Genomic DNA, 144,179 nt, shown 5'->3' with positions numbered 1-144,179 from the left:
ATAATATTTACTTAACATATATTGTCTTATAAAGTTAGAGTAATTAAGAGAATGTGATATTGCTATAAGGATAAACAGATCAAAAGAGCTTAATTTCAGGCTTCCCTGGTGGCACAGTGGTTGAGAGTCCGCCTGCCAATGCAGAGGAAACGGGTTCGTGCCCCAGACAGGGAGGATCCCACGTGCCGCGGAGCGGCTGGGCCTGTGAGCCATGGCCACTGAGCCTGCACGTCCGGAGGCTGTGCTCCGCAACGGGAGAGGCCACAGCAGTGAGAGGCCGGCGTACCGCAAAAAAAAAAAAAAAAAGAGCTTAATTTCAAAACCTAAAAATAGACCTCTATTTATGAATACATATAAACAATAACAAAATATATGTATACATATATATTATATACACACACATATATATACATATATTTGAAAAGTCAACAAAGGTGGCATTTTAGATCAGAAGAACAAAGAAAATTTATTTAAATAATGCAAGTGTGCATTATTATACTATTATAAATACATATATATTATATATAAATAAATATTATATTATATATAATTTATATTATATTTATATTATATATTATGTTATAGTATATATTATATATAATTTATATTATATATAAAAGGAAATTTATATTATATATAAAAGGAAATTCCAGGCAGATTTAAAAACTAAATATAAAAAAAATCCAACTTCACAAATTTTAAAAAATATTGAGAAATACCTTTATGACCTCAGAGTTAAAATTTTCTTAACTAAGACCCCAAAATCCAGAACTGTAAAGAAAAGTATTTCATAAATTCAATTACTTAAAATATTTAAAGACAATATTATAATAGTGAAATGAAAAGGCTCAGAGTTTACTTCACTTGGAATTTATATAACTGACAAAGACTGAGTGTCCAGAATATATAAAGAACATCTACAAAACCAGTAAGAAAAAGACAAACAATTTTACGATTTGCTTTTCCACATTCAACATTCCACAGGCATACAACGGAGGTCTGCAGATGCTGCATGATACACAAACACCCTTGAGGCCTTAGTCGGGAGAATGGTCCCTCCTAGGGGAGGAGGTGGAATGGGGATCAGAGGGACCCACAGGACAATAATCATGTGTGCACTGTTTTCCTTCTTGACCTTTCTATTTCTATTTACATGGGTTTTCATGTTGTTACATGTTTCTATACCTGAATTACTCCATAATAAATAAAAACCCAACACAGTTAAAAACAGTAATAAACTGATCAAGCATAGGGGAAAAGAAAAGGACCTCATAGAACTGATTCATTACCTTCCCTGTAACCATGAACAGAGGTAAAATACTCATTATTAGGTTTTTGCAATTCTTCTTCCTGGATCACATATTAAAGAGTTAAAGTCTCCTATTCTGTATTTATATTAGAAAACTATATTTACCAATTTCACATTATTATGCTTAAACAATAATTCTTACAGTAGTCATAAATTCTTCTGCTACTGCCTATAGCTCTTTTGAGTCAAAAAAAAAAATGAAAGGATTTAAAGATAACAGGTAACTCAGCAGAGGAAAAAGCACAGAAGTCTTGGATGCAAAAGGCCTAGATATGACGTTCAGCCATGCCTATTACTCACTGACGGGGCCTGCAATTTACACAACATCTGCGAACCTCCCTCCTCCATTCCTGATTTGTCAAACGGGAACACTAATTCTTCTTAGATGGAGCTGTACATATAGATGGTGCCTGGCAAAAAGAGGATTCAAAATTTTTTTTAAGCCAGACATGGCCTCTTGGGGTAGGAGATTTGTTTTTCTCTTTGGATTCCTTGGTTAATCAATATAATCCTTCTTTCATTGCTTTGTAAATAGTGGCCCAGGGAAGGTTCACAGCAGGAGTCATCCTTCCCAGGTACAAGCAGGAAGGGGTGCTCTACCTAAACAGAATTTTTAAATGATAATGAAGGTCTTCCCTGGTGGCGCAGTGGTTGAGAGTCCGCCTGCCGATGCAGGGGTCACGGGTTCGTGCCCTGGTCCGGCAAGATCCCATATGCCGCGGAGCGGCTGGGCCCGTGAGACATGGCCGCTGGGCCTGCACGTCCAGAGCCTGTGCTCCGCAACGAGAGAGGCCACAACAGTGAGAGGCCCGCATACCGCAAAAAATAAAATAAAATAAAATAAAATAAAATGATAAGGAAGCCCACTAAAAGCCTCCCTGCTGTTGACTGCTACCCTGTGCTGGTGATTTAAGTAATGTCAATACTAAAATACTCCTCTTCTATTATGGTAGACCACACCCACTGTCCTCCCCCTTGGTAGGCCGCTGCTCTTTTATGCCTTCCTCTCTTTGTAGTACACAGCAGTTTAGATTCTGACAGCGGTCTGCCTGCTCCGTCTCTAACTCTGAAGCAGCTGAATGTGGCTGAAGAAAAACACACAACCAAGCTAACAATTCCAGTTTTGCATTCGCGACCTCAAATCCCAAATGGGCACTAAACACTGGTGCGTATTTTACTACACTTTCTTGGAATATTTCTTTTCTCACTATCCAACATCACCACATCACACCTTTTTCTTCCTTCTCAAATCTACAACACTCCACCCCTGCCATTCCGCTCATTATCAGCTGATGACTGACTCTTACTTCAATGAGCAAGTAGAAGGACTGGGATGAGAATTCCCTAAGCTTCCCACCATCAAACATGCTACTTCTACCTGTGAAATCTACCTTCCTGCCTCCTCTTCCAATAGGTTAGGTGTTCCTGCTTCTATATGCTTCTCCACTGGTGCTTTGGATCACGTCCCCTGTCACCATTCCAAGGCTTCGGGCACAGGAAAACCTCCTCTCTCTCAAGTGATAATTTTAAATAATGAAAGATTCAACCAATCATGGACTGAAAATATTCAGGGGAAAACAAAAAAAATCCCAGAAAGTTCCAAAAAGCAAACCTTGAATTTGCCAGGGTCAGCAACTATTTCCATAACGTTTACATTGTATTAGGCATTATAAGTAATCTAGAGATGATTTAAAGTATATAGTAGGGTGTGCACAGGTTATATGCAAATACTGCACCATTTTATATAGAGACCTTGAGCATCTTCGAATTTTGGTATGGGGGTGGGGGGAGATACGTGGAACCAGTCGCCCCCCTACCGTGCAGATATGAGGGACCACTGTAATACCAAGGGTCCTCAGAGATACAGTGAATGTGGGTCCTATTTTATCAGTTGAGTCTTATCAACACACTTTGTCAGGTTTCATGCAGCACAAAAGAAAAGGAAAACAGGAAGCAAGACCCCCCAAAAAGATGAAGAAGTTTGACTACAGTGACCATCCTCCCAACAAAGACTGCTGTGATTTTATCAGGTTTTCTTTAAAATCCAAACGCTTCTGGCTTACCCATTCTAATACAAAGTTACTGGAAAGAAGGAAGAACACTAAAGAATTTTGAAAAGTCAGAATTCTTGACTCATTGATCCTAAAAACAAATTTATGAAACAAATATAAGCAACATATTATGACTTTTTAAAATTTAAAAAGCCTATTAACTTATATAATCATACTTTACAAATATAAACTAATATAGCATATCAAATACATAAGAAGGCAGAAATTAATACATATGCCAAATACCATCTGAGGTAAAGATTAGTTTATCATTGACAGAACAGGGACCCAGACTAAACCAAAGTTATAAATAACAGAATCAGGATGATGCAAACCTTGTGTTTTATCCCCAACCCTACAGCACCTCCCTTGTGAGTGTAGGGGAGCAAAACCTGCCACCTCAAAATGTCTCTTTGGCATGCGGATTATTTTGAACTGAAAACAATCAAGGCCCAAAAGACTCAGGAAGAAACTTTGACCTTCCCCATAACTGCCTAAAAAACATTTAGATAGAGGGCCTATTCCAGGAAGGGAGCTATCCCCCGTATCCCTGTATATAGTAGGAACTAGTACAGTAGGAACTATAGTAGGAACTAGGTGTGTAGACAGGGAGGAACCTACCAAATTCCTCTCTGTGTCCCATGTCTCTTCCTGGCCCAGCAAACATTTATACACCAAACATTTGTTTTTCCATCTCCATGTGCATTGCCTTCCTCCCCTTTAAGTCCCAAACCACGACCCCCAACATCCTCTTTTGTCTTTAGCTGAAGATGGTATTTAAGGGTGAGGGTTTCAGCCATTTGAGGAGTCATTCAGTTTTTTGGGGTCTCTCCCATTGTACATATGTTATTAAAATTTTGTTTGATTTTCTCCTGTTAATGTGTCTCATGTCACTTTACTTCTTAGACCAGCCAGAAGAACCTAGAAGGGTAGAGAAAAATTTCTTCCTGCCCGACATGAATATATCTCATTATTCTTTCTCTGATTTCATAAAAACCTTAATAACTATCGTAACTTCTATGTATGCCTAAATTGTTGATACAGCAAATATCACTTTATCTAAAATATTTTAAAACACTGTACAAATTTAAACATAAACATTCTCAATGATTTCAATTGGTTAAATTAAACTTTATTTGGGAATTCCCTGGCAGTCCAGTGATTAGGACTCTGCGCTTCCACTGCAGGGGGCAATGGTTCGATCCCTGGTCGGGGAACTAAGATCCCACAAGCTGTGTGGTGTGGCAAAAAAAATTTTTTTTAATAAAAATATTAAACTTTAATTTAAGATTTTGATGGTCTTAAAAATATAAGATAATAATGTACAAGAGTGAAAAAAAAAATTGAACACTCAGCCAGAAATTCTATTTAGTCATACACTGGGATGATTCAGCTACATAAAGTTAGTTAAATCAAACATATGACCAAAACCTAATGAATATTTTTATAAAATAACTATATATAAGATGTTAGTATATTTGAGCCATGTTTGGTCCTATTCAGGGGAATGGAATGTTTTTCTGGACAAAATAGGAACTTTAATCCCACAGAAACTCTGGGAGACTGATGGTCTCCTCTCCCTGGCTATAGAGCAGGTCTCAGAAAGTCATGGATATTTTTCTGTTTTAAAGTCAGACATGGTATTTCAACAGCTTTTTACTATACCTTAGAACCAGATACAACTGCCTTCAGAGACATTTTTTCCTTCATCCTGAGTCTTCTCTTAATTTGTCCTCAAACGACCAGCCAGGAAAATGAGAAAAGTTTAATGTGCCAAGAGTCACAAAAACACCGTTCTGATAAGCACTGGGAGCAAGGGCATGTCTACCAACAGCTCTGATCTATTTCAGGAGCTCTCTACAAGAGGGTCCTAAGCTGAAGTTGTTTCTTTTGTTGTTTGTTTTTGTTTTTGCGGTAAGCGGGCCTCTCATCCCTGTGGCCTCTCCCGCTGCGGAACACAGGCTCCGGACGCGCAGGCTCAGCGGCCATGGCTCACGGGCCCAACCGCTCCGCAGCAGGTGGGATCTTCCCGGACCGGGTCACGAACCCATGTCCCCCGCATTGGCAGGCAGACTCTCAACCACTGCGCCACCAGGGAAGCCCCTAAGGTAAATTTTTCAGCCAATAAATTTGGTTTAAATATGAAGTGGATAACAGGATAACATCAGTCCAACCTTCAGGACTTTTCCACTTCCAATAATTACCTACAACAAAACCGCAGGGTACTTACACTTATCACCAGTAACAACCTTTCTGCAGAAACAACTCTTTCCTAAATACTTAAATAAAGAATAATAAAGGGCAACCGTCAGAAATGTAAAGACTCACAAAAATTTTGATCATTGTTCTTTGCCTACCACCCACAGAAAAACCCTTAAGCCTGAACTGTGGTTACAAGTTAAGTATACCATTAATTTTGAGCAGAAGAAACTATTAACATATCATCAGCTATCAATCACCCCAAGACTAAGTCTCTCCTGGCTGGAGTTGTCTTGTTTTGTTTTTGACTTATTTTTTTAAGTTAATGCTTAGGACCACATATTATTTTTCACAAAGAGAAAAGTACAAAAACTGTACTGACCTATGTGATTTATCATGGTTAACAAACCAATTTTAAAAAAGAAAAAAACTTTCAACAAAACATATTGCTGATTTTGGTATTAGGATAATGGTGGCCTCATAGAATGAGTTCAGAAGTGTTCCTTCCTCTGCAATTTTCTGGAATAGTTTCAGAAGGATAGGTGTTAACTCTTCTCTAAATGTTTGGTAGAATTCACCTGTAAAGCCATCTGGTCCTGTACTTTTGTTTGTTGGGAGTTTTTAAATTACTGATTCAATTTCGGTAGTTAATTGGTCTGTGTGCATTTTCCATTTTTTCCTGGTTCAGTCCTGGGAGACAGTACCTTTCCAAGACTTTGTCCATTTCTTGTAGGTTGTCCATTTTATTGGTGCATAGTTGCTCACAGTAGTCTCTTATTATGCTTTATATCCTGTAACTTCTCCTTTTTCATTTCTGATTTTATTGATTTGGGCCCTCTCTCTTTTTTTCTTGATGAGTCTGGCTAAAGATTTATCAATTTTGTTTATCTTTTCAAAGAACCAGCTTTTAGTTTCATGGATCTTTTCAACTGTTGTTTTAGATACCACTGTTTGCAGACAACATGATACTATACACAGAAAATCCTAAGGAAGCTACCAGAAAACTACTAGAGTTCATCAATGAATTCAGTAAAGTTGCAGGATACAAAATTAATACACAGAAATCTGTCACATTTCCATACACTAACAACGAAACAGCAGAAAGAGAAATTATGGAAACAATCCCATTTACCAATGCATCAAAAAGAATAAAATACCTAGGAATAAATCTACCTAAGGAGACAAAAGACCTGTATTCCAACAAACTATAAGATGCTGATGAAAGAAATTGAAGACCACACAAACAGATGGAAAGATATACTGTGTTCTTGGATTGGAAGAATCAATATTGTTAAAATGACCATTCTACACAAGGCAATCTACAGATTCAATGCAATCCCTATCAAATTACCAATGGCATTTTTCACAGAACTAGAACAAAATTTTTTTAAATTTCTACAGAAACACAAAAGACCCCAAATAGCCAAAGCAAACTTGAGAAAGAAAAACAGAGCTGGAGGAATCAGGCTCCCTGACTTCAGACTATGCTACAAAGCTACAGTAATCAAGGCAGTATGGTACTGGCACAAAAACAGACATATAGGTCAATGGAACAGGATAGAAAGCCCAGAAATAAACCCACGCACTTACGGTCAATTAATCTATAACAAAGGAGGCAAGAACATACAATGGAGAAAAGACAGTCTCTTCAATAAGTGGTGCTGGGAAAACTAGACAGCTACATGTAAAAGAATGAAATTAGAACATTCTCTAACACATATACAAAAATAAACTCAAAATAGATTAAAGACCTAAATTTAAGATGAGATTACCATAAAATTCCTCAAGGAAAACATAGACAGAACACTTTGACATATATTGCAGCAATGTTTTTTGGATCTATCTCGAGTAATGGAAATAAAAACAAAAATAAACAAATGGGGCCTAATTAAACTTAAAAGCTTTTGCACAGCAAAGGAAACCACAAACAAAATGAAAAGACAACCTACAGAATGGGAGAAAATATTTGCAAACAATTCAACGGACAAGGGATTAATTTCCCAAATATACAAACTGCTCATACAGCTCAATATCCAAAAAACAAACAACCCAATCAAAAAATGGGCAGAAGATCTAAATAGACATTTCTCCAAAGAAGACAGACTGATGGCCAACAGGCACATGAAAAAAAATGTTCAACATTGCTAATTACTAGAGAAATGCATATCAAAACTACAGTGAAGTATGACCTAACACAGGTCAGAACAGCCAGCATCAAAATGTCTACAAATAATAAATGCTAGAGAGGGACTTCCCTAGCAGTCCAGTGGTTAAGACCCCACACTTCCACTGCAGGGGGCATGGGTTTTATGCCTGGTCAGGGAACTAAGATCCTTCATGCCACACAGTGCAGCCAAAAAAAAGAAAAAAAAGGAAGAAAAAAAAAAAAGCTAGAGATGGTGTGGAGAAAAAGGAACCTTCTACACTGTTGGTGGGAATGTAAATTGGTACAGCCACTACAGAGAACAGTGCGGAGGTTCCTTAAAAAACTAAAAATAGAGCTACCATATGATCCAGCAATCCCACTCCTGGGCATATATGTGGAGAAAAGTATAACTCAAAAAGATACATGCACCCCAATGTTCTTAGCAGCACTATTTACAATAGCCAAAACATGGAAGCAACCTAAATGTCCATCAACAGATAAATGGATAAAGATGTGGTATTTACATATACACACACACACACACACACACACACACACACACACACACACATATACACAATGGAATATTACTCAGCCATAAAAAAAGAATGAAATATTACCATCTGCAGCAACATGGATGGACCTAGAGATTATCATACTAAGTAAGCCAGACAATGAAAGACAAGTATCATATAATATCACTTATGTATGGAATCTAAAAAAATCATATAAATGAACTTATTTATAAAAGAGAAACAGACTCACAGACACAGAAAACAAACTTGTGGTTACCAAAAGGGAAAGGGGTGGGGGGAGGGATAAATTAGGAGTTGGGGGTTAACATATAAACACTACTATATGCAAAATAGATAACCAACAAGGACCTACTGTATAGCACAGGGAACTATATTCAATATCTTATAATAACCTATAAAGGAAACTAATCTGAAAAAGAATATATATGCACACACACAGGTATAACTGAATCACTGTGCTGTACACCTGAAACTAACACAACATTTTAAATCAACTATACCTCAATACAAAAACAGAAAGAAACAAAACAAATATTGATGAAAAAAATCAGGTAAGGTTTTAAAAGCTGCCCTGGGTAAAAAGGGTAATTAGTCTCGGTAACTCCAATTATGTTAATTCTTTTAGTAATTGTCAGATTATGGACACATGATTATTCCACTTAATTTGCCAAGTGATCTTCCCAGTGTGCATCTACAACGTTTGAGTTTTCTATAATTTCTTCCTTTATAAAACAGAGATGATATTGTTCCTTCCTTATTCTCTGTTTTTATTTGGGGGAGTAGGAAAAGCGCTGAACCAGGATTTAGGAAAGTCATTCTAGTACTGGAGTGTCACTTACTAATATGTGACATCATACTAACCTCAGTATCCTCATCTTTAAAACATAATGTTATTTTGCTTTTCTACTTCATATAGTTAAAAATAATATATGATCCAGCAATCCCACTCCTGAGCATATATCTGGAGAAAACTATAACTCAAAAAGATACATGCACCCCAATGTTTATATATTTATAGTTACAAATAACCATGAAATGAGATAATGCACATGAAAATAATCTCGAATTGTAATACCCTGTATAAAACTAAGATGCTATTAGCAGGACTTTACAGTGAAAGCCAAAGACACTATTTGGGCCTACGAATAGTCACAGCTCCATCATTTATAGATCTTAGATATGACCCTCAGTTTTTAAGGACTCCAAGTATTCATGTTTCCCTAACTCCATTAGCATATATCAGTCAAAAATCACTGACATTATGTTCCAGAAGCCTAATTCTTATTCCATGAAAGCCTGACAGACCTGAAAAGGATAAAAATCTGGCCTACGTTAATGCCTACACTCAATTATATAATAGTGCACATACCAAAGATTTCCAAAATGTATTTCAGAACAGCAACACTGGTTCTCAAGTAGCAAAATTAACACAGGCCTTGTCTATTTCCTCTTCTCTAATTGTTAACTGGCCACACTCTCGGACAGTCTTTTACAAATGACCTTCCTATTGACATCGACTTTATGGCATTCTGCATCTTTTGCAAATTTTGCTATTAGGCTTTGCATGACATGTGCATTGTATGTTAGTGATTGTTAATTACCAAGACTACTATGAAGTAGGAAGAGGGTTTTGAGTGTAAAATGCATTGGTTTTCAACTCATTAGTGGATGTTTTCCTATTTTGATGGCCTTAGCATCCCTGTGCACTCAGTGTGGAGACTATAGTAATGAATACTCAGATAACAAGGACATCCTATTCCTACCTCAAAAGGTTGTTCTGAGAATAAAGGTGAAATTCTGCTTGGCACACAGTAAGCCTCAATAAATGTTGCTTACTGGTAGACAGAAGGCAGTAAGCAGAAGCCATGAGGCAGAAACAAGGAGGGACAAAAGTAGTAACCAATTATGGAATAGGAAGACATCTACAAAGGGAAGCAAGGAAAGGAGTGCTGAGTCACAAGCATGACAGACAAGTACAATCACCCTTGGCTCCCAGAGCTGGGCCAGATTTTGAGCACTGCAGCCTTGCTCAGAGTTTCCTGGCTCTCCCTTCAGACTGCGTGTACACAGTGACAATACACTGCTATCACCTGGGGTAACCGAGGATGCCTCAACCACGAAATAACCAAACACACCAATGGGATCTCTTTGTTAAATTTTAGTCAACCAGACTTGCCTCTGGGGGAGATACTGACAAAAGAAAAGTTCCTTTCACTGAATGAAAGAGCCCCTTTCTTTTCTGATTTAACTGAGTCTCTTAACTGTTCTCTTCCTTCACTTTCAACAGATCCCAAAGGATACTTTCTCCACCTTCATGGGAAACACACACACACACACACACACACACACACACACACGCAGTTTCTTGGTAATATATTAAGTGTGTACAGCACTCCACAATTTACAAAGCATTGTATTTCACATCCAGGAGAGGAGAGTATAAAAATAACAAACTCTGGGAATGGAATATAGGGATTTTCATTTTTAATGAGATCCCTAGATGACTAGCCAATCCTTTTATTTCACGTTTTTTCACTCACTAAACGAAAATCAAATTCCAGTTTTACCTTCCTAGGAAAATCTGCCCGTCATCTGAAGTTGTGGGTGTGTAAACACTCTTGAATCACACACACATAAACAGTCTCTTGGTTTATTAAATAAATTACTAAGAATAACATTCATGGGTTTTCTATTAATTAACTAATTCATTATTTCATTCAACAATTATATTGACCATGCAATTACCATGTGCCAAGCAATGTATTCAAGGCTGGATTTCACCAGCTCAACTTTCACGACCGACCTTTTACAAGCCATAATTACACAGCCAGGGTACCCATGAGGAGACCTACTGACGACAACCCAAACTGAGCTTCCCATAGAAACATCAATTCTACAGTGGAACAATTACAGGCTTGGGATTCAAACTCTGGCTCTGCCAGACTTCCTTGCTATTTAGTTGGGGCAGCTTCTTCAGGTCTCCAAGCATCTGTAAGATGGAGATAATAGCACCTACCTCACAAACGTGGAAGGATAAGAGAGAATGATAATAATATAGAGTGCCTGGTCAGTGTTTGGCACATATAATAGGTGTTCAATAAACAAAGCCTACTGCCTTTATTATGAAAGGGCCAGACTTTTTTCTAAGGAAGATTCTTGAAAACCCCATTCTCATGTATTTTTTTTCTTTTTTTTACAGCAGGTTCTTATTAGTCATCAATTTTATACACATCAGCGTATACATGTCAATCCCAATCGCCCAATTCATCACACCACCATCCCCATCCCCCCGCCGCTTTCCCCCTTGGTGTCCATACGTTTGTTCTCTACATCTGTGTCTCTATTTCTGCCCTGCAAACCGGTTCATCTGTACCATTCTTCTAAGCTCCACATATATGCGTTAATATACGATATTTGTTTTTCTCTTTCTGACTTACTTCATCTCACGTATTATTAACGTTCTCATTTTTCAAATGGAGAAAAATTAAGCTCAGGGAAGTTAAATCCTTCATTCATGTATCAAGTGTGGTCAGCCCTTACTGTGTCCAGACAAGGGCTGTTCTCTGCAGATACAGGGATGCAAAGGACAGAGTCTCTGGCCTCAAGCACCACTGTCTCACAGAGGAAACGCAGGAGAAGCGAACCGCCCCAGAAGAGGGAAGCATGGGGCCGGGGCAGCACACAAGTGAGCTCGCTCAGGACGCGGGGGGCCTCGAGGAGGCTCTCCAGAGGGGGTGTCCCGGCTGAGTCATGAGGGAAGTAACGTGACAAAAGCAGATACCCACTAGCAGCCTGGCTTGAATGAAACCAAATCCTTGTCTCAGACCCGTGAGTGTCCCACTACTCCACAGCTCCTGTGATTAGATTCAATTAACAAGGATTTTCTTAGCGCTTGCTTTATGGAAATGTCTGTACTGGATGGCAACAAAGGTGAATCATCATAGTTCTTATCTCATGATAAGACAGACATACAGATAACAAACTCAACCAATACCAAATCTAAGTTTGACCTTCAAAATCAGGTGCTGGACTTTCTGCTTGAGCTTTCACCTAGTTCTCAGACCCTTGGTGTGGATGCTAGTAACTCCTCCCGTGCCCTGGGGAAGCAGGTCAACAACACTGCCCACCCTGTGAATTGCCCACGCAGCAAAGCCGGACGGATATTATTCACCACCTCATCTGTGAATTATGATATAAATTCTCCAACTTCTGCAAAGGAGCTTCTTTTATCACTTGTAGGTACCACGAATTCTATATTTCACTGTGCACAGTGTTTCTGCTTCCTTGAAACTGTTCACAGTGGAAATATTTAAAATATTTTATTTAAGGTATCTACATCTTTATAACTGAATTTTTTCTTTAGTTTTCTTTTGAGTGCTTTCTTCAGCAGATTTGGGACCAGAATTATGCCTGCCTCCAAAAAATTATTGGGGAGGGCTTCCCTGGTGGTGCAGTGGTTGAGAGTCCACCTGCCGATGCAGGGGACACGGGTTCGTGCCCCGGTCCGGGAAGATCCCACATGCCGCGGAGCGGCTGGGCCCGTGAGCCATGGCTGCTGAGCCTGCACGTCCAGAGCCTGTGCTCCGCAACGGGAGAGGCCGCAACAGGGAGAGGCCCACGTACTGCAAAAAAAAAAGAATTATTGGGGAAACTTCCTGTCATTCTGTGCTTTGGAGCGATACAGGAATTATCAGACCCTTAGCAGTTTTATTCAGCTCATCTGAAAAATCCATTGAACGCTGAAGTCACTACTCACTAACAGCAGTGCTCCCCATTCAGTACAGACTCACCTTCACACGCCTTCTCAACACTGCACTCAAATAACCATTGAGTGACAAACGTGCATGGGTTCATTTATCTTCAGTCTTTCTTCTACTGTATGTGGAATCTAAAAAGTAAAACAAACGAATGAATATAACAAAACAGAAACAGACTCAGATACAGAGAACAAACTGGTTACCAATGGGGAGAGGGAAGAGGAATGGGGCAAGACAGGTGAAGGGGATTAAGAGGTACAAACTACTAGGTATAAAATGAGTAAGATACAAGGATGTAATGTGCACCACAGGGAATATAGCCAATATTTCATAACAACTTCATATGAGTATTATCTATAAAAATATTGAATCACTATGTTGTATACCTGAAACTTATGTAATAGTTGATTGTAAATCAACTATACTTCAAATTTAAAAGAAATTAAGACAAGTTATTTTCTGTGTATGGCTTTGACCACATTCCACAGCTTTTCGTAGATGACTGTCCCATTTTAATAATTTCTAAATAGGCTTTGACTTTTATTTTCATTTCCTCCTTGGCTTACAAGCTCTTCATCTCATACACTCTCCATATAAAACAAAACCCAGGGAAACACAGCATGTGGATCACTGGTACACCTTCTAAAATAATGTAATAGCCCCCTCACCCATGACCCCTATAGCACACCCTTGTTCAAACCTGTTGCTCCAAAAAGGAAACTTTTTCAGGTTACATTGAGGACACTGTCCACTTACTTCTCAAGAGGAACCAACTTACCTGCTATTCAAGTCTGATAGGTTTTTGCTTCCATTTGGTCCTTTCTGTTTCACATATTCCCCAAGTTCCATATTTCTTATACGTCAATGGTACATTTTCCTCTTTTACAGCAGTCCTACAAAGTTTCCTGTTTACTTTTCTTCTCTCTCTTTTTAATTTCTTCCCATTTCAGTGGACTGCGGGAAAGAACAGGAGGTAATTGCACAGGCTCAAGACAAGACCTCAAAGCAAAAATCCAGAAAAATTTTTGACCTCTTTTAAGTGTTACCCAATTGATCATACTCTTAATAAGGCTTTCTTATTTGTTTTCCTCTTCCTGAACCTAAGAAAATTATCTAAACTGATAATTGTACATATTATACATTATAATGTTATAATAAATTGAACATTACAATCCAAATAATGACTGCTTATATGCGAACAGAAAGTCAGAGTTTAAAAGCAGTGAAAGTATAAAGGAAATTATTTTCTATCATGATGAAAGTTTTAAAACCATTAGGAAATGTTCTGTTTTCTAAAATCTACAATGCGTTAGGCCTCAGTCCATTTGTCTGACGGAAGCAAAAAAGAGGCAACCTATTACATAATGGTCCAAACTGGAAATTCCTAAAAACAAGAAACAAGCTACTTTTATATTAGATCTAATTTACTATTAAATTGTCTAATTAAGACAAATACACACACACACACACACACACACACACACACACATATACACATCTATATGGCTTCATTCAAATATATATGGTAAGAGACAGTGAAAGGAAAACAAATGATAATACCGTGTGACCTTTTTAATCCTGTGGGGCTTTTTTTTTTAAAACATTTTTATTAGAGGAAATGTGAGATTTTTCACACGTTCATAATGTTTTAAATGAATAGCCTCTAAACCTGTAAACCTATTTACAATAGGTAAAAGTCAGATTTTTAAGAAAACCAACAAATAGATTATTTCATAAATTGCACACAGAAAAAATACCAACAGAAAGAATAGAAAACTTACAAACACTGCAAAGTTCAATGTTAGTATGGAAAGTTTATAAGGTTACAATAGGAATTTAATTACAGATATGGAGAACATATGAACCTCTGGCACAAGTCACACTGGTAACAATGGCAAACACCCTGGAAAAGTTACCATGCATGCATTCATTCACTCATTCACTCATTCATATGTCCACCCATCCATTCCCTCAGCAAATATTTACTGAGGATTCTCTATGTTCCAGGATATAATAATTTTTAAAAAGAAGAAGGAGGGGGAGGGAGAGAGAAGGGGGAGGAGAAAGAGAAATTGTCTAGTGATGAACAGTGACAAGAAACCAGGCAATTACAATTCATTGCGGTAAGTAAATTAACAGGTGCTATGACAGCACTTAAGAGGAGCACCTTATCCAGATATGTCAGTGGAGGGAAGAAAAGTGTGTAGGTGGTGTACACAAAGAAAGTTCACTTAAGCGATACCTGGAAGAGTATGAATCATACAGAAGAAAGTCAGATAAAGAGTGGAAAGAATGGAAAAAGGTCCAAGTAGAGGTAACAACATGAGCAAATGGCTAAAGGAAAGAGGAAGCATAGCACGTGGAAGGAACTACAAAATATTCAGTAGGCAGGGGCACAGAGAGCAAGGCAGCAGTGACAGAAGATCACGAAAGGCTTTCAGGGGCCAGATAGAAAGGATCTCGTAGGGCAATTTAAGGAATCTGGAACTTAAGGGTAATGACAAGCCATTAGCAGTTTTAATCAGAAAAGCAATAATGACCAGACAAGTGTTTTAGTAGAATCACGCTGCCTGAAAACGGATCATTCATTAGAGGGGATCAATTAGCAGGTGAGAGATCACTTAGAAGTTTTGCCTGGATCCACAAGAGAGATGAAGAGAGAATCAGGAAAGTGGAAATGGAGTAAAGAGAAGTTTATAGTTTCAAGATACATTTAAGAAGTAAAATTAATAGGCAGGATAAACTTGATATGAGACTGGGAGAGGGTGAACTCAAAGATAAACTCAATTTGTCTTTGGTAACTGAGATAGAGAACAAAGGCAAAGAAACAGGTTTAGGAAATGGGAAATGCTGTTTTCAACAAGTTCACTTGAACCGCCTATGAGTCATCTAGGTGAATCAAGCTAATGGACAATTAGCTAAAAAGGTCTGAGATGAGGAGAGAGACGAGCAGAGACATTCATCAGCACACAGACCACAGCTGAGTTTATGGGAGTGACTGCATAGCGTGAATGTGCAGAGCAAAAACAGAAGACATCTAAGGAACTTCAGCATTTAAGGGATAAACAAGCAGATGCTGCAAAGAAGGTGGAAAGAAAACCCTCTTCCCAAACAGAAAGTCAATTTGATATGCCTATAAAAATTCCCTGGCTTAGATCTGGGAGACCCACAGAGAAAGTTCTCCTGACCAGCTTAAACTCACGTCTTTGCTAAGCTTTCTAACATCTGATAGCCACCATCACCTGCCCACTTCTCTACCCTCCTCCAAAACAACTGACACACACACTCTTACCTTTTCATCAAGTTCATAAGCTCTTCTCTCCTGAAAATAAAAAAGTCTGCTAAGAAGGTCTGTTTATATATTATATGACAAACAAACATTAAGTATTTAATGTTTAAAAAAAAAAGGGAGACGCTCCACCCGGGTGGTAGTCTCACAAAGCAGAGACACCTCCCTCCAGAAGTCCCTCAGGTTTGCTACAGTCATCCACCAGCCCAAGGGATCATGGTGTTCCCCAAGGGGCAGGACAGCCAGGGTCTCCCAGAGGTGGAAAAGAGAAGACAAAGAACAAATTGACAAGCTGACTGAAATTCTGTAGCTCTCAGCTGCAGCAGGGTGTTTCAGGACAAGAATTAAAGGCTTATCACCTTTTGGAAAGACAGCACGAAGAATGACTCAGAGCATAATTCCTTGTACCTTGACATAAATGTTGATTTATTCTTTCAAGAAAACTCTACAATATGTTAAAAAAAAAATTAGCACTCTTAGAAAAAAACTGTCTCAGTCCTGCCAAAGATGAACTTTTCACACCAGCTTGAGCCCCACCAGATTCAAAATATGGAGTTTACTCACATATTTCCTGCTCTTCAGAGAGAGAAAAATGAAGACCTGCAAATATGAAGAGGCTTCCCTGGAATCCTGCAGTTACTCAGCATTTGGTCCTGCTGAATCAGTGTCTTTGACACCCAAGCCGTCGTTATTCCCATTGGACAGTGTATGCTGCGAGGAGTTTCTCCTCACCTGGTCAGCGGAGTGCAGGACTTCGGGAATGCTCGTTTAGCCGTCTCTGGGTTGGTGTCCACTGCAGTAAGAGTTCATCTCTGCCAACTCACGCGTCCCAACTTCACAGTGACCTGTGAGCCAAGCCACAGAAAGAGAAGAAATGGGTGACTAGATCAACTTCTACTCCATATCCCAATTCCGGAAAACCTACAGTCTCCCTCAGGATCATGTCTCCGAGAAGAGAAAAGGCCACCAAATGAAATGCCGACATCTCACAGTCAGGGTGAATTTTTAAAAATGCAAATTGGACAACTGCTCTCACAGCCAAAACACTGGCTGTTTTGTGCTCTGCCATTACCATGGGAATGACAGACCAGGTTTTACCACAGATTACAAGACAAGGATGAGAGATTCAAGGGGCAGAGCCAGGCACTGAGCAATACCAGCCTGTATCCGCTGAGCTCAAGACACAGGAGAAATCCAGCCAAGACCTGCAGAGCCACCCAGCCTCGCCGAGCCTGACTGACCGATCTCTAGCCTACTCCAAGCCGTATAAGTGAGCCCAGCCAGGGCAGGTGAAATGCCCAGCCCAGGCAAAGCCAGTGAACTCCCAGCCAACCTGCAGGCTCATCGCCAAAAAGACTGAGCTGTTAAGTGAGCCAGACAAAGCTTGGATGTCCCACGGCCTAAGGGTCAACTTCTGGGAGGAAAAGCTGCATCCAACATCTAATACCTCCAGAGATGATCATTCTGAACAGAAGCACCCTGAAGGGCTTCTGTATCATCAAACGTTCTACCACCTGCAAGAGTTAGAAAACATCATGTTTTCTCTGGTCACAGTTGGACTGCACATTCTTGAGGAGTGAAAACTTTTTAAAATTCCAATTATTTATTTCTTATTTTTCAAAGGTGAAATTGGTGAAGTTGAAGCCTCTCTAGTGTCCTCCATAATCTGTCCCCCATCCTTTCCCACATATGCTCAAGGCCATCCTGACGTGCAGGGGCTCTGAGAGCAGGAAGTCTTCTGTGGCCTGTTTGGGCAACGGAAGACCTCCAGGGCCACAGAATAAAAAGGTAGTCAAGAGAAAAAGAAGTATTAGCCAATAATTTATTGTACTTGTCCCCTCTACTTCCCCTGCATTGAGGTCTACCCTAGTTACCAGACACAGGACTGGTTCCGGGCACACGCTTGCAGGTGTTGTCTACACTCTGTGCGGCCATCAGAGTTCTGGTAACCTGCATTGGCTCAGAATAGCCTAGGGGGTCTGCTCATGGCCACGATGCTCTGTGCTGCCCTGGTTCTGGACACGCTGTACCAGCCAGCGTCCGCCCTGCTAGGGAACATTAACCTAGACCTAGAGCCCATGGATTACTGTGGGAGATGGTGTTATTTATAGTCAGTCAGATTTTTAATAATTAAAGCCTATCTTACGCAAATAAAGACAGAGAACTAGCTACTGAAGTTCCTGCCCTTCTGGAGAAAAGACATCAAAATTTTGTCAAGTTTAACCTAATTCAAAAAGAATTTGGGGCTTCCCTGGTGGAGTAGTGGTTGAGAGTCCGCCTGGCGATGCAGGGGATGCGGGTTCGTGCCCCGGTCCGGGAGGATCCCACATGCCATGAAGCGGCTGGGCCCGTGAGCCATGGCCGCTGAGCCTGCGCGTCCGGAGCCTGTGCTCCGCAACGGGAGAGGCCACGACAGTGAGAGGCCCGCGTACCGCAAAAAAAAAAAAAAAAAAAAAAAAAAAAAGGAATTTGAAGGACGTGAACCAACTTTAATGGAGGCCAGACTCAAGAACAAACTATCAGCAATAGAAAAACTGGAGGCCAATAATAAGGAGGTGGAATCTCCAACTCCTTGCTTAGGCTTAAAATACAGACCTTTACAAAAGAACTTAGCAAAAAGATATCTAAGCATTTAGAACAAGTTGACATTCAAGAAATATGCAGTCTTTGAAAAATTCATCAAAACCCATGCAATATAAGTAACTACAAACAAAACAGCCTTTAAAGTGCACCAGAAAATCAAAGAACAACTTCAGACAGCACTAAAAAGATGCTTCAGATGACAATTCCCATCTTCAGGGAAGTATATAACTGCTTTCACAAGAAGCTAAAGAACGGACAGGAAGAGTGAGCAAACTTATTAATCAGAAAAAAAAAAAAACCTAGGGGGCTTCCCTTGTGGCTCAGTGGTTAAGAATCCACCTGCCAATGCATGGGACACGGGTTCGAGCCCTGGTCCTGGAAGACCCCACATGCCGCGGATCAACTAAGCCCGTGCACCACAACTACTGAGCCTGCGCTCTAGAGCCCGCGAGCCACAACTACTGAGCCCACAAGCCACAACTACTGAAGCCCGAGTGCCTAGAGCCCGTGCTCTGCAACGAGAAGCCACCGCAATAAGAAGCCCTCGCGCTGCAACGCAGAGTAGCCCCCGCTCCCCGCACCTAGAGAAAGCCCGCGCACAGCAACGAAGACCCAACACAGCCAATAAATAAATAAATAAACCTAAAATTCTACTGCATCTGGAACAAGTTCTAAATGATTAAGAAAGATTATTACTCAAGATGAGAGATCAGTCTGCAGTTCATGAAGAAGGCAACATGGATGCAGAACCTTGAAACTAGATATAAACAAACATATCAGAAAATGAAGACTTCTAATAAGATGAATTCAAAGCAGTTTTGATGAAACTGACTCATGTTGCTGGGTTAAACACGGCTGATCTAGGCTTGGCTAGGCCAGGTGACTATGCTCACCTTCACTAGGTTTATTTTAAAATTTATTTAAAAACTCTTGAAGAATGTGAAACCAAATGTACACTGCATTAACTGAAAGAGATAAAATAATTGAAGCACTGAAAGTCTGTAAGTCTCCAAATAAGCTTCGCTATGATCAGAAAGGGGGACGGTAGGGGGGAGAGGGGAATGTACTTAGAGAGGAACAGGGAGAACCACCAGAGGCAACTTAACATCCTTCCTACACTGCGCTGAGAAAAATAAATGAATTTTCACCAAATATCTAATGTAGAGAGAATTCACCTAGTGAAGATAGCGGAGAATTCTTTCAAAATATCAGTAGATGGAAATGTCAGCATGTGAAGAGCTAGACATTTCCAGAACATTTTTCAGGAAGAACTTACAACATTTCCAAAAGTAACCTTACATCCCTGATGTTCCCAATGGAGCATTTGGAAGAGCAAAAAGGGAGCACCAGGGAACCCCATGGATGAACAGACACCCAGAAAGCAGTGGCAGCAGGCAGTGATGGCAGAGTCCAGGGCCTAGAGCCTGGTGGAGAGCAGATGCATCCTCCCAGGGACAGGACCACAGACAGAAGAGCCCTCCACTGGCCACCCCCATCCTTAACACAGTGTGTCCTACACTGAAGCAAGCCAGAACTTGCCCTGGTACTCCTCGGACTGGTAGATACTCAGGGCCTTCTGATTCAACCCTTCCACCTGAATGGAAGATCTGCCACCCTAAGAGTAGCAGCAAATAGTGGGTGCTAGGAAAGCAACAACAAAATGGGAAAAAGAGACCTCTGGAAGAAACTAGTCCCACTACAAAGTTCTGCTGAACACCGGGTCTGGGCACTATGAGCTATCATCAACCCAGACACTCATGCAGTCCCCGCAATGTTTTCTTTTCACTTCCTCGCAAAGGAAGGCTGCTATAATTACTTCCACCCTCAAGATATGAAGCCTAGGCACGAGAAGGCTAAGCAATTTGCCTGGGCTCATAACTAAAATAATGCCAGGAACTGGGAACTAAAGGCAAATATCCCAATTATGGACAAAACCTCCAAACATCCTGCTCTGCTAAGGATAATTTATGAAAATAAAGGCAAAAGTACTGTGTCTTTTGAAGCTGTGGACGTGAGCTCAGCATTGAGGACTTGAACATTTATAATGAGGCAGTTGGGTCAGGGCCTACTGGTATCTCCTTGAAAGCATTGCTCTTTTATCAGTTAATTCGGTTAAGATCTGGGAATTTTTGTTGGTTTAAAAAAATGTGTTTGGGAGAGAAAATCCATGAGGTTTTAGGTTCTTGCGAAGTAGTCCATGGATCAAAGACCTTTGAAAGCCAGTGTCTAAAATGAATTAATACTCCCTACATAAGAAGAGTCAGCAAGCTGGAAATACCAGTACAAATGGATTCCTTATTTACTAGATGAAAAGAAGCCTTTCTTCACACTTAAAAAAAAAAAAAGATTCTCTGCAACTGATATCATATAGACCTTTGAAATCTTGTATATTACGATGCCAATATCCCAAGATTTCAAAACAGTAATCAATAGACACTTGACATTTTCATGATTTGACAAAATTCTGTGCACAGAAATTAAAATCCCAGGAGAACAAATGCCAGGAAAGAAACCCCTAGTTTTACTGCAGTTAATAAGGTAATATGCCATCTATGTAACTTATTTCATCAGAAAGTGTTTCTAATCGCCTACTCTCCCCTGAGATTCCATGTGGCCCACTGTCACAGAAGAGAGCGGCAAGAGGCAGATACTGGAAATGTTCCCCCAAACCTAGACTTCATACTAAGTGTTCTTTAACTACAGGAACCTACTAGAGGTATTTCAATATACATTAGGATTTTTATTCGGGAAGAAAAAAAAAATCTGTAATCCTCCTGTTGTCAGTTTCCAAAGAGAATCCAGGTGCTTTACTTAGTAAGAGGGAATTATTAAATTTAAGAGGGAATTATTAAATTTAAGTAGGCCCTGCCTGCATCCGAAGTATGACATACTTCATACGATGGGTGAATTTAAGGCAGAGCCATGGAAGTGCTCTTACTGAAATTACCAATACAAGGACTAGTAAAATCGGTAACTCCTCTATAATACATGTCAAGTATTTGGTTGAAACTCTGATTCATTCCTGACAAAAACACATTCTCTCTTAACAACTCCTAGGTATGAAAATTACCTTCTACGAAAAAGAGCAATTATGAATTTTAAATCTCAGACCATATTAGGAGTGAAGACTAGAGTACATAATCCTGTGGGATCATAAATTCATTCATTGTGGGGTCATATGTTCCGTCTGTTAAAAGAATATTCCACCAATTAAAGTTAAATGAGAATAAGACCAAAAAGAAAAAAAGGACAAAAAAGACAAACAAAATGAGAAGACAGGTGTCACACTTCCTCAAATACACTAAACAATATGGATACTAAAAGTTTTCATTATTTCCAATTACTCATCACACCGTTTGACACAGGGCACTTAATTTCCTAATTTTTTTCCTTTTTTTAAACTTCTCACCAATTTAAGATTTCATGAGGTAAGCAACAGGTTTACAGCTTTTACAAATTTAGGAACTAAGATATCTTACTGACCAAAAAAGTAAAACACAGAGTAATACACAGAATGATCCTTTTCTTTTAAAGCATATATCCTGTTTCCTAAATTTCTAAAGCACAAGTATGAAAGTTATTATGTATAAATATTTTCAGATAATAATAGTTCTTATTAATAAATAGCATACAGTGGGTGCGGAAGAGAGAAGTATGGCAGGGGACACTTTTGCTTTCGGTAATCTCCTTTTGGTGTTACTAAAAACTTGTATTTTTTGTTTGCCTTCTTCTGTAACTTAAATTTTTTTAGATACAAAAAGTTCAAGGACCACCCTGCAAGCTTCCACCACTAACGCGCTCAGCAGACAGCCTCTCCAGTAGAGGGCACGGTAGACTCAACATGGGAAATGTATGTGTAGTTCATCAAGCCACTCTCAACTGAGGTTTTGCTGTGCAGTATTTACATCCTACTGCATTGTTTCTGCCTCCAACGCAAAATGGAAAGCATGTGTCATCTTCATATTAAGCAATCCCATTTACCTAAAAGACACTCCCAACAACAGCAAAAAAGGGAAGTCAACACTGCAGTTTTCGCTTTAAATGTACGTCTGCCTGCCTTAACTTCAGTTGTCATTCGGAAATGGGTTGCAAAAAAAGCAAATAGTTATATTAAAAACTTACAAGAAACATCTGGAATAGTCTATATTTAAACCAGCTACTTACATGGATATACATATACATTCACGACATACATTCACTGTCATGAATGTATTGAGATGATTAAACTTTTCTGGCTTGAAGATCTCTAAAAAAGTTCAAATCCTAAACAGTTTACTTATTTTCTTATTTGTTTTTTACCCAGGGAACATTTATAAAGTATCTGTTACGAGCTTGATACTCCACAAAGCTGTGACGTTATCTTGAATTTTACTAGTACTTACACATTTATAACCTAATAAACCCTGAATTAATCCTTTAATGATTTTTCTACCTTGAATAGCTATGCTTCCAGATATTTCCTTCTTCCACGCACATGCAAATTTTAAAGAAAAAACAAACTTTTGTATAGTACTTTAAAATTTGCAAAGGCCTTTCACGAAAGATTCCCATAATATACAGTGAGGCTGGCAAGAAAAACACATTCATTACTCTTAATAGAGATGAGAAACTGGTGCTCAGGGAGGTGGGATGCGACTGCCCCAGCAGTTACTTAGCATTTACTGGTGAAGCTGAGACTCTAACTACGTATCCTGACACAAGCCCAGCTCTCTCTCCTTGCTGCCTCTGAGTCAGAACTCCTGTCTTTTCCACTATGAGTGAATTCTACCATCCAAGGTTCTAAGTGAAAAACATATTGAGGTTTAAATTAGCAAGAAAAAGCAAGTGTCTGCATATTACACATAGTTAATAAATAAGTACTGAATCATCAGAAAGTGAAAATAGCTGTAGGAAATATGCAAAGTTCTTTCAGAGATGAAGTGCATAGGCTTGAGAAAAATTATATTCTTACATTTCACAAACATGCTTTCAAGTATTTATTACTGAAATCTAAATGATTTTCCTTTCCATAAGTGAGTACATGGCTGTCCTCTTTAGTAATAATTGCAGGTTTTACTCTCCAAGTCAAACTGGGAGCTCCAACTACTGGCAGCTCATCATAAGAATATGGTAAACTAGTCCCCATTTTCTTTTAACAGTTCTAATGCAAAGGAGAGAGAATATTTGCAGTCTAATACCTTGCTGTTAATCTCGCTGTCTACTTAGACGCTTGAGGGAAAACCACTAGAATATTCCACCGTGCGGTTCTAATCATGTTATCTGATATCAAATCATTTTGGAGTTGAGATTATCTACTTGTCCTTACCAATCAAACCGTTTAACTCGTGCTACAGCAAGATGATTTTTGAAGACTTCATAGACTAAACTTATTCAAGCAAGCTGTTAACTTCTCCCTCCCTCCACCGCCACCTCTCCTTTTTGCCAATTAAATGTTCTGGCAAATTCTAAGGCAACTAAGAATGACTCAGGAGGAAATCTTGCATCCTTGCACTCTTACACTGATTCGGGTGTATGACAGCTGCGAGGTCTTGGTGTTTCCCTCTATCTCATCGTAAGGTCTGTGATTTCTCTTTCTGTTCTGGAAGGACAGGCAGCCAAGGACTCCTGAGGGACAGTCTGCAACCCCACGGACAGACCCAGCCACGTGCCTGCTGGTGATCAAAACTGCACACCCAGTGAAAGCACTTTCTCCTGTCCCTTCCCTGACTAACGTTCATCCCCAAACGTGCTACGAGACGCCCAGGCAGAACGCGAAGTCACTCACACCACCTGCCTCTGGACCGTCACCTTTCCTCCCATTCACGGTTTCCTTCCGCAAATTAAACGGAGTCGCAAAGAGGAACGGATGAGGGTCTCCCCACGGTCTCAGTTTGCATACCAAGAAAGGAGGCGTGGGGAGAGGGCGTGCGCTCCAAAAAGGGGGAAACACATCCTAATTCAAAATAAGGTAATTGCGTTCGGGATCCCAGCAAGCAACCTTTACCTGCTGGGCAATCGTCGCTCGCTTTGGGGTCAGAGCGTGGGGGAGGGGAGAGGATGGAGAAAAGGACGGGGAGGGCGAGCGCCCCGGCCGGGCCTGCGGCCGACCTGGCTCCCTGCCTCCACGGCCCTGCGACCCCGCCCGGCCGCCACAACTCGGCAGAGGTGTCTGGCGACCACTCGGCGGGAAACTTCTCAGCTCCCACACCGGCCCGAGCCTGTCGCCGCGTTTGGCCCGACTGCGCACGACGCCGGGGCCGCAAACGTCACCGGCTCCCTCGCTTCCAGACCTTTCGCTGGCAGCCGTGACTGCGCAGACGGGCGCTGACCTCGCCCCCGTGCCCGGCTGCAGCTGGCCAATCGGCGTCCGCTGGAGGCGGGAGGGGCATCGTCAGGCCCCGCCCCCGCGTCTCCTTCTTTTATAAATACGGCGCCGCCCGCCCCGCTACCCGGAGCAGTAGCCTCAGTCAGAAAACGATAATGCCTAGTGCTATGTTCCTGGCTGTCCAGCACGACTGCGGACCCATGGACAAGAGCGCAGGCACCGGCCCCAAGAGCGAGGAGAAGCGGGAGAAGATGAAGCGAACCCTGTGAGTAAGGCTTTCTTCTCTCCCCTGCGCCACCCCTGCAGACCCAGCTGTCCTGGGCGGCTGCAAACGCGGTACATTTGCGCCTGGAACTGGGTACCGTGCACCTCTGCAGGAAAAAAAAAATGTGGAAAAGGTTAATTTGTTAAGTAAGGTTTAAACCTGGGTGGGTATTTATTTTGTGACGTGAGCGAAGGACTCTCGGGTAGAGTTTAGAAACTGCAGAAAATTCTTGATGCAGAGGCGGTGGTAGATGCTGGTTGGCTTTTTGTCCCCCTGCATCGAAAATGACTTCAGGGAATCCTGCGGCCGAAGCGCGTCCCCGTAATTCGTACGTTGCATTGTAAATTTTGATCAGCTTTACACGGCTGCTGAGATGTAGATATTTTTTACTGATTCCGAATATATTCTTTTAAAATCTTTTCTTTTTTTTAATTGAACAGCAGATCTCACCCACTCAGGACTGTGGAACAAATAATTGTTCTGCATCATGTTCTTAAAATGAGTGTTGTAGTTGGGGGAGGAGGACGGGCCATCTCTCACACATACATTCATTATGCACAGCTTCTAGGGTGGTCCAGAGCTTCCAGCTCGAAGGGTAGAAGGGAAGTGAGCACAGGCTGGTTCAGGGCAGTTCCACTGTGGGTTTCATCAAGTGTGAAATGTCTCAGAATTGTAATTAACGTTGCAGACAAACTGCTGCCTTCTGTGGGCCAGAAATAACATCTGCTTTTTGAACTATGCAGACTAGAGTCATAAAAATACCCTATAATTGTAGGTAGTTCTACCCTTAGTTTTAAAACTAGTAATTATGTTCAGATGAGTGGATGAAACGAGTGTGTTTAGTATATAGGTGCTGGGTTTAAATGTTAAAGGTGTAAGACTGACAGGAAGAGTTGTTTTGTCTTATTTCGTTTGTCTGTAGCCACAGGGGGCAACTTTATTTGGTAAAAATGCCTTCAGCTGCATTGGCGATTTCAAGTGTTGCCACTAAGTGAATATCCTTTTTTTTCTTTTCTTTTTTTTAAGATTGAAAGATTGGAAGAGCCGTTTGAGCTACTTCTTGCAAAATTCCTCCTCTCCTGGGAAGCCCAAAACCAGCAAGAAAAGCAAACAGCAAACCTTCACCAAGTAAGTTGAAAATCTTGTACTTGCGAATGAACTCACTGCTGAGCTGAAAAGGGAACCTCTGACTGACGTGCCTGAGCTAATACGCAGAACTTCTCTTGCAGGCCTTCTCCCGAGGAAGCCCAGCTGTGGTCAGAAGCATTTGATGAGCTGCTAGCCAGTAAATGTAAGTTAACCTCTTGAATTTGATCCATTTCAAGTATCAGGAGACTCTAGAAACTTTGTGTCCACACAGCGAGAGCAGCTTGCTCAAGGGGAATTTTACTTTACAATCCCCATGACATGAGGCGTATTCTTCTCCTTTATTTCCCAGTGATTAACCAGGGAAATGCATGGCTTTTTCACTCAAGGTGGGAAAAAAATTAGCCCAAAACTGTAATGGCAGTTGCTTTTTGTTAAGGTTGAGTCAGGTTTTCCATTGCAAACAGTGTTTTCAAGAGACGTCATTCCCAGAGAACTTATGGCTCCCCTATAAGTATTTGAATTAACAGCGAAGCTAAGTATTTATATATTTTTGTAGTAGTGTGCCAACTTAAGCGTTTTGCTGACTGGCATCTTAGTCTTTAAAGAGCCAAATTCTGAGGGTTACAGGTTGACTGAAATGTAGAAAATTGCTATCATTTAGAAATAATAAAATATGGGGCCAGGGGAGTGGGAGTTCTAGGAAAAAACAGAAGGGATTATTTGGTCACTCAGTTCACTGTATGCATGCTTTCTTTCTCCCCCCACCCCACCTCCCCAGATGGTCTTGCTGCATTCAGGGCTTTTTTAAAATCTGAATTCTGTGAAGAAAATATTGAATTCTGGCTGGCCTGTGAAGACTTCAAAAAAACCAAGTCACCCCAAAAGCTGTCCTCAAAAGCAAAGAAAATATATACTGATTTCATAGAAAAAGAAGCTCCAAAAGAGGTAAGGGGAGATAAAAAGTTCCTCATTTTAGCATGTTTTAAACATTCTCAGCACCAAAGTGAAACGGAAAGAATTGAAGAGACCTCAAATTAAAAGGGGAGTGGGGTAAATGTTCTTCCCCTACTTCTACTTTCAGGGAGGTTAATTACATTTCTCCAGTGACTTGGCCAGTGAAGCTAATCACACATTATAGTTGTTTTGTTGTTGTTTTCAAATATTAAATAGATTAATCTCTTAACTCTGAATATGGAATAAACCACTTTTTATGTTTTATTTCAGATCAACATAGACTTTCAAACCAAAACTCTGATTGCCCAAAACATACAAGAGGCTACAAGTGGCTGCTTTACAACTGCCCAGAAAAGGGTGTACAGCTTGATGGAGAACAACTCTTATCCCCGTTTCTTGGAGTCAGAATTCTACCAGGACTTGTGTAAAAAGCCACAGATCACCACTGAGCCCCATGCTACCTGAGATGAAAAAGGGAACCCAGAAACGAGGACATTTCATTTTTTTCCTAAGGGGAAAGGCTGTCACCTGCCAAAAAAGACTGACGTTGAATTCAGCCTGGGTGTTCAGGAAACATCACTCAGAACTATTGATTCAGAGTTGGGTAGTGAATCAGGAAGCCAGTAGCCATCTAGGAGAAGCTGGTACTGGGACAGCTTCCGTAACTGATGGAGCACAGGGAAAGCGTGGTCTAAACGTGGCGCGTCTCATGTTGGAAAAGCAGGAGCTTGAGACTGAAAGATAACTATGTAACACTATTGGTCCAGAAGCATTTACAATCAATAGGTCTGGGGTTATGTGGCCTTAGTGAGCTGGCTGTACATTTTTCCCTAAATCAGTCCTTGTTACCACACAGTGGTTTAGCTGTAGTTTCTTTAGTACTAGGTAACACGTTTACTGTGTGCAAGGGTATTGAAGTTCCTATGACTACAGATCATCAGTACTGTTGTCTCATGTAACTCTAAAACTGAAACAGTCTGTTTGAATTGTCAATTGGTGTGTGTAATAGAATGAGTGCTGTTGTGTAGAAAACGACAATGTCCATTACGAGTGCCAAAACTGTCCTGATGGCAGCTAAACTTTGAAGTGGTCTTTGAATACTTTTAATAAATTTATTTTGATAAATAATGTTATTGAATATTTGGTCCAGATGTGGGTTGGGGTGGGTTTTTCTGGTAACTGAATATGGCAGATACAAGGTGAAATACCTCCTCTCTGGTGAAGAAGAGGTGTCAGTTGATGGGCCTGTTTAGTGAGGATTGACAATCCTCGGAACTGAGAAATTACAGCTGCAGGGAAGATCTACTCCCATCTCTAATGCTTTCGTAGGTCAAAGGAGGTCAGGTCACATCTTTAGAGCCACCCTGAGATCAACCTTTCTAATATAACCTTGTAAAAATCAAGCTTGTTACTGAAAATACGGCAACATTGGCTTTAAAGCCTTTCATGAGTATTAAAGATCAGCTAAATATGAGAAGTAAAATGATGTAAGAGACAAAGCACCAGAATTATTCACATAACTAAGCTGCTCAAATGAAGAAAGAAACCAAATAAAGAGGAAAGCAGGCCTTTTTACTTCCCTTGCTTCCAAGTGCCCCCGCAGGGTAATGGTATGAGCTTCCAAGATCCACGCCTGAAACTGTTCACTTCTGTGATGGATCAGAACAAAATCAGAATTTCCCTGATTTGCCAGCCTTCATTTGGCCAATAAAGAATCTGGAGACTTCCCTGGTGGTCCAGCAGTTAAGACTCCATGCTCCCAATGTAGGGGGCCAGGGTCTGATCCCTGGTCAGGGAACTAGATGCCGCATGCCGCAACTAAAAGATCCTGCACGCGGCGATGAGATCGATCCCGAGCACCGCGACTAAGACCTGGTAAGGGGATAAATAAAAGTGGTTTATTCCATATTCATAAGTTAGCCAAATGAATATTTTTTTTTAAAAAAAGAATCTGGTTATGTTACTGCAGCTAATGATGAAGGTAAGAAGCACGCTTTTGTGGCTTAGACTTCACCTCGAAGTGTGCTCTTTCCCTGGTTGAGAGAGAGGCCTTGAATCTGTTATTTTCCAAACCAGCTACTTAGACAAGGAATCCTCTTCTCCAGCAGGCTGCTTTTTCAACCTTCTTGATGATGGTTTTCATTTTGAAATGAAAGAGGAGGGCGAACACTCGTCTTGGAAAACCTGAGCCCGTGTACTGACTTCTCACACCTTTGTGACCTTGGGAGTCCTAATCTGCCCTGGCTCCTTAATTCACACCTTCCTGCCTATCCCACTGGTTCCTGTGAGGTAGTAAGGGGCTTTAGGAAGTGTAAAGCGCTTTTTAGAACGTTTATCCTGATTTGCCAGAAGAAAACTTGACCTCCCCTGGTTTAAACTGTTTCCCTGGTGCTTGCACTGAACTTCACCTTCACCCCACTTTCTGGGACCAACGGGCACAAGCTCCATGAGAGACTTGAGCTAGTCTACTCCTGGGTCACCAGCAGCCAAAACGATACATAACAGGTGCTCCATCAAGAGTGATAGAGTAAAAATTCTGAAGGGTCACTGAAAGAGATTTCTTTGGAGAATAAATATGTCAGGTCTGCACAAGCCTCAACTTGGACAGGTTTTGGCCAACAGAGAAACCCAGGAGTCACGCCACATATCCAATTTGTCACCAAGTCCTATTTTTACTTCAAGTCTCTCTCCAGCCTGCTTTCTGTCGCCTCCCTGATCAAAGGTACCACCATCTTCCCCGGGCAACCGCAACACCCTCAATTCACCTACCCTCACTCACTTTTCCCCCCTCCAGTGTGTTCCCTGCTTTTTTTTTTTTTTTTTAACATCTTTATTGGAGTATAATTGCTTTACAATGGTATGTTAGTTTCAGCTTCACAACAAAATGAATCAGTTATATATACACATATATTCCCATATCTCTGTTCCCTGCTTTTTAACTCTAGGAAGCCTCTCCACCCAGAAACCTGATCCTGTCTCCTGTTGCTTATAAACCCCTGACAGGTTTCCCAAACAATCAGGATAAAGGCATCATCCTTAATATAGTCTAACACCTGCATGGGCTTGACCCCCTTCTTCCACTCCATCCATTCTCCACCACGTGTCCCCCAGCTCTCTCTGCCAGCCTCACCGACCTACTTCTATTCCCCCGTGGGTGCCATGCCCGCTGGTTCCATAGGACCTTTGGGCATCATAGGCCCTCTGCATAGAATGCAATTTTAGCTCTTACTCATCATTCACAGATCGGTGCAATCGTCACTTCCTCAGGGAAGCCTTCCCTGACCTCCTTACCTGGGTCAGATCCCCTTTTAGATGTTCTCATAGCACCAGCTTCTCTAATTCAGCACACCAAATAGAATTCTCATTAATTTGTATGATAATTAATAATTCTGTCTTTTCCCCCTGGATTGCAGATGTCACAGTTCAAGGACTCCATGTCTTTTTCTGCTCACTGCCTGATCCCAACACCTAGCGCCTTGATGGGCACACAATGCCAGCTGCACTAATGAATGCATGAATATTAAAAACTCTTAAATTTTGGCGAAAGTATCTACCAATGCACAAAGAACTAAGGACAAGGTTTTAAAAGCCCCATTGCCTCAAACATCTGAAAATATCTGCAGAGCTTTTTCTTGGCAAAAAAAAATACCTCTTACTAAGCATGTTCTCTATAACTTTTGACCTTTAATAGAAGGAGAAGCCAGATTAGAGTAACAAGAAGCAAGAGTTCTGACCGTTTCAGGGCTGCTAAAAGTACAGACTTCATTCAGGTGGTATTTTCCAATGTTCTTTCGTGTAGAACAAGCTGAAATAGATTTAAGTTTAGAAACCACGTACCTCCACAAATAAATATCACTTAATGTTCCCATTTGTTGGAGTTCGTACACTTAGACTCCACAGTCCACTCACTTTGCTAATATTTCATTTTCCACATATTTTAAGTTCAGAAGCATTTCAAAATGTAATTTCATACAGTCCCACTGAAAAAATTAGAATTGTGTATTATCTGTCATGTGAGCCCAGAGAGGCAATACATGAGTTTCAACGTGGTGATTTAAAATGATCGCCCCAAATTTTATAGGAAACAGGTCTTTGGTAGAGGGTTTGTTTGCCCACATTATTTGATCATTTCTGGCAGTGATTCTTACCTTGTGGGGTTGCAGAGTGACGAGGCTGTGTTTTTGTCAATGGCAAGGTTGAGGTTTGGTCTACATTTCGGCATCGGATCCAAGGAGTAGCTTGGAATTGCTTGAGGCAACAATAACAGCTCCAAAAAGCTTCTCCCGTGACCCGCTTTTAAAATCTAAAACTATATCTTTAATGTTTTCCAGACTCTCTATTATTGAAGACCATTATTTTTAAGAACTGCATAGTGTTCTGTAACATGTGCTTATTATAATTAATTCTCCTCTGTTGAACATCGTAGTTTTTCTATTCTATATGTTTTACAAACACTATGGTTAATTTCCTTAATTATGTGAGTGTATACACATTATGTACTTGTATACATATTACCTATATGTGTCTGTGTAAATGATATATGTATATTAAAATTTTTCATCTTAAAGAAAAAGAAAGGAATCACTAGAGGAGTAAGGAGTACATACTAGCCTACGGCAATAGCATTGAACAAAAGCCTGATACTACCCATTGGGGGCCCATGATTCAGCATCACCAGAGTACCTGGCAGGATAAAGGCGGGATGGGTGTAGAAGCATGGCCCAGAACCAGGTGATAGAGGACAGCCTTGAATACGAAAGGTTAGGATTTTATTCTGAGGTGATGGATACCAATCTCAAATGTACAAAATAACCTGGGCAGCAAATGAAGGATGAATTGGAGTCAAGCAGATGAATTAGGAGACTGCAGTTATAGCCCAGATGAGACATGCCATGTTGCCTAAACCAGGACGTTGTCACCAAATAATTCAATGTACTGTGTTGGCCAAAAAGTTCGTTCGGTTAGTGAATCCATTGTGCAATAAAGTTCTTGGTGAAAATGAAAAATGTGTCTTTTATTTTTACTTAAAACCAAACAAACTTTTTGGCCAACCCAATAAGTTAACAGCAAATTATACATCTATGCAGAGCACTGATCTCAACCACACAGGGGATGGTAAGACATTGGTCCTCTAGGAGGCACCAATTACGTATCTGATGAAATAATGCTCCAAAAGTAAAACATGAGGTGGGCCATGATTGGCGATTAATTATCAAAAGAGAAGTGCAAGACCCTTTAGATGGAATGAATCAAGAAACAAAGTGAAGTGGCAATTTTTAGCAGATTTAAAAAATGGGTCGATTAGCAAGGATGAAGTGGAGAGCATCAGGGTGGAGAAACAGTTTAAATAAAGGGAAAGGGGAAAGCAGGATTGCATTTTGCATCGTGCTATGCTATACAACAGCTAAATAAACAGATATTGTAGGCAGATATTTTTGATGGAGATGTATATTTGAAAACTATTGACATTTCAATGAGTTATTTTTGGCAAATATTTATGAAGAGTTTCTCCGGGCAAGGGAGATGTGAAAGAGCAGGAGAAATGGTCATCTATTGAGAAGGAAAGAAACAGAAAGGCTGGAGATTCAAAATCACAACTAAAAGCTATGCTTTATTTGCCTTAAAAACTGATTTCTGTAAGATCATCAACCAGCCTCGTCATCAAGCACACCACTGTCGTGGTCCTCTCGACCAGAGCTTGATAGCTCAGATCCCGTGTCCCGTTTCTCATTGGTTCCCTAGACTACCATCTGAACATGGACTTTCTCACACAAAATATATGAACTCTGGAATCTCCCAACTCAAGATAAACTCCTATATCTAAGGCTAAAACTTCTCCACCATGTGGCCTTTTGCTGCCCATCCAATCTCATTTCTCACCACTGACCAGAAACATTCAATGCTGGATTTTCTTACTGTTCCTGAGATATATTATTTTTCTCCTGTTATGAGATCAAATTGTTCCTCTTGCATAGAACTGCCCTTTCTTTCCCTAGATTTTATTCATTTTTCAAGGCTCAGATCAAGTTTCACCTTTATGAAATCCTGCCAAGGGAGTCTGTCTTATCTTCCAAATAAAAGGTCAATAACTGGACCATTTTGGTTTATTCTACTTAATTTTTGGAGTAACTAGTAAAGTTCTAGACATGGAAGATACTCAGTGCCCACTGATCATTGATTCAGTAATTAGCTCATTGACTGATCGATTCACAAACTCCTCAGTAAAAATGCATGCAGAGGGCTTCCCTGGTGGTGCAGTGGTTGAGAGTCCGCCTGCCGATGCAGGGGACGTGGGTTCGTGCCCCGGTCCGGGAGGATCCTACATGCCGCAGAGCAGCTGGGCCCGTGAGCCACGGCCGCTGGGCCTGCGCGTCCAGAGCCTGTGCTCTGCAACGCGAGAGGCCACAACAGTGAGAGGCCAGCATACCGCAAAAAAAAAAAAAAAGCAGAGATATAAATGATTTAAATTTGCTAAACTCATTTGCAAAACAATGTTTTTTCAGGAGTCAACATAGTTTTTCATTTTCTCTTTACGTTTTTGCCTTGCAAATTTAGAGAAAAAAAACTATTAACTGTGTGGATCTTGGATAAGATCCTAACATTAGCTTTTCTCAAATCCCAAATTAATCTGATATTTATATAGTTTAAAAAGCACACTGCCCTATATGGAAACTTCCCTTAAGTGAGGCTGTGTGTTTACTTAGCTGCTGTATATCTTAGACATGTACGGACGTCACACCAAATCAAAATAATGAAAAGGAGAAATGGGCCAAAAAAGAGAACGAGAAGAAACAATTGATATCTGCTGCTGTCTGCTCTGGGGTAAGAAGGGACCTGATTTTTTTTTTTTTTTTTTTTTTTAATGCATTTGCAACTTCCAATCTCATAGGCCTCTTGCCACTTTCACCCCAAATTACTCTTCAGTCTTTCGCTTCGGAATGCAACTACAGCTTGTCTATGACAAGTGCATTTTTAAACTACGATATTGAAAGAACTAAGAAAATGCACATATGCAGTTATGTGAGCCATGGCGTAGTCTGAGAAAGACCAGATATAAAGCTTTGGTTTGAGAAGCAGGTGGTACTTAGCAGACCTTTGCCCTGTTAACAATACAAAAACAGGAACGTTTACAGTATTAAATCTCTGTTTGGCACAAACCTGTGCCTTCTCAGAAGTGGCCGCTGAGCCTGGTAATCTAAATGTCAGGGCTTTAAGTGGTAACTCTTTCTAATTTCTTCTACCTCTGTTTTCAGATTCCAGAACTTCACAAGTCCTATAACTTTCTACAAAAGTGATGGTACGATGATTAACATTTTAAGAGCAGCTGATAACAATAATTTCTGAAATAATTTTGATCATCAGACAACTATTTTTAGGAAAAAAAAGTCAATAATTCACCCCCTACCGAAAATGTTAATAAAGTATCTCTGAACTTTGAGACATTTTTTCATCCAGAGAATGTAGAAAGAAACCAGAAACAGCATTAAACATAAAATCAGTAAAGCAGTGCTGTCCAATAAAAAAGATAATGTAATATAACATGCCACATAGGTAATTTTAAATCTTATAGCCACATTAAAATATGTAAAAAGAAACAAGTAAAATTAATTTTTTTGTTTGTTTGTTGCGGTACGCGGGCCTCTCACTGTTGTGGCCTCTCCCGCTGTGGAGCACAGGCTCCGGATGCGCAGGCTCAGCGGCCATGGCTCACGGGCCCAGCCGCTCTGCGGTACGCGGGACCCTCCCAGACCGGGGCACAAACCCGTGTCCCCTGCATCGGCAGGCGGACTTTCAACCACTGCGCCACCAGGGAAGCCCAGTAAAATTAATTTAACAATATATTTTATATAACCCTGAATATTCAGAATGTTATCAACATGTGATCCATATAACAAATTATGAAAGAAATTTTATATGTACTTTTTTCTTATTAAGTGTTCAAAATCTGGTGTATGTTTTTCACTTATAGCACATCCAGGTCCACACCAGCCACCTTCCAAGTGCTCAGCAGCCACATGTGGCTACTGGCTCCCTTATTGCAAAGCATAACAGTAAAAGCTGAGTCTGAGATGACAGATTATAAACCAGAATAAATTTACACTTTGCCTTCTCTTTTTCCAGTCCCCAAAATATACTTTGTAGCCAGCAGTTCTCAAAATCCTTTACCACCTTGCTGCTTTGGATTAGGAAACCTGCCTTCTATTTGCTGAATAAAGGCAGTCAACTAGATTGTCTGAGATCAGATCCCACCTCCAACTCTTACTGGTTGTGTCACCAAGCAGGGACATATTATGGAACCTCTTAACCTCACTGCCTCTCAGCTATATAACAGCAAGGAACAGACCCCTTTAACAGGTCTTTCTGCTCTTTTGATTTTTTTCCAAATACATGGATGGATACATGTAAAATGCTTATAACAGTGCTAGCAAATGATGTTTAATAGTAACATTATTTATTTAAGCATTTGCTACTAACACTACTTGGTATAATTTTCTAGACATGATGGAGATCAGTAAATATTGTAGACTGGAGGACCACTAGAAAATCCTGACTTGAAAGAACTAGTTTCTTAAGGGAACTGACTCCTTTGCACAGAATTAGAATTAGAATTAGAATTAGGATTAGGATGTTGCTTTCACACATTCAACAATATTCAGCCCGGTACCCACTGAGCAGCAAACAAGATACATGGTCTCTGCCATCATGGGAATTCTGTTGCAGTAGATATCCCCTCTACAGTCTTCTAGCTTACATCTATCATAGGATGATTTTGTCTGCAAAGAGTCAAAAACCCCAATCAAGCTGGCTTGCAAAATATGGAAATTCAAAGATAGGATTGACCCCAGTCATTGTGCAATCCGGGCTCCTGCTGTGACTGGCCATTGTTTCTCTAGCCCTCCTCTATACTTCTGTTTTGTCAACAGATTGGCTTCCACCATGGTCACAAAAGGGAAGAACCTAGGGGCAGGACAGGAATAAAGACGAAGACTAGAGAATGGACTTGACACAGGGAGGGGGAAGGGTAAGCTGAGACCAACTGAAAGAGTGTCATGGACATATATACACTACCCAATGTAAAATAGATAGCTAGTGGGAAGCAGCCCCATAGCACAGGGAGATCAGCTCGGTGCTTTGTGACCACCTAGAAGTGTGGGATAAAGGAAGGTGGGAGGGAGACGCAAGAGGGAGGGGATATAGGGATATATGTATATGTATAGCTGATTCACTCTGTTATACAGCAGCAACTAACACAACAGTGTAAAGCAATTATACCTCAATAAAGATGTTAAAAAAAAAAAAAAGGGTTGCCACTGGTGAGAGGAGTGATGGAGACAAGAGATCGCTCCTCCAAGTACAGTGAAAAAGGTTTCTTAAGTCTCTTTGGGTCAACCTGTAGCAGTCCAGAGAAGAAATCATGCACAGATCGGCTTAAAGTTGGGCTTTTTTTGTTTTTGTTTTTTGCGGTACGCGGGCCTCTCACCGTTGTGGCCTCTCCCGTTGTGGAACACAGGTTCCAGATGCGCAGGCTCAGCGGCCATGGCTCACGGGCCCAGCCGCTCCGCGGCATGTGGGATCCTCCCAGACCAGGGCACGAACCCGTGTCCCCTGCATCGGCAGGCAGACTCTCAACCACTGCGCCACCAGGGAAGCCCAAGGTTGGGCTTTTAAAGGATCCTTGGCAAAGCTGTGGAATCATCACCAGGATCCAATGCCACTCGGTCCAGGAGAGGGATCATGCCTAGGGTTGAGGTGGGTTGCTGAAGGAAAGTAGGGTTTTGTTAGTAAGGAGGAAATGAAACTGTATGGGCGATCAACAATGTCTATCACACACTCTGCTAAAAAGGAACTGATATTTGTGTGATTGTTCTAAAGCCACTGCAGAGGCAGTCCATGACTCAATAGGGACTTGGGGAGAATACCAGAAATTGGGCCATCATAAAGTGAAATTTAGAACACACATGATTTTTATCCCGACTGCATGGACTATTGTCTTTATCAGTTCAAACATGACTGGAAAGCATTAAATGAGCAAATAAACATAAAACAAGGAATATATTTAGAAATTTGATTTGCAGCTCCACTGCTTACAACACTACTTTCCAGTGTATTGCCTGTTCTCTTGGAATTAGAGTTTTCCCTTTCCAACTCACCCTACATACTGAGTCAGATTACTTTTCATAAACACCAACTTTACCATATACTGTGTTTCATTCAGTTTCATTGCTCTCCTATTTCCAAAGTACCATAGGAAGAGCACTGGATTGGAAGTCAACAGAATGAGATTTCTGATCGTAACAGCATTAACCATTTAGTTACCTGTCTAGGTCACCCATCACCTCTCAGCACCCCAGGCACTTCATCTTCTTTTTTTTTTTTAAGATTTTTGTTTTGATGTGGACCATATGTTTTTAAGTCTTTATTGAATTTGTTACAATACTGCTTCTGTTTTGGTTTTTTGGCCCCAAGGCATGTGGGATCTTAGTTCCCCGACTAGGGCTCGAACCCGCAACCCCTGCGTTGGAAGGCGAAGTCTTAACCACTGGACCGCCAGGGAAGTCCCTCCAGCCACTTCATGTTTAAGGGAGTTGATTGGATCGTGAAATCTCTTCTAACTCTAAAATCCTGCTTGGCTTTGCATCTTCTCTGCAATCTGCCTCTCCACTAACAACCTTAATTTTCCCCCAAACAATCTACCATAAAATCACTGCTTTAATCTCTCTGCTTGCCTCCTTAACCCCATTAACAAAGCCACCATCATTTCACTTGTGTTGACCTGCCTGAATAGGTTCCCTACTCCCTTTATCCTACCCATATCCCATAGATGCTTCAAGACTTAACTCACATTCCCATGGCACACCAGTTTATTAATCTCTGCATCTAATCTCTCATTCAGCAAATACTTGTTGAGTGCATACTCTGTGCAAAGCACTGAGGACACCTCGTTGAAGAAGAGAGACAGGTTTCCTGCCCCTGGAACTTACATTCCACTGGGGTCAATAGATAATGAACAAGTAAACAAACAAGTTAATTCTAGATTATGGCAAATGCTTACCTAAAAAAAAAAATTAAGCTAAGTGGTGAGATAGGGAGAAAACTGGGTGGTCTGGGAAGGCACACTTTAGCTGTGCAGTATTGTCAGATGTTCCGTGAATTTGTATTCACCAACTGAGGAACTAAACAAAAGCCTGGTTCTGCTTTGCAATAACAAATCCTCTTTGAATAAACTAGACATAAAACTTGTTTTAGCTAAGCCATAGCTTTCTATTAATTCCAAAATAATTTTTATCCGTAAGAAAAAGAATGTTTTCACCAACATATTACATTCAGTGTTTTTATATTCTAAAATATAACAACCCCTTGAGGTATTTCTCAAATCAGTAAAGATACCTGGTTTAATCTAAAGTTTTTGCTACTGTTATTAGTTTGATACTCCAGGCTAATGTTTCTAGAGAGCTCCTGACCTTCTGATTATTTGTTATGGTTTATTTCCTCAGGTAGCAACCTGCTTCTCTTCCTAGTATACTATCATGTTACTGACTTTATCACATACTTTATTCCCTGGGATAAAAACCTGTCACTATATATACTTTTTATGAAAGTTAGAAACCTCAACCATTCACATTACTGAGTTACTAAACCTCAGAGATTCTCCTCACAGCTCTACTCCTTAAATTTACAATGTGAAGACATCAATAAAACTGGAAAATAAAATAAAATAAAAATAAAATAGTGGAGAAAGAATTTGCATGAAGACAACCAACAACAATAGTATTCTAAGTAATTTACATGAAGACAGTATACCTTTGGGCAGGTCCTCACCACCTCTCACCTGGATTCTTCACTACAACTTTCTACTGAAAGTTCTCCCATCTCCAGCCTGGACATGCTCAGTTCATCCTAAGAAAGGAGTGGAAAGGTTGTGGAGCAGAAAGAATAATCAGATTCCAGTTGTCATCTTGATTCCACCACTGTAATTGTTGTTCAGTCTTTGGCTTAGTACTCAACCTCTCTCAGACTGTTTTCTTACTTGTAAATTGTACCAACCTCATACATGGTTTTAAGAAATCTAAGAAACACTGCATGCACTGTACTTACCACTGTCCAGGCACTTAGTAGCCACCCACGTTTATTAATTCCCTTTCCCTTCCTAAAAATCAAATGAGATCACTTCATTTCTTCACCTAGGAAGATCTGTTCACAACCCCATAGGACTTACATTCAGCTCCAAATCTACCGGCAGGCTCCTCTCATTCTGATTCAATTACTTTTCCAGCTTACTTTCATAGTTTTTTAAAATTATTCTCTTCACTCTCCACTAGGGCACCCTGGCCTGCCACCAAAGCAGACATCTCTACATCCCTTGAGAGGAAAAGCTTCTCTGGAGCTCCACGCCCTAGGCCTCAGCATGTATTGTTTTCTTGCCTGAAATGCCCTTCTTTCCTCCTTATGGACACTGAGATTTCCTTACTCCTTCTTGAAATCCTCGACAAAAATTTGCTTCCTTTAAAACTTCATGGACAAACCCCTAGGCAGAAAAAATACTTCTTTTTTCTGATCACACACATTATTTTGTTCACGCCTTCATTATAGCATTTTTTTTTTTTTTTCGGTACGCGGGCCTCTCACCTCTGTGGCCTCCCCCATTGCGGAGCACAGGCTCCAGACGCGCAGGCTCAGCGGCCATGGCTTACAGGCCCAGCCACTCCGCGGCATGTGGGATCTTCCCAGACCGGGGCACGAACCCGCGTCCCCTGCATCTGCAGGCGGACTCTCAACCACTGCGCCACCAGGGAAGCCCCATTATAGCATTTTTATTGAGATAATATCTATCCCACAACATTAATCTCTTCCCTTGTGCACTTGCTTGTAGAAGCATTTCCCTGTCAATCAAAAGCATTCTCATTGCTTGGGCAAGACGTGGAACTGTTTCTCAGGAAGAAAGAGAACTCAACCTTGTTCGGTGTCCAGTTTGTTTCTTTGTTTATTATTTTTTTTTAACACTTCACATATGATCTAGAGCAGAGGTTCTGAACCTGTCCACAGACCTTTTGGGGGTTTGTGCCCTTGGATAGGAGGGAATTACATCTTCATTTTCACTAACCCCAGGCTAAATTTAGCATTTCCTTCCATTGTGAATCTAGCAATAAACCACAACAGTAGTAGCGAGACATGAGACTCCGTCACAAATAGAAAGCACAGATATTTTTACGTCACATTACAGTTGTTGAAGATATTTTGAAATCTTATTTACTATCATTATTACTTCCAAATCTCAAGAGTCATTAGACCCGCCAGTAGATCTTGTTTAAAGTGTTCATGAAGAAGTACACGTATTACTCTATCATAGTTTATTTTAAGTAAATATTTTCTTTTGAGATATTGTAGATTCACGTACAGTTGTAAGAAACAATACAGAGAGATCCTGTGTACTCTCTACTCATTTTCCCCCAATAGTAACATCTTGCAAAACTACAGTAAAATATCACGACTGGTATATTGACATGGATAGTTCAAGATATAGAATATATTTCCGTCACCACAAGGATTCCTTGCCTTGTCTTCTTTATAATCATACATACATTTCTCCCACCCCACCCTATCCTAAACCCCTGAAAACCACAACCTCCTATCCATTTCTGAAATTTTGTCGTTTCTAGAATGTCATACAAATGGAATCTTACGGTATGCAAACTTTAGGGACTGGCTTTCCCACCAGCGTCACACTATGGATATTCATCCAAGTTGGTGTGTGTATCAGTGAGTTATTCTTTTTATGCTGAGTCCTATTCCATAGTGTGAGTGTAGCATCATCTGTTTAACCATTTACCCGCCGAAATCCACCTGGATTGCCTCCAGTTTGGGCTCTTATAAACAAAACTGCTGCAAACATTCATGTACAGGTTGTTGTGTCAACTCACGTTTTCATTTCTCTGGGATAACAAGAGTGCAATTGCTGGGTTATACATGTTTAGTTTTGTAAGAAAACTGCCAAACTGTTTTTCAGTGGCTGTATCATTTCACATTTTCACCAGCAATGTATGTATGAGTAATGTAGTTTTCTCCCATTCTCACAAACATTTTGAGTTAAAATAGTTTTTTATTTTAGCCAGCCTAGTAGGTGTGTAGTGATATTGATTAGGGTTTTAATTTGCATTTCCCTAAAGGCTAATGATGTTGAACATCTTTTCAAGAGCTTACTTGTCGGAATATCCTCTTCGGTGAAATGTCTGTTCATGTCTTTTTCCATATCATCTTTTGCCTTTTCTGTTTAGGTTATTTATTTTACTGTGAAAGCTGAAACAGAATGTCTAACATCTGACTTTTAATATCAAACCCTCTTTTACCACTTATGTTTTGAATTGGTTATGGGATGCCTACCTTACTTCCTCTTGCTTTTATAAGATAAGAACTAGAAGTAGGTCTAATGGTGGAAAGTGGTCTCAGTTTTCCTTCATCAGAGAATGTCTTGATTTCCCTTTCATTCCTGAAGGGCATTTGCACTGGATACAGAATTTTGTGTTCATGGTTCTTTTCTTTCAGCACTTAAAAAATGATATGCCTTCTAGCCTCCATGGTTTCTGATAAGTCTGCTGTCATTCAGATTGTTTTCCCCCTATAGGTAAGGTCATTTCTCTCACTACTTACAAGATTTTTTCCTTTTGTTTTATCCCCCCTTTTTTATTGAGTTAAATTAGTTACAGTATTATATTAGTTTCAGGTGTACAACATAGGATAATTTTGTACACTATGAAATAATCACCATAGTAAGACCACTTACCATCTGTTGCCATACAAAGTTGTTACAGTATTATTGACTACATTCTCTATGTGTACGTGACATCCTGTGATTTATTTATTTTATAACTGAAAGTTTGTAACTCTTAATCCCCTTCACCTGTTTCATCTGTCCCTCCCCTACCCCCACCTGGCAACCACCAGTTTGTTCTCTGTATCTATGAGTCTGTTTCTGTTTTGTTTGTTCCTTTGTTTTGTTTTTCAGTTTCCACATATAAGCGAAATACAATATTTGTTTTTCTCTGTCTGACATTTCACTTAGGATAAGGTCCATCCATGTTATCTCAAATGACAAGGTTTCATTTTTTAATGGCTAAATGATATTCCATATATAATGAAATATGTATATATATACCACATCTTCTTTATCCATTCATCTATCAATGGACACTTAGGTTGCTTCCATATCTTAGCTATTGTTAATAATGCTGCAGTGAACATTGGGGTGCATATGGTTTTTGAATTACTGTTTTCTTTTTCTTTGCATAAATATCCCAAAGTGGAATAACTGGATCATATGGTAGTTCCATTTTTAGTTTTTTTAAGAAATCTCCATTTCAGTTTTAGAAGTTTGACTTTGATATGCTTTGATGTGTATTTCTACAGATTTATCCTTTTTGTGACCCACTCAGTTTCTTGAATATGTAGGTTTAGCTCTCTTGTCAAACTGGGAAGTTTTCAGCCATTTCCTTTCAGCCCCACCCTTTCTCCTCTCTTTTCAGGGCTCTGATGACACAGATGTTAGCTTTTTTATTACAGTCCCACAGGTACCTGAGGCTCTGTTTGTTTTTTTGTTTGTTTGTTTTTCCTCAGTCTATTTTCTCTCTTTTTCTCAGATTAAGTAATTCCTATTTTATCTTCAAGTTCACTGTATTGTTGCCTCTGTCTTATCCACTCTGCTATTGGGCCCATTCGTTGACTGTTTTCATTTAGTTTATTGAATGTTTCAGTTCTAATTTTTCCATTTGGTTCTTCTTTATGTCCTCTATTTCTTTGCTGAAACTTTTTATTTTTCATGTGTTTTACATGTGCTCATAATTGCTTATTGAAGGGTTTTTATGATGGCTTTAAACTCTTTCTCAGGTCATTTTAACATCTCTGTCATCTCACTGTTGGTATCAGCTGGTTATCTTCTTTCACTGAGTTGAGATTTTTCCTGGTTCTTTGCATGACAAGTGATTTCATATTAAAATCTGGACGTTTTAATTATTTTGTTATGAGACCCTGGATCTTATTTAAACCTTCTGTGTTAGTTGCCTTCATATCTCCCTACTCCAGTAGGAGAAGATAGATGCTGCCTTATTATTTCCAGGATTAGAAGTCCAAGTTTCCCACTTGGCCTCTGTTGACACCTGAGGGGGGACAGATGCTCGTTTTTACTGCTGGGGAGGGCTGAGAGTTTCAGCTCCTAACTAGATCTCCACTGAAACCTCGCTGGCTCAGAGTCTGACAAAGGTCGAAACCTAGCTCCCCATTCAGACTTTGCTGGCATGGGCATGGGTATGGCCACAGATTTGTGCGTGCGTGTGTGTGTGTGTGTGTGTGCGTGCGCGTGTTTGGTGTTTGGCTGGAATAGAGTACTTATTGTTTAAAAGTTTTCTGTCTTGTTAGGCTGAATCCTTCCCTGGTCCTTTGGCTAAAGAAAGAAGGCTTTTGTTGAGACTTTCCTGTCTGCCTGCCTTGACATTTCTGGGTTACCAGCTTTTTCAGCTCCAGATCCGGGATATGTGAAGCAAAAAGACAATCTAGGAAACTCATCATATTATTATTCTTTGGGCCCTAAAGTCTCCAGCTGGTCTTCTTATTCTCTTCACTTTTCAGAGTCTTTTTATGATTGTTTCATATATAACATGCAGGGATTTTAGTTGTATTTAGTGGGAGGAATAGGGGAAAGAATATCTATTCCAACTTCCAGGAAGTGGAAGTCTCCTCTATTACTGTTTTTTAAGGTATTTTGATGACTATATTTCAATATAATTGGTTTCCTTTGCAATCCTGTATGTTTTATTTTTGGATTTATAAGCAATATTCTGAGAATCACCAGCCAGCCATAGAGGTCCACAGCACAGAAACACCACTTTAGAGAAAAATTTTAAAAGGAAAACCTAAGGAGGCAGCACAGAATTATTTCCAAGATATGCAGTTGGCCCAGCTCCCTTCTTTAGAGCACACATTGGCTCTTCTAACTTCCGTACATCCTCTCCGACCCCACGAGTGTTATGTGGAGAAGAGAAACTACAACAAGAACTAGGATAATTACATGGAGAGGAGTAGGGAACTGCCCATCACCATGCAAGCTGTCGCTTAGCAGGTGACCCAAGCCGGCAGATCTTCCTCAGAACTCCAGAGAACACCGGCTGCCATCCTGGGAGAAGTGAAGTTAGCCATTCTCCCCATCACTTTGGGTGTAGGTTTTCCACAGGACAGCCCCTTCTTAACTGTGCAATATTGGAAATTCCCTTTTCAGTGACCTAGAATACTCACAGGCATGCCTCCCACCTGAAGGAGATGGCAGTCTTGGTCACCCTGATGGCAGGTAGAGAAGGAGAAGGAAAGACCACACACCAGGACCTGAGAGGGATTGCTCAGCCACTATCACATTACATAGAATGTCTATCCTTTCATTAGACTGTGAATTCCTCAAAAGAGATTATACATATATATTTTATATACGTATACACACACACACATATATAACATGTAATATATATTTTACATATTTAATTACCAGTATTTAGCACAGATTGAGGTGCATGGCAGATGCCTAATAAGTGTGGTTAAATGAACACATAAGCAAATCTATCCCATAGAGAAATGTCATATATAGAATTTACCAAAAGACCTCATGCTTGTATATTTTTATCTTAGTTGAGAAAACATTATTCAATTATCTAAGACAAATTTTAGTCATTTCTTGAGCTTTCATTCCTAAGTTCTTCTTATCCATCCACTACTACTCACCCAAATGTAGACAGTAAAGTGTATGCATGCTTTCTCCATTTCACAGACCATCTGGCACAGATGTCATGCATGCTCATAAATATGCTAATGAATGGCTCAAGGTTTCCAGGTCCAGTCACACCAATGCCATTCCCCTCTTCCACCTCCCCACCCCGACCCCAAGGGTCAAGGTGAACATATCCTGTGGCACCAGTCTGGATAGCAGAAATAAAATTGATTCATAGAAAATTCGAGGGATCTGCCATTGACTGATGGTAATACCTTTAGTTAACTAGAGTCTGGAAACACAAAAAGATAAAAATCTTAGGTGCAGTCTCATAAATCTTTAACCCATGTAGCTCTCCTCGACAGCAAACTCTTCTTGAAAGCAAATGACAATACAAAGAAACCATTTGCGGGAGACTGGGATTGACATATACACACTAGTATACATAAAATAGATAACTAATAAGAACCTACTGTATAGCACAGGGAACTGTACTCCATGCTCTGTAATGACCTATATGGGAAAAGAATCTAAAACACAGTGGATATATGTGTATATATAACTGACTCATTTTACTGCACAGCAGAAACTAACACAACATTGTAAATCAACTATATTCCAATAAAATATTAATTTTAAAAAAAGAAAAATGAAAACAAACTGCCCATGTATCTTGGAAATGACGTGTTATACACAAATACATTTACAAATAAAACATATTAAAAATGAAAAAAAAAAAGAAACCATTTGCATGTCTCAGTGTTAACTAGCTACCCAACCAAGTCTAAGAAATGAAACAAACATTGCCCAAGAGTTGTAAGGAAATGACTAAGGAAGAGCTGGGAAATGGTTCACAGCATCAGGAATGACAACTTGTAAAGGACGGTGATATTCTTCACTTCCTCTGTGGGCAGGGCATACACGACAGCCTACGAACGGCCATGAAACACAAACCCAGGTTGGTCTTACTAAGGTCAATAGCAAAGGAATCTTGGCAGCGAATCTGACAGCTAATACTGTGAGTGAGGCTACTGCCGAAAACAGGGAATACCCTGTCTGGAACTCTTCATCAGCGCAGTGGAAACCACTGAAAAATTAATATGCTCGGGTCTCAGAAAGAACACCTTCTGCATCACCCAGATAGATAAAGAAATTAAAAGACAAGAGTATCTTTTTAAAGGCAGGTTAATTGATCCCTTTGCTTAAGTAGAAAAGATTTGTTGTTGGAAGTAAAAACAAAACAAATATCTGAAGTAAATAAAAAGTTTTGATGAAATAAAAGACAGATTTTAGATACACTATGAGCATAGGGCAGACAAAACATGGATATTTATTTTGGAATCGATGATGTTTTAAAACTGTCTTGCCTTATTGTTGTAAAATTAGCATTACAGGGTTAGAAGTCTCAAGCTGGATAAAATCATGACAGATGTCGTGTCAAATAAATTGCCTAGATTGGTTAAACTTCCAAATGGATTGACTTCCTTTTCACGCAGGCTTATTGTGTGTGTGTGTGTGTGTGTGTGTGTGTGTGTGTGTTCACCCTGGGTCAGACTGGAAATTGGGGTAAGGAGAGGCAGCTATTCAAATCTCTTCTACAATCACTGCCTAGAGGAAAAGATGAAAACTTTGGTTGCCCATTCAACTGGTCCTTGAAATGCAACAGAAAATAGGAACAGAGAAGTTACATAAATCTAGAAGGGTTTTCTGTAAAACTCTGGAGAATTCTGAGTCATATAGTAACTGATCTCCTTACTGCATCTCAAGATTTCTGCAGGATACAGTTCTCTTTATCTTTTACTAGATTTTTATACTTTCCTGTTGCAAGTACTCCTCCTGGTTGTACTCAGTTCACAGTGGATAATCTCGTTAATCATTCATTTAAAGTAAAAAAAGCTTAATGATACCTGTGAAGAGTAGAACTGCTGGAAGTAAGAAAAACAGTAAATAATGGCACCTATCCTCTTAGTAAGTGTGGGGTACACTACAGTGTACCGTTTAGGGGTGTATTACAAGTAATTAGGCTACCAGTGCTCAATTATTATAAACAATAAATATTAGTAATTATACTGATGCTGAATAGCAATTCAGTGACTCTATTTTTAACTTAAAAATTGCTCTTGAGACTTCCCTGGTGGTCCCGTGGTTAAGAATCCATGCTTCCGGGCTTCCCTGGTGGCGCAGTGGTTGAGAGTCCGCCTGTCGATGCAGGGAACACGGGTTCATGCCCCGGTCCGGGAAGATCCCACATGCCACAGAGCAGCTGGGCCCGTGAGCCATGGCTGCTGAGCCTGTGCGTCTGGGGCCTGTGCTCCGCAACGGGAGAGGCCACAACAGTGAGAGGCCCACGTATTGCAAAAAAAAAGAATCCATGCTCCCACTGCAGGGGTGCAGGTTTGACCCCTGGTCTCAGAACTAAGATCCCACATGTCGCGACGGTGAGGCAAAATAATAATAATAATAATAATTAATATGTGAACTTAAAAATTGCTCCTGGCTCCTTGTCTTTTCTCAGGATAGCTGGGGCTCCTGCTATTCCTGCCAGTGGAAAAAAGTAATAGACATGCTTCTCCTAAGCTCTTAAAGTATGAAAAACTTAGTCCTTTGAAAACCATCAACCCAGGAAACAGACAGCTTCATGACGAAAAATAAACAAATAAATAAGCTCCAACTTCAAAAGTGGTATAAGAGCTTGCATCCATTTTGACATTTAAATGTTTTAATTCAACATTTATATTTTGGGGGAAAAATTGCTCATGAACTCAAATGACTTCAGAGATCCTAATAGAACCCCCAAACCTAGCAGTTCTTGATTATTTAGTCCCTCCTCTTCAGTGCCAACTTTATTATTTATACTGCTAAGAAGACCTTAGAATTGTATAATAACTCACAGTTTACAAAGCACTTTCACACCCACGTGAACCTTACAATAAGATAATGGGATATAGAATAGGTTTTTAATAGAAAGAGGAAGAAATCCAATCTCCTTGTTTCACAAGACAGGAAGAACTGAGGAGCTGAAATGACTTGCCAGTGTCGCTTTGCTCATTTGGAGCAGAACTCAGATGAGACTTCAGACTCAAGCTACTTCCCTCCACACCAGCTGCCTCAACTAGATTAGCCCATATTTTAAAGATTCAAACTGAGGTCCCAGGAGTTTAGGTGCCTTTTTTAAGGTTATACGGCAAATAAGTGCCCAAGTCAAAAGTAAAGCCACTTGCCAGCTGTCCTTCTCTCTTCTTCATCGATTATGGAACTTGGATTTACTATTGACGACTGTTTCCATATCATTTACATACAAGAAGAATAGATTTTCTCTAAATTTAAAAATGAAATTACTTTCCACCATTGGAGATGTAGACATACGTTTTTGCTGGGCTTCTCACTGTTGTGGCCTCTCCCATTGCGTAGTACAGGCTCCGGACGCGCAGGCTCAGTGGCCATGGCTCACGGGCCCAGCCGCTCCGTGGCATGTGGGATCTTCCCAGACCGGGGCACGAACCCGTGTGCCCTGCATCGGCAGGCAGACCCTCAACCACTGCGCCACCAGGGAAGCCCGACATATGTTTTTTTTCTCCAGGCATTTCAGAATGCACATTTGGAACCAGGTGGATAAGTCAGGCCTGAAGACTAAGACTCTGGAGTTCTCACTGTGTCTGTATAAGTCAATGCGTGAGAACAAATTAGGTCCCCCAAGAAGAGCCTGTAGTGTGGAGAGACAACAGAAGAAGGTGAGCATCTGTTAGAGGCTATCAGCATTTCAGAGACATGTGGAGATCCAGTGAAAGAGACTGAGAAGCAGTTAACAGAAATAGTAGCAGAGTCAAGAGAGAATGCTATTCGAGAAAAGAGTTTTGAAAAAAATAAGTTCGAGTCAAACAATTCAAAATGCTAGGGGACTTGAGGATTTGGGGAGGGGGAAGGGAAAGCTGTGACAAAGTGAGAGAGTGGCATGGACATATATACACTACCAAACGTGAAATAGATAGCTAGTGGGAAGCAGCCGCATAGCACAGGGAGATCAGCTCGGTGCTTTGTGACCACCTAGAGGGGTGGGATAGGGAGGGTGGGAGGGAGGGAGACACAAGAGGGAAGAGATATGGGAACATATGTATATGTATAACTGATTCACTTCGTTATAAAGCAGAAACTAACACACCATTGTAAAGCAATTATACTCCAATAAAGATGTAAAAAAAAAAAAGGAAAAAATAAATAAATAAGTAAAATCACATTAAAAAAATTAAATGCAAAAAAAAATGCTAGGGGAATGTCAAAAAAGAGGCCACTGGACCAGTGTTATTTAAAACCAGCTGGACACTCCTACACTGTTAGTGGGAATGCAAATTGGTGCAGCCACTACAGAAAACAGTATAGATTTCCTTAAAAAACTAAAACTAGAGCTACCATATGATCCAGCAATCCCACTCCTCGGCATATATCCAGAAAAGACAAACAGAAAAGATACACAATTAGAAATATGTAATTAGAAAAGATACATGCAGCCCGGTGTTCACTGCAGCACCATTTCCAATAGCCAACACATGGAAGCAACCTGTGTCCATCAACAGAGGAATGGATAAAGAAGATGTGGTTCATATATACAATGGAATATTAGTCATAAAAAGAATGAAATAATGCCATTTGCAGCAACATGGATGGAACTAGAGAATATCATACTGAATGAAGCCAAACAGAGAAAGACAAATATTGTATGATATCACCTATATGTGGAATCTAAAAAATAATACAAATAATTTTCTTTATGAAGTAGAAACAGACTCACAGACATAGAAAACAAATTTATGGTTACCCAAGGGGAAAGAGGGAGAGGGATAAATTAGGAGTGTAGGATTAACAGATACACACTACTATATATAAAATAGATAAGCAACAAGGATTTACTGTATAGCACAGGGAATTATATTCAATATCTTGTAATAACCTATAATGGAAAAGAATCTGAAAAATTATACATACATATGCACAACTGAATCACTTAGCTGTACACCTAAAACTAACACAATATTGCAAATCAACTATACCTCAGTTTTTTAAAAAGCCATTATCGACCCCCTGATAAAACCCACCTGGTTAAAGATTTTGTACTTTATTGTTAAAAAAAAAATACAGAGAATCTTTTTAGACCATTTTTGTGCAAGAGAGTAATAAGACGAGAATTGTCCTCAACAAGTCTGACTTGGCCAGTTCATGTAGGGTAGATTGAGATGAGGAGAAATTGCAAGAAAGACAGCTTACAATTATGCAGGTATGAAAAAGTGAAAATTGAAACCAGGATGATATCAGTAGGGACAGAAATTCGAAAGGAGATGCAATCAATATTTGGAAAAAGTTAAAGCAAATATATATACATTACAATTCTAGCTTTTGAGGAATTTAGTTGAGGAGAAAATAAATTCTTACGCAATGAAAATATTGGTCGATGTTACAAGTCCATATTTACTTACTAAGAGGCAATTCTCTGATACAGTAAGTGCTGATATCAGGGAAGGATTGATAAAGAAGTATGGGTACAAGCAGGTCGCTCAAGATACATTTAATTCATATAGAAGCCAGGCAACAGTTTTTTAGAGCTGAAGAGAAAATGATGGCTTAAAACTGTGTATTAACTTCTAATAAGGAGATCAGTCATTAAGTCGAGGTGGATTTAGTCATTTAAACAGGCACCTGATCAAACCAGTAATGATGACTTCTTTCCATTTCTAAAGAGAAAAATTATTTTGGGCGGCTTTATAGATGTAGTTCTCTAAATACTGTGGCTAAGAGTCCAGTTTTAAATGACCGTTTGCCAACGTTCTCTAAATAGTATTTTGCCATGTCTCCTGAAGTGCCTGTGAAGACATCAAGAGAAAAATGCGAAACACCAAAGTCTATGATTGACAGGCACTGTATTGCCAGATTCTAAGAGGAAATTCTGTTACCCCAACATCCGATGGAGCTGATTTAGGCATCACAATCTTTTGAGGACACATGGTTTACAACCTGAAAAAGAATAGAACTGTCTGCCTGAGGCTAAGGAGAGAGATTTTCCCCCAGTGCCCGCCTTTAGGCACAAAAACCAGGGGATCCAAGGGAACTGCGTTAGGGTTAGGGTTACCTGCCCTCACATACACAGGTAGAGACTGCAACTCCCTCCACCCGCTCCTTTTTGGCTTTGCAAAAAAAAGAAACCAAGGAAAAGATTGAGGGGCTGGTAGAGGAGCATGGAGTCCTGGGAGGAGAGTGCCAACAAGCGCAGCACGTAGAGGAGGTGGTGGACGAAAGAGGTGGTGGAGGAGAGAGGGACCAGTCCTGGAAGCAGTGCCCAGGGGCGAGTTGCAGCATCTGTGCATTTCCCTGCTTCCGAGAGACAGAGGACCAGGTAATAGGGATGGACCATCCGCCTCCATATATCAAAGTCTTATGTGCAGAATACCTTCAAGATGCTAGAAACGGGGCCATGAGTTTAAATGCATCAATATACCCTCAGTATGTCACCCAAGAAATGAGATTCTCACGCCCAAATATCCACACACCGTTAATGAACTCCAAGATTGAACCATTGGGTGTTCTTGGCTACTCTCCTGACTCTCTGACCTCACCTTTGTGGTCTCTTTTGCTAACTTTCAGGCTCTTCTTCTAAACCTCTTTGCCTGATAGGAATGCATCTGAGAAGAAACCCTTCTGAAAAAGACCAAGAGTTCAAGTTGACATAAATCAACAGTTGATGGTGGTTCCCCAAAATTGAATGCAGGGTTGGGCTATGTTAATAGAGGTGGAGGATATAGGATGAGGGAGGTGACAGACCAACTCTGCTGTGGACCTGTCATAGCACAAGCATCACTATAGTCCTGGACCCTGTGCTACGCAAAGAACATGTCCTCCTTGTGCTTCCAACCAAGGGTCTCTCTTTCCTCAGTCTCCCACTTTCCTGGACCATCTCCTCTCTGTTGGCATCTGGTTGGTTATGAAGGGAGTGTCTGATACAAAGGCACCTGATCAAGGAGGAGGGAATTTAGTCATAGCTGGAGTCCTGGTTAGTGTAGGAGCACAGTTGACCTTGTGGGAGGGAGGGATGCAGCACAGCTTTCTAATGATTTGGCCCAGAGGGAGTGTTCTTTTCTAAACACCACGAAAGATGTGTTTGCCAGCAGGCAGCCCTGCATTTCATGCACTCTCACGGCTCCGATTTTCATTTCTATATTGCTATCTGCCTTCAGCTCAGACAGATCTACACCCAGCTGCTATTGGACAGGAGAATGTTGGTGGGAAGCTTCTGAGAAAGTTGTACTCAATTTTGAAAGAAATATGAGAAAACGCCTTCTCCCTTTCTGCTAGATGTGAATAAAAAAGTGGGTAATCCTGATTGCAACAAGCAGCCTTCTCGTTACCACAAGAAGGACCAACATCTAGATGAAGCTGATGTGGGACTTCCCTGGCAGTACAGTGGTTAGGACTCCACGCTTCCACTGTAGGGGGCACAGGTTCAAATCCCCGATCATGGAACTAAGATACCGTAAGCCGCGCAGTGCCGGCAAAAAAAAAAAAATCTGGGTGAAGTTGATGCTATGGACCACAATGTAGAGGTGAAAAGACCACTGATCTTGGTAACATCACTTAGCTGCTAGATCAACCAACCCAGAAGACCACTCTACGTTTGAACTCCTTTTATGTCAGATAACAAAAGTCTTAACTGTCCAATCCAGTTTTAATTGGATTTTCAGTAACAAAGTCAAAAACATCCTCACCAAAACATTACGTATCAATACTGGGTATTTGATTGATTGGGGCAAGGGCTTTGCACTGAACGCTACACATTTACTGAATGGGCCCCTAAAGGGGCAGACCTATCATTTAGTCTTATTAAAAAACTAGAGCTAGAAGACCAGTAGCGATCTCTTATGATGAATATACTTCGGTGCCTCACAGGGGACGTTAGAATCCCAGCTTGAGCACCCAGTAGCTGTGTGACGCTGAGCAAGTTACTTAGATACTCTGGGACTCAATTTCTTCCCCCACAAATGGAGATAATCACCGTACCTATCTCAGAGGGTTATTGTCAGGACCAAATGAAATGATACATGCGTATTAGTTAGGATTGTTTCAGGTATGAATAGCATTTAAAAAATAACTGGCTTAAACAAGAAAGAAGTTTCCTGCGCTCTCACGTTCAAGTGTACAAAGATATGCATCTCAGGACAGGCATGGCCTTTGTATCAGAGACTCAGACTAAATCTACTTGGTTGCCTCTGCCTCAAGCTTCCCTCATGGTACACAGTTCAGTCCCCCTTCCACGCAGGACACAGGCAGAAAAGAAGGGGATGTACTTACTCTTTTTTAAAGGTTTTACTCCATTTATAGTTATTATAAAATATTGGCTATATTCCCTGTGTTGTACAATATATCCTTGTAGCTTATTTACTTTATACATAGTAGTTTGTACCTCTTAATCCCCTTCCCCTATGGTGCCCCTCCCTCCTTCCCTCTTTCCACTGGTAACCACTAGTTTGTTCTCTATATCAAACTAGTCTGCTTCTTTTTTGTTTTATTCACTAGTTTGCTGTATTTTTTAGATTCCACAGATAAGTGATATCATACAGTCTTTGTCTTCATCTGACATTTCACTAAGCATGATACTCTCCAAGTCCATTCATGTTGTTGCAAATGGCAAAATTTCATTTTTTATGGCTGAGTAATATTCCATTGTATACATGTACCACCTCTTGCTTATCCATTCATCTGTTGATGGACACCTAGGTTGCTTCCATACCCTGGCAATTGTAAATTATGCTGCTGTGAACATTGGGGGGCATGTATCTTTTCAAACTAGGGTTTTTGTTTTCTTCGGATATATATTCTCAGAAGTGGAATCGCTGGGTCATTGTTAGTTCTATTTTTAGTTTTTTGAGGAACCTCCATACTGTTCTCCATAGTGACTGCACCAATTTACATTCCCACCAACAGTGCAGGAGGGTTCCCTTTTCTCCACACCCTGTCCAGCATTTGTTATCTGCAGTCTGTTTGATGATGGCCATTCTGACAGGTGTGAGGCTCCTACTCTTTAGGACATTTCCTGGAAGCAGCACACACCACTTCTGCATGTGGGCTGAGCTAAAAATCAAGGGGTTTGGTATGGGAAATGGGGAGAAAGCATCCAACATCCTCTGCCACAACCTGTGAGGTAAGAACAGCAGCATCAGTGCATGGCAGTTATTCTTATTAGAAATCTCTGCTGCTCGAAGTCCTGCCCTATGAAACAACATGGATGAACCTGGAGCACATCCTGCTAGGCGAAGTGAGCCAGACACAGAAGGACAAATACCGCATGATTCCACTTACATGAGAAATCAAAAACAGTCAGACTCCGGAGCCTGTGCTCCGCAACGGGAGAGGCCACAGCAGTGAGAGGCCCGCGTACCGCAAAAGAAAGAAAGAAAGAAAGAAAACAGTCAGACTCATAGAAGTAGAGGTAGAAGGGTGCCTGCCAGCGGCTGGGGAAGGGACATGGGGAGTTGCTCTCCAATGGGTCTAAAGTTTCAGTTACATAAGCTCTAGAAATCTGCTATATAACACACACTTAAAAATTTAAGAGAGTAGATCTCATATTAAGCGTTCTTACCCCAATTTTAAAAAATTCTCCTCTTTATCACAAGAGCAGGTCCTCTCCCAAGCCCCCACTCCCAGCTTCACTTCCATCCAAATCCCACCCAATCTCTTAGGCCCACTGGGGGTCTATTTAAACTACAAGTTATTGAGATCCCACACTGTATAGGCACAAGACAAGCAGAAATAAAGATACAATTCCCACTCTCAAGTATCTCACTGTAAAGCAGGAGAAGTTACTGCCAAGTTGCCACATGTGAAGCTGTGCCTGGCTCACAAGAAGTGCTCAGTGAGTCTCTGCAATCCTTACTCTTGTGCCTAAGGGCCTAGATAATGGGGTCAGGAGGACTTGAGCTTGAACTCCTGCTCTACCACTTACTGTGTGACCTTGGGCAAGCCGCTAAACCTCTCTGTGCAGTTGCCTTGTTTTCATTCTTTGACAGCTGCATCCAGCATTTCATGTATTACAGGAAAGAACACTGCATCATAAAATTCTTTTCTAAACTTGAAACAGCCTCAAGTCTTATAGATCACAGCACTCTAAGAAGCTATTGTCTAGAATGTGACTTCTAAATGTCCCTCTATGAAAAAGGAAAGTGATTATTTTTCTCTAAATTCCGTCATGGTGTCTGACAAACAGGTTTTAAACCAGCTCTTTTAACCAGTCATACTAACAGCACGTCTTGTCAAGCATTTGAGTTTCCAATATACCAGAACAATCCTGTGACAAAGGAACAAACAGTCTAGAAAACACATAAAACATCTTTGTCCAAATTTACTCATCTTCCAAGTAAAGATAACACTTGTCATCATGTATCTTGGAAATCTAAAAAATAGCTTTTACAGGAAACGTCAGATCTCCAAAACATGAAATAGAGAAGTTGGTAAATGGATCATTTAGGCTTGTTTATCTACAAGATTTCTGGTAGTTGAAGTTAAGGATGAATAAAGATTTGGCTGGATGGGTTCACAGTCAATATATTGGTTTTATCATGAGAAGCTTAAAGATAGATGGATATTTCCAGTGAAAAATATTCCCTAGGTTTGCTAGAATAAAAAACAAAGGGAGAGGGAGGGAGAAGGAGAAGTTAAAGGAGGAAGAAAAGGGAAAGGAATTTTAACTTGTCTATGTTTACAGGAAATGAGAGTTCTGGGAACCTCCAGAGAGGAATGAGCGTCCAGTGCTTGGTGCTGACAAAAGAATGCACAATTCACTCTCTCAGAGATAGCCTCACTGGATAGGAAGACAAGCTCAGTCACAGAGTATCTGATCACTTTCTAGAGGGACAGTCTGATTTTAAGTTATCAAAAATGTTTATCATCCCTTTCTACAACAAATGACTCTCTAAGTCAAAGACCACCATTGAACAGTTTGTGGAGCAAGTGGTCTGCTTCAGGGGGTGCAATTTTATCTACAACATGTCTTGCCAGAAGGTTTCCGAATCCTCACTCAAAGCCTAAAAACCTAAAACTGTGAGTTGACAGTATTCACAAAAAATAGTGTTCTCGAAACTAAAGCTTCTGCGGTTTCTCTAAATAAGTACATAACACTATCTTAGGAGATGCCCAATCCAAAGAGCACATCTCCTGTTCTCTTGCTCATCTGTCACATTCTGTTCCTCAGCGGTTACTGTGGCCCATCCAAACGGAGTCTCACTGTGACAGCCAAGCGAGAGCAATGCTATCAGATCAACATTTCCCAAAGAACAGCCCAGAGGCGACTCAGTTTATAGATCCAGAGTCTACAGATTAGGAGGTTTCTCAGGCTCCAAGATGTTAGCAAAAGAAGTGAAGACCTGGGGGAAATGTTCTCAGTGCCTTACTGCTGGTTATGATGCTTTGGTTTAGAAGTAGCAAATCTGACTCAAATGATTCAACCAAACTGAAGAAAGAGGGAAAGAAGGAAATGTGCAGACTCAGTGTTGTGTTCGGTCGTGATCTGATCAAGAGGCCACCCTGGATCTGCTTCTCTGTGCCACCTTGTCCTCTGCCTGACTTCCTTCATCACGGGAAGATCTGCAGGAATTCCAGACTTCATGTTCTCCCGCCACAATGTCTAGAGGAAGTGGCAACATCTCCATCACTCTCCCACGTGTGAGTGGGGGTGTTTGTCCTAGAATCTCCTCACCCATCCACTTACGTGTGCTGGGGGGAAGGGGGGTGTTCACAAGCCCCCTCTGAAACTGACCACTGTGACAAAAGCAAGGGCTTAGCCGATTGGCAGTGAGGGCTCTTCCCTGGGCCTGAGGGTAAGGCCAGCCCTACCTACTTCACCCACCATAATCATTAAGAATGTTAAAATAAAAACTCCCCCGAAGAAATATCTAGATGCTGGTAGAAAAGGGGAAGGTGGGTGGAGTCATGAAAGAATTTTGAGGAGGTAAACAGTAGATGTTTACTACAATTATTTAGGATTCTTCTTTTTTAAACTACAGAAACCAATTCTAACTAACCTAAGTAGAAAATGGAACTAACTGTATTATAAAAATCCCCCCAAATCTCTTAGGTTTAAAGGCACAAATGCTACTGGACTTCTGGAAGGGTCAGGAATGGAGGGTACAAAATCACTGGAATTTTCTCTCCATCTTTGATTTGTCCTCCGTGTATGTATGGTTTCTTCTCTGGGTGTGGACTGGTTTCCTTTGTTCTAATGTCCACATGGTGGGTAAGATTTCCACTGGCTCCTGACTAGACATGAGGCCCAGTTCCCAGAGAAAATGCTCTGGGTCTCAGTTTTAGTATTCTAGGAAAGAGATTCTAATAGTTTGTATCAGGTGACTCCCTGGTCATGAGATGGAGTTCCATTTTATGAAAGGACTCCCAAAGATCCACTTTGGTGACTTTATGAATGGCAGGACCATAGTGGCAGTTCCCAGGGAGGGGATGGCTGAGAAAACCCTCCAGTAAGTATTCAGTGTGTACCTACGACAATATGTTTTGCATGATATTGGCCACCTGAAACATTTAGAGCAGTGGTCCCCAAGCTTTTTGGCACCAGGGACCAGTTTTGTGGAAGACAATTTTTCCACGGACCGGGGGTGGGGGAATGGTTTAGGGATGATTCAAGCGCATTACGTTTATTGTGCACTTTATTTCTATTATTATTACATTGTGATATATAATGAAATAATTATACAACTCACCATAATGCAGACAGGAGGCGGAGCACAGTTAGTAATGTGAGCGATGGGGAACGGCTATAAATACAGATGAAACTTCACTCACTCACCCACGGCTCACCTCCTGCTGTGCGGCCTGGTTACTAACAGGCCATGGACTGGTACTAGTTCGTGGCCCGGGGGTTGGGGACCCCTGATTTAGAGTATAAACTTTGTCCTAAAAGTGAAAATGTATATAAAAAGAAGCAAACTATCAAACCTGGGACTTCAAAGAAAGAAGCAAGAGAAAGCTCTTATTCCTCCCCATCATTTGGCTGAAATCCTCCTGAGCATCTCTGTGCTCCAGAAACACTTGATACTGGTACCCATGAGCACACCTGACTCCATTATCACAGTTATTTCCATGGGTGTTTCCCTGAGAACACAGCATCCTTTTAGAGTTGGAGAGAGTTTTCAATTCACTGTATCCAACAACCATTGTAGTACCTATCTCAGAGCTAAAACTCATTCCTATTCACGCAACAGGTGGGTTAATGATGATAAGTCTGAGATTATCTCATTCCTTCATTCATTAAGCATTTGAATACATGCTTTCTTTGAAGAACTATTTGAGGAATTACAGAAAAAGTTAAACATTGTATACCTTGCTTCTCCCACCATGACCTGTACATACATGAAAAGAAGTTCGAAATGTACTTAAATGAAAAAGCAACCTATGCTCCCTTAATAAGCGTTTTCTTATTCTGTCTCAAAGTATTTAGTTGACTATTGTTAATTTAAGGTTGTCTTTTGTTATGAAACTCTATAAAAAGGAGCTTAATACCATGTACTTGGAATAGAATAGGACTTGATAAATACTTGATAGTGAATGAATGTTGACACTAATCTTACCTTACAAAATGCTTCCCAACATTTTTCACATCATGGCATATCTAAAAAATTATGGGTCTTTGGTCAAGACCATGAGGTAGGCTCCATGAGGCCACTCCAGGTCCAAGGTAATTAGGGATGTATGGTTTTAACAACCCCAGGAAAGAACTGCAGTGATCAATATCTTAGCACTTCTTCATATGACAGCCAACAGGAAGAGTAAATGAAGCATGGTCTGAATTTTTCATCCTAGATGACTCAACACCTTTTAGGCTGAGTGACACTTGCAGAGAGCTTTCTGTTTTAAAATCATCTTTTAGGTAAGTCATTTTTAGCATTACTGTCTACATCAGTATTTCTTTACAATGAGGGATTGGGATTCCCAGCAGAACTGTGGGGAAAATTGATCTGGAGTGATGCTTCCTAGTATCTCAGCTCCCAAAGCACCAACTATTAGAGGTTTGGATTTCTAGCTGATGAAATAATACGTGCTTTTCTTCTCTCCATCTCTTTTCCTCCTCTATTTTCAGGAGTTAGCCTAGCTGCAAAATCTGGGAATGTTGAATTAGATTTCCCAGTGGGCAGAGACAATACACAAAACCACTTAATGACATTTTCAAACACCAGAACCGTATATTCTTTTGCCTATAAAACTTGTCTTCCAGGATGATTCACAGACACTCCCAAACTTAGCTCATTCCCAGCCCCTCCTCTTACAGACATTTGCTCTCTCCTCTCCAGGGCCCCCTATTCTCCTCCTTCTCTTGCCTATTCCTGTGTCTCCACCTACAGTCACCCAGGCCCGAGTCTCATAGTTGCCATGAGTCTCTCCCTCCCATCCCCTTGCCTCCTTTAGCAAAACAGCCACTTACTTAGTCTTAGCATTTTACCAGATAAGCTTCCTCAAATTGTTTTCCCTCCACCCTCATCTTTTCTTCCTGGAGTCTTTTCAAAATTCCCCTGCCTTCATTCCCACCACCTTGACTCAATTCCCACTACTCTAGCTACAGTGAGCTTTCAAAATATAGGAAAACACAGAAGGCCCCACATAGCCAAAGCAATCCTGAGAAAGAAAACCAGAGCTGGAGAATTCAGGCGCCCTGACTTCGGACTATATGACAAAGCTACAGACATCAAAACAGTATAGTACTGGCACAAAAACAGAGATATAGATCAATGGAACAAGATAGAAAGCCCAGAAATAAACCCACACACCTATGGTCACCTAATCTATGACAAAGGAGGCAAGAATATACAATGGAGAAAAGACAGTCTCTTCAGTAAGTGGTTCTGGGAAAACTGGACAGCTATATGTAAAAGAATGAAATTAGAACACTCCCTAACACCCTACACAAAAATAAACCCAAAATGGATTAAAGACCTAAATGTAAGGCCAGATACTATAAAACTCTTAGGGGAAAACATAGGCAGAATACTCTCTGACATAAATTGCAGCAGGATCTTTTTTGATCCACCTCCTAGAGTAATGAAAATAAAAATAAGAATAAACAAATGGGACCTAATTAAACTTAAAAGCTTTTGCATAGCAAAGTAAATCATAAACAAAACAAAAAGACAACCTATATAATGGGAGAAAATATTTTCAAATGAAGCAAATGACAAGAAATTAATCTCCAAAATATACAAAGAGCTCATGCAGCTCAATATCAAAAAAACAAACAACCCAATCAAAAAATGGGCAGAAGATCTAAATAGACATTTCTGCAAAGAAGACATACAGATGGCCAAAAAGCACATGAAAAGATGCACAACATCACTAATTATTAGAGAAATGCAAATCAAAACTACAACAAGGTATCACTTCACACAAGTCAGAATGGCCATCAGCAAAAAAATCTACAGACAATAAATGCTGGAGAGGGTGTGGAGAAAAGAGAACCCTCCTACACTGTTGGTGGGAATGTAAATTGGTACAACAACTATGGAGAACAGTACGGAGGTTCCTTAAGCAACTAAAAATAGAGCTACTAAAATTGCTCGAGTAGGATCCAGCAATCCCACTCCTGGGCATATATCCAGAGGAAACCATAATTCGAAAAGATACATGCACCCCAATGTTCATTACAACACTATTTACAATAGCCAGGACATGGAAGCAATGTAAATATCCATCAACAGAGGAAAGGATAAAGCAGATGGGGTACATATATACAAGGGAATATTACTCAGCCATAAAAAAGAACAAAGTGATGCCATCTGCAGAAACATGGATGGACCTAGAGACTGTCACACTGAGTGAAGTAAGTCAACAGAGAAAGACAAGTATCATGTGACATCACTTATATGTGGAATCTTAAAAAATGGTATAGACATCGGGTGTGGAGTCAAGACGGCAGATAAGGAGGATGCAGAATTCGCGTCTCCTCACAAATAGGGCACCTACCAGGCATCGGTGGGGGACCATGGACACCTAAGGGGACCAGAGGAACCCCCAGCAACCAGGTAGGATGTGGGGCATAGGGGGAGTGAAGGGGGAGGAGAAGTGGAGGTGGGACGGGACTGGTTACCCTGAGGGGCTGCTGGAGGAGGGGAAGGGATCCCATACCCGAAGGGGGAAATTGGGGAACCATTGGGAGGGCAGAGGATGACAAGGGAGTATGGCCAGGTTTCCCCTGCCCACTTGGGCCCCCAGGAACCTGCTAAGATCCCAGGCCTGATCCTCTGCCCACCTAGGCCCCCTCTAGCCGCACGGGTCCTGAGGGAATGGGAGCGAGGGAAGGGGGAGCAAAAGTAAAGGCTGGACCTCCAGGACTGGCACCAGAGAGGTGGCTGGGGGAGGAGAGGAGTTCCTACACCCAGAGAGACCCACCCACGGTTAGGGGTCCAGCAGGGACAGGGGCGACCCTGGGGGAGACAGTGGGGGGCGGGCGTGGAGGAATGGAAGGGAATGGGGCCAGTGCTTTCCCTGTCCATTTAGGCACCAGGGAGCCTGGTGGGCTCCCAGGCCTAATCCTCTGCCCTCGGAGCCTCCCTCCTGCTGTGCAGAACCAAATCCCCATCCCTACACCCCCACCCAGGGCCCTACCTCTCCACTCGGAGACCCCCTCTGAGACCCCCTCCAGTGTGCTGGGCCTAAACCCCTCCCACACACCCTCATCAGGGCCACACCTCCAAACTCGGGAACTCCACACTCCAGAGGCCCTCCTTTCCACTTGCTGCCTCTCTCCTTCAGTGCAGGTCCTAAGCAGAGGCCCCACCCACGCTTGAAGTCACCCCACCTAGGCCCCGCCCCCAACACCTTTTCCAACAGCATGGGTCCTGAGTCTAGGCCCTGCCCCACAAAGATCACCCTCACACCTGCCTAGGTTCCACCTGACCCTAAGCCCCACCCCTGCCTAAGTTCCACCCCCGCCTAAGCTCCACCCCCATAGTCAAGGTTTTTTTTTTCTTCTTCTTCTGTTCTCTTTTAAATTGGGGTTCTGCTTTACTTTGTTGATTCACTGTTGTTGATTCATTTATATTTTTATTTCTCTAATAAATATTTTATTTCTCTAATTTTATTTTATTCATTACACTGTTATTGTTCTCTCCTTTTGGCTCATTCCCCCCCAGCCCCCCCCCTTTCCTTCCTTTTTCTGTTGTGGTTTTATTTTACTTGTTGCAGTTGTTTCAATTATATTTTTACTTTTCCTAATGTATTTTTTACCTTTGTAATTTTATTTTGTTTTTATTCTTCGATATTTTACTGCTCCTTTTTTTCTTTTTCTGTTTTGTTTTGTTTTGTTTTTTGCTGTGCCACACAGCTTGTGGGATCATGCATCACAGGCTGGAAGTCAGCCCAAGCTCCTGTGGTGGGAGCTCCGAATCCAAACCACTGGAATAACAGAGAACCACAGACCCCAGTGAGACCTCCCAGACATCCTAATCTCAGCACCAACACCTGGCTCTATCCAACTGCTTGCAAACTCCAGTGCTGGACGCCTCAGGCCAAACAAACAGTAAGACTGGAATACAGCACCACCCATCAAAAAAAAAAAAAAAAAAGAAACTGAAATGACAAAAAAATATGTTACAGACAAAGGAGCAAGGTAAAAAACTAAAAGACCAAATAAAAGAAGACAAAATAGGCAACATACCTGAAAAAGAATTCAGAGTAATGGTAGTAAAGATGATCCAAAATCTCAGAAATAGAATGGAGAAAATAGAAGAAACATTTAACAAGGATCTAGAAAAACTAAAGAGCAAACAAACAGTGATGAACAACACAATAACTGAATTTAAAAAGATTCTAGAAGGAATCAATAGCAGAATAACTGAGGCAGAAGAAAGGATAAGTGACCTAGAAGATGAAAAGGTGGAAATAACTGCCAAGGAGCAGAATAAAGAAAGAAGAATGAAAAGAATTGAGGACAGTCTCAGAGACCTCTGGGACAACATTAAATGCACCAACATTCGAATTATAAGGGGTCCCAGAAGAAGAGAAAAAGTATGAGTCTGAGAAAATATTTGAAGAGATTATAGTTGAACACTTCCCTAACATGGGAAAGGAAATAGTCAGTGAAGTTTAGGAAGCCCAGACAGTCCCATACATGATAAATCCAAGGAGAAACACACCAAGACACATGTTAATCAAACTGTCAAAAATTAAATACAAAGAAAACATATTAAAACCAGCAAGGGAAAAGCAACAAATAACATACAATGGAATCCCCATAAGGTTAACAGCTAACCTTTCAGCAGAAACTATGCAAGCCAGAAGGGACTGGCAGGACATATTGAAAGTGACAAAAGGGAAAAAACCTACAACCAAGATTACTCTACCCAGCAAGGATCTCATTCAGCTTCGACGGAGAAATCAAAATCTTTACAGACAAGCAAAAGTTAAAAGAACTCAGCACCACCAAACCAGCTTCACAAAAATGCTAAAGGAAATTCTCTCAGCAGGAAACACAAAAGAAGGAAAAGACCTACAATAACAAACCCAAAACAATTAAGAAAATGGTAATAGGAACATACATGTTGATAATTACCTAAAATGTAAGTGGATTAAATGATCCAAGCAAAAGACATAGACTGGCTGAATGGATACAAAAAAAAGGCCCAGATATATGCTGTATACAAGAGACACACTTCAGACCTAGGGACACATACAGACTGAAAGTGAGGGGATGGAAAAAGATATTCCATGCAAATCAAAAGAAAGCTGGAGTAGCAATTCTCATATCAGACAAAATAGACTTTAAAATAAAGACTATTAAGAGAGACAAAGAAGGACACTACATAATGATCAAGGGATCGATCCAGGAAAAAGATATAACAATGGTAAATATTTATGCACCCAACATAGGAGCACCTCAATACATAAGGCAAATGCTAACAGCCATAAAAGGGGAAATCGACAGCAACACACTCATAGTACGGGACTTTAACATTCCACTTTCACCAATGGACAGATCATCCAAAATGAAAACAAATAAGGGAACACAAGCTTTAAATGATACATTAAACAAGATGGACTTAATTGATATTTATAGGACATTCCATCCAAAAACAACAGAATACACGTTCTTCTCAAGTGCTCACAGAAATTCTCCAGGATAGATCATATCTTGGGTCACAAATCAAACCTTGGTAAATTTAAGAAAATTGAAATCATATTAAGTATCTTTTCTAACCACAATGCTATAAGACTAGAGATCAATTACAGGAAAAAATCTGTAAAAAATACAAAGACATGGAGGCTAAACAATACACTACTTAATAACCAAGAGATCACTGAAGAAATCAAAGAGGAAATCAAAAAATACCTAGAAACAAAGGACAATGAAAACACGATAACCAAAAACCTATGGGATGCAGCAAAAGCAGTTCTAAGAGGGAAGTTTATAGCAATACAATCCTACCTCAAGAAACAGGAAACATCTCAAATAAACAACCTAACCTTACACCTAGAGCAATTAGAGAAAGAAGAACAAAAGAAAAAACCCCAAAGTTAGTAAAAGGAAAGATATCATAAAGATCAGATCAGAAATAAATGAAGGAAACAATAGCAAAGATCAATAAAACTAAAAGCAGGTTATTTGAGAAGATAAACAAAATTGATAAACCATCAGACAGCCTCATCAAGAAAAAAAGGGAGAAGACTCAGATCAACAGAATTAGAAATGAAAAAGGAGAAATAACAACAGACACTGCAGAAATACAAAGGATCATGAGAGATTACTACAAGCAACAATATGCCAATAAAATGGACAATCTGGAAGAAATGGACAAATTCTTAGAAAAGCCCCACCTTCCGAGACTGAACTGGGAAGAAATAAAAAACATAAACAGACCAATCACAAGCACTGAAATTGAAACTGTGATTAAAAATCTTCCAACAAACAAAAGCCCAGGACCAGATGGCTTCACAGAATTCTATCAAACATTTAGAGAAGAGCTAACACCTATCATTTTCAAACTCTTCCAAAATATAACAGAGGGAGGAATACTCCCAAACTCATTCTACAAGGCCATCATCACCCTGATACCAAAACCAAAAATGTCACAAAAAAAGAAAACTACAGGCCAATATCACTGATGAACATAGATGTAAAAATCCTCAACAAAATACTAGCTAACAGAATCCAACAGCACATTAAAAGGAGAATACACCGTGATCAAGTGGGGTTTATCCCAGGAATGCAAGGATTCTTCAATATACACAAATCAATCAATGTGATATACCATATTAACAAATTGAAGGAGAAAAACCATGATAATCTCAATAGATGCAGAAAAAGCTTTTGACAAAATTCAACAACCATTTATGAGAAAAGCTCTCCAGAAAGTAGGCATAGAGGGAACCTACCTCAACATAATAAAGGCCATATATGACAAACCCACAGCCAACATCGTTCTCAATGGTGAAAAACTGAAACCACTTCCTGTAAGATCAGGAACAAGACAAGACAATCAGGTGAGTGCCCACTCTCACCCACTATTATTCAACATAGTTTTGGAAGTTTTAGCCACAGCAATCAGAGAAGAAAAAGAAATAAAAGGAATTCAAATCAGAAAAGAAGAAATAAAACTGTCACTGTATGCAGATGTTATGATACTATACATAGAGAATCCTAAAGATGCTACCAGAAAACTGCTAGAGCTAATCAATGAATTTGTTAAGTAGCAGGATACAAAATTAATGCACAGAAGTCTCTTGCAGTCCTATACATCAATGATGAAAAATCTGAAAGAGAAATTAAGGAAACAATTTTGCAACATTTACCATTGCAACAGAAAGCATAAAATACCTAGGAAAAAACCTACCTAAGGAATCAAAAGGTCTGTATGCAGAAAACTATAAGACACTGATGAAAGAAATTGAAGACGATACAAACAGATGGAGACATATACCTCTTGGATTGCAAGAATCAATATTGTGAAAATGACTATACTACCCAAAGCAATCTACAGATTCAATTCAATCCCTATCAAATTACCAATGGCATTTTTTACAGAACTAGAACAAAAAAATTTTAAATTTATATGGAGATACAAAAGACTCCGAGTAGCCAATGCTGTCTTGAGAAAGAAAAACGGAGCTGGAGGAATCAGGCTCCCTGACTTCAGACTATACTGCAAAGCTACAGTAATCAAGATAGTATGGTACTGGCACAAAAACAGAAATACAGATCAATGGAGGATAGAAAGCCCAGAGATAAACCCACGCACATATGGTCACCTTATCTTTGATAAAGGAGGCAAGAGTATACATTGGAGAAAAGACAGCCTCTTCAACAAGTGGTGCTGGGAAAACTGGATAGTTACATGTAAAAGAATGAAATTAGAACACTCTCTAACACCATACACAAAAATAAACTCAAAATGGATTAAAGACTTAAATGTAAGGGCAGACACTATCAAACTCTTAGAGGAAAACATAAGCAGAACACTCTATGACATAAATCACAGTGAGATACTTTATGACCCACCTCCTAGACAAATGGAAATAAAAACAAAAATAAACAAATGGGACCTAATGAAACTTAAAAGCTTTTGCACAGCAAAGGAAACCATAAACAAGACCAAAAGACAACCCTCAGAATGGGAGAAAATATTTGCAAATGAAGCAACTGACAAAGGATTAATCTACAAAATATACAAGCAGCTCATGCAGCTCAGTACCAGAAAAAACAAACAGCCCAATCCAAAACTGGGCAGAAGGCCTAAACAGACGTTTCTCCAAAAAAGATATACAGATTGCCAACAAACACATGAAAAGATGCTCAACATCACTAATCATTAGAGAAATGCAAATCAAAACTACAATGAGATATCATCTCATACCAGTCAGAATGGCCACCATTAAAATATCTACAAACAGGGCTTCTCTGGTGGCGCAGGGTTGAGAGTCCGCCTGCCGATGCAGGGGACACGGGTTTGTGCCCCAGTCCGGGAAGATCCCACATGCTGCAGAGTGGCTAGGCCCGTGAGCCATGGCCGCTGAGCCTGCACGTCCAGAGCCTGTGCTCCGCAACGGGAGAGGCCACAACAGTGAGTTGTCTGCGTACCGAAAAAAAAAAAAAAAACTACAAACAATAAATGCTGGAGAGGGTGTGGAGAAAAGGGAACCCTCTTGCACTGTTGGTGGGAGTGTAAATTGATACAGCCACTATGGAGGACAGTATGGAGGTTCCTTAAAAAAACTAAAAATAGAACTACCATACAGCCCAGCAATCCCACTACTGGGCATATACCCTGAGAAAACCATAATTCAAATATAGTCATGTACCGCAATGTTCATTGCAGCACTATTTACAACAGTCAGGACCTGGAAGAAACCTAAGTGTCCATCGACAGATGAATGGATAAAGAAGATGTGGCACATATATGCAATGGAATATTACTCAGCCATAAAAAGAAATGAAACTGAGTTATTTGTAGTGAGGTGGATGGACCTAGAGAATGTCATACAGAATGAAGTAAGTTAGAAAGAGAAAAACAAATACCGTATGCTAACACATATATATGGAATCTTAAAAAAAAAATCAGAAGAACCTAGGGCAATACGGGAATAAAAATGCAGACCTACTAGAGAATGGACTTGAGGATACGCGGAGGGGGAAAGGTAATCTGGGACAAAGTGAGACAGTGGCATGGACATATATACACTACCAAACGTAATATAGATAGCTAGTGGGAAGCAGCCACATAGCACAGGGAGATCAGCTCGGTGCTTTGTGACCGCCTGGAGGGGTGGGGTAGGGAGGGTGGGAGGGAGGGAGATGCAAGAGGAAAGAGATATGGGGACACATGTATATGTATAACTGATTCACTTTGTTATAAAGCAGAAACTAACACACCATTGTAAAGCAATTATACTCCAATAAAGATGTTAAAAAAAAAAAGAAAGAGAAAAACAAATACCATATGCTAACACATATATATATGGAATCCAAAAATAAAAAAACAACACCTGGTCTGAAGAACCTAGGGGCAGGACAGGAATAAAGACACAGACGTAGAGAATGGACTTGAGGACACTGGGAGGGGGAAGGCTAAGCTGGGATGAAGTGAGAGAGTAGCATTGACATATATACACTACCAAATGTAAAATACATAGCTAGTGTGAAGCGGCTGCATTGCACAGGGAGATCTGCTCGGTGCTTTGTGACCACCTAGAGGGGTGAGATAGGAAGGGTGGGAGGGAGACCCAAGAGGGAGGGGATATGGGGATATATGTATACATATAGTTGGTTCACTTTATTATAAAGCAGAAACTAACACAACATTGTAAAGCAATTATACTCCAATAAAGATGTTAAAAAAAAAAAAAGAGCCATCTGGAAAACACTAAGCTTGAGGTTCCAGGTGTATAAGCAACAGCTGGGGGCTAACATGTTTGAACTGATTGCTGGTTTGCATAGAGGGTCTTGAGACCTCTACAAATATTGAGCTTATAATTTTATATCCACACATAATTTTATACACATAATGGTTATTATAAACTTTCAGCAAATTCAGAACATAAGGAGGACATAAATTATGCCATTGAAGAGAAGAGAGACTTTATTATAGCTCAGTTAGTTCCAATATATTGTATTATATTTCTTCCTTTTCAATTCACCAATAGAGAACCATATGACTTTTCTATTCTACAAATATGGTGAATGATGGCCATAATATATATTGATAGTAATTTATGAATCACCATTTTCATTATTTGCAAATTAATAAAATAATTTACAGAGATGTGGATTTTTAGTTACCTTTTATTTCTTTTATGGCTCTTGTAAATACAGTTGTCACTTCCTAGATAATTTATCAATATTAAATTATTAAATCTGCACTAATGCAATATCAAACATTCATCATTCAAAGATTCTTGTTTCTCATAATTTATATGTGCTTTAAGGAAGAAACAGCCATGCAACTGGACTTTTTTTTTTTTTTAGCTTTTTTTGGAATAAAACACTTTTCTTAATCTCTGCTTTGTATTATATTGTGTTTTCAAAAAATCAGAAAACAGAAATTTCATAAAAATCATTAAATTTTAACTTAAATCACCTGACATTTTTCTGAAAAGAACCACTTTATTCATATAGTCTTTCTAACTTGTTTTCTACATGCTTGTCTAATTTAATGTTTATGTGATTTATCACATCTTGAACTGTGAACAATTTAACTATATAACAAATGCCTTTGTATTAGTCATCAGTTTATGTACATGATAAAATCAATCCTATTATTTACTATGCTGTTAATTAGAGCCTCTTTCTAGGTACTAATTCTGCATTTAGAAATAAAGTGATATCACTCTGAAGCATCTAGATTAGGCCCTTCGGTATTCACTGAAATACATTCAAATTAGATTTAAAGTATATCTAATAACGTTCTTATTCTCTGTAAATTACTAATACAAGTAGTATATAAATCATATTTTTAACCACACATCTTCGTCAATCAAAGGTCAGAAACACATTTACTTAGCACAGAACCCACATTTCTTTTCCATACCTAAGAGAAATACAAAAAGTGAAATTTGTGGAAAGTTTTCAACGAGCTTATGAGCCGTCCAATGAAATAAGATATTTGTGAAGATATAATTAAAAGCACTACAAAAATTTTACAATGACAGCTAAATGAGTAATGATAACTAATATCAAAGTTATTTTGACACAATCGTCTTGTATTTTTTTTCAGATCTCCTCATATCACTAACTCCTCCTTGAGGTCAAATGGACTCAAAGAAGACAACATGTAAACTGTAGATCTCTATGTTTGACCAGTTAATACTGGTACATCATTTATAGGAAGCACCTCTTGATTTATGACCAGTACCAGTTTCAGTAAGATTTCATTGCTTATAACTGTTAAACACCTTACAATTGAGTAAGAATCCTGCTGCAACATGAGAAAAAATTCAGTTGGCTTTAAGCAACTGTGGTCAGTTGTTTTTTTTTTTAATGGGCACATTCTGTTCTAGTCTTATTTATATTTAGGGAGATTTTTCTTTTCCTGCATCTCCTCGAAGATTAATTTTATTTATTTTGTTTCATTTGCCAATGACGCATTGTTTAGAGGAGGGTCAGTTATTCTAAAACAGGGATGACTTCTCTTGTTAGACAACGTCCAATCAAAACAAAGCAATTAATATTTCTATAGCAAATCTTGACATCTGAACGATTTTCAAAAATTTTTTCCTCCTGTGTAGGGATTTCTTTTTAATGTGATAAGTACAGTGCCTAGAGAAAGAAATTGAGAGATTTCTGAGTATCAATAAAATGACCAACATAGCTGAATACTGACAAGAGTTTTTCCCGTGCCTCAGCTTCTCAACTATTTTCACTTATTGTTAGAGTTGCTTGTTTGAACTTGTCTTCTGATTATCACCCATTAATAGAGATTACAAGTCTTGGCTCATTGTTTTACAAAACATGCTGTAATTCAAATGCCTTAATAGCAGTTAAGAAGCAAGGACACAAACCAGGTTATTCTCTTTTGAAAGCCTTAAGTTCACTTCTTGTAAAAGGTGATATTTCTTACCATTAAATACGTACAAATCATTTTTAGAATATGTTCTGTCTAGTCAACAGCTTGGTGTAAAAGTCAAGTATATACCAGAAATTAGAGAAGGGTAAGGGTAATAAAATCCTCAACCTGTAAAGTGGATTAGCTGTCTCCTGAAAACCAGCCCAGAAGGAATTCACTCTACGATATGGTTAGTCATGAGCAAACCACTTGGAAAATAATCAGTAAGAAATTATATAATCTAAAACATAGACATTGTAATAGACTATAACAACATATTAAGATGAGAGAGTGAAATTGTAGTCAGTGCAAATCCAAAGTACTGATCACAAAAGAGTTTCAGGAAAATTAGAGTTGAAAAATATAAATGAATCCGTCCTGGTTTAAGATCCCAGATGATGATTTCAGACTAATCAGAGGAGAAAAACTCTTCAGGGTATCACAACTTGATAAAAGATGTCTTTAAAATATTCAGTTTCCTTTGCTTATTCCCTATTCACCAAATTCCTAAATAATATTTTTCTTCCTGAATGGAAATTTCCAGGAAGAGAATACCTTGGGCAGAATTTGCTCTTATAAATTAATAAATCTGTGAACTTGTGAAGCACAAATCAATGAAAACCTTCTGAGCCCTAAAATCCAGACTGGGAACAAAAACATACCAATTTGTTATACTTAAGCCAGACTGCCAATCCCCCTTCTACCCTGCTGTTGCCAGTTCATTGCTAAATATGGACCATTTATAAACATTTATAAACATCACAAATCAAGTTTACATAAGCAGAATCTCTAAGACTGTGATGTGATACCCATATAAGTGGACCTGAAGACTTTTTATTTTTAACATTAAAGGCCCAGCTACATAGAAAGTTAAAAGAACTTAAAACTTTAAAATTTCCACTTATGTAAAAGCATGTAAAATTATGAACTCAGACCAGAATAAATAAAACACTGATCACTTTCTGTGTGTGAGGCATATAAAAATAAATAAGACATAGCTCCTGTCTTCAGAGCAGTCACAGTCAATTTGGAAAGATAAGATCCATGAATAAATAAAAAGTTCACTAACAAAGTCAGGCATGACACCAAGGTGAAGGAGAAATCTGTGTAGGTTAGGGATGAATGAACTCTAAGAAGAAGGTATGATTGGAACAGGCCTTAAAGGAAAGGAATGGGAAAATAGGTAAGAAAAGATATTTACCTAGGTAGGTATAAAGAATGCACAAAGCACAATCAGGGAGAAGATGTCCACATGTGGGACTTCAGTAGAGAGTTTATGATTGAGTGGGAGATACATTTAGGAAAACAGAGTAGGATCAGATTTTAAAAGCCATCGAATGTAAAGATTTATCAACCTTTAAGACTGCATTTGAGGACAGGAACTATGTCTTATTTATTTTGGTAGTTTCCTATTAGCCTAACCTACTGCCTTTTACAAAGTAGGTACTGTGTGTGTGTGTGTGTGTGTGTGTGTGTGTGTGTGTGTGTGTGTTTGTGTGTGTGTGTGTAATTGAGTTGGCTTCTCTTGGAAATGTAAAACAGTTAAAGTCTTTTAATAGTGACATGACATGAAAAACAATTTCATAAAATGATTTATGTAGCTAAGCTAGATGCTCTAGATGGGGAAACACCAAGGGGAGGGAGACCACTTATGAATTACGAAAGTCAAACCTACTTTATGTTTGTTTTAGTAGAATTTAAGCATCTCTTGCGGGTTTATAGACAAGATGATAGTTAAAGTTGGCACTTAAAAGATGCTCACATGTTAATTAACCCACCACATGACTATGGGAATGCAAGTTGTACAAAACAAATGTTATAATTATGATGTTTGTAATTATTATCAGCTGCAGCATCTAAGTTGCAGCCAAACATTTCCACCAGATTTAGAAAGTGTTCGGGCATACATCTACTGACTCTCCCTGATACGATTTTCCTGGTAGAAGAAAAGCAAAAATACTTTGACGTTTCCTGTGGAAAGTATCTGAAAATTTCAGTTATTACAATTGATACATTATAAAATGCTGAAGCTATCTTAAACAGTGTTTTGATGGGAATTCAGGCTTAATTTAACATGTAAGGTATTTGGAAAACTGAGGCAAATATGTGATTTGGTTCCAGACATCTGATGCATGAAAAGGAGTAAGTAAAGAAAAAGGAAGAAATATTTGATTGTTGCTGTTTTTTTAAATCACCAACTGTACAAATAAGTTTCATATATAGGCTTGGCTTTAGAATAAAATCACTTGTGAGGTTTTATATTTTACAGTTTTCTGTTTCTAGGAAGAATACTGTGGTCCTTCAACAGGTGTCCTAATCATCACATCAGCACAACTGATCTTCACATGGAAACCAAATTGCACTTAGACCCCTACCCAGTAGGAGATTAAACAACATACACTGTGCACCTGGGAGGACAAGAAGTCAAAGGCACATCTATCACCTCTGAATCATAGCGAGGCCTATTTCAAAACAAGATTTTCCTCTTCAGGACCATTTTAAATAGTCAGTTAGTAGGTGGTTGGGAGGAGGTAAGAAAGGAGGGCCTGGGAAAGGTAGGCATCAGATAGAGTCATCCCACAGGGATTCGTATCCACTGCAATGTGCAGAATGATTTAAGTTTGAACAAAAACCTTTCAGAAATAAAGTTGGATTCAGTGCAATCCCTATCAAAATACCAGTGGCATTTTTTTCACTAGAAATAGAACAAATAATTTTAAAATTTGTATGAAAACACAAAAGACCTCGAATAACCAAAACAATCTTGGGAAAGAAAAACAGAGCTGGAGGACTCATGCACCCTGATTTCACACTATACTACAAAGCTACAGTACTCAAAACAGTATGGTACTGGCACAAAAACATACACATATATCAATGGAACAGAATAGAGAGTCCAGAAATAAGCCCACATAAATCACTCCAGTAAACTGAGACTTTGTAATTTCATCAGGTTACTATTAAGAAGCAAAAGTTTCACTTAGAACAACATAGAGGTCATTAGACCCCTCAAACATTTATTAAACCATTTATTGATTTGTCAAATATTTTTAATGCCTACCATTCTAGGTCCAGGGAGTAAAGAGGAGGATAAAGTCCCTCCTCTCAAGGAATTTACATACTAGTGAGGAGAGAGACAATAATCATATATATCAAATGCCAGGAGGGATTGGTATCAATGAAAAAAAAAAAAAAACAGGGTAAAGGTGATCATGATGGTGATGGAGGGATGGGGGTACAATTTTCTATTGCAGGCTTAAGAAAGGTCTCAGAAAAGGGGACACGGGAGATGGGAAGGAGGTGAGGGAATGAGCCATCTAATTATATCTGGGAAAAGAGTGACCCCGACAGAGGAACAGCAAATGCCAAGCCCCCAACGCAGGAGAGTTTTATACACAGCAAGTCGCCTGGTGTGCCTGGAGTGGGGATGGGGGTAAGGGGGACACAGTGGATGACAAAGGTGCTGGGTGGGGGGATTCCAGAAGGAGGTCAGAAAGATTATATAGAACCTTTCAGGCCACAGCAAGTATTTAAGCATTTCCTTTCAATGGAAAGCTGTTTGATGATTTTGAGCAGAGGAATGATTTGCCATTTTGGAAGGATCACTGTGGCAGCTGTATGACAAGGAGATGGGGTGGATGGAGAAAGGGAGACCGAAGAGGCAGCATTATAATCATCAAAGTGAGAGGTGATCCCCACTTGGAGTAAGGAGAAAGCAGTTGAGTGGTAAGAAGTAGTAGTGTACATGATATATTTTCCAATAGACCCATAAAATTTTGTTTATGGCCTGCCTAGGGAGTGTAGAAAAATCAAAGATGAACACAATGTTTTTGGACTGAACAACTGAAAGGATGGAGTTGCCATACCCTGGAGAACTCGGGAGGACGTACCACTGAGAGGCTGAGAGGATGGTGGAATTAATAGTACAGCTTTGATAGGTAAAGGGAATTAAGAGGTACAAACTAGCAGTTATAAAATAAACAAGTCACAGGGATGTAACGTACAGTACAGGAAATATAGTCAATATTTTATACCATCTCTGTATGGTGCATAGTCTACAAAATATAAAATCACTATGCTGTACACCTGAAACTAATATAATATAAGTCAACCATACTTCGATAAATTACTAAAAAAAAAAAAAGAGCACAGTTTTGAATGTGTTACATGTGAGATGCCTATTGGACACCTGAATGGAAAAATCAAGGAGCCAATTATAAATATGTATGGAGTTCTAGTGAGAGATCGAAGGTGAAAATATAAACTTGGGAATCATCAGCTTTTGGATGATATTTAAAGGTATGGGATCGGATGAGGTTACATGGGGTGTGAATACAGAGAAAGAAGGTGAGGTTCTGATACTGAAGCAAAATCTAGAGTTTGGGAACAAGAGTAGGAACGAGCAAAGGAAGACTGAAGAAAAGTGGGGTAGTCAAGCAGAGGAATAAACAAGAATGAACGGGATCCTGAAAGCCAAGTGAAGAAAGTGTTTCAAAAAAGGAAGGAGCAAACTTCAGTGCTGCTGATTGGTCCAGGGAGCTCTGAACCAAGAATTTGACTTTCGATTTGCCAATGTGTAAGTCATTAATAACCTTGACAAAGGAAGTTTCTGTGGAGAGGTGGAAAATAAATACTAATTGGAATGGGTGAAGAAGAATCAGAGAGGGAGAATCAGAGACAGTGTAGACAACTCCTTTAAGAGCTTACTTGTAAAAAGCAGAGAAACGGTAACTAGAGAGAGACATGGGGATTCAAGGAAGGAGTTACTAAAATGAAAATTGCTTCAGCATGTTTGTTTCTTGGTGGGGAGCCAATAAAGATGAGGGAAAGATAAAGGGAGACAATTATAGGAGCATGTCCTTTATAACACGGGAGAGGTGGAACCCAATAATGAAAGATGGTGATCGCTTTAAATAAGAGCCCTGAGGGTGGTTCTTAGTGTATCAATTGATCAAATTAGCATCCTGTTTGAGGACTGATGATAAAGTTTTATTGAGCACTTACAGTGTACCAGGCACTGTTTTAGTCACTTGACATATTCTCTGTCTCATCCTCAAAACAACTCTATGAATCAAACTGAGCCCACAGTTCATTCATGTATTGAATCATTGAACAGAGTGAATAAGATCCCACTGTGTTCCAAACACTATACCAGCTGTCGGGGAATAAAAAGTGAATGATAAATTATCTGGTAAGAATTGTGTAATGTTCATGATGGACCAGGCTTTTTGCTTATAACTCCATATTTATAACCTCCTTTACTTCTCATACCAACCCTGTGAGGTTGGTATTACTGTTCACAGTTCATAGATTAGAAAACTGAGGATTAGGGAGTTTAAATAATATCTAGGAGAACAATGTCAACGATTCAAACTCAGACTGTATGATTCCATTGTGTTACTTGCATGTTCCCTGCCCTCTATCCTTTACATCTGCATTACTGAGATAAACAAAAACCATGCAAACAAAAAATTTTTAAATAAGAAAAAAGAATTGCAATGTGCCAGGCACAAGAAAATGACTGGGTGCTGAACCAGAGAATGATGGAGGAATAGGATTGGGAAAATCTGTAAAAAAGAATCGTCAGGGAAAGCTACTTTCTAAGGAAGCAACATTTCAGCCAAGACTTAAGAGATAAGAAATATTGAATGAGGGTGGGAAGAAACTTCCAGGTCAAGGCAAGAATAGTAAGTGCAAAGGCCCTGAGGTAGAAAAAAGTCTGTGCATGCTCAAGGGAACAGACTAGAATCAATTTGGCTGGAGCATAAAGGAAGAACATAAGAGTGACTTGAGATAAAGTGAGGAACTAGGGAGAGCTCTGATTCTGCAGGGTCTTGAAGACCCAGAAAAGAGGAGTTTAAATTGCATTCTAAGTTTAGTGAGAAATCAGTGAAAATTTTAAGCAGGAGAGGACACACCAGATTGATATTTGAGGTTAACTCTTTTTTTTGAGGTACGCGGGCCTGTCACTGTTGTGGCTTCTCCTGTTGCGGAGCACAGGCTCTGGACGCGCAGGCTCAGCGGCCATGGCTCACGGGCCCAGCCGCTCCGCGGCATGTGGGATCTTCCCGGTCTGGGGCATGAGGTTAACTCCTGAGCAGTGTAGCAGATGGACTAGAAATATTGGTGGGGAGGGGCAGGATGCAATAGTGGAAAGAGGTAGACCAGTTGGCAGGCTATGCAGCAGTGGCCCAGAAGACAGATAGTGGTGATGAATAGACATGGAAAGAAGTAGTAGGATCTGAGAAATATTTTGCAGATGGCATATACAGGATTTGGTGATGAAATGGATGCAAGGGATAAGAGGAAAGGGGGATGACTCTGTGTTTTTAACTTGAGCCACTGAGTAGATGGTGAATCCATTTACTGAGATGGGGAAACTTAAGGGCTGGGGCAGCAGACAGGTTTGGGAAGAATCAAGAATTCTCCTTTCGGAAAATTTTTGTTAGAAATATTAGAGAACTGAATGTTGGGAGAACTCTGGGCTACAGACATAAATTGGGGAGTCAATGGTGTAAAGACAGTATTTAAAGTAACCGATATGGATGCGATTACCTAGGAGGACAATAGTGAGGTGAGGAAGGAAGGGAAGGGAAGAGAACAGGATCCAAGAAAAGCCCTCAAGAACTTCAAACTTTAACATGTGGATAAGGAATGAGAAGCTGGCAAAAAATGTGAGGGCTGAGAAACGTGTCCAGTGTGTTCAGAGGAATGTGGTGCCAGGAAGCCAGGAGAGGGGTTCATTTAGAGAAAGGGACTGGTCAGGTATACCAAATGCTGGTGAGAACTGAGAAAAACAAGGACAGGGACTTCCCTGGTTGTCCAGCGGTTAAGACACAGGGGGTGCGGGTTCGATCCCTGGTTGGGGAACTAACCTCCCATATGCCTCACAGCATGGCCCCAAAAAATAAATAAATAAAACAGTGGGTATGTAAATCAACTACACTTCAATTAAAACAAACAAACAAAAGCTTAAAAGAAAGAAAAAGAAAAACAAGGATAGAGAAGCATTGGATGCATTTTGCTACGTGGAATTTACTAGCAAACGTGGCAAAAGGGTTTTAGGAGGGATGGTAGAATACGGACAGGGTATGGGGGCATTGAAGAGTACATGAGAGGAGGGGACGAGAAGTAAGGAAGTGCGTGATCATGACAGGGAGCTGAGAAATGGGGAGATATGTGCAACAAGGGCTTTTTCAACACAGGAATGTCAAAAGATAAGCTGAGGGATATTAAAGAACTTTAAGAGTTTATTTGAGCAAACAATCAATTCAAATCAGGTAGCACCAAACCAGAAGTGGCTAGAAGCATTCCACAGACAGGAGCGGAGGGAAAGACCTCTATAGGGAAGAGGTGGAAGCAAAGCAAGGACATTATTTGATTGGCTGTAACTTAAGCCTTTGCCTTATTTGGAAAGTTCTGCGTGGTTGGCTGTTTGTGATTGCTTGTCCTTAGGTTTTGATTTCTTACCCTTCAGGCTGTGGTTTTGGTTTGCCTCCTTAGGCTGCTGAGGTATTAAGGACACCTCAGTCTAACAACCTCTTTGTTTAATTTGTTTAACAGGAGACACGAAAGCCTGTTAGTATGCTGATAGAAATGACCTGGTAGAGAGGAGTATCATGTACTGTAGATAACACTGAAAAGAGAATCCTGTGTGAATTCCTAAAGAAAGTGAGAGAAAAAAGGGGCCCATAACACAGGTGGAGACAATAGACATTAATGTAAGAGAGACACGACCTCTTCCTTACTAGGGGAAGAAGCAGAAAACAGGTGCCAATGTAGGTTGGTTTGCAAATTTGACAATGGGAAGGAAGATAAAGAAATTTGCTTATGAAACACAAAGCCAAAGTCTGAACTCAGGTCTGTCCACATCGAAACAGCCTGGCCATGGACACACAGCCTCTTCTTTAAAAACTTTTATTGGAGTATGGTTGTTTTACAATGTTGTATTAGTTTCTACTGTACAGCAAAGTGAGTCAGCTATGCAGAAAGAGAAAAACAAATATCATATATTAATGTATATATGTGAAATCTAAAAAAATGGTATAGATGATCTTATTTGCAAAGCACACAGCCTTTTGAAAACGGTTTCCAGTTACTGAGCAGGGTCTCTGCCCAGCCTGGTGAATCACTATTTTCCCAGAGCAAAAATGGCCGTAACTTTGCCCCCGCCTTGCGAGAGATGTCCTGCCTGTACCTGCCTCCTAACGGGATCATGGCTTGGAGACTTTAGCCCAGGAGAGAAAGAAGAGAGCTTTCCTGATTCTGGGGAACCAAGCAGGCTGATGCCTGCCCCACACCATTCCACTCAGTCTCTTTTTCTTGGCCATTTCATGTGATAAATTTGAAATCTAAATATTGAGCATTTCTAGGTTTTCAACTCCATATCAGCTACTGTTACTCATATCAAACTTGAAAACTGTTTCAGAGAACAACTTTTCCAAATTACTGCTTATTAAAGTACTCTTTTCCATCCCCAGCCCTCCTCCACCCTCTTCTCCCCTCCTTTCTGTACCATTATCTTGACTGGTCCTCCCCATTTCTGCCAAGGCAACATCAAAGCTTTTCTCTCCCTCTTGTTCTCTTCCCTTGTCTTTGCCACCTACATTTTCTAATCATTTTCTAACCAGGCAATAATGTTCTTCCCATCACAATTCTCAGAATAGCGTCCTGTGTCCTTCAAGATGGCATTTGACAGAGGCCAGACTTTGTTTTCCAGAACGGTTTCTATCAAAGTCACAGAAAAGCCTTGAATTGAAGAATTAAACTGCTCAAACTAATTCTGTTTGAAAATCCACATCAATATGGTTCCCCTCCCTCCAAGCCATTTCAAGACTGGCATTTTTGTTATTGGATTTTCCACCCAACCCTTACTCTTGGCGCCCCTGGCTGCTCCCTGCCTATTATCTTTCATCTCTCATTTTGCTAGCAATTCCACCCACTCATCATCATTCTCCTCAGTAATCCTGTCAAGAACTCAATTTTCTCCTTCCTCTGCTATTAAATAAAGTGGCTTACCCAGCAATTCTTCCCTTTTATGGAAGAGAAATGAGGGTAGAAGTAAGCTCTCCTCTGCTCGTCCCGAACATAGCATGACTGGGTTTCCAACACAGGTACTGTGTCATTCTGGATAACTCACAGAGACCGTGCACTTAAACCTCATTAAAATGGAAATATTCATTATAATTAGAGAGTGCTTGCTGAACTGTACATTACTTGTTCATTGAAAGCACTTACTTTTAGGGTAATGTGACGATAATAAATGCTACTGTGGGAGAAGCCTTGCATTTGCCCAGAACTAGACCAGAAACAAAGGGACCAGGAAATTAAAAAAAGATTTCAGACCTGTAGGGAATTCTGGATCTTAGATGCCAAAGCAGCCTAATTAGGGCTGGGTCTGCCATGCTATTTAGTCCACCTAACGGAAGGGAAGGTAAAGATATTGTCAGTAATTGGAAATTATACCCCAACACTTAGAATTAGGGATTTTCCTCTGAAAAGTTTTAAACTGGGAAGTCAGCACACAGAGATGGAAGGTTTCCTTCAAGGTAGCGGCTATAACCCTAAATAATGACTTGTAAGTAGGAGGCTGAAGATTCTCCTCTACGTGAATAAGGTATAGATGTAATTGGGATTCTCAGTATTGAAAACTGTGGCATTGAGAAGATAAACAAAATTGATAAACCATTAGCCAGACTCATCAAGAAAAAATGGGAGAAGACTCAAACCAACAGAATTAGAAATGAAAAAGAAGTAACTACTGACACTGCAGAAATAGAAAGGATCATGAGAGATTACTACAAGCAACTCTATGCCAATAAAATGGACAACCTGGAAGAAATGGACAAATTCTTAGAAAAGCACAACCTTCCAAAACTGAACCAGGAAGAAATAGAAAATATAAGCGGACCAGTAACAAGCATTGAAATTGAAACTGTGATTAAAAATCTTCCAACAAAGAAAAGCCCAGGACCAGATGGCTTCACAGGTGAATTCTATCAAACATTTAGAGAAGAGCTAACACCTATCCTTCTCAAAGTCTTCCAACATATAGCAGAGGGAGGAACACTCCCAAACTTATTCTATGAGGCCACCATCACCTTGATACCAAAACCAGACAAGGATGTCACAAAGAAAGAAAACTACAGGCCAATATCACTGATGAACATAGATGCAAAAATCCTCAACAAAATACTAGCAAACAGAATCCAACAGCACATTAAAAGGATCATACACCAGGATCAAGTGGGGTTTATTCCAGGAATGCAAGGATTCTTCAATATATGCAAATCAATCAATGTGATACACCATATTAACAAATTGAAGGAGAAAAACCATATTATCATCTCAATAGATGCAGAGAAAGCTTTCAACAAAATTCAACACCCATTTATGAATGAAAAACCCTTCATAAAGTAGGCATAGAGGGAACTTTCCTCAACATAATAAAGGACATGTATGACAAACCCACAGCCAACATCGTCCTCAATGGTGAAAAACGGAAAGCATTTCCACTAAGATCAGGAACAAGACAAGGTTGCCTACTCTCACCACTCTTATTCAACATAGTTTTGGAAGTTTTAACCACAGCAATCAGAGAAGAAAAGGAAATAAAAGAAATCCAAATCGGAAAAGAAGAAGTAAAGCTGTCACTGTTTGCAGATGACATGATCCTATACATAGAGAATCCTAAAGATGCTACCAGAAAACTACTAGAGCTAATCAGTGATTCTGGTAAAGTAGAAGGATACAAAATTAATGCACAGAAATCTCTGGTATTCCTATACACTAATGATGAAAAATCTGAAAGTGAAATCAAGAAAACACTCCCATTTACCACTGCAAAAAAAGAATAAAATATCTAGGAATAAACCTACCTAAGGAGACAAAAGACCTGTATGCAGAAAATTATAAGATGCTGATGAAAGAAATTAAAGATGATACAAATAGATGGAGAGATATACCATGTTCTTGGATTGGAAGAATCAACATTGTGAAAATGACTCTACTACCCAAAGCAATCTACAGATTCAATGCAATCCCTATCAAACTACCACTGGTATTTTTCACAGAACTAGAGCAAAAAATTTCACAATTTGTATGGAAACACAAAAGACCCCGAATAGCCAAAGCAATCTTGAGAACGGAAAACAGAGCTGGAGGAATCAGGCTCCCTGACTTCAGACTATACTACAAAGCTACAGTTATCAAGACGGTATGGTACTGGCACAAAAACAGAAAGATAGATCAATGGAACAGGATAGAAAGCCCAGAGATAAACCCACACACATATGGACACCTTATCTTTGATAAAGGTGGCAAGAATATACAGTGGAGAAAGGACAGCCTCTTCAATAAGTGGTGCTGGGAAAACTGGACAGGTACATGTAAAAGTATGAGATTAGATCACTCCCTAACACCATACACAAAAATAAACTCAAAATGGATTAAAGACCTAAATGTAAGGCCAGAAATTATCAAACTCTTAGAGGAAAACATAGGCAGAACACTCTGTGACATAAATCACAGCAAGATCCTTTTTGACCCACCTCCTAGAGAAATGGAAATAAAAACAAAAATAAACAAATGGGACCTAATGAAACTTCAAAGCTTTTGCACAGCAAAGGAAACCATAAACAAGACCAAAAGACAACCCTCAGAATGGGAGAAAATATTTGCAAATGAAGCAACTGACAAAGGATTAATCTCCAAAATTTATAAGCAGCTCATGCAGCTCAATAACAAAAAAACAAACAACCCAATCCAAAAATGGGCAGAGGACCTAAATAGACATTTCTCCAAAGAAGATATACAGACTGCCAACAAAGACATGAAAGAATGCTCAACATCATTAATCATTAGAGAAATACAAATCAAAACTACAATGAGATATCATCTCACACCAGTCAGAATGGCCATCATCAAAAAATCTAGAAACAATAAATGCTGGAGAGGATGTGGAGAAAAGGGAACCCTCTTGCACTGTTGGTGGGAATGTAAATGATACAGCCACTGTGGAGAACAGTATGGAGGTTCCTTAAAAAACTACAAATAGAACTACCATATGACCCAGCAATCCCACTACTGGGCATATATCCTGAGAAAACCATAATTCAAAAAGAGTCATGTACCAAAATGTTCATTGCAGCTCTATTTACAATAGCCCGGAGATGGAAACAACCTAAGTGTCCATCATCGGAAGAATGGATTAAGAAGATGTGGCACATATAGACAATGGAATATTACTCAGCCATAAAAAGAAACGAAATTGAGATATTTGTAATGAGGCGGATAGACCTAGAGTCTGTCATACAGAGTGAAGTAAGTCAGAAAGAGAAAGACAAATACTGTATGCTAACACATATATATGGAATTTAAGGGGAAAAAATGTCATGAAGAACCTAGGGTAAGACAGGAATAAAGACACAGACCTACTAGAGAATGGACTTGAGGATATGGTAAGGGGGAAGGGTAAGCTGTGACAAAGCGAGAGAGCGGCATGGACATATATACACTACCAAACGTAAGGTAGATAGCTAGTGGGAAGCAGCCGCATAGCACAGGGAGATCAGCTCGGTGCTCTGTGACCGCCAGGAGGGGTGGGATAGGGAGGGTGGGAGGGAGGGAGATGCAAGAGGGAAGAGATGTATAACTGATTCACTTTGTTATAAAACAGAGAAAAAAAAAAGACATTAAAAAAAAAAAATCTGTGGCATTGATACCGGTATTTATATACCTAAGAAGAGAATAAGAAGAAAAGGGAGGGTATAGGTCCCGAGACATCCTGCATCCTGTCACGCTGTGACTCCAGAGGTCCATCCAAGGGACCCCAAAAGTGGGTTTTCCAGTAGCAAGCTCTCTGTATAGAGCATTGATTCAAAATGGTGATTGCTTTTAAATTTACATTTTGATATAATTTATGTTAGTATTTCCTCTGTCTCTCTCTGTTTTTTTCCTGCATTATTTGCTTCTAAGTTACAGACGTAATGCCCTATTAAAAACCCCAAAATGGAGTCATTTGCCCCCATGACGGCAAATCAAGACAATTGCAGTTTCAACCTCTTCCAGGAATGTGACCTTTAAACAGACGGTCTGAAATTTCCTAACCAGCACTAGTGAGGTAATCTATATAACAGGATCCCTGCTGTTCCCTGCCCCCCGAAAGAAGATTGCCTGTCCCCAAAAAATTCTTTCTTTCCCCTTGCCAATAACTTCTGGGCTGCATCCTCCTTCTGCCTTCCATCGTGTACCACTCTTTGGAGCCCCCTTCTAGTTGCTAGATGGGATGTTGTCTGATTCATGAATCCCTTAACAAAGCCAAAGAGATCTTCTCAGTTGGATTTTGTTTCTTAACAGCCCTTTATGCCTAAATACTTCAGTGTGTATTTCTTATCTAGCCATGGTATGATGATCAAAACCAGGAAATTAATTTTGGCTCAATACTTTCACCTGTTCTATGGATCCTATTTGGATTTCACCAATTATCCCAGTAATGTCCTTTCTAACAACAACAAAAATCAAGGATCAAGCATTGATTCAGTTGTCATGTTAGCCTCTTACCCGGAACTCTTCCTCAGTCCTTCATGACAGTGACATTTGAAAAGTGTACGTCACTTATCTGATAGAATGGCCCTCAATTTGAGTTTCTCTGATGCTTCCTTAGGATGAGGTTGACTTTACGCGTCTTTGGCAGGTATGTCACAGGGCGGTGTTCTTCTCTTCTTGGTGCTTAGTGATTTGTATCAGGAGGCACTGATGTCAGCTTGCCCTATTACAGTGATGTTAACTTTAATCATTGGGTTAAGGTGTTTTCTGCCAGGTTTCTCAACTGTAAACTGATTCTTTTTCCCTTTAGAGCTAATGAGTACTTGGTGGGGAGCTATTATGTAAATATCCTGTCACTACTCAAACTTTCACGCATGAGCATTAGAATTTAATGGTGACATCTACCTCAGTTCATTATTATTATCATGGTTGCCAAATGGTCACTTCCAAATTCCATCACTCTTGCATCATTTATTAGTTAGCTTTGACTATCAGGAAGACCTTTCCCTCCATCCCTGTGATTTCCTTTATTGACATCTCAATATAAGCTCACATGGTAGATCATAACACACACATAAGGTAACGGATTATATTTTTTGCTATCATTTATTTTGTCTTTTGGATTTTTTTAATATTTTAATTTTATTGGAGTATAGTTGATTTACAATGTTGTGTTAGTTTCAGGTGTACAGCAATGTGATTCAGTCATACATATACATATATTCATTCTTTTTCAGATTCTTTTCTCATATAGGTTATCACAGAATATTAGGTAGAGTTCCCTGTGCTATCTAGTAGGTCCTTGTTGGTTATCTTTCTTATATATAGTAGTGTGCATGGCTATCATTTATTTTGATTCTCCAATTGATGCTCAGATTTAGCCACAAACTGATTTTTTAAAAAAATTCAGATTTCTGGCTTTTATTGAAAAATCAGTGTTCTGGAGAAAATGGGGCAATAATTCCATGGATCAGAGTAGCTGAGAAAAATGTAAGCAGCCTTGCCTTCTCCAATTTCCGGATTTTACCTCCCTCCCCCCACCAGCAGTTGACCTGACTCATACCTAACTTACCACGTATGCATCTGACTCTATTATAGAAGGACTTCTCAGGCACAGGTGATACCACCTAACCCCCCAAAGCTAGGCCAGTTCAAAGACTTCTAATTTCGATCCATCCCCACTCAAATAAGGAGGGGCTATGTCTGTTTTCCCTCCTGTCTCCCAGCACAAGGCAAGCATATAACTATTGAATCTGTTAATTTGAAAACCATTGCTCTAATGAAAAAGTCTAAGGCCCCAGTCATAGGTCTGACTCTGATATTTGAGTAAGTCATTTAATTCCTGCTTGTCCTAGTTTACCTGCTAGTTGGAAGGACTAATGCTTGCCTCTGCTTAGCCAAGAGTCATGAGAAAAATGAGAAATGGGCAGACCTGCCATAGGACAAATGGAAACTAAGACATTCAAAAGATAATGTTTTATTTTCTTTCTGTAAGGATATTATTAAGCAAAATAGGTATAATAATACCCACTTTTCAAATGTCAATAAGTTGGTACAGCCACTATGGAAAACAGTACGGAGGTTCCTCAGAAAACTAAAAATAGAATTACCATATGATCCAGCAATCCCACTCCTGGGAATATACCCAGACAAAACTATAATTCAAAAAGATATATGCGGGAAGAGATACGGGAACATATGTATATGTATAACTGATTCACTTTGTTATAAAGAAGAAACTAACACACCATTGTAAAGCAATTATACCCCAATAAAGATGTTAAAAAAAAAAAAAGATATATGCATGCCTATGTTCATAGCAGCACTGTTCACAATAGCCAAGATATGGAATCAACCTACATGTCCATCGACAGATAAATGGATAAAAAAGATGTGGTACATATATACAATGGAATATTACTCAGCCATAAAAAAGAACGAAATAATGCCATTTGCAGCAACATAGATGCAACTAGAGATTATCATACTAAGTGAAGTTAAGTCAGAAAGAGAAAGACAAATACCATATGATACCACTTATATGTAGAATCTAAAATATGGCACAAATGAGTCTATCTACAAAACAGAAACAGACTCATAAACAAAGAGAACAGACTTGTAGTTTAGTTACCAAGGGGGAGAGGAGGAGGGAGAGGGATGGATTGGAAGTTTGGGGTTGGTAGATGCCAACTATTACATTTAGAATAGATAAACAACAAGGTCCTAATATATAGCACAGGGAACATACTCAGTATCCTGTGATAAACCATAATGGAAAAGAATATAAAAAGTGAATGCATATATGTGTATAACTTTGCTGCACAGCAGAGACGGCCACAACATTGTAAATCAACTATACGTCAATAAAAAAAAATTTTAAATAATAATAATACCCACCTTTCACAGGGTTACTTTGAGAATTGGAAATACTGCATGTAAAACCCTTGCAGTGATTGATGTAAAATAGGAGACCAATAAATTATAGCCATGATTTTTATCACTATTATTGCTGAGGGACTTTAAAGTCATTTCTGCCTCCTGTAAAAGGAAGAGCACAGAACAGCTGTGCAAACAATATACAAGTTCCTTGGAATTAATAGAATATGTGCACATCTCAACTTTCAGGAGTCCACTGTGTTCTTGTTTACTAAATGAGGACACCATGATCAATGAACATGAGTCAGTTCTGCCCAGCCTTCCTTAGATGTTACAAAAATCAGCAGAATGGTAACTAGCAGGAGTCAGGGCTCTTTAAGACTCACACTGGTGTGTCTCATCAGAATTGCATTACAACAGAAATAGGATGTTTATTTTTATCACCACACCTTGAAAGTCGCCAAGGGTTTAGAAGTCAGTCTGTCACTGAGAAACTCCCAAAGCAAATAATATGAATAACTCTTTACAGGCTTATCATTCAGTCAGGTTGAACATGGGACCACAAGCTTGGATGATCTTTTTGAAAGTTCCCTAGCTGTGTGATCTATATGAAGTATATTACACTCACCTAACATGTTTTCATTATTCTTAGCTTAGTCAATTCTCATACTGCCCCCATATGAGAGGTTTCAGTAGGTGCTATGATATCCACGTTACTGATTGAAAAACTGAGATGCCATGACTTCCTCAGGGTCGGTGATTAAAGCAGAACTAGAGTCCAGATTTCTGGGTCTACCTTCCTTCCACTGCATTTTGCTATTTCCACATACCTCCAGTGCTCCAGGAAAATAAAATGCTTCTAAGCAATTCACCCGTTTTTTTTTTTAATGACCGTAAACAATACAACCAGACAGGTATAATACTAATTATTTTAGGGAGTTAATCTGATCTTGCTATTAGTAACATATAAGAGGAAAATAACTTGGTATCTCAGAAGAGAAACTTCCATAATCACTGAAGATAAGGACTAATCTGGGACTTCCCTGGTGGCTCAGTGGTTAAGAATCCGCCTGCCAATGCAGGGGACACGGGTTTGAGCCCTGGTCCGGGAAGATCCCACATGCCGCGGAGCAACTAAGCCCGTGCGCCACAGCTACTGAGCCTGCGCTCTAGAGCCTGAAAGCCACAACTACTGAGCCCATGTGCCACAACTCCTAAGACTGCACTCCAGAGCTCGCACACCACACCTACTGAAGCCCGTGTGCCTAGAGCCCATGCTCTGCAACAACAGAAGCCACCGCAATGAGAAGCCCGCGCACCGCAACAAAGAGTAGCCCCCGCTTGTCACAACTAGAGAAAAGCCCACGTGCAGCAATGAAGACCCAATGCAGCCAAAAATAAATAAATTAAATAAATTTAAAAAAAAAAAAAAAAGAACTAATCTGTCAGAAAACTGACCCCAGCTAAGTGTGCAGGCAACGGGAGGAGCTTCAGGTAGAAGTCTGTGTTCCAGGCTAATTCTGGCTCTAATTAGCTGTGTGACTTTAGATAAATTCCTTCTCCCTCTAGGGTTGCAGTGTTATCAACTATATAACAAGGGAGTTGGAATGAATGTAGCTGCAGGACGTTGAAATGATCATATTTACAAATCAGCACCAACTCCATGGAGGCGCTCAGCACTTTAGCATGAACACTGATAAGATGAAGATTAGAGACTAATAAAGTTTACAGTAGTGTTCTGTACAATAAAAGACGTGAATTATTCTCATGGATAAGCTGTAATAAAATATATGGTTGCACCAACAAGTGCCTCAGAGCCTTATCAGTGTCAGAATGAACGATTATGGCCTCCGTTCACGGGGCTTACTGAAATGTCCCTGTCACTGCAATTTTCTAATTTTAAGAATATCAGGTTTTCTTTTTTGTGCCCAGTTCACCCTTGGGTGCTGGGCAGCGAGGAAAAGCAGCCTCCCTAAGGTCACCCCAGGCCTTGAAGAGAGCTTGTTTGTCCAGGAAAAGCCAGCCAACCTGACCACCCACTTCAGAAGGTGCTTCTCTAGGAGACAGGGGACTGCCTTGCCTCACTTTCCACGCACACAGTCCGCAAAATGTATTTTTTATGATTTTCTTCCCTCCTAAAGACTTCCCTGAAATTTATTCAAACCTGGTTTTACCTGAGCCCTGTCCCAGAAATTTGTTTTTTCTTAGCATAATTGCCATTTAAAGTAATCAAAAATTCCTTAGGAAAAAAATGTCAACTTTCTCTAGCTTTATAAATATGAAGCAAATATATCTGTTTATCTTGAATTTTGATGAATGTCCGTTGTAACACTTTACTCATCTTGAGAAAAATGAATTCTCATATTCCTCAGAAGTTCCTTGAGAGACCATCAATGAATAATACATCCTTAATGCTGCCCTAGAGAAAGAGAGATGATTTCAGATGTCTGAAAAATAACCTTTTATCTTTCCTTAAAAATTTGAAAAAAATTCATTATTGTACCACAGTATACCATTTTGTATATAACCTCAAAATAGCAGAACAAATTTTCAGAATTCTAAGAAGGGTTCTAGACACAACTCTGGTGTCTTTCCTTCAAAATTGTTTAAAATATGGGTTATTCCAGACTTCCCTGGTGGCACAGTGGTTAAGAATCCGCCTGCCAACGCAGGGGACATGGGTCCGAATCCTGGTCCGGGAAGAACCCACATACCGCAGAGCAACTAAGCCCATGCGTCACTACTGAGCCTGCGTTCTAGGGCCCGTGAGCCACAATTACTGAGCCCACATGCCACAGCTACTGAAGCCCACATGCCTAGACCCCGTGCTCTGCAACAAGAGAAGCCACTGCAATGAGAAGCCCGTGCACCGCAACAAAGTATCCCACGCTCAACACAACTAGAGAAAGCCTGTGCGCAGCAACGAAGACCCAACACAGCCAACAATAAATAAATAAATTTATTTAAAAATTATGAGTTATTCCATAATATAGCAAGTATATGATCTAGGTTTTCTGTGACCATCCTAATTTGAAAGACTCCATCCCACCCTATAAATAAGTAAACTTCTGCCCGTCAGACTATGAATTGGATATAATATCATGATATGCACTGACCACAGGGAAAATGTCTTCCCTTAGAAATACTCTAACCTCTTTGCACAGTAACACAAAGAATTTATACAGAAATAATTTATGAATATTATTAATTTGTACATAATTAGTATATAATACTAATGTTATATAAATTAGTATACTATATTATATATAATAATTTAACATTAATTAATTAAATTAATGATACCTTCAACTCTCTTAGGAATATGAAAATGAGAAATGGTATTTTTAATTCACGCAGTTGTCTCTTTTTTGATGTTGGCTTGCTAGCCTCAAACAGCTTACAAATGTGAAGTGGAGGTAGGTATCTTTCTACTGTATACATATACTAGGGCTTTATACACTCCCTGGGTCTAAGCTACCATCTCTATAAAGATGACTTGAATCGATAATTCTAGTAGTCTGTCCTTTTTCTTTGACCTGTCTTTTGAACCTCAGACCTATACATGTTCAGTTGACATATCCAACTCACATTTCAAATTCAACAAAATCATACCACCCTCCCCTAATCAACTGAGGGAGATACATTAGAGTTAATTCCTTTCCTTGGTCATCAAATTAAAAAGAACATTCATAATTTTCAAACCAAAAGCCTCTCAAACTAAAAGTGTTATTGCAGTCAGCATAGGACAGTGGTCCAGTATGTGAATTTTGACATAAGACAGAGCTGAGTTTTAATCACCACTCTGCCACTGCTGGTATGACAGTAGGCAAATTATTCAGTCTCTCTGAATAGTTTTAACCAGACAATGGGCATAAGCAAACCAATCCTATAGGGCTGTGTGAGGATTTACAAAGGTAACACATGCTCAGGAATTAGCGTAGTCCCCAGCTCAGAGTAAGATCATCATCTTCTCTGTGTTTCCTAGGCTATGATGCTAGACTACTTGGCCGTCTCTCTGCTTTCTGTCTTCTTCTTAGTCCTTCCTCCACAATCTTTGCTTTTCCACAATGAAGACCTAATTACAGCTTCCTGTTTTGCCAAGGAAAACCAAACTTTGTATTGAAGGAATGAAGCTGCCATCACTGCAATCCAATGGTCAACCTTGGCACCACAAACAGCGATGGAATCTCACAAGTAGTATCTCTTGATGAGATAAAATATGAAGTACCCAACATTACATGTGTTGTATCAGAGCAAAAAAATGTTTCACCGGAATCCACTCAAGCCTGTAGGTGTGATTTGTACTTGATAAGAAATACAGAGAATAGAAGCTAAACAGCACCAACAAATCAGACAAACCCAGAAGATGGAACACAGGTAACTGGAGTGGCGAGAGAAGGGACTACTCTACATTAAAAGATGTCAAGGACCTACCGATATAATGGTGGTCCTGGGTTGGATCCTCGTGTTGACAAACCAGCTATAAAGACATGTGGGGACTATTGGAAATGTTTACTACAGACTGAATAATAGATAATGTTAAGAAATTATTATTAATTTTAAAGGTTTCTATAGTGTTATTTTTATATAGGAAAATGTTATTTTTTAGAGATGCGACTAAATCATTTGGGGTTGAATCATGATGTTGGCAGTTTACAGTGCTTCGGTATTAAAACCAATAAATTTTTTAAAAATCCATAATCTTGAGTACATTACCGTTGTCTATAAAACAGTGCTACTAAAATAGAAATGTAATGCAAGCCACATACATACCTTAAAATTTTCTAATAGCTACATTAAAAAGGTAAAAATAAACAGGTGACAAATTTTAATAACATATTTAATTTAATATATCTGAAATATTATCATTTTAACATATAAGCAGTATAATATGTTATTAGTGAGATTGGGTAACATTCTTTTTTTTTTATGCTAATCTTCAAAATCCAATGTGTGTTTCACACATACAAGCACATCTCACCTTGGAGTAGCCACATTTCAAGTGGTTCATAGCCACATGCAGTTAGTGGCTCCGGTATTGGACTGTGCAGGATTATATAAGGTAAAGTTCAAATTCCTCTAGAATGGCATAACAGGCTATTTTTAATCTGCCTTTAGCCTGTGCTTTCAACCCCATCTCCTCCGTACGCCCTCTGCTTCAGCCATTCTGTAATACGCCCAACTCATACGTACCACGTGCTTTTACACAGACCACATCCCTCCAACAGACTGAGCCCTCGGCTGTTCACAGTCTGAAGAACTTCAACTCTCCTGGCGACAAAGACACTCCTTTAATTACATCTCATTGTGCACCTGCGATTCTTACCAGTGCTTGTTCTTTCCAACCCTGGTTAAATGGTAAGCTTTTTAACAGGAGGACTGCCACACTCGTTTTTGTACTCCCAGCATGTCTGATGGAGGAAGGAACAGAGGGAGGGAGAGAGGGAGGCAGGAAAGGAGGTTTTTTGTTGCTTCCAGCTCTTCATACTTTTATCCCTATCTTACAAAACCACAAATATAGAACACAAATACTTTTTTAAATTGGAAATACCAAAATTATGACATCAAATTAAAAGCATGGGCTGCAATAATGCTGACCCTTCACTGATACTGAGATGGGGATCAGAGGAGCCATGAAGTGGAAATAATCTTTTGGAGAAAAAATAATCTTTTCTTTTCTCCTTTAATTTATTTATTTAGATTAAAAGAATGACTAGCTGTGTGAGGTTTATGAACTTGGGCAATTCAATTAATTTAGGCCTCAGATTCTTATTCTGTAAAACAAGGAGATTGAATTAAGTGATCACTAAAATTTATTTCAGCTTTAAAATTTTATGGTTTTAGGGTTTATCTATGCATATATGAGAAACATTCATGACTGCACTAAAAACTTCATGATAATAGTTTAGGATTGCGAGAGGAGGGGTTGAGTAAAAGCAGTGCTGTGATCAGGGCCAAAAGGAAGAAAGCAGGCTTGCACGTAGCTGCAGAATCTTTTCACACCAGAGGCCCTTGCAACATGCTGGGTTATTATCATCCCCTCTTCTCTCTAGGCCCCTCCCATTTTGGGGCTAAGATTTACCACCCACTCTATCATAAAACACTTCCAAGGAGCAAGTGTGGCACCATTAATCTCTACGACACACAGTTAAAGTCAGACATTAGGTTTCCAAGACAGGACAGTGAAGACTCCCCACTTTCTTCTTTCAGGCCTTTAAGAAACCAGATATCCAGAGAGTAATGAATTAAAATATTTATTTTGAGAGGCAATTAAAGTCACTGCAAAATAAGCGTGATCACTGAGTTTTTGTTTGCTTGTTTTTTTAGGGTTTTTTTGTTATACCTTCTCTGTTTGGATCATGCTTCTCAAAAATCTTATTAGCACTGGTGTGACTGGTCTGCAGCACAATACAGTCTGCTCGGACAGCATATGATATCTGTAATCGTAAACAAGTGTTTAAAAAAGCCACTTTTTTTTTTTTTTAATGGGGAAAGGGTGATCAGAGCAGTGTTTTTCAATGTGTGGCTTGAGGTCCACCTGCATAAGAATTATTTGAGGAACTCAGTAAACAGGCAGATTCCTGAACCCTATTCCATACCTGCAGAATCACAAACCCTATGTGGAACCTGGGAATTCTGGTTTTTATCAACTGCCCCAGATGATTCTAATGCACTGATCTAAAGATCTTCCAAACTCAAGCAAAGATTCCTATAGGAATTTCTGTAACAGGGGGTGGGAAATAAATCTACGTTGTGTGTGTATGTGTATTTAACAAATTATATGCTCAATGCTGACAAAAACAAATATGATTGGTCATTTGTCCTTTGAGTCAAATAGTTATGGTGAGTCTTTGGCCACGCTGTTGTAGCAGTTTACAACTATCAGCAAACAGAAAATTAATAAACTAACAAGGCACCAGTTACTAGATAAAATGGATCTAGTTCTCATGGTTTACGTACCTTAGCCTTCTTTTTCATCCTTGGGAACTCTTATTCCTAATACTCTTATGACAACCAGTCATGATCAACATAACGAAACCATACTGCAAATTATTTCATTATGTTGAGTCCAAAATTCTTGGGATGAACAAGGAAAGAGAAATGCCTGTATTTTATCCAATTTCTATCAAAAGACCACCAAATATCTGCATGTAACAATACAAATGTATTTATATATTTCTAGATATCTGGATATGTTTGATATTACACAAATAGTCAAAATGCCTGGATTTTTGCTTTAAAATATCCACTTTTCTTTATCATGTTTTTAAGCCCTCTTACTATCAAAAATTATTTCTAGAAGAATCTTCTACCTTGTGAACACTATATCTGAGCTGAGCTGTGCAGATAATAATACAATTAAATAGCTTTTCTCTAAGTCTGCTATTATAAGTAAAACTAATCCATTATTAAACAATTTGAGAAAGTACTACCTAAAAGGGAATTGAATTGTATTGATGCTGATTTTCTCCCCAGAAAAATTCTGTCTTGAAACCGATCTAGAGAAAGAATCTTTTTGAACGTAACATATCCTAATGATTCTTCAGATAACACTTTGCAATAGCAAAATTTTCTTCTCATTTAACAATGTTAAACCTAAAGTGATCCACAATATGCTTTGAAAATAAAATAAAACAATCACACATTTAAGAGTTTGCAAAAAAATGAGAAACAGGATAGCATTCTTTCCCTTTATTGAATTATGCAATCATTTTTTCATAAACAGCTGGTGAGCACTTTCTCAATGATATATATGACATAAGAGAGAGGAAGAGATAGATACAATTCCTGTTTTGTTTTGTTTTACAATTCCTGTTTTTAAGTGGTTTGCATTCTCAGTAGAGCTCAAAGACAGTACAGATATAGGTAGCTACCATAAACTAAGAAAACATACAAGGAGAATGTCATTTCTTCCAAATGACTCATGGAAAAACATAGACAGACGGGGGAGAGGAGAGTAGAATTCAATGACTAATGTACAATCTCAATGATCGTCAAGGCTATACCAGTACACTAGGAGCTACCTTTGCCACTCTGGGTCCCTGTGACAGCACCCCGTTTTGGCAGTTCACCAACTTCAGAACTTCCTTTACACTCATACACTATCACAACAATTACTCGCTTTGTGTTCCAGTCCTTGGGGAACTAGCATTTTTAATCATTAATTTTAATTAATATGATCATACTTTTAGTAAATTAAGGTGTTATACCTTCTCGATAATATTTATATTTTAGTAGCACTTTTCTACCTCATTAAGTTATGTTATTAGAGAGTGTCTTAATTTGGGTTCTCTCAGAAACTGATCCTGAATCAGGATTCAAGTAGTGCAAATAGTTATTTTGGAAGATTTTCCAGGAAATGGTGGAGGAATGAAGAAGTGCAGGGGGGGGGGGGGTTGGGCGGTGAGTGGAAAGTTGGAGCAAATAAAGGGTGAACTATCAGGCAATTTACCATGGTGGGTAAATAGAACGTAATCTCTCTGGGGAACCCTGGGCCCCGACGGACACACCTCCAAGTAGAGTAGGAGCTGGGGTATTTATATTCCAACTACCACCTCAGGGCTGCTCCAAAGGGGCCTTAATTCTTTGGCACTTTCAGCCGCTTCACAAAGTTGACTAAGGCGGCCAGAGAAAACCCTCAGACAAGAAATGCAGGGGGTGACAGTTGGAGGTTGGGCCTCCCTAAAGGAGATTCACAGGGAGACAGATGGCAGCCTTAGCAGTACTTGCTCCAGAGAAGAATCATTTGAAAACATTTTGTTTTTGTTTTTTTTTGCGGTACGCGGGCCTCTCACTGTTGTGGCCTCTCCCGTTGCGGAGCACAGGCTCCGGATGCACAGGCTCAGCGGCCATGGCTCACGGGCCCAGCCGCTCCGTGGCATGTGGGATCTTCCCGGACCAGGCCACGAACCCGTGTACCCTGCATCAGCAGGCGGACTCTCAACCACTGCGCCACCAGGGAAGCCCGAAAACATTTTGAAAGAAATAATTATTTTTTCTCCTCCTTCTGGCTTCACCTACACAACGCTTTGCATATAAACTTCTCTAGCTCTATTACAGAACTGAAGTCAAAACGTGTATATTAGATTACATTCTACTGGTTGTCACATAATTTATCATCTATTTTCATATGTCTACATGTTAATAAATTTCCCTTGAAAGATTACATAATATTCTTTCCTACAGATGTATTTACTATTCATCTCTTCTTATACTCACTGAGCACCCGCTGGGAGCCAGGCACTGTGCCCAGGGGCTGAGGATTGAGATGCAAATGAACGTGAAGGTTTTGAAGAATGAGCTCGATGTGTACTAAGTTCAATGCTAGAAATATGTTCAACTGAAAGAGATAACTGGGAAGAGGGTGATTAGCTGAGGGCCCTCAAAGGAGGTTCCAAACTGGGGGATGTTGTATTTAGATTTTGAAGCACAAACAGTGAGGGTGTGTAAAGGACTGAGGTGTGAGTGTTGACTATTGTCAGAGTGTGCGCAAATAAAGAGCATAAAGAATCCATTTCACAATTCTCCTCTTGTTGGATATTTTCATTGTTTTCCTCTCTTTGTTGTTACAGATCATATTGCAATTGACACCGCTATGCTTCCAACTTTTTATCTCCCTTAGATTATTTTTTAAATGTGAACTTCTGAAACTGGAAATACCTGGCCAAAGGAAAGTCTTTTTTAAATCGGGAGCTATGTCTTAACTCTGCAGTGTGGATAATGGCATTTCCAGCGAAACTCTCCAGTGACCTAAAGTGACTAGACAGAGCCTGCATTTTTCTTCCTTTCTGTCTCTTCTGTTCAGCTTTGGGCGTTTTCCTTGCAAGTTTCTACAGGGTGGCTCAGCTTTGGGGCCACGTGCTTGGAGACTCTACTCAGGCTAAACATGGTAAACAGAGTGGAACTCTAGAGTTCAGACTATAAATCATCTTGTATTATAATAGAACTGTTTTTTTTTGTTTTGGGGTTTCTTTTTCTTTTAACATATATCTACTCTTTTTTGCATTTCCTTCCCATTTAGGTCACCACAGAGCATTGAGTAGAGTTCCCTGTGCTATATAGTAGGTTCTTAATAGTTATCTATTTTATACATACTATCAATAGTGTATATATGTCAATCCCAATCTCCCAATTCATCCAACCACCTCCCCTTCCCCCTTGGTATCCATAGGTTTGTTCTCTACATCTGTTTAAAAATTGTTCCTCGAGGAGCTTCAAGATGTCGGAACAGTAAGACGCGGAGATCACCTTACTCCCCACAGATACACCAGAAATGCATCTACACGTGGAACAACTCCTACAGAACACCTACTGAACGCTGGCAGAAGACCTCAGACCTCCCAAAAGGCAAGAAACTCCCCACGTACCTGGGTAGGGCAAAAGAAACAAGAATAAACAGAGACAAAAGGATAGGGATGGGACCTGCACCAGTGGGAGGCAGCTGTGAAGGAGGAAATGTTTCCACACACCAGAAGCCCCTTCGCAGGCGGAGACTGCGGCTGGAGGAGGGGGGAAGCTTCGGGGCCGTGGAGGAGAGCACAGCAATAGGGGTGCGGAGGGCAAAGCGGAGAGATTCCCGCACAGAGGATCGGTGCCGACCAGCACTCACCAGCCTGAGAGGCTTGTCTGCTCACCCGCCGGGGCGGGCGGGGCTGCGAGCTGAGGCTCGGGCTTCGGTCGGATCGCAGGGAGAGGACTGGAGTTGGCAGCGTGAACACAGCCTGCAGGGGGTTAGTGCGCCACGGCTAGCCGGCAGGGAGTCCGGGAAAAGTCTGGACCTGCCAAAGAGGCAGGAGACTTTTTCTTGCCTCTTTGTTTCCTGCTGCGCGAGGAGAGAGGATTCAGAGCGCTGCTTAAAGGAGCTCCAGAGACGGGCGCGAGCTGCGGCTAAAAGCGCGGACCCCAGCGACGGGCATGAGATGCTAAGGCTGCTGCTGCCGCCACCAAGAAGCCTGTGTGCGAGCACAGGGCACTATCCACACCCCCCTTCCGGGGGGCCTGTGCAGCCCGCCACTGCCAGGGTCCTGGGATCCAGGGACAACTCCCCCGGGAGAACGCACAGCGCGCCTCAGGCTGGTGCAACTTCACGCTGGCCTCCCGCAGGCTCGTCCCCACTCCGTTCCCCTCCCTCCCCCCGGCCTGAGTGAGCCAGAGTTCCCGAAGCAGCTGATCCTTTAACCCCGTGCTGTCTGAGCGAAGAACAGACGCCCTCTGGCGACCTACACGCAGAGGCGGGGCCAAATCCAAAGCTCAGCCCTGGGAGCTGTGAGAACAAAGAGAAAGGGAAATCTCTCCCAGCAGCCTCAGGAGCAGCGGATTAAATCTCCAAAATCAACTTGATGATGTACCTGCATCTGCGGAATACCTGAATAGACAATGAATCATCCCAAATTGAGGAGGTGGACTTTGGGAGAAAAAATATGTATATTTTTTCCCCTTTTTCTCTTTTTGTGAGTGTGTATGTGTATGCTTCTGTTTGTGATTTTGTCTGTATACATTTGCTTTTACCATTTGTCTTAGGCTTCTGTCTATCCTTTGGTTTATTTTCTTCTTTTTTAGTATAGTTTTTAGCACTTGGTTTTTGCTTTGGTTGCTCTTTCTTTCTTTTTTTATTACTTTTTAAATTTTTTTTAATATTTATTTTTTATTTTAATTATTTTATTTTATTTTATTTTTTTCATTCTTTCCTTCTTTTTTTCTCCCTTTTCTTCTGAGCCGTGTGGATGACAGGCTCTTGGTGCTCCATCCAGGGGTCGGGGCTGTGCCCCTGATGTGAGAGAGCCAAGTTCAGGTCATTGGTTCACCAGATACCTCCCAGCTCCACGTAATATCAAATGGCAAAAATCTCCCAGAGATCTCCATCTCAATGCCAAAACCCAGCTACACTCAACGACCAGCAAACTACAGTGCTGGACACCCTATGCCAAACAACTAGCAAGACAGGAACACAACCCCACCCATTAGCAGAGAGGCTGCCTAAAATCATAATAAGTCCACAGACACCCCAAAACACACCACAAGACGTGGACCTGCCCACCAGAAAGACAAGATCCAGCCTCATTCACTAGAACACAGGCACTACTACCCTCCAGCAGGAAGCCTACACACCCCACTGAATCAACCTTAGCCACGTGGGGACAGACACCAAAAACAACGGGAACTACGAACCTGCAGGCTGCTAAAAGGAGACCCCAAACACAGTAAGTTAAGAAAAATGAGAAGACAAACACACAGCAGATGAAGGAGCAAGATAAAAACCCACCAGACCTAACAAATGAAGAGGAAATAGGCAGTCTACCTGAAAAAGAATTCAGAATAATGATAGTAAAGATGATCCAAAATCTTGGATATAGAATGGGGAAAATACAAGAAACGTTTAAAAAGGACCTAGAAGAACTAAAGAGCAAACAAACAACAATGAACAACACAATAAATGAAATTTAAAATTCTCTAAAAGGGATCAGTAGCAGAATAACTGAGACAGAAGAATGGATAAGTGACGTGGAAGATAAAATAGTAGAAATTACTGCAGAGCAGAAGAAAAAAAAATGAAAATAATTGAGGACAGTCTCAGAGACCTCTGGGACAACACTAAACGCACCAACATTCGAATTATAGGGGTTCCAGAAGAAGAAGAGAAAAAGAAAGGGACTGAGAAAATATTTGAAGAGATAATAGTTGAAAACTTCCCTAATATGGGAAAGGAAATAGTTAAGCAAGTCCAGGAAGCACAGAGAGTCCCATACAGGATAAATCCAAGGAGAAACACGCCAAGACACATATCAATCAAACTATCAAAAATTAAATACAAGGAAAAAATATTACAGGCAGCAAGAGAAAGACAAAAAATAATATAAAAGGGAATCCCCATAAGGATAACAGCTGATCTTTCAGCACAAACTCTGCAAGCCAGAAGGGAGTGGCAGGACATATTTAAAGTGAAAAACGGGAAAAACCTACAACCAAGAGTACTCTACCCAGCAAGGATCTCATTCAGATTTGATGGAGAAATTAAAACCTTTACAGACAAGAAAAAACTAAGAGAATTCAGCACCATCAAACCAGCTTTAAAACAAAGGCTAAAGGAACGTCTCTAGGCAGGAAACACAAGAGAAAGAAAGGACCTACAAAAACGAACCCAAAACAATTAAGAAAATGGTCATAGGAACATACATATCGATAATTACCTTAAATGTAAATGGATTAAACTCTCCAACTAAAAGACACAGACTAGCTGAATGGACACAAAAACAAGACACATATATATGCTGTCTACAAGAGACCCACTTCAGACCTAGGGACACATACAGACTGAAAGTGAGGGGATGGAAAAAGATATTCCATGCAAATGGAAATCAAAAGAAAGCTGGAGTAGCAATTCTCGTATCAGACAAAATAGACTTTAAAATAAAGACTATTACAAAAGACAAAGAAGGACACTACATAATGATCAAGGGATCGATCCAAGAAGAAGATATAACAATTGTAAATATTTATGCACCCAACATAGGAGCACCTCAATACATAAGGCAAATACTAACAGCCATAAAAGGGGAAATCGACAGCAACACACTCATAGTATGGGACTTTAACACCCCACTTTCACCAATGAACAGATCATCCAAAATGAAAATAAATAAGGAAACACAAGCTTTAAATGATACATTAAACAGATGGACTTAATTGATATTTATAGGACACTCCATCCAAAAACAACAGAATACACTTTCTTGTCAAGTGCTCATGGAACATTCTCCAGGATAGATCATATCTTGGGTCACAAATCAAGCCTTGGTAAATTTAAGAAAACTGAAATCGTATCAAGTATCTTTTCTAACCACAATGCTATATGACTAGATATCAATTACAGGAAATGATCTGTAAAAAATACTAACACATGGAGGCTAAACAATACACGACTTAATAACCAAGAGATCACTGAAGAAATCAAAGAGGAAATCAAAAAATACCTGGAGGCAAATGACAATGAAAACTCAACGATCAAAAACCTATGGGATGCAGCAAAAGCAGTTCTAAGAGGGAAGTTTATAGCAATACAATACTACCTCAAGAAAGAGGAAAAATCTCAATTAAACAACCAAAACTTACACCTAAAGCAATTAGAGAAAGAAGAACAAAAAAATCCCCAAGTTACAGAAGGAAAGAAAGCAGAAAGATCAGATCAGAAATAAATGAAAAAGAAATGAAGGAAGTGGTAGTAAAGATCAATAAAACTAAAAGCTGGTTCTTTGAGAAGATAAACAAAATTGATAACCGATTAGCCAGACTCATCAAGGAAAAGAGGGAGAAGACTCAAAACAATAGAATTAGAAATGAAAAAGGAGAAGGAACAAGTGTCACTGCAGAAATACAAAGGATTATGAGAGATTTCTACAAGCAACTATATGCCAATAAAATGGACAACCTGGAAGAAATGGACAAATTCTTAGAAATGCACAACCTGCCAAGACTGAATCAGAAAGAAATAGAAAATATGAACACGCCAATCACAAGCACTGAAATTGAAACTGTGATTAAAAATCTTCCAACTAACAAAAGCCCAGGACCAGATGGCTTCTCAGGCAAATTCTATCAAACATTTAGAGAAGAGCTAACACCTATCCTTCTCAAACTCTTCCAAAATATAGCAGAGGGAGGAACACTTCCAAACATTCTACAAGGCCACCATCACCCTGATACCAATACCAGACAAAGATGTCACAAAGAAAGAAAACTACAAGCCAATATCACTGATGAACATAGATGTGAAAATCCTCAACAAAATACTAGAATCCAACAGCACATTAAAAGGATCATACACCATGATCAAGTGGGGTTTATCCCAGGAATGCAAGGATTCTTCAATATATGCAAATCAATCAATGTGATATACCATATTAACAAATTGGAGGACAAAAACCATATGATCATCTCAATAGATGCAGAGAAAGCTTTTGACAGAATTCAGCACCCATTTATGATAAAAACCCTGCAGAAAGTAGGCATAGAGGGAACTTTCCTAAACATAATAAAGGCCATATATGACAAGCCCACAGCCAACATCATCCTCAATGGTGAAAAACGGAAACCATTTCCACTAAGATCAGGAACAAGACAAGGTTGCCCACTCTCACCACGGTTACTGAACATAGTTTTCGAAGTTTTAGCCACAGCAATCAGAGAAGAAAAGAAATAAAAGGAATCCAAATCAGAAAAGAAGTAAAGCTGTCACTGTTTGCAGATGACATGATACTCTACATAGAGAATCCTAAAGATGCTACCAGAAAACTACTAGAGCTAATCAATGAATTTGGTAAAGTAGCAGGATACAAAATTAATGCACAGAAATCTCTGGCATTCCTATACACTAATGATGAAAAATCTGAAAGTGAAATGAAGAAAACACTCCCATTTACGATTGCAACAAAAAGAATAAAATACCTAGGAATAAACCTACCTACGGAGACAAAAGACCTGTATGCAGAAAATTATAAGACACTGATTAAAGAAATTAAAGATGATACATATAGATGGAGAGATATACCTTGTTCTTGGACTGGCACATCAACATTGTGAAAAGGACTCTACTACCCAAAGCAATCTACAGACTCAATGCAATCCGTAACAAACTACGACTAACATTTTTCACAGAACTAGAACAAAAAATTTCACCATTTGTATGGAAACACGAAAGACCACGAACAGCCAAAGCAATCTTGAGAAAGAAAAACAGAGCTGGAGGAATCAGGCTCCCAGCCTTCAGACTATACTACAAAGCTACAGTAATCAAGACAGTATGGTACTGGCACAAAAACAGAAATATAGATCAATGGAACAGGATAGAAAGCCCAGAGATAAACCCACGCACATATGGCCACCGTATCTTTGATAAAGGAGGCAAGAATATACAATGGAGAAAAGACAGCCTCTTCAATAAGTGGTGCTGGAAAAACTGAACAGTTACATGTAAAAGAATGAAATTAGAACACTCCCTAACACCATACACAAATATAAACTCAAAATGGATTAAAGACCTAAATGTAAGGCCAGACACTATAAAACTCTTAGAGGAAAACATAGAACATTCTATGACATAAATCATAGCAAGATCCTTTTTGACCCACCTCCTAGAGAAATGGAAACAAAAACAAAAATAAACAAATCGGACCTAATGAAACTTAAAAGCTTTTGCACTGCAAAGGAAACAAGACGAAAAGACAACCCTCAGAATGGGAGAAAATATTTGCAAATGAAGCAACCGAGAAAGGATTAATTTCCAAAATTTATAAGCAGCTCATGCAGCTCAATATCAAAAAGACAAACAACCCAATCCTAAAATGGGCAGAAGACCTAAATAGACATTTCTCCATAGAAGATATACAGACTGCCAACAAAGACATGAAAGAATGCTCAACATCATTAATCATTAGAGAAATGCAAATCAAAACTCCAATGAGATATCATCTCACACCAGTCAGAATGGCCATCATCAAAAAATCTACAAACCATAAATGCTGGAGAGGGTGTGGAGAAAAGGGAACCCTCCTGCACTGTTGGTGGGAACGTAAATTGATACAGTCACTATGGAAAACAGTATGGAGGTTCCTTAAAAAACTAAAAATAGAACTACCATATGACCCAGCAATCCCACTACTGGGCATCTACCCTGAGAAAACCATAATTCAAAAAGAGTCATGTACCACAATGTTCATTGCAGCTCTATTTACAATAGCCAGGACATGGAAGCAACCTAAATGTCCATTGACAGACGAATGGATAAAGAAGATGTGGCACATATATACAATGGAATATTACTCAGCCATAAAAAGAAACGAAGCTGAGTTATTTGTAGTGAGGTGGATGGACCTAGAGTCTGTCATACAGAGTGAAGTAAGTCAGAAAGAGAAAAACATATACCATATGCTAACACATATATATGGGACATTAAAAAAAACATGATCATGAAGAACCTAGGGGCAAGACGGGAATAAAGACGCAGACCTACTAAAGAATGGACTTGAGGACACGGGGAGGGGGAAGGGTAAGCTGGGACAAAGTGAGAGAGTGGCATGGGCATATATACACTACGAAACGTAAAATAGATAGCTAGTGGGAAGCAGCCACATAGCACAGGGAGATCAGCTTGGTGCTTTGTGACCACCTAGAGGGGTGGGATAGGGAGTGTGGGAGGGAGGGAGACGCAAGAGGGAAGAGATATTGGGATATATGTATATGTATAAATGATTCACTTTGTTATAAAGCAGAAACTAACACACCACTGTAAAGCAATTATACTCCAATAAAGATGTTAAAGATAATAATAATAATAAATAAAAATAAATTGCAGAATGCCAATATGACAGAATGCTAAAAAAAAAAAAAAACTGCTCCTCTTTCAAGATAGAAGAATCCCCGTATTAACTGAATTGATCTAGCAACTAGAAGGCACATTGCTGCCTGTTATTCAAAAAAATAAATTAATAACTTTGAAGACTATTTCAATTATTTATATTTTCTATTTCTAAAGCATTTGACCAATATTTTGATGAAATGAATGACAAGGTTTTCTTTCTACTCATCAAATCTTCAAATTAAAAGAAAGGTGATTTACAAGAGAAAGAAAAAAGTCTCCTAAGTCCTTTATCAGTAGTTTTTACATAAAAACTAGTAGTTTGGGGTAATTACTTTTTAAAATTATACAGCACGTCAGGTACAAAATTTTTGTCCATATATAGAGAGGAACAAGTATTTGAATCCATATTCACCAAAATCTTAGTGTAAACCTCTTAGGAAGTTTTAACTAAGTCCAATACAGGGGGAGAAATACTATATTTACTTATTTCACTCACAGAATTCAAGACAATACTTGACTTAGTCATATCCCAGACATAAAAAAGTAAATAATCCCGATTCACACAATTCCTGGCTTTTACAGTCAGTAGTGTTGTTCATTTTCCTGTTTTCAATTTTTCTTGATTAGTTGCATACTTGCATTTGTTATTGCTTCAGATGAAATTGCTTCAGACCATTTCCTAAATGAAATTATGAAATGTCTCTCACTCCTTTGATTTTTGAAAACAATCATTTCTTTTCAAAGTAGAGTAAGAAAAATATAACATAGAAAACCTCTCCTATAGATTTACCTAGTGTAGCTTCTATCTAGGGATGAAATTCAAATTATCTTTTGGGCCATCTGGTCCTCACTCAAGCAGAGTTATTCTTAAGAGGGAGTTGGAGGTGCTAACTTCTAAATCTCTCTCTCTCCCCCTTATTTTATTTAAACAAACTCCTTGAGACAGAATCTTCATACTCACTCCTGGCTACCCACACCCACCCTGGCAGCAGTCTGTATCCTATACGTCTCAAACCCATCAAAATGGCACAATTTGGCATCCTAATAATTGGTACCATCATCTGATAACTAATCCTTAATAAGATGTTAAAGCCTTGTTTAATCAAGTGGCTTGATGTAATCAAATGCCACATTGGAAAGAGCAATGCATTTGAAATCTAAAGATGCTCTCATAATCTTCCTCTACCACTTGCTGAGTTATCTGAGCTTCCATTTAACAGTGTAGTTCACATTATTGAGCACCTATTATGTGCCACTATTCTGTGCCAGGGACTGGGGATACAAAAATAACTGAGAAAAACCTGGTCAATGTGCTGGGGTAGTTTGCCAGTGGTGAATGAAACAGAAAAGTGAAAAAAAGATCATTTCAGTACATTGATATTAGACACATACTCTGCAGGGAGGAAATGGAAAGCTAACTGACATTCAGGATTTTTCCTTTTTCCCCAAAATGTGAAGCTTTGTTAAACACCTCTCAGAAAAGACAAGTTTCCCCTCTTACTGGAACTGGAAAGTCTTCTTACTTTTTCTCACTAAACCTTATTTGTCCTAGTTTAAAGACAATATATGAAGCTTCCTTAGGGATGTTGCTGCTGATTTAGGAAAGATTTGCAAGCCCTGTGTCAATGAAGTCACTGCTATGTTGGGCATATGTCGAAAGTAAGTGGATGAGAAGATCTAATCTAGCTACTGGAAACAAAGAGAACATCTGGTCCTCACTTATTTACAGGTGAAGAGATGGAGTTTGGAGAGGTCAAGTGGCTTGTCCAAGGCCACACAGCAAGTGGTTAAGAAGACTCAAAGCTAGGTCCCCTTTCACTCATTCTCTCATCCATTCCCTTAATGGACACTTACAGAGTATCCACAGCACACAAATTGTACAAAGCACTACAGGGAATTCAGCATGCATGACACAGGCTCTCTGTTCCTTCTCATTCAATTTAACGCTGAATGTCAACTGCATTTTATGACCGAGATGAAGAGTTAGATTGGAGAGACCCTGTTTATCTGAAGAGATGAAATGAACAAAATTTAAAAGGCTGAATTAATATGAAGTATACAAGGTGACATGAGTCCTCAGGGTAATACAGTTAATGAGCCATAGCTTATTGGTAGCAACTAAAGAATATTCACACTCTAATCAGAATAGTAGCTCGGTTGAGTGAGGATAAGTGACCTGAACTGTGCCTTTGATCTTAATCTTAGGGACAAAGAAGAGAGAGAAACAGCAGCAGGGAACCAGCTTTCTAAACAAAGGAGTAAGGAAAAGACTAAGATAGAAAATTTGCTCCTATTCATTGACCAAAAGGGGTGGGAGTTTTATCTTGTGGGCCCTCTAGTTCAAAGTGTTAGCTCTACAGAACCAGACTATCATGGGATTCCGACTGAATTAGAACTCCTACTGAAATCCCTTTAGGTTTAAAAAAAAAAAGTATATGAAAAGTAAAAAAAAAAAAATCATCTCTGTGAATCCTTTATTGCAGTGTTTATTGAACTGTTCTGAGATGTGATTCAGTGGATTCAGCTGTCAGATGTGGCTGGTGTGGCAGTCTCAGTAATCACGATCTCTTTCAACACTAAGAAACTGCATTCCAACCAAAAATCCAAACTGAGAGATGGATTTGTTGCTCCTTGTGTCTTTGGCTCCTAGAATCTCTGTAAGAACTCTCTCTCCGGTTGTCGTCCTTTCTGACGTAGGGACTCGTACATCCCAGACTGCTGGGTGTACCACTGGTTTCCACAGACCTCAGATGCTATAAATTTGGGAGTTGCCATTTTTCATCCTTTTTCTGCCTAAATCTTCTTTGGACACAACGACTGGTCATTTCACTGCTATGCATTCCATAATTTCATTATTCCATAATTTCATTATGATTAAGTGGTCACAGTAAAAAGAACACCCTTGTCCAAGTCTTGTTGATACCGGGTAATGTACACATTTAAGTGTACCCCTTTAAACACAGAAGAAGCTAATATCTGTTGTATACCATCTGTGACAGGAGAAAAGAGCCTAAAAGAGAAGCAAGGGCCACAAGTGTGTCTTATCTTGTGTGAATTCCTCCTTTTCCAGTCACTACCAGGCAGAATATTAATATCCCTATCTCCTTTTCTAAGGGAACTTGTACTTGAAGTGAGGAAAAAGCAAAATGTGGCTTCATAGAAATACTGAGTTAATCCTTTCATAAGCAAATGAAAAAAGGTTGACAATTTTAGTCCCATTTTTTAAAAATGTCTTCTTATGAATGCCTTCATTTTCTCAATGCACCACACGAGAGAAAGTGGGTTTTTATAGGCCTTTGGGGTCAGGAAAAATGTGTCTGGAATAAAGCATGTCAGGCTTCCAAGCTGTAACTGAAGTCATCCACAGCTGTAGGGATCTTCTTAGGTTTTCAGAAACAGGTTTTCAGAAATTGTGTGTAGACTTACAGAGAGTAGCCTATAAATGTCCACTGCAGGTCTGCAAGGAGCAGCACATTCAATGAATGTAATTGGGCTGTAAATCCTATACAAGAAGGTCATAGCAATATTTCCACTTTATCTTCCCCCAAATCTCTGATGAACACAAAAATTAGACAAGTGTACATTCTTTGTTTGCTTTTGGGGTTTGAAGGATTTTTGCTATTTTAGTTCTTGTTTAAACTAGTGCTTGGGGAACCTCTTCTGAGTTCAGTATTGGTTAAGCTTTGGGCTGAAAGAAGCTGAATTAGGTCCTCTTTGCTAACATGCTTTAGTTCCTCAGATTAGATACATTCTGTGCACCTAAAAATTGTGCAAGTATGAGAAAAGGGCACTCGTGGTTGACCACAAAGCAGCTTGGGTAAATTACCATAATGCAAGGTTACTAGGCAGAGTCTTCAGAGGTGACTGACCCCTGTTTTTCCTATATCTGGCCCTTCTCACTACCTTAGGACAAAACTTCTCACTACCTTAGGAAAAAACTCAGGCTACAACAGCAGCAGACAGGCAAACCCATTGACTTCTTTCATATTCTAAACAGTCTCAGAGCATGGATGAGGCAGGAGCTTTGCTGATCACCCTGTCCACAACCGGCCCTCTCCCTTGTTCAACCATCTATAGTATAACTATGCAAAACACTCCTTGTGTTAACTTTTTTTTTTTTAATTTTTTTTTTTGCAGTACGCGGGCCTCTCACTGTTGTGGCCTCTCCCGCTGCGGAGCACAGGCTCAGGACGCGCAGGCTCAGCAGCCATGGCTCACGGGCGCAGCCGCTCCACGGCATGTGGGATCTTCCTGGACCGGGGCACAAACCCGTGTCCCCTGCATCGGCAGGCGGACTCTCAACCACTGTGCCACCAGGGAAGCCCTTAACTTCAATTTTTAAATCCAACTTGGGATGTGGGGTTCATGCGACGCAGTGAAGTCAGACAGACTGGATTCAGATTCTGAACTCAAGCACGTTGGACTCACTGTGTACTCTGAGCAGGGTACTTGAACTCTCTGGGCTTTCACGGTCCCATCTGCAGCGCAGTTCGGTACAATCCCGTTCAGCAGGTATTTATGAAATGCCGCAGACTGTGCTGGGCGGACGGGTGGAATCCATATGGACCAGCCTTGACAAGTAGGGGGAAAAACACAGCAGGCATGTAAGGAGGCCACAGAACCCCCACAGCACATGTGCAGGGCCGAAGGCAAGTCATCTGGGTACCATGACTCCTCAGGGCCCGGATACTTTTGCTGACGAAACCCACAATGGGCCACGAGGCAGGGAGGCCTCACATGGCATTTCCCAGCCCTCGAGAGGGATGGGTTGCTTTCCAGCTATGACGTTCCCTAGCAGCTCGTGGAATTGAACCAGACGGGCCCAGGACGAAGCTACCAGGAGCTCTTGCCAAGTTTGGAAAAACTCAGACCTGGATCCTCCTCCAGAAACAACAACCCACTTCTCTTTTGAGAAGAAGAAAGGAGAGAGGGAACCTGAGGGCAAGGGAACTTGGCAAGTAGGCAGAGGGGACACTTAGCACGCTCTTTCCTTTCAGAGGCTGAGTCAGGGAACCCAGCAAAGCCTCGCAGAGAGAGAAAGGAAGTGGGAAGAAGGGCACAGTGTCCTGCAGGCAAGCGCTCTGGGGTTTTCTCTGCACAGCTGCTGTGAAACAGTCTGTCTTCTCATCGTCCAAACCGAGAATGAGGCCAGATTGGTGCTCAGATTCCTGAAAGCCTTGACGTGCCCCAAAACGATGCCCAAGAGAGCATCGGCACATAGGAGGGGCCCGTGAAATATGTGTTGACTCTATGAAGAAATGATTGAGACAGAAATGACCCCAGTCCTCCGAGCTCCCCATTCTAGTGGGAACTCAGTCACATGTGATGCCAGAGAGCAAGCCAGGGCTGGGGGACGCAGGTCAGGAAGTTACCCCAGATCTAGGACACCAGATCTGGGAGGAAATGGTGTATCAAGTGTGACCCGGAAAAATGAGAAGTTAGACAAACAAAAAGCAAAAAACAAGGGTTGGGATGAAATGAATTCAGTAAAAAGAAAAAAAGAATATTTCAGGCCAAAGGAATGGTTCAAAGATGGCAAACTGGCAGCGAATGAGTGGATTCCATCAGCAGAGATGTTTCATTCAGCCAGAGAGTTGGCTCATGTTTAGAAATTAGAAGTTACTTTAAATACCCGCAATTACAGTTTCTCTTTAAAGGCACGAAGGAAGCCTGTAAAGACTCTGACAGCTGAAGGAGACGTGGTGCATTTAAAGCGTTGAAGATGTGCTGTGGCTAAAACGTAATGTGTAACCCGGAGAGTGGAGATACGATCGTGTCTTGAAGGCCTCTGAATGCCATTTTAAGCAGTTTGAACTTTAATGCAAGAAAAACAAAGAGCCACTGAATCGCTTTAAGTGAGTGAGTGACAGCTCGTGTCTGTGTTCCAGGAAGGTCGCTCAGCTGAAGTCTGCTGAGTGGAAGGAGTTGTGCAAGACCAGAGGTTAAGTGACCCATTACAAGATAATCGCAGGAATCCAGGCAAGACAGGATATTTGCCTAGACATGGAAGGAGTGGGAATGGGAATGGGGAGATTCTAGCAGCATCCATTCTCCCCTTCCTCATTCTTAACATTACCCTCCTTTGTTTAGGGTGACGTTATGCCCAGTAAAACACCTCCCCGGATTCCGCTGTGCAGCCTTGTCAATTTCCCAGAACAGCTGTACCAGTCCTGGACTGTTTCCCTGCATGTTGTTTGTCGGGTGACAAAAATAAGTCTGTTTCTGATCAGTATGCATTCAATACAGTGCATCTATCAGGAGACAGAACTGACAGAATTTAGTAGACATAGGAGGATACTTACTTTGTAGAGCTGTAAGGATTTAGTATGGAGAGTACCTAACACTCTCCAAAATAGACGCTGGCAACAAACACTAATTTTATAATATTCTCTCTTCTTGTCCCTGATGAGAAGCTGACATAGGTCAGAAACAAAAATTCTCGTCCTCCTTCTACGTTTATTTAGTAACTAGCAAAGGCATCTTCCACACTGTACACACCAAGCATTTGATACTGACTCGCCAGCAATTTTAATAAATGTTTAAATATTACTTAGATATACAGAAAGTAATGTTTGTAGCAAATGTCCTCAGACACCAGTAAAATCCCAAATGGATTATTCAGGCTGATGTAGCTACAGAAGATAACTGTACCAGATTTTTTTATTCTATTTTATTTAGCACTTCTAGCAATTTGATCAGTTTTGACTCATAGTCATGGGGAAAGCAGAAATGAACTTTATGTTTGAAGATTTTATTCTGATTAGATAATACTTTGGGTAATATCTGATCGTGGATGAGAATATTGAAAGCAGAAAGCAAACATAAGAAGGCCGCAGAGAAACAGCAAAGTAAACAATAAACTACATACAGTTTCCTCTCTTTCAATGCAGTTTTTTTATGTAAAGAGGCATAGAGGTAAATGCTTAGGTAAATGTGTCTTGATCTGCTCGACGTCTGCTGAGAACAAAGTGAACTTAAGGCAAAAACCAATCAAAAAGTAGCTCTAGATATGATCTCAATTCTATTGGGAAAACAATTACGTAGCTACGTGCGTAGTGAGGAAAGGAAGGGCTGGAAGGAAATGTACTAGGAAGTGACCATATATTCTCATGGAATAATTTAGCTGCGTGTGTTTTGCTGTATTTCCAAGTTTTCTGTGATGACATTTACTACTTTTATAATCAAGAAAAAAGATGTTTATTAGAAAGCATATTGTGCAGCATTCCTTTGACTTGACAAACAGAGTTGTTTATGGGTCTTAACTTAGCAAATCTTTTCTTAAATTAATTTTTATTGGAGTATAGTTGCTTTACAATGTTGTGTTAGTTTCTGCTGTATAGCAAAGTCAATCAGATATATATATATATACACATATATATATCCCCTCTTTTTTGGATTTCCTTCCCATTTAGGTCACCGTAGTGCATTAAGTAGAATTCCCTGTGCTACACAGTAGGTTCTCATTAGTTAGCTGTTTTATACATAGTATCAATAGTGTATGTGTCAATCCCAATCTCCCAATTCCTCCCACCCCCCTTTTCCCCCTTGGTATCCATATGTTTGTTCTCTACGCCTGTGTCTCTATTTCTGCTTTGCAGATAAGATCATCTGTACCATTTTTAACTCAGCAAGTCTTTGGAGTGGCTCCAGTCTCTATGGATGTTTATCCCCTTTCACAGGAGTATGAAGAAAGGGAAATAATATGAAGTGTGGATGAAGTAACACAGTCGGGGGACAAGAACAGAACCATGGACAGAAGCACCCAACAATATTAACTTTGAAAATTTATATTAATAAACCAACAAGTGCTTTGAGTTTGAACTTCTAAAATTATTTTGATATATACAGGTCCATTACACACAATACAACAGGATTGTACTGTCAACTGATGTGATGAATAGGGTCTGTGCTTTGTCTCACCACACTTAATAGTATACGAATGCTCTTCGGGAACGGGGGAAATCTAGTCAACTATAAATAAAGGGAACTATGATGCCCTCAAACCAAAGCTCATTCAAATCAATTGGATGAGCAATTCTGTCCTAGAAATTTGACCCTTTGCTGTTAGCTAATCTCATTTACCAGAGAAAAATACATTAGTTGAAAAACTAAATTGGCTTCTAAAAAGAAATGTGATCTTCCAAGCATATCTGGTAAGATGTATTTTACTCAGGTATCTGGGGAAAGGGGGTGTCTTTGGGCAAAGAGATTTGATGACTTATTGTTTCCAAAGAAAAGAACTGTTCCTCCAGTGGGAAGAAACTCAATGATACTAATTGATGAGCAAAATATTAAAGGTTAAAGAAATAGAGCTAAGTACATTTTCTTTCCTTGGGTAATAGAATAAGAATAAAGGAAAGGACATGGGGTTAAGAAACCTTAGGGGCAAAGCAAATCAAGTTGGTTGACTGGTTGACAGAAGTTTGCTTTTGACCTCTCAAAAAAAAAAAAGGCATGCTAAGGCAGTGAGCTAAGAAAGTGATTTGTTATGTGCATGGCTATGGTGTGATGTCCTTGCAGTGTTGAAAGTAAGAGGAGTATCTGAAAGTCAGGACAGTACACAGGGGCTATAAAAGCAAGAGTTGCAACAAAACGCAGGATGATGAAGTGAAAGGAGAGTTAGAAAGAAGCACAACCGTCCAAGAGGCAGTGTAGTCAGATGCCATCAAACTTTACCACGAGGAGATAAAAGAAAAGTCCAACGCTGATAACAAAAGACAAACTGTACTATCCGAAGAGAAATGGGGAAGATCGAAGTCACATGTCCTCATGTGAATATCTGGATGGTTCCCAGATTCACTTAGCTTAAGCAGGATTGCGTGATCTCTGAGTTCTTCCCCCCTCTGCTTGGCAAAAAATGATGGAAGGTTGTCTCCAATTTTGACTTGATTTCCTTTTTTGCAACAATAAGGCAGGTTGTTTACATGCAGGAGGGGGAAGAAAAATAAGGAGCAAAAACAAACATGTTATTAATTTGGAAAACAGAAATGTAATTCTAATGATCAAGCAATCTTGCTTGCTAACAGAGCAATTTCCTGAACACTGTGATAAAGAACAAAATGTATAGAAATTGATTCTTTAAACATTGGATTTTTAGCAAACCCTCTTATTTGGTGAGGTCTTTCTTGAAACAAAGCTGACCTTCTTTTGTTTTAGGTCACACCAGAGAATTTCCACTGAAAATGCCTAACTGTTGCTCTTACCAAAATGGTTTTCATTCTGTGACATTATTTTGTTTCCACCCAACTGCTATACTGCAATCCTCTTCTGGTACTAACCACCCCACAAGTTAAGTGCTTAGTCCTCCACAAGAGCGACTCCACTTCAGATGCCAGCCACACTTTTGGGGTTCCCAGGCCACCCATATTTCCGACTGACTGGTTACAAATGGGGGGATTCCCATGACCTTCTCAGGTTTGATAATCCACTGGGATGGCTCACAGAACTCAGGGAAATGCAATACTTAGTATTATCATTTTACTATAAAGGATATAGATCAGGACCAGCCAAATGAAGCGACTCATAGAGCAAGGTCTAGGAGGACCCTCAAAGCAGAGCTTCTGTGCCTTCTCCCCATCGAATCGAGGTGCATCACCTTCCTGGCACATCAATGTGTTCACCAACCCAGAAGCTCCACTGAGCTTTGGTGCCCAGAGCTTCCGTTATATAGGCCTGATTAATGAAAGCACTGGCCACGCGACTGAACTCAATCTCCAGTCCCCCTTCCCTCCATGGCAGTCAGGATGGCTCAAAGTCCCAGTTCTCTATAATCTTGTGGTTGCTCTTTCTGGAGACCATCCCCATCCTGAAGGCATCTAGGGAATGGCCAAGGGTTACCTCATTAGCATAAACTCAGGTGTGATCCGGGGGGCTCATGAAGACCAAAAGCACTTCTATCACTTAGGAAACCCCAAGGGTTCTAGAAGCTTCCTGTCAGGGACTGGAGACAAAGACAAGACAAACTCTTTTTAAGCAACAGACATATTAAACCAAGAACTGAAAACTGACACAAAAACAACAGACATTTGCAGGACAAATAGAAAATTCTGTGGTTCTCGTTTACAGTATACATCTGAAGGATGAGAATGACAAGTCTGGTATAAATCACACAAAGTTTTTGTGACTTGAACATATATCAGAGTAAGAAAACATCAATCCTATCCCACAGGAGGGTTGGCTTGAGCAAAAAACAAAGGCAAAATCGGGTTCTTTTCAATACACTCACTTTTTATTTCAATGCTCTCCATTTCCCTAAGTGTCAGGCTCGCTTGTAGTTCTCTGTTGAATATTTCTTCCAAAGTGTTAACTTCAATAAACATTTATTCGGCACCCCCAATGTACAAAGACTGTCATAACTAGGTCCCTGTCCTCACAAACCTGTCAGTCTAAAGGAGGTGACAATTATGTTAACCATTAAGCAGCATGACAAAGGTAAAAACAAAGGACTTTGGGAGCGTTTGAAGCATGAGCATTTTTGAGAGAAATCTTGGAGGTGGCTAGGAGGAGGCAGCACTTCCAAAGGGTCTTGAAGAATGAGTGGGATTTTAGTACAAGACGGAAAGGCAAGAACTTTCCCAGCTGAGTGAAGGGGCACAGAGACCCAGAAGCTTAAAACCCTGTTTAGTGAACCCAGGTGGCTGCAACAAAATGCACGTGGCTGAAAAGGTGGTTGAGGCCGTATGGGGGGGGGGGGCTTTAAATTTTGAGCTGATGAGTTTGAATGTTATTCTTCGGGCAATGGAGAGCCACTGAAGGTTGTTGAAGAAGATGCTTCACTGTGCCTCAAATTACTCTTCTCTAAGTCCTTCGGAAGCTTACAGACAAAAACTGAACCAATGAAAAGATTATTGAAATAGTCCAGACAACAAAGAACCATGGTACTGAAGAATGAAAGAAATACCAGAAAAGAGAACCAACAGAATTAAGTAATGGATTGTGGGAGCAGAAACAGGAGGAACTGAAGACAATTTCCAAATGTCTAGCCTGTCTGCCTGGGAATGTGGTGTCATTGAAAGAAATGAGGAAATGTCTTAGTCTGCTCAGGCTGTTATAATAAAACACCATAAACAGCATTTATTTCTCACAGTTCTGGAGGCTGGGAAGTCCAAGATTTAGGTGCCAGCCAGTTCAGTTCCTGGGAGGGCTCTCTTTCTGGCCTGCCAATAGCTGTCTTCTTGCTGTGTCCTCACAAGGCAGAGGAAGAGAGGAAGTAAGCTCTCCAGTTCGGTAACAACTAGCACCATTTACCATAATTCTAAAACCTGGCATTGCACTCAGCCCAAACATCCTCACCCTGACCCCCAAGGTATCCCTGACCTGGTTCCTGCCTCTTTCTTCAATATCACTTATTATCACTTCATTTCACTCTCGTCATTCAATAATATTGAGATACGTATAATTCATGGATAGGTCACAATGTTTTAAGGTTCCCTATCCTTACTTATGCTGTTCCCTGTCTAGAATGCTCTTTTCATATCCTAGGCTTCATTTTCTTAATGGTACCCCTCTTTCAAGGTTCAGTTCAGGCATCATCTTTTCATAAAACTTTGCTGGGACATATCCCATAAGCTGAATTGAAATGTCATCAAATGTCATCGTAGGATATACTGCACCATAAAGTGGTCATTGATTCACTTGTCTGCTTTTTCCACTGGACTGTTAGTCCTTGAGAGCAGGGATTGTTTCGTTCTGCTTTCTATCTCCAACACCTAACAGTATACAGCAGATGACTGCCTGTAAAAAAGAAAAAAACAACCCAAAAGTGTGCCCAGTTAATTAACTGACTTCTCAGTACTCAAACATTCATGGGTGATTAATGTACAGAACAGCACCCTCAAATGTTCTGCTCCTCTTTCCCTTGTGCTACACTTGCTATTTAAGGGTCTATTTAAAGGGGCTGTGTCTAGACTAGCCAAAGAAGGCAAGAACAAAAATTCTAAATGTAAATCTCTCAATTTCTCTCAAGTAACATGATCTATTTTTAAAGCAATCCTGTGGACCATTCCCACAGGGTTTAATTCTTCAATCTAAAACCTAACATTTTTGGGGCACCTACTGTATATGAGGAATTAGATGAATTAAAACAAAAAAACTGCTCTCAAAGACCTTACACTCCTGTAGTGGAAACTGACATGTAACTCAACAAAACTGAGGATTCATCTCAACGATAAAGGTATTGGCAGAGAGAGGGATTATCTCCCGAGTTTGGTGTTCTGGAGGTGCTCACAACTGAAGGATGGGCATTCTGAGAAGGGGAACCAAATGCTTTATCTCACAAACTAGAGTATAAGTTCACTGAAGGCAGAGACTGTCTGTTACTTCTTTGTATAGTTCATAGTACATAGTAAATTTTCAACAATTGTATTTTGTTTAATTGCCCAAGACCGTTCTGCTTGACAAGCCTAGGTGATTTAAAATTTGAAAAACTGGAGGCATCCCATGAAAGAGGAGTCAGTGGAACAATAATAAGTAATATCTCTTCACAAGTAATTTTAATTGAGTCCTCACTGCCATGAGGACAATCTGACTCATCTTGTAAGTAGAGATTACCTCTTTTTGCTCTTTAATTGTTTTCGAGCGTGAATGAGCTCGTGGATAGGTCACACGAAGTTTTGAAGTTACTATTATCATAAAATATGACTCTTTCCTCTAGATATATTTTTAGCTTATAAAACAATATATTTATTGTTTTATAAGCTCTGTGAAAAATGGTGCAAATTCAGGAAGCTATTTCATTCCTCTACAAAGTTCTGAGCAAAATAATAGACTGGGAGAGGGGTCTCTGTATGTATCTATCCATCAGCTGATAGTTTATAGAATGAAAAAGGACAAACATTGATATTACTCTGATTTTTTCTGTTTTCTTAATGAGGAGAATTAGGTTTTTCTAAAGACATAGCTTATTGATGTAGAACGTGTTCATGTAGAACAAATCATTTCCATTAAGTCCTCCAGATAATGAGAGTCGAAAAGAAAAAGAAAAATCTAGTTATAGTCCCTTAAATGTTCTCCATAGGTCACCTTACCAAAATGAAATATTTTGTAAATATGGTCATTTTCATGCATGCAACGCTTGACGATACACATGTGCATTCATCACATCACACTCATCAGAGAGCCATCAGTAGATAATGAAATACTGTTTACTGGTTATCAAATTAAGGATGCAGTCATTTGAAATAGCACCTATGCAGTTTTCATATATCTTCACTCTATTACAGTATATAACTTAAAATTCCCGACTATCGCTCAATTCAATCAAGAGTCCATCAAAAACTATTAAAAGTGTCTATTGATTTCCAGGCACCATTTTAAAATGATTTGCCAAGAGTCCGTTACCTTAAAAGCATGTGAGGAGCTGCCCCAGCGTCTTCTCCATCAGCCTCCTCCAGGACAAGCGTGATCACTAAGTACCCTCCAAGGATGGGGACAATGCCATTGGTACCTCTTCAAGCACCAAGCTTCTCCACAACAGACGGGTTTGGACCAAGATGGGTCTAACATTTCTACATGTTCCTTAGACAGCTGTGTTTGACTCTGGAAAGAGTAATGTTCATTTTTAGGCCCACATTTCCTGAGAGATTCATAGAACTAATTTATTTCAAAAGTCAGTGGGACCCTCCTACAGAGCAAGTGGTCCATTAATCCTTGATTTAGTCACAGACCCTACAGAGATCTTAGAGATTACTCAGGCAAGGCTTCCCAACTTTCTTTGATGCTCAAACCCCTTTTGCACTAATATGCTATCTTGAGAACTCCCTTAGTAATTTAAAACTCTCATCATTTCTGCCTGGCATATAATAAAGGAGTAACTTAAACATATATATATATATATTCATTTAAAAAACATTCATTAGGGTCTTCCTAAATGCTATGCACTGTGCTAGATGCTAGGAAGACAGAAGAGAGCAAGTCGTACATGGACCCTGTGCAAGGAATCTGTCATCTGGCTATGGAGTCAGACAATTTAATCACAAATATTACAATAGGGCTTCCCTGGTGGCGCAGTGGTTAAGAATCCATCTGCCAATGCAGGGGACACGGGTTCCAGCACTGGTCCAGGAAGACTGCACATGCCGTGGTGCAACTAAGCCCATGCACCATAACTACTGAGCCTGTGCTCTAGAGCCCACGAGCCACAACTACTGAAGCCCCACACAAGCCTAGGGCTTGTGCTCCACAGCAAGAGAAGCTACCACAATGAAAAGCCCACTCACCGCAATGAAGAGTAGCCCCCGCTCGCTGCAACTAGAGAAAGCCAGTGCGCAGCAACGAAGACCCAACAAAGCCAAAAAAGAAAAAAAGAAAAAAAAAAGAATATTACAATAAAGTGTGTTAAATGCTCTGGTAGCATTTAAAATAATTGCTCTAGTTTCGATCTCTCTGCTCAAGTTAAAACAGTGTTTCCAGTGTTTTCACCTTTTCCCTTGGATGCCACACAGGCACCTCACAATCAACATGTTAAAACAGCAAGTGGATGGGGAGAAGGGATTAATTAGGAGTAAGGGATTAACATACACACACTACTATATATAAAATAGATAATCAACAAGACCTACTTTATAACGCAGGGAACTCTACTCAATATTCTATAATAACTTATAAGGGAAAAGAATCTGAAAAAAAAATGGATATGTGTATAACTGAATCACTTTGCTGTACACCTGAAACTAACACAACATTGTAAATCAGCTATACTCCAATATATGGATAAAATAAAAATTAAATTTAAAAAAGCAAGTGGAATGTTGTAAAACAACTATACTTCAATTAAAAAAATAAAATGAAAATTAAAAAAAACAAGTTGTCTTCCTCCTTCCCTGTCCCCCGTGTTCCCTTTGTTTAACAACATCTTCTCCACCTGGTCAAACCAGTAGAAACTACAGTCTTTCAGCCTTTTCCTGATCTCTCAACTCCTATACTGACCTGTCCCCAAGACGTCACTCTACAAACGGTCTCAAAGAAGTTATTTTAAGAAAAAAAATATATAACAGTATATTGTTAATTTAAGGCAATTTTAATGTATTTAAATATATTGATGATTTTTAAAACTCTCTCCCCCATTTAAAAAGTGATGCATGTTGATTTTAAATTAATTGCAAAACAAAGGCAAAACTATATACCAAATTTGCTTTGGGTACCAAATGTACATTAAAAATTGGCCACATGTTATAGTATCAAAAATAGATAGGGCTTCCCTGGTGGCGCAGTGGCTGAGAGTCCGCCTGCCGATGCAGGGGACACGGGTTCGTGCCCCGGTCCGGGAAGATCCCACATGCCGCGGAGCAGCTGGGCCCGTGAGCCATGGCAGCTGAGCCTGCGCGTCCGGAGCCTGTGCTCCGCAACGGGAGAGGCCACAACAGTGAGAGGCCCGCCTACCGCTAAAAAAAAAAAAAAAAAAAAAAAAAAAAAATCAGTGGGATCTTTAAAAAAAAACAACTTAGAGTCTTATCTTCTCATCTAACAGACAAAAAACTATGACTCAGAGTGGTAATGCAGGTTGTCTATGATCACAAGGACAGCGAGAAAAAGGCAAACCTCCAATCTCCTGACCAATCTCCAGGGAACCCCTTCAGTATTGAACTCAGGGAACATCCCCAGATATCATTGATTGCTAAAGTGAAATTCAAACCAGCTCATCAACTGGATACCCCATCTAAGGCACAGTATTACAAGCATGCATTTATTTGTAAAGGTTTCTCATAACAGCGCATTATTCTACAACAAAATCACACATTAAATATCAGGCATAACCCAACAGAATTCTTTTCTTCTATCACTGAAGGTTTTAGAGCAGAGGTTGAAAATTGACATCCATGGGCTGGATTCAGCCCTGGATGTATTTGTTTGGCAAACAGTAATATTATTTTTAATTAACAGTTTTAATTTAAGAAATTTAAACCAATAATCAGAAAATTTTCCCATTAAAGAAGAATCAGTGTGTGTCCACACTGGTACCATATTTCCACATGGCAACAATCATCAAAGCTGAGCAGCTGCTCTGCCTTGACACAGGAGTTCTCTGCCTTACCAGAGTTCCCATCCCTTCTCACTGTGGCCAGTTCCAGCTGGCTCCTCTCATTTCTGTTACTTGCCTGGTCCCTAGGACATCTGAATTTGCAACATACGTTTTAGAGCCTTAGTTGACAATCTTTTGTCCATGCTTTAAAAGATACAGTATGAAAGATTCAAAGGCATTTGAAGGATGAAGTGTTTGAGGGAAAGTAAACCATTAAACGTACACCAGAAACAGTAACTTGTTCAGGGTTTTCATATGCATGTGATCGACTTATTGATATATTGCCTCTATAACACTGGCAAGACCTAGGTCAAGAATATAAATAGAAGGACCTTGGCCACAGCCTACCTCCTTTCACTTCCCACCCCCAGCTCCGGCCCACATTACAAGGGGCCTCTCGTGCACACGTGTGAACAATCGGCTTTAAGTCCAAGGTCTGGTGACAGCCCGTACTTTACGTACAAGCAGCCATGTCTTGGCCCTATAAGTGGATGGACCCTGGTGAGAGGCCCATGCACACCATGCACACCATGCACACCATGGAAGTGAGCTAAGGGCCCTTTGAGGAGAGAATTCCAGGATTCTAGAACAGGAGGGAGGATCTGGGTGGGCACAACCCTTCAACCAATGAATCCTCACACCCCAGAGAGGAGAACAGCTGAAGGAAGGTTATTACATTGCTCTCCAGCGTTTGGATCTTTGCCAACCTGATAGGCGAGAAACCTAACCTCTGGATAGTTTTAATTGACATTTCTCTTACTATGAATGAAGTTGAGCAACCTCGACTTTCTTTGGAAAGTAAATCATTCACAAGCCCAGGGCCACTATCAGCAATACCATCAACTTGAGATTACCTGGGATACTGGGTGGAGGTGGTCATTTTTCAAATTGTCAAATACTGTATAGGATGATTCAACGTTAACGTATTTTTTTACGATTCTACTTTTTTCATCCAAAAGTGTTTAAAAGAATGCAAAGAAAACTAAGTGTAGGAGAACTGGATATCACACAAAATGCTTACTCCTCCCAAAATGGCCAAGAGTTCCTGCTTCTTGATATATTATTAATATAACAGTACCCAAGTTGGGGAAAGACACAGTTCAAAGCAAATGTTCCTCCTTCCCCTCTCTTCTCTTAGAGACAAACACCTAAATAAATGGAAAGATGTATCGTGTTCATGATCTGGAAAATTCTATACTTTTAAGATTAAAAATCTGATCTCTCCAAACTGATCTGTACATCCAGTACAATCCCAACCAAAATCCCAGCAGGATTTTTTTTATAGAAAGCAACAAGCTGATTCTAAAATTTATGTGTAAGGACAAAAGATTTAGAATAACCAAAATACTTTTTGAAAAGAGGACAAAGTTAGAGAACACACACTACCTGATGTTAAGACTTACTATAAAAATTACAATAATCAAGAGAGTGTGGTATTGGTGAAAGTTTATCCAAGACATAGATTATTGGAACAAAAGTGGACCAACACAAATGTGATCAACAGATTTTCAACCAAGGTGCAAAGGCAACTTAATGGAAAAGATATAGTCTTTTCAACAAATTGTATTGTGACCAATTGGACATCCATACACAAAAATAAAAATAAATTTCAATCCATACTTGTGTGTTTGCAAAAATTAACTCATAATGAATTATAGACGTAAATGCAAAACCCCAAACTGAAACTTCTAAAAGCAAAGGTAGGAGAAGATATTTGTGATCCTGTGTTAGGCAAACTTTTCTTAGATATGACACCAAAAGCACAATCCATAAAAGTAAACTGATAAATTGGACTCCATCAAAAATCAAAACCTTCTGCTCTTTGAAAGACACTATTAAGAGAATGAAAACATGAGCCACAGACTGGGAGACAATATTGGTAAAACATGTATCTGATCAAGGACTTGTATCTAAAATACATAAAGAAAACAAATAAAATAAAATACATAAAGAAGTGTCAAAAAATATGAACAATCCAATTTTTCTAAATGGGAAAAATGTTTGAACAGACGTTCACAAAGGAAGATATACAAATGGCAAATAAGCACATGAAAAGTTGCACTATTAGTTATTAGATAAAAGCAAATTAAAACCACATTGAGATCTCACTACACACCTATAAAAATAGTTAAAATAAAAATAAATAAATAAAATAACAGTAGCAAGTGCTGGCAAGGATGTGGAGAAACTGGAATATGCACACATTGCTGATGAGAATGCAAAAGAGTATTTGTCAAAACTCATAGAAATGCACACGAAAAAGGCTAAAGTTTACTTATGTAAATTACACTTCAATTTAAAAAATAAAACAAAACACTGAATACACCTTACGTTGTCCGGTCCAGCCCTTGGTGATCTGTACCCACCAACCCCTAGGGCCCATTTCACACCATTCCCCTTAACTCTTTATCTGATTTCACATCCTCAACCACAGCAAGTTTAGGGCCTTGTTATTAAGTGCTTCTACTGCTTGTAATAGACCACGTTCCCTTCTGTTGACTTTGCATGGCTCTGTCCTTCTGGTCATTTGGATCTCAGTTTAAATGCCACCTCCTGAGAAAGGCCTTCCCTGACCACCCAATGACTGCTATTATCTATGTTCCTGTTTTAATTTTTCTGTATTGTACTTATCATGCCCCAATGTTTTTATCATTTATTTACTGGTATATTTACTGTCTCCTCTGCTAGAATACACTCTATGAACATTCAAGGGTCATATTTTTCCATGTATGGCTTCTAGATTGAATACAGCAATAAAAAAATTAAGAGGTTGATTATATGGTTGGTTATATACTTAAGAGAGCAAGGACATCTTCTATGTCGCTCACCACAGCATCCCCAGAAAATGGAAAGTCTCTGTCACACAGTGGGAACTCAGCTGCTAGACTTTGATAAAGGATGGCTGTTTCAGTGCCTGCTGTTTCCCTATGGTCACGCTTATAGGCCCAAACCGAAGAACTAAATTATGACGCAACTTGGTCCGACTAGCCTGTCATTCCAGGTCTCTGTGCTCTGATATTTCTTTTATCCTATGGCATTCGGTCTCTCAATCTGGCAGCAGCCTGCTAGTGACTAAAGCAAGTTGTGGAAATTAACAGCTGCACCACTGATTCCAAGGCCATGCCAGGGGTGTTCCCCGGCAGGTGCCAAGTTTAAATATAAGCTACAAGGGCATGCTCTCTTGCTGGTGTGATGTGGGATCCCAGAAAACTGTGAACATTGGACCCCAAAGGACACTGACCAAGTGCCTCTTCAGTGACATCTATGCTTATTACCACCAAGGCATAACCCAAAGGGTTTCTCTTTCTCAGACCATCACTTCTGCTGCTTTTATAACAGTAGAAGGTAAAGAAATTTCTAGGCATTCCATGTAAATTGTATAGAACTATTCTATTCCTCTGCCCCTATTGACTTTAGATACCCCCAATATCTTATTTCAACATCCATAAATTATATATGGCCTTTTTAAACTAATTTTTTAATTTCCTCATCTTGCTAATAGCTCACAAAAGAAAGTTCTTTCATCGGATTGTAAAACTTCCACAAAATAGCCCTTCTCTAATGGAGCTGCTGTTCAGAAAACCCACTGCCCACACTGCTTGGTGAAATGCTTAGGAAATTTAAAGTAAAATTTGAAGATGCTTCTCTGTCTGATATGAACTTGAAAACAGAAAGTCCAACTAAGTTCAACAAACTAGATGGTCAGTTCAGGTATGGAGGATTCACACTGTCCTGAAAATTGCCAAGGAAATAGCTTCTTCAAGTTCCCTTAGTAATGCATCAGTTTTCTCTCAGTCTCAGAACTGAAGATTGAAGAATATAGCAAAGGTGTATGAAACTTGCATGGCATTATGTGGTGTTTTGCAGTTTAAAATAAATAAAATAAATAAAACTTCGTTAGTGACTTAGGATAAGTGACTAACTATAAGATGAAGTGGAAAAAACAGGATACAAAATGGTCTATGTATTTTTTCTTAAAAAATGTTAGTGGTAATCTCTAGGTAGTAGAATGACGCATTGCTTTTCTTTTGTTCTTTATACTGCTTACTGTTTTAGTTAAAAAAAATTCTGCAGTGAACATGTACTATTTCACAATTTAAAAAACTATTTTTAAATGCCTTAACATATTTCCGTAAGGGCTCACACATCCTGTAAGCATGAACATCCTCATGGTACAAACAAAAAATTGCCTAAGTGGTACAGGTAGCAACTTGCCCCAAAGTCTGAATATCCTTTATACTTGCCAACTTTGCAATGAATCCTTCTGCCAGCTCCACCCTGACATGCTAGAGAAAGGAAGTGGGGTTATAAAAAAGGTTGAAGGAAGAAGAGAAGTGGGGGAGAACATATATTTTATTCATGATTCTGACACGCTGTAACTGAGTCAGTGGTAAATGCCCATCACAGCCCTTCTGAGATCAGCGTGTGAGTCACGAACTGTCCCAGGGATAAGAATGCTCCCAGTAGTTTGGTTTTGGTGATAAAGATTCCAACCGCTTGCTCTAACGTTAAAGGAAAGCAAAAGGAACACACGTCACTGGCTGTTAACTTACCGACAGCAGCCTACTATGATTCATTATTTTGGCAAACATATTAGAGATACTAATGTTTTATTTAGAAGTTTTGTACAATTTAGCAATGTGCAGAGGTCACATTTCACAGGGCTTCACCAGGGGTACATCACGTAGGTTTTGCAAATGTATCCAGATCAATAATGTATGACTCTCTTAATTTAAGCATAGAATAAAAAAAAATTCAACTTCCTTAATTTTTGTTGTTGTATTAATCTGGGAGCTACCAGTGGAAAAATAATGAAACTTAGCACGTTTATTAATCTGATTCACCTATCTGTATCCGCTAATTGCAAGGCATTTCTAACCACAAAGGTCAATTCTTAAAGGAAATTATGAATTCTTTACCACTATACTCCACATGGATTAGGAAAAAAATATGCAATAGCTACTGGCTTTGAAGACAGTCTCTTTTTTTATTTTCCTTTCTTCTTTTTCTCTGAGAAAAATATAGCCCTACAAAGAGTAAACAATGACATCAAAGATTTGATCACTACGAAGATTGGTAAGTGTATTACCCTGTTCTGATTAGAATTTCCTGTGTATTGAATTTTTATAAAACTGCGTGTGTGTTTGCTGAGGACCTATTAGGTCAATTTCACATGAATCTTACTTTTTTTTTTACTGACCATAAAGAAAATACTAATACTGAAAAACCTATCAGAATTTTTAGGTAAACTGCCAAGTATTACAAATTTTCTTCAGTCAGAAATGTTAATCATGAGGCTCCACACAGGTACTGTGGTAGTAATTCAAGGTACTTGATTAATATAATTATATGTAATTACTTTTTCTTATTATAAAAATAATCTATGCTTATAAAACATTCAAACAAGGCATAATGTAAACTGGAAACATAAAGTCCCACTCTGCCAAATTACACTTGCCATTGACAATATTATGCTCATTTTGAATAGTAAATCTTTTTGAGGGGCTTCCCCGGTGGCGCAGTGGTTGAGAATCTGCCTGCCAATGCAGGGGACATGGGTTAGAGCCCTGGTCTGGGAAGATCCCACATGCTGCGGAGCGACTAAGCCCGTGCGCCACAGATACTGAGCCTGCGCTCTAGAGCCCACAAGCCACAACTACTGAGCCCACATGCCACAACTACTGAAGCCCACACGCCTAGAGCCCGTGCTCCGCAACAAGAGAAGTCACGACAATGAGAAGCCCGCGCACCGCAACGAAGAGTAGCCCCCGCTCGCCGCAACTAGAGAAAACCTGCGCACAGCAATGAAGACCCAATGCAGCCAAAATTAAATAAATTTTTAAAATTAAAAAAAAACATTTTTGAGAGCACAGAGTCAAATAGTTAAAGCTGGCCTTCTGACTGCTGCCTCTACTGACTCAGCAGGTAACCTTGAACATGTCAAGAACAGGTCATCTGTTTGTCAGAGGAAGCAAGTAATTCAACCTTTATTCATGCAGTCAACAAATATATACGTATAGAGGACCCTGTGAAGAGCATTAGGAATCTCTCCGCAAACTCTCTACCATTGTTGCAATATTATCCTTAGAAATTCATATGAAGCATATAAGCCACTTTCCCCTAAAAAATCAAAAAACAAAACCCACCACCAACAACCCACTTATTTGATAATTACTGTGTACCCAGCACTAGACTAAACACTTCTGTGTATGGTGTTTTATTTAATATTCACATTAACTCCATGAACTAGAGGCTGTTATTATCCCCACATTATAGCTGAGGACACGGGGTGATGTGACTCGCCCAGACCCAGGTCACGGCACGTGGGTGAGAAGCACAGCACCATTTCTGCTGCAGGCCTGTCTTCCCCACCGCAGCGCCGGGTGGCCCCGGTGGATACACACTTTCAGGAGGAGACAACGAAGCCTGTCCATTCTGAGCATTTCATGGAAGTGAGTGATTCGAGGGGCACGCGGTGATGTCCAGAGTGAGGGGGTGGAGGGGACACGGCAAATGGTCGGCTGGAGAAACAGGATGACTCTGGGCCTCTTAGGGAAATGAGGCTCTGAGAGGAGGGGAGAAAGCAGATAAGAGATGACTCAAAAATATTTAACCTGGGGCTTCCCTGGTGGCGCAGTGGTTGAGAGTCCGCCTGCCGATGCAGGGGACACGGGTTCGTGCCCCGGTCCGGGAGGATCCCACATGCCGCGGAGCGGCTGGGCCCATGAGCCATGGACGCTGAGCCTGCGCGTCCCGAGCCTGTGCTCCGCAATGGGAGAGGCCACAACAGTGAGAAGCCCGCGTACCTCAAAAAAAAAAAAAGAAATGTAAATCAAATGAAAATTTCAGTTCCTCAGTCACATTAGCCACATTTCTAGTGCTCTCCAGCCATATGTGACTGGTGGTTACCCTACTGGAGAGCCCGGATATAGAGCATTCCCATCACCTTAGAAATTTCTACTGGACAGCATTGGTCTAGATGTAAACCCACAGAGTAAGAGACCATTATGTTCATACAGGTAATAACCTAATGAAAGGAGAGAAATAATAAAAGAAGGCAGTTTAAGACTAAAAAGAGCAACTTAATAATCTATATTTGTTGAAGAACAAGAAATGCTAAACAGACAAGGTCACTAAGTAATATTATTAAATTGCTATCAAGAGAAAGCTGATTTGTAGTTGTGAATATATTATTAGTCGCTATACCTATTAGGCTTACTAGAGTTGAAAACTAAATGAAATCAGTAATATGAACAGGAAAACAATTTTTCAAACTGCAAAAATTATGCCAGTGTGTTGAGGAGGCAAGGTAGATCAAGTTGATTGTTAAACAGTGAGAGCCACAGGCTGAGAACCTGGAGACGAAAACTCTCATAAGTGACCGTATGAAAGCACTAGATCGGTTGACACAATCCCAATGATGTGATAAAGAGACAGAGAAATGAAAGAAGAAAATTTGCTACGAGGAAGCTGTGAAAATGAACGAGGTTGCATTTGGTAAGTGGGCATCCAGTACAGCGTGCTGCTGGTGATACACTGTGAATTTTGCAAACATATTTTGAAAAAGAAGCTGCAGGATGTAAAATTTGTCTTATTCATTTTTGCACAATACTATAAGGAAATTTCTGAAATGAAGAAAACACTGCTTCCACCCCCTCTAGAGAAAGACATGTGACCACAAAGGCTCTTATTACTGGGCAGCTCTTTTGTCGGACGTGAGGCTGCGTCCTCTACTTGGATACGTCATCTTGACAGTCATTCCCTGACTGGCTCAGAAACGCATTGACTCACCAGTGCATCACGTTCCTGGAGGCTGTGCTAAGTCCATGTGTACAAAATGAACTTGTTCAAGCATCATTAGCGTCTTACGGTGAGTTACTTCAATTATTACCTAGTTTTGTAAACGTTCGTAGCTCATCAATAAACCTAGTGCCAGAAAAGTCACCAAGTGGCACAAGATCCGTTGCACCTGAGAGCTCATAGGTTGAAAGCCCGTAAATAGAGGAACTTCCCTATCGTTAACCTATGTTGCCCATGAGAATATGGAGACTCAGAGAGTTTCAGTTGCCTGAGGTCAGGCAATAAGCTAGAGGAGAAGCCGGGGGTGGGCTCTGGGTTTAGGTGCCTGCAAAACCTAGTCCCCTTTTGTGAACTATGCCATGCAGCTGCCCACCAACTGTGTCACAGGACTGGGTGGGTGAGGGTAGCACTGTTGTCTGGGGGAAAGAGCAGGAGTTTGGACACCTGTTTTAAACTGGGCTACCCCAGAAGCAGACCTGGAGGAAAGGATGCTGAGTGTTTGTGGTTTATTTGGAAAGTGATCTCAGGAAGCACCGCCTGTGCAGTGGGGAAGTGGGTCAGGGTGGGAAGGAAGTCCACGCAGGGTGTGCTAATGAGGAGATGGATTCTGTGAGTAAGTGGGAATAAATTCCACCAGGACCAGTGGGAAATGGTGGAAACCGCGCTTGGGAAATGGTGGAAACCGCGCTTGGGAAATGGTGGAAAACGTGCTTCAGAGTTTTTCACCCCAAAGAGGAAGCTGAGTTGTTTAGTTTCCAAACTTTCTCCTTTATTGGCTGAGGGTTACTCCCAGGGCCATTAACTCCCCAACCCCTTCTGGACCGCCCCAGGAGTGCCCCCTCCCCCCAACGAGAAAGCCCCCAGGCAGAGAGCCTCTGACACAGAAGGGCTGGTAGAGATGGGAACACTGAGTGCCATGAGGATCCAGGCAGGGCACAGACAGCTGCTCTACCAGCTCCAACAACGATAAGCCTGAATTACAACTCTGCTGCTACATGCTTTATGACTTTGGGCAAATAAGGACCCCATCAAAGATGACACACTGTATTTGGTTGTTCTATATCTGTTATATCCATCTAAAAGAGTTCTCCATCTTCCTTTTTTTCCATAAAACTGACCATTGACTGGAAGTAGACCAGTTGTCTTACAGAAGGTCCCATTTCATGCTTTTGTCTGACTGTTTCTTCAGGTACTATTTTACCATGGTCCTCTACTCCCCATATTCCCTACAAACCAGGTGTTAGATCTAAAGACATGATTAGATTTAAGCTAAACATTTTGGCAAGAATCCCTCCTGGGAGGTGATCTGTATCTCACAATGCATCCCATCAGGAGGCTCCCTACATCTGGTTGTTCCATCACTGGTTATGCTATCCTCAGTGGGTAAGATGGTGACAGCTAGATCACTCTGGCGCTCAGATTCTTTATTTGTAATAAGGAATCCGAATAGCCATGTTGCTGAATTCCTATAAGAATTAATGATATAGTCAATTCACACACCCTAACACAATCCATAAATACAGTAGGGGCTCCATTAAGGAGAAGGATAATACAACTGGAATAACTACAGAGGGAGAAGAGAAGAAGGAACTATAATATACAGCTTCAGAAGGACAGAAGTTTAAACTGAGTTTTAAGATCAGACAAGGAAGAATTGCCTCCTGGTGTGAGTGACAAAGGAGAACAAAAATACAAAGTGCGTGGTACAAATAGCAACATGGATTGTGAAAGAGAGGAAAGTCAAAGCAGGAAAGCTGTGATGAAGAGAGATTGTGGGAGGATTTCGGTATCATGTTAAGTCCTTTGGCTTTTATTCTGTGGCAATAAAGAGCCATCACAGGTGAGATTTTGTTTTAAGAATCATCTGACTTGTGTTTCAAGAGTATAATGATACACCAGATCTTTTGTTTGCCCTTCAAGACCCTCTCTCACCTTTCTCAACCTAGTTCTCTGCCCCCAGAGGCCACTCTGGCTGGACCACATCAACACACTTTCTTGGTTTCTGGCTTCTGTGTGGTTTGGACCAGTTGGGAGCCTGAGCAGTTATGAGACAGGCTGGGACCTGGGACCCTTTGCCACAGTGCTGCAATGCTGGCACCTGGACAAACATCTTCTCAAGCAACGAAGTACAAAGAAACTATAAGGGACTAAAAATAATGGCATGCATGTGCAGTTGGGGCAAATTCTGGACAAAAGACACAAAAAGACCCAAAAACACCCCAACTGCCACTTCTGAAGAGCTGGGAGCAAAAGCAGGGTACTGTGCATGCCCCCTGCACTCAACACCACCAAAGGGGTGGGCAAAACACCCAAGTCACCCCTCCGGCCCGACCCCTGGACACACCCCCACCTACCCTCACCCCACAAAAGGAACCAGCTGCCCCCCCCTTCAGGGAGCGAGTGAGCAAGGGAATCTGTTACTTGTTTTAGCTCCCCATTGCTGCAGCAGGAGCCCCAGTAACGCCTTGCCTGAATTTCTGGTCTGACCTCTAGTCAATGTCTGTTGATTGGGGAAGGCAGAGAACCTTGTTCCGTATCAATCTGAGTTGCCATATGGTTCCTGCTGCATATATGAATACAGTACAGGTATGCCCTGTTTTTTGAAAGTTTGCTTTATGCCACTCGTTTTTTCAAAAGACCTACATTAGTGTCTGCTTTTGCTAACCGAAAGAAATCCAGAGAGGATTTTCACCTTTACAAAAAAAGGAGATTTTTTTTCAGCATTCAGTATTTGTTTTGCAGGTAGCAACAGCGGCACCACCAAACTCCTTCCCTGGGAACCACGCTGTTTCTCAGCATCAAGCGGCCACAGCTCTGAACTGTGTCTCTGAGCATCTGTGCTTCAACTCCATTTATTTTGTGCATCCATTAGCAAGATATGTCTTAAGGTAATTGCTTCTTCTTCGCTTTATGCCATTTTGGTTTACGAAAGATTTCACAGGAATGCTCTACTTTCAGATAGCAGGGGAAACCTGTAGTACAAAAATGACTCCAAGAGACAGACCCTCAAATAAGATGAATGTGTGGGAGAGGAAAGAAGCACTAATTACCAAACTCTGCTAAGTCCAGTTACAGATGTGGGGACTGGATCAGCTACAGTTTGTGTCATTTGATTTTTTTTTCCTTTTTTCCTATGCTGCCTTGCATGAAAAACCCCAGTGATCACTCATGTTGTAGTTCCAGACACGGGCATGACTGATTGACAATTCAGCCAAATCACCCCTTGACGATTCAGTAACTGATGGGAATTCATGTGTCCTCTGCAACGGGGACACTAACTTTTTTCACAAACACGAGTGGATGCCAAGAGGCCAAAGGGATGAGGGCACCAGAGGTCTTGTGTACGACTCCAAATCCAGGAGGCTTTTAACTATAAATTTTATGAGTTGTCTCCTTGTCTCCCTCACCTTCTGGGCCGTGGTTGGGTTCTCATAGTCCGAGCAGAGCTGATGAAGGGATGAGAATGAGGTGAGGGTGTTTCTTCCTCTGCTCCCATCCTGGGCATTGTCTCTGGCTGGCTGCCTTGCATGACCAAAGGGGACAGGTCCGGTCATCGGGGGGGTGTTATGGCCTGAATCGTGTTCCCACAAATTCATGTGTTGAAGCTCTAACCCCCAATGCAACTGTATTTGGAATAAGGAAGAAATTAAGGTTAAAGGAGGGTGGGATTTGCATTCTTGTAGAAGAGATACGGGAAGGCTTACTCTGTCTCCACTGCATGAGGACACAGCAAGAAGGCGGCCATCTGCAAACCAGGAGAGAGTTTTTACCAGAGACCTGAGTGCCTGGCACCTTGATCTTAGACTTCCCAGCCTCCAAACTGTGAGAAAAAAACTTCTCTTGTTTGAGTCAGTCATTGGTATTCTGTTATGGCAGCCCAAGCTGACTGAGCTGGTGGGTCTCTCCCTAGAACCCTCTCATTTCAGGCTTTTATTACAACTCCTTGACTTGCGATCTCAGACCTATGGATGGTTAACAGCCCCACTATTCCTTTGTGTTTCTGTCATGTGCACACACTTCTATTCACAGCCCCTTTAATTTTTATTGGAGCATAGTTGATGTACAATGTTGTGTTAATATCAGGTGTACAGCAAAGTGAACCAGTTATACATATACATACATCCACTCTTTTTTTAGATTATTTTCCCATATAGGCCATTACAGAGTATTGAGTAGAGTTCTCTGTGATATACAGTAGGTCCTTATTAGTTATCTATTTTATATAGAGTAGTGTGTGTATGTCAATCCCAATCTCCCAATTTACCCCCCCACACCCCAGTAACCATAAGTTTGTTTTCTACATCTGTGACTCTATTTCCGTTTTGTAGATAAGTTCATTTGCACCCTTTTTTAAGAATCCACATATAAGCTATATCATATGGTATTTGTCTCTCTCTGTCTGACTTACTTCACTGAGTATGACAATCTCTAGGTCCATCCATGTTGCTGCAAATGGCATTATTTCATTCTTTTTAATGGCTGAGTAATATTCCATTGTATATATGTACCACATCTTCTTTATCCATTCCTCTATCGATGGACATTTAGGTTGCTTCCATGTCTTGGCTGTTGTAAATAGTGCTGCGATGAACATTGGGGTACATATATCTTTTTGAATTATGGTTTTCTCCAGATATATGCCCAGGAGTGGGATTGTGGGATCATACGGTAGCTCTATTTTTAGTTTTTTAAGAAACATCCATACTGTTCTCCATAGTGGCTTCACAGCCCCTGTATTAATCCCCTCTTCATTTATTCTATTTTAAGCATGTTAGCTTTTTCCTGTTGCGCCTTGACTGATGTCATAGCTCTAGATTTCGCATGAAAGATGAAATGCAGAATGTGAGAAATTAGATGCTAGGGGACTTTTTCTGGGTCCTTTCTCTTTATTTTTTTTTAAGATTTTTTTTTTTTTAGATGTAGACCATTTTTTTAATGTCTTTATTGAATTTGTTACAATATTGCTTCTGTTTTATGTTTCAGTTTTTTGGCACCAAGGCATGTCGGGATCTTAGCTCCCCAACCAGGGGTCAAACCTGCACCCCCAGCATTGGAAGGTAAAGTCTTAACCACTCGGCCCCAGTGAAGTCCCTGGGTCCTTTCTCTTTAACAAATATTCACTAAGCACCTGCCTTGTGCCAGGCAGTAAAGAAGAGAGACAAAGAACCTGCCCTCAAGAATATTCCAGTGTGGGAGACAAATAATAAACAAGTAAGCAAATAAATGAGATAATTTCATGCTGTAGCCAGAGCTATGAAGGAAATAATACACAGTGCGCTGAGATGGGAAACAGATGGGTTGAACCTGCTTTAGATAAGTTGGTCAAAAAAGGCCTTGGAGGAGACGACAGAAAAGCTATTGAGAAGGGAGAATCAATTACACTGATTAATGAGTAAATGTGGAAAATAAAGGAGAAAAAGAAATCAAAGATAACACAAAGATTTCTAAATGAATAAGTAGCAGAAAATAGCACCACCCACATCTATAACAGATATAAGATAGGTCTACGTTCTCTGGCAGAGGTTGGCAAACTATAAATTCATCCTGCCCCTCTTTTTGTAAATTAAATATTGTTGAAACACAGACACACTCACTCATTTATTCGTTGTCTATGGCTGCACTCAGCCTACAAAGCAGAGTTGTACAGTTTCAACAAAGACTGTGTGGCTTACAAAGCTGAAAATACTTCCTAACTAGCTCTTCACAGAAAAAGTTTACTGATTCCTCCTCTCTGGCATGTTGCCATAGCATCATGATATAGAGAACTAAGCGGTGGTCCATTTCCTCTAGGAAGGTTTTGGTAGCTAGTGTGATCGTTTGCTCAACTAACCTTTCCCATCCTTAAGTGGGTTGGAGGAAAATTCACGCTCAACCGTAATCAGTACTCGGGGCGTAGGGTAATTCGACTTTCTCACTCCTTGAATAAACATGTTCAAGAACAGTTAGCAATGCCTATGTCAGTGATGAAGAAACGAGCAGAAAAGGAAGCTCCACCCCCTGGCCAGGGGCTGAACCCGGAGTGCATTTCTACATGACCCGGTGACTTCTGGTTCTCTGCTTGCTACGTATTTCTTACATTCCCACCCCTATGTTGTCCTGTTGACTCTAGTTGCTAATAACACCTAATGCGCCCAACAACATCTATGTCAGGGAAAATGATTGGGATCAGAGAACCCTCTCCACCTCCCACCTGGCAGCCTCTGAGGAAGGCTGTACCACTGTCTGCAAGTTGACTCCCTTGAAGCCTTACCTCCCAGCGAAGGAGCAAGTGTTAGCCTCACCAGGGTCACAGTTGCATGCAAATCTGCTGATACACTGTGTCATCTACAAAGTAGCTGGTTGCAAAGCTGCATTAACATTAGCCCCAAGGCCAGCTGATATTTGAATAGAAAGTACTTTATTTCAAAATAAGATTGTGTCCACAAGATTATGCCTGTCCCTATTTTAAGAGTTGACTCGAATAAATAGCACAGTCTGCTCTGTGATCGTTTGCTTTACCCACTCCCCCTCCAAGTTACTACTTGTTTGTATCTGTTTTTTCTGTGTTGCTATTTTTGGCCATGCTTTTAGCCACAGGGCTGAGTCTGAGAACGGGCAGATAGGGACTCAAGAAAGATAGATGATGGTTTAAATTTATTCTCTCTGGATGAAGAGCAAAACAACCTCCGTTCAAAGGGCACTCAAAGCTTGTTAGCTGACTGCCAATTTTGAGCAACAGTCCCCCTGCCCAAAACATGACAAATTTATAGGATCCTAGTCATCATGTTCACTCTTAGTATAAACTCTCATTTGGATGATCACGAATTCATAAATTTTAGAGCAAAATAGCTGTGAGATTGGTAATCATGTGAGAGCACACTGGATGTGCTTATTAAATGATCTGGGTATAAACTTGAGCTGTAACCCCTACTCTCTGTATCCCCCGACCCCGTCTAGCATTCGATTTCCTATTTGGAAAAAGAAAGGATTGCATTGATTCCACGAAGGACTAGGAACATGAATAAAAGGAAACCTCATTCAAAATGGAGTCAGGAAACCCTAAAGAGGGAGGTGCTCAGGCAGGTACTACTCCAGCAGAAAAAAGGAAGATTTTCTCCTCACCCAGTGACAACCCAGCCAATGAGAATTCGCTGCAACTCAGCCAATGAGAAGCCACCACAACCCCGAACTCTCCTCTCTTCTAAACACCACCCCCAGCTTCCTCCTTTCCTCTATAAATGAGGTGTGAGAAAAATTAACAAAAACAAAAGGGTGATTGTGCTGATAAAAACAAAAAATGCTGCTCACCTTTGTTCTCTGAACTTGCCCATGGTTTGCCATAGTTTGCATGTCCCAAACTGCAATTCCTATACTACCCAAAAAGCCTCCATGTTGCTGGCTAAACTGCTTACCTTTCTGTTTTAAAGGTTGACAGTACCTTCCAGCACTAAAAGTCTGTGGCTCTCCATCTGTTCTAGTTTAACCCCTTACTTTATAGATGCAAAAACTGACACACAAAGGTGAACTCTAAGACAGCTAGTTAATGGTGTAGGTGACTTTGGAATCAAAGTCTCTTATGTTTTGTTTTAAAGGACCTGTACGTGTGTGTGTGTGTGTGTGTGTGTGTGTGTGTGTGTGTGTGTGTGTGTGTGTGTGTGTGTGTGTGTGTGTAAGAATGCAATATCCCTGGCTCTGGGCCTAACTCTGTGTGAATTTCTGCATCTTTCTATTCTTAGAATTTCTGTTCTTAGAACAAAAGGGACCATAGAGATTGTGCAGTGGCCCCCTACTCAATTAATAGGCAAGAACTTACTTACAAGACACCGCAACTGGAACACCAGAGCTGGGACACATCTTAGGCCCTCGAAAACCAGAGGACTTGAACAATGGTGTGGTTTGTTTTGACTTTCAAACCGAGTGGTCTTTCTCATATTTCCTTAGTAATGAATGACATGCCAAAAAAAGCTAGTGATTCAATGTCATTTGTTGGTTTTTTTCTAATTAAAAATCATTTCCCAGGAGCCACTAACTGCTCAGTATAAGGACTTTATTGCGGCATGATTTTAATTTTACTGTGGCAGTAAGGATTATACCAATTTCCCCTTTACCTCAGAAGTCTTGGAATGGAAAATTCTGCTTGTGGAAGTACGTATTTGTTGGATAATTTTTAAATAAACTTGTGCTTCTAAATAGCACTGATCTCCATCACATGAGGCATTTCATCAAGAAGATAACCACTTAGTAAACTTGTTCTGAAATGCAAAAGTACTTTTACAAATTTTATTCAATGACAAAGGAAATCCTGTGACCAAACAATAGGAATCCAGCCTATTTAACTGTGATACTGTTTTGGCACTGTGCGTAATTAAAATCAAAATGTCACTGCCCCAGAAATAAATTAAATGTTCAACAGAAGATCAATTAAACACATTATGACACATTCATAAAATGGAATAATAATATTCATTATTAATTAAAATACAGGTTACAAACTGTACACTATGATCCCCATTTCGTAAGTCTGTGTATGTAAAATTCTAAAAGTGAACTACATCAGAAATTTAAGTAAATTTTAAGCCAAATGCTTTGTTGAAAAATTGTTTTAACATGAGACTGTTATTCTTTTTTCTTTATCTGGACAAATTCATTCCTGTCATACTCCTTCCCCATTTCACTTCCACCCACTCTACAAAAGCCACCATTTCCCATCAGAACTGATAAGAATTTAAAACTGTATCATTCCATTTCTTTTTACACTTAAAAGCTTCATGGTTCAATTACAGTAAGAAAATCTGGGAGACTAAAATCTAGAGCCAGGCCTAGGAGTTAAGTCTCTTCTCTCCAGTTTGTTTTTCCACTTAATGAGGAAGCATGCTGTTCTGGTGCTATAAAAGTGATTCAGCCTGAATCTATTCTCCAAATGCCAGTAAATCATAGATATTGCAACTTCAAAGCCAAAGTTACTTCCTTGTGTAACTGGAAAAGAGAAAACCTACACACACCTTTCTCAATTCCTGCACCCAGGGCTGTTTTGTACTGACCGCAATTACCTTGCTTGGTTTACAGAGAATGACACCTGGGACCTCCTGCCCTACCTAGGACAGCCATCATCTGATGGAAAGGAAGAAAAACACAGTGTCAAAGCTTTGGCCACTTCTCTGTGCTGCTACCAAGAAAAAGCTTTGTGATGGGCCCTGATTTCTTGTGCAGGTGGGTTTGGGGCCCTATCTGGGTCCAGGGAGGCAGGTAGGGTGAAGAGTGACACTGAACTACTTAACAATAATAAGTCCCTGTCCTGATATTGTGGTAAACACTGTGGGGCACTTGCCTAGTTCTGCCCAGATGGACTTTCCTGGGCGTCTACACCCATTACCCGGCTGCTAGGAATGTTGGCTGCTAACAGTTCATGCTACTCCGCTTCTCCAAGCTCCCTCCTGGCCAGAGCCAACCTAGGAGTTAAGTCTCTTCTCTCCTCCCACCAGAGCCCGCAGCCCCCGTCTGATCCAGGCTACAGAAACATAGCCCCTGATCTCAAGGAAGGACCACTTTTCAGAGCCCAGTCCCACCAGCCCCACGGCACACCCCCACTCCCCCCCTCCACCATGGGGCCGGCGCCAGACTTTACCTTCAATCACATTCTTCCCGGTTCCATCCCTCCTCGACCCTCCTTCCCTCGGTCTCTGACAGCTTTCTCCCGAAGGGCTGACCCTCCACAGATCACGGGAACCCCATCCCTGCCTCAAGCTCTGCCTCTAGGGAGCCTGTCCTAAGACAGATAATCTGGCTTGAGGAAAAATGATTTTATTTCCTGAACAAGTTCCTGGCCTCCTGTAGTAGATGATCAGCAGGGACCCAGGGCTCTCATGGTGGGGCTTCCATAGGACTCTCCAGGCTGGCTGGCACTGTATCCGGATCTCACTGTATCTGAGAACCGGTGTTTATCTTTGCATCTGTGCATCTGAATGTCTCCATGCCTGTGGAGGGCTGTGGCTGGCCCCCTATCTACCTGCTGCTGGTGAAGACAGATCGTCCTTCTGTCTTGCTCACTTGGAGGCCCTGGCGTTGAATGCCAAAGGCCGGGCTGCAGGGTTTGGCAGAAACCCCATCAGGGTAGCAGTCTAAAATGAGCAACACCCGGGCTTCCCTGGTGGCAGAGTGGTTAAGAATCCGCCTGCCAATGCAAGGCACACGGGTTCGAGCCCTGGTCCGGGAAGATCCCACGTGCTGCGGAGCGGCTGAGCCTGTGCGCCACAACTACTGAGCCTGTGCTCTAGAGCCCGTGAGCCACAACTACTGAGCCCACGCACCACAACTACTGAAGCACCAGCACCTAGAGCCCATGCTCTGCAACAAGAGAAGCCACTGCAATGAGAAGCCCGCGCACCACAACGAAGAGTAGCCCCCGCTCGCCACAATTAGAGAAAGCCCGCGGGCACCAATGAAGACCCAACGCAGCCAAAAATAATAAATAAATTTATATAAGTTAATTAATTAATTAAAATAAAATGAGCAACACCCATCACTGCGTCCCCGATGGTCACCTACAGCATGAATGGCTCCCAGGGCAAGACTACCCCTGGGAAGGGGCTGGGAGTTCTTCAGGGAAAGATGGACAAAGGTTCTGTGTATGGTGGAATATTCCTCAAATACCACAGACAATCCGAACTCCACGCTTTTGCTTATCTACTCCCTCCTTCCTTGGCTTCTCTAAATCCTACACACCCTTCAAAGCCGTACTGTGTCCTAAGTCCTCCTTGCTCTACATCCTCCCAGACCCTCCTGGCCACTGGAATCCCTCCTCTCGCACTTAACACAATTCTTGTTGCCTAGACCATTCTTTCAGCATCTCACGTATATCATCATGTGCTGTCCCTGATAGCTTTGTGTGGATGTCTCTTCTTCTCCAACTTATTTGAAAAGCCCTCGAGGCTACGGACAATGCCTTATATGGACACTCCCTAAACGGTAGGCACATGACAGATACTACCAAGTAAATATCGATTAATGATGTTGACACATATACTCATTGCCGAGCTTGCGAAATGATGTGTGTTCATGTGGATGACAGGACTTTGTGAGTTCTGGTAATTAAGATCTTTTCCTGCCCTAAGGGGTTACCAAATGACCGCAGGGATTGGAGCGAAGTCAGCGTTCTGTTGGAAGCAGAGATAATAAATTTGAGTCCAAAGTGGGCTCAGTTCCTACAAGGAGCCCCCTGCTCACTCTGCCCCCTTGGGCAAGAGAGGATGATCTGGGCTGTCTGGAGATTAGGGGAGAAACGCCGTGTTTGTAAGGAGAGGCCACTCTCTTCCATTTAACATCCCTTTTGTGGACTGATTTGTGTCTCAGAAACGAAGGTCTAAGTTCAAGAAGAGAGATGTGTCTTGAAGTTTTTGTGTAACTGAGAGATGGTGACAGTGGTACTTTGTTCCCCAGGTCCTCTGAGTCACCAGAATGGCCAACTGGTCCCAGTGCCAACAGAGCTCAGGGGAAAACGAGCAGAGAAGAGCCAAGAACTACCCAGATACACGGCATGGTACCTACCTGAGCCCCGAGGCTCCAGAGTCAGGACCACAGAGGATAGGTTGGGGTCAGGGTGGGTCCGCAGGGTCCCACCCTCCTCACACGAACACTGAGTGCAGCTATCAACTAGAAGTCAGCAGCAGTGGTAGCCAGGTCCCAGGAGACACCACCGTTACTTAGAAAAGCTCCTTGGGTTTGAGTCCCTTAGCAGCAGATCGGGAGAGCCTCTGGAGACAAGTTGCTACAGCAATTATGATGAACGACAGAAAACAAGCAGCATCCTCCCATCCCTGCCATGGGGCTGTCACGTCCCCAAGTCCCCAGAGCCATCCTGCGCCTTCACCACCCTGAAGGAACAAGCAGGGGGCGGGGGGGGGGGGGCGGAGAGCAGGGGAGAGGCAGTAGGAGCATGCTCAGTTGAATATGAGATTAGAGTTTGTAAAAGGATAAGATGATTAAAACGTAATAAACTTACTGTACAGCACAGGGAACTCTACTCAATATTCTGTAATGACCTATATGGGAAAAGAACCTGAAAAAGAATGGATATGTGTATATGTACAACGGATTCACTCTGCTGTACACCTGAAACGAACACAACACTATAAATCAACTGGAGTCCAATAAAAAAATAAATACATAGGGGCTTCCCAGGTGGCGCAGTGGTTGAGAGTCTGCCTGCCGATGCAGGGGACATGGGTTCGTGCCCCAGTCCAGGAAGATCCCACATGCCGCGGAGCGGCTAGGCCTGTGAGCCATGGCCGCTGAGCCTGCGCGTCCGGAGCCTGTGCTCCGCGACGGAAGAGGCCACAACAGTGAGAGGCCCACGTACCGCGAAAAAAAAAATAAAAATAAATAAATAAATAAATACATAAATAACCCAAACTGACTACATAATTTTCAGGGTCCAATGCAAAACGAACATGTGAGGCTCCTTGCTTTAAAAGCAAGAAACATCACCCTTAAAACTACTAAAAGTCAAAGCTTTTGCCTTTCATCCATGGCCTCTCAACCTGTCATGGAGTTTTTTTATTCCTCTTTAATGTCACTCTTCCTCAAGCACAGGGACCGTCACAGGCCAAGTGAGGACCCTCATGAGCTCCAGGAGCCCAAACGGGCTACAAGGTTGCACTCGGGCCTAACAGTCCCCAGGCTCCCCTTCGCAGGGGACATGTGTCCTGAGCGGTGCTGCACCCTCAGTGCTGGTATCTGGGTTGGGAGTGGGTCAGAGGCTCACCCAGCCTGTGCTGCCCACCACGGGGCCTGGCACCTGTGCCCCACATGGAGGCCCTGGGCTGTGCGACTCCTCCCGGGCCCCCTGGCGACAGGCAGCAGCCATCGCTGGCTAGTGGCAGGAAGGGGAGTATTTCTGTAGGGCTCTGAGGCTGGAGGGGGTGAGGGTGGTGGCAGAAGGTCTTCCACATGGGGCTGAGGCTCCAAAGCCCCCGGGTACCTTGTCCCATCAGACTTACAAGTACGTATCCAGAGACGACATTACTAAGCATGTCAAGATGGCAAGTGCAGAGCATTCAACTGCAAGCCCAGGGCCCTTCCGAGATCAGGGTCCCCGGTGGCCGCACCAGCCCTGCCCACAGCCCAGGAAGCTGGCCTGGAGAGCAACTGAAATAAGACTGTTAACACCAACACTGACAGAAAAGGCACGGACTCGGCCTGAGACGTTGGTAAAGGAACCTGTCACCAGCAGGGAAGGCTGGTTGAAGAGGGCACCGTTGGTAGTAGTTTGCGGGGGAAAGAATCCTATTTATACCTCAAGGAAGTGAGACTCCTCAGTCAAATCAGTGACATGTGTATTTCCCCACAGCAGGTTTCAACGCGTAGTAACTTTATTCTCCCCTTTCTTCCTCTCCTTTTCCATTTGCTGCCAAGCTCTGCTATGTTTTCTTTTAAACACTCTGTGGTTCTTCATGCCTCCCCACCCCAAACACGTGCCCCAAGTGCACACGCTGCACGAGACCAGCCTTGAAGAGGCCACCAGGTACCCAAATCATCCCCGTGCAAGCCCGCACTCCACTGCCCAGATCTGTGCTCCAGCAGTTAAGGCAGCTCCTGCCTCACCCCTTGCTAGATTCTTCACCTCAGGCCGCTTACTTAGCCCTTCCATGTCTCATGTTCCTCATCTGACAAGGCTGTTTGAGGATTCAATAAGGTGATGCCTATAAACCTCTTCACATATCTAAGCAGGCAGACTCCTCTCTGCAAGGATAGAATTTAGTATCGTTCGGGGACTTTCCTGAAGCGCAGAACGCCCGCACCTAACAGATGGTTTCCCCAGCAGCGCTGCCTACAAAGATTCAGTCTCATCCCTCGTATATGGGAACATAATGTTTACGCATTAAGGAGACTTTGGGCTGGGGCCCAGAGGTGCTGTAACTGGCCAGAGGAGGACCTTAAAAGGGCAAGAATGGAGAAGCCCAGGACATAGATAAAATCAGAATTGTAACCAATGAAGCACTTTAATGATGTCCCAGAGACACAGCAGATAAGGCACTATGATTCTGTAGATAGATGTACGATGCACGTTGCAATATTAAAAAGTCTGAGTGCCGTACAGAGTTGTGCTTAGAAGAGGGGTTTTCTCTTTTTGCTTCCTAGAGTATTCAACAGAAGTTTTTCCTTTACGGACATTCTTCATCTATCCAAGCATTTACACTACGGACACTCGATAAATGTGCGTTTTAACACGTGTATTTGGAGTTACAGAGGGGTATAACAGAAAAACAAAAGTCAGTAAATCAATGCTTTTTTAGCAGTTTGAAGGAGCCTTGTAAATTCGTTCAAGGTTGTGACTCGATGGTTGTGGCTATTAAGGGTGAGTGAGGATAAGTAACTTGCCCAAACTGGGCGACAATAGGAGCAACTAGAACCAAGTCTGCTGCCTCGAAGACAGCACATGTCCAGTACCCACAAGGTGTCAGTCCCTGCAGATAATTATTTGACATATAATGGTTAAATTTACACATACAGCAGCTAAAGGTGACCTTCTCCTGGGTGCCTGGCCTGAAACCCTTACCTACAGAAATGAGGAGTATAATACAGGGTTGCTTTATGCTACTAACTTGGGGGAATTTTGTTACACAGAATTAGATAAGCAAAACAGACATTTAAATGACACTGGTAATAAATAACCATTTTAATAATCAAATGTGGGTTTTCTGTTCTTACCATTGCATCTGACCATCTTTACGGGTAATACACAAAATTGAATTTTTTTGTTAAAACTGATACTAACTATTCCTTTTACTAGAAGGCATTGCAGAATACAAGGCCTAAAGAATTAGCTTCTGTTTTAATTTTATCATTAACTATCTTTTTTTTTTTTTTTTTTTGGTATGCGGGCCTCTCACTGCTGTGGCCTCTCCCGTTGCGGAGCACAGGCTCCGGACGCGCAGGCCCAGCGGCCATGGCTCACGGGCCCAGCCGCTCCGCGGCACGTGGGATCCTCCCAGACTGGGGTACGAACCTGCATCCCCTGCATCGGCAGGCGGACTCCCAACCACTGTGCCACCAGAGAAGCCCCATTAACTAACTTTTTAATAATCACTGCCTTGCTCTGAACTAGCCTTTGTGCTAAGCAGTTTACATATACCAACTCAGGACACATGTCTTAGACACACCTCACTGATATGTACGAAGGCCATAAATCTCATTTAAAGGTTGACAGCACCTCTGGAAGGTTAGCATTACCATTACCCTGACTCCACAAATGAGGGCACTGAGGTAAAGAGGTGTTGATTTCCCTAAGGTCACACATCAGCACCAGGAATTGAATCCAATTACGAATGACTCTTCATCAGATACAGGTTCCCTCTAATTTTGACCTCAGGCCACCCAATGAAGTTCTCTAAAGCTCAGTTTGGTCATTTGTAAAGTGAAGGGATTGTAAATACTCTGCCTGCCTCATAAGGACCATGTAAGAAAATAGGTGAAGTTGTTCATTATAAACAAATCTATAAATAGTTAGCACTTAAATTCAACTAATTTTAGAATTCTACTTTTCAAAAGGGTTCCCAATTACTAGATATTTAATCTGCTATTGTTTCCGACCTATTTGTTACAAAGTCCACAAAAACAAATTAATTTCAAAGATCTATGTGCTTTGTTTAAATGAATTTGGAGGAAAGTGCTATTTCTTGAAGCATGATTAAAAAGCATCTTTAGTTTCTGATGAAACCTTTAATTAATCAAACCCTCTGGGAACAAGAAATAATCCAGAGCAGTAGTTTTCAATATCTTATCTTTGGGGACCTAGGGGTTCTTCCTGCAGAGCTGTTCTCTTTAAATCTATTTTTTCTATCTAGTATAGGAGGAAATAGTATCATATGTGCTTTGGTTTCTGGGGAGAGAGGTGCTAGTTTTTATTAGATTCGTAGAAGAATTCAAGACTCAGAAAAAGTCAAGAGCCACTCTCCTAGAACATAAATAGAAAAGAAAGAAACATGAAATGTCATCTTCTCCAATTATCCAACTGAAAATTAAACCTGCCCGGCCTGTGCTGGAACCTTCAGAGACAGTGTGTGCCCCTCCCCCAGGCCTCCAATTTTGTCTCTGGGGGATTCAAATATTTGGAAAGAAATCATTTTCTTCCCAACTTCGAGCCACCCTTGGTCCGAATTCCAGTACCTACAACACTTGGTCCGAATTTCACCACTTGGCATTTACAAGGTTAAACTCTTCTCACCCTTAAAATATCTGAAGGCAGGTATCATGCTCTCCTCTCTTCTTTCCCAATTCCTCCAACTTTCTCAAAAGAGAGCCTTGTAAGAGTACAGCATAC

At 40.5% G+C, this 144,179-nt stretch overlaps 1 protein-coding gene and 2 long non-coding RNA genes across 5 annotated transcripts; 2 read left to right on the top strand and 1 right to left on the bottom strand.

Annotated features, from left to right (window-relative positions):
• Positions 1-25,281: 25,281 nt before the first annotated feature.
• Positions 25,282-28,612, top strand: RGS2 (regulator of G protein signaling 2). The gene is made up of 5 exons (XM_019920503.3): positions 25,282-25,439; positions 26,466-26,567; positions 26,669-26,730; positions 27,307-27,473; positions 27,753-28,612. Exons 1-5 carry the CDS (start codon positions 25,330-25,332, stop codon positions 27,945-27,947), a joined length of 636 nt encoding a protein of 211 aa, XP_019776062.1. The 5' UTR covers positions 25,282-25,329; the 3' UTR covers positions 27,948-28,612.
• A 10,736-nt stretch (positions 28,613-39,348) lies between these two features.
• Positions 39,349-127,898, bottom strand: LOC141277947 (uncharacterized). The gene is made up of 3 exons (XR_012329919.1): positions 127,874-127,898; positions 92,038-92,122; positions 39,349-39,380 (listed from the first exon to the last, which is right to left on the bottom strand). It is a non-coding gene; the product is annotated as an uncharacterized lncRNA (long non-coding RNA).
• On the top strand, positions 127,832-139,868 carry LOC109547539 (uncharacterized). 3 transcript variants are annotated; one of them, XR_002173341.3, is made up of 5 exons: positions 127,832-127,952; positions 130,625-130,770; positions 132,866-132,939; positions 136,928-137,071; positions 139,298-139,868. It is a non-coding gene; the product is annotated as an uncharacterized lncRNA (long non-coding RNA). The 3 variants fall into 3 exon arrangements; XR_002173342.3 differs by lacking the exon at positions 139,298-139,868 and adding an exon at positions 137,344-138,380; XR_012329917.1 differs by lacking the exons at positions 127,832-127,952; positions 139,298-139,868 and adding exons at positions 129,380-129,722; positions 137,344-138,380.
• Positions 139,869-144,179: the final 4,311 nt, after the last annotated feature.

The sequence above is a fragment of the Tursiops truncatus genome, chromosome 1 (assembly GCF_011762595.2).
Source record: "Tursiops truncatus isolate mTurTru1 chromosome 1, mTurTru1.mat.Y, whole genome shotgun sequence".
In the NCBI taxonomy this organism is placed as follows: Eukaryota; Metazoa; Chordata; class Mammalia; order Artiodactyla; family Delphinidae; genus Tursiops; species Tursiops truncatus.
This window is presented reverse-complemented; position numbering and strand designations above follow the sequence as displayed.

What these genes read in the sequence shown, in the direction of transcription:
- RGS2 (XM_019920503.3), top strand. Translation starts at nt 25,330, where the DNA reads ATGCCTAGTGCTATGTTCCTGGCTGTCCAGCACGACTGCGGACCCATG. An exon ending in TGAGCTGCTAGCCAGTAAAT is followed by an intron (nt 26,731 to 27,306) that starts GTAAGTTAACCT and finishes CCACCTCCCCAG; the next exon opens with ATGGTCTTGCTGCATTCAGG. An exon ending in AAAAAGAAGCTCCAAAAGAG is followed by an intron (nt 27,474 to 27,752) that starts GTAAGGGGAGAT and finishes GTTTTATTTCAG; the next exon opens with ATCAACATAGACTTTCAAAC.